We start from the raw sequence: 144,179 nt of genomic DNA, 5'->3' as shown, positions 1-144,179 counted from the left end.
TCTATAAAGATATTACTACACTTGATCAAGTATAGTACCACTTAAGATACAACCCATTTCGTGGTTGCGACAGTGGAATTCCATCGTAATCTACCAGCGCGTAGGCTCCTTTTGCTAATACTCGCTTAACAATGTAAGGGCCCATCCATAATGATTTAAACTTACCTGCTCCCAATTTATCAGAGTCCTGATCGTAGAGTAAAACCAGGTCACCTTCTGAGAAGACACGAGGCTTGACACTTTTGTCAAATTGCGCTTTGACATGTTTCTTATGTGCTTCATTAGCTAGCATGGCGTCACGACGGGTTTCATCCAAGTGGATTAGTTCCAAGAAATGAGCCTCTTCCTTTGAAGTTTCAAGAAGTAGATCGATTGCGAGCTTGAGAGATGAAATTTCACACTAAATCGGTAAGATAACTTCCAGGCCATACACCAAATGAAAAGGCGTAAATCTGGTCGCATTTCTCACCGAATTCCTATATGCCCACAGAGTTGAGTAAAAGATTAAATGCCAATCCCGTTTGTGGACTCCAATCATTCTTTGCAGCATGCGCTTTAGGACTTTGTTGATCACTTCAACCTGTCTGTTAGCCTGCGGATAATATGGAGTAAAACTATCGTGGGACAGTCCTAATTTGGCAGTAAATTCAACCATCATGTGATTGCAAAAATGCGATCCATGATTTGTAACTATAGCCTGTGGAACACCGAACCTAGAGACTACATGATTGAAAAAGAAGAGAGCAACCATTTTGTTGTTGTTGTTTAATGTAGGCATCACCTTGGCCCATTTTGTAAAATAGTCGACAACGACTATGATATACCCATGCCCCCTGACCGAGGTGGGGTTACATGTCATGAAATCTATGCCCCATTTGGTGAATGGATCGACAACAACTATTGGAAGCAGTGGTGCAGGTGGTAATCTAGTTTTGCGATCAAAAATTTGACAAGCATGGGAAATTCTAACTACAATTATGCAATCTTTGAAGATAGTAGGCCAGAAGTAACTAGCTCGTAAGATTTTCTATGCAGTAGCGTTACCAGATAGATGCCCCCCACATGCACCTGAATGACATTCGTTTAGGACCTTTTCGGCCTCCTCATGCATGAGGCACCTTCACAGAACTGTATCGACACCACGATGGTAAAGTGGTGTATCGACACCAAGAAGTTTGATGGCAAGTCCTCATTGTGCTCCATTATTGAACCCTTTTGTTTGAGACTTACCAATTGGCTAAAAAAAGTGTTGCTTTTTGTATCCTCATAATGTGCTGTCAATTATTTCGTAAAAATTGCCCAAGTGATAATTTGTTTACGAGAGCAAAGCCATTGATACCATACAAACTGATTTGGTTCCAAATATAAAGTTGCAATACGTACCTTTTGTGTGTTTTGCACATTATTGAGATCGAAAAATTGCTCCATCTGTAATATCCATGTTGGGGGATCCTTGCTATCGAAATTCCTCATATCGATTTTTGGAATATGGTGGGTCTTCGATCCCACATTAGATTCTATGAAATCATGATTAACATTTCTTTTGTTCGCATCATGAGTTTCCTTTACTACGTTTTCACCATTAATAAGTATTTCTTGTAGAAAATTTGTCAAATCTGTCTTCAAATCTGCCATGTTTGTCTTCAAATCTGCCATGTCTCTCTCCAAATCTATCTTCAAATCATCCATCTTAGCTTCCATGTCCTTTATCTTAGATTCCACACCATTTATCTTAGTTTATGTTAGCTTTTGTGAGAGTGACATTTGTTGCACTTGGTCTTGTAATTTTGATATATCATGTAGCATTTCTTCCTCTTCTTCATGAGTCATGCTAGAGCTTTCAGGTTGCTTACTAGGTGTTTGCATTTTCTTTCCTCGGGGCATAATTTACTAATAATAATGCTCTACTATGCCCTTTGAATTCCTTCAAAATAAATTTTCAAACCAAGCTTAAGCAAAAATTAAAAAAAATCTACACACCTTTTTTCACTTTGTAGGAGCTCGATATTGCCTCTGATGTATCTCTGTACTTTCTAATCATCCAGTTCTACAATTTCTTTAGTAGCCCTCTGTGTCTTCTTTCCAATGCCACTAGTCCGATCCAAATTGGATTCTCCAAGGAAGAGTTATGCGAAATCTCCCACAGTGACTTGATTATAGACTAGTTTAGTAGATTGAACTTGTACGACATGCCACGAGTCACTGTTTCTACCTTTGGCTCTGAAAAATATATAAAAGAAACTACATTCCGTACTATTTTTGTACCTTCTTTCTAAATTTCAATCTGATGCTTAGAGAGAAAATTATGACAATTTTCCCCAGGTCACTTGTTTGGAATGTAATTCAGGAGTCTGGAAAAAGACCAAGTTCCTCAGATCATATCTCCGCAAATATAGAGCGAAAAGATCTGAAATTTGGACCCAAGGTTCAACATGATGTCTTCTCAAATGAATTTTTTTTTTAGATTCTGAAACATCACAAAAAAAAAGTTATAGCACAAATGCCACAATGACCTATTTGGAACAGCGAAACCCTAGAATCCAAAGCTCTGATTCCAAATGTTATGAAGCCAACTCACAAATATATAGAAAAGATAGATCAATGCCTTAGAATTTAGCCTCTTCAAGGGGGCAACCTCCTTTACATTACATAAATGAACAATTCTTGGATGATTCAAATGAAAAAACCTCCTTTCTATATATAGGAGTCTAAGGAGTACAATATAACCCAGCCGACCTAACAATAATAATATAAAGCCACAAAAATAACAATAGAGGGATTCCATGGGGCACAGTAATAACAATATGGGGACAATAGGGGCACAAAAATATTAATAAGGGATACAAATACAATAGTAATGGGGTAATCACTAGTATTATAGGGACCCAACGGACGATGTAGAAAATATCATGTGACAGGTTTCCACTGTGGCCACTTCCGCCAGATTACTCGGAGGCGGAAGGGAAAAAGTACCCATCAAGGAAGGGTCTTTTAGGAGACCTAATCCGATATTTTGAAGTAATTAAGAGCTCCCATGGTTCAATGGGATGCTTCCGATAACCTGCAAACTGTTGGGGAGGAAAGTTAGTTGGTCAATGATTGTAATTCTGCCTTGAAAGGGGAATGCAATCTTTCTAAAATATGTTGACACAACAGCATCCATAGCATAAATCGAGGGCCTACCCAGTAGGATATTGTAGTCAAGGTTTCCATCAATGACCTTGATTTCAATTTCTACTGTCTTTCCCCCCATTTCGATTTGCAAGTTACTTAATATCCCATATGGCGTGTATGTTCTTCCATCGAACGCTTTTAATGTCGTTGATGATCGTGACAAGGGTGGAGATCCTAAAGTTTTCTAGCAACTCATTGACATAATACAGGTATATCCCCCCACATCAATGGTTTTTCGATGAACAGTTTTGTTGATGGCTTTTACCTGTATGAGGAAAGCGGGCTGGGATGGTAACTGAGGTTCGTATCCTTTATGACTAAAGGCCACTAGATTGGAATCCACCAAATCAATCCCACATATCGCTGATAACAAAGCCTGCTTTTGGGAGGGGCAATTCTATAGTACTTCAAGTGTCAACATAGCAGATGGGGATTGGGCCAAATCCTCCACTATATTATAAATTTGTGCTACTCGAGCATGAGGATTAAACGTCGATTTATGTACTACTCCCTTAGGCGGTTTTATTGTTAATTCAGGAATGATTTGTGTAACAAATTCTAGTGAAGTTGTTGTTGAACTATAGGGTTGATCTGTTGCCTTGTTGTTCGATGACTGTGGATTTCCATAATCTTTATTCCTTGTTGATATCAAAGCATCATTTTGCTATTTTGAGATGGATAGCATAAGCACTTGGGATGGGGAAGCACGATCACTAGTAACCAGATTAGTTTCTGGGTTTGGAAATGGATCAGTCAATACCACTGAGGTATTTGAAGTCTTTTTAAAAAACTTCGTGACCTCAGCTCCATGTGGACAATCTTTTGTGTAATGGTCCTCATCACATATGAAACATGGCTGATTGGGTTTCTTTTGACCAGTAGGGTTTGCAGAAGGTTTCTCAGGAGTCAAATCTTCTTGTTTCTTCTTTTTGTTTGTCCCTTTCTTCTTGCCCCCTAGTTGCTTAGGATTTTTTTCCTTGTCGGTTGACACAACATTAATCTCCAAGGCAAGAGGTTCTTCATCTGCTTTTTGACTAGAAACTGCACGAGCTTTTTTAGATGTAGCCTTTGTGGTTTTCGTGCTTGTGGTACCGATCACGCCATCACTGGAATGAGAGTCCTTGTTTGATTTAGGAGGGGGAGGAACGGAAAATTCTGGTCTAGGAGCGTCAAGAATTTTGTCGTAGGGCATGCCAGACTGAGTATAGATCAAGTCTAAATACTGTGCACAAGAAATGACTTGCTCTTCAGTGACAACTCCTCCCTTAGCCACATCCTCTGTAATAGAGGGTAATAATGACTTTATAAACCATTCAGCTAAAACTTGAATAGGAACATACGTCTTTACCATTCTTCGATGACGTTTCCACTCATGAATATGATCAGATATGTGAGTGGTTGTCATCTGTTTAAAGTTGGTAAGGAGTTCTGTCCCTATTTCGTACCTTATGGGTAACTGAAAATGGGTTAAAAAGGTAGTGGCAAGGGTGTTGAAGTTATCAAATGAAGCTCTAGGCAATTCAATATACCATTTTGCTGCCGGACCAGTTAGCGTTCATTGAAATAGGCGAAGCCTAATCGAATCATCATTCAGGGTGTTAGATGAGCACCACAAATGGAATGTCATTACATGATTCGATGGATCTTCACTTGGATTTCCATTGAATTTAGGAATATCAGAGGGAAGTTTGTGAGGAATCGCTGACCACCAAGGGGTGTAAGCAATTCGATCATTCATCAGTCGGTTTAGATCTGGTAATTCTAGAGTTGCTACAAAAGGCAACTGTTGATTCAGGTTAGGCGAAGCATACTCAGGATAAGATGGAATCGCCTGAGCAATAGGTCTTTGCATACCAGCATAATGTATTTGATGCTGGTAACTTTGATAAGGTTGATGAGCATAACCATTATAGTATGGTTGTTGATAACCGTTTTGGAAATGCGGTTTCCCATTAATTACAAAACCTTGTTGCTTAGGTCCTTGGTATGATTGTTGGAATTGCGGTTGTTGATATTGCACCAGCCATGGTTGTTGGACCATATGCCGTTGTCCAAGACTGGATGATTGACTAAGATGCAGAGTGATAGTACCTGTTTGATCCTGAGTCGTTCTAAGTAATGAGGCACTAACTTGAGCTTGTGATTGAATCGCGGAGACGAGAGGCTATTGTATTGCAACTTGAGAAACTTGAGGTTGATAGACAACAGGTAGCGCTTATACTTGCGATATAGTCACAATAGTAGGTGTAGTGGGAATATTCGACACAGGTTGGACTGGTTGCATTGAATATACAACCCTTGCTTGTTGAGGTAGTATTGGTACCTAACTGCTGGATGTAATTCCAGTTTGACCTGAATTTTGTTGTAAATTCTCATATGGTTGTTCTCCAGGAGGGAACAATGAAAAGGCATACTACCCCCCATATGGTGGCAATCTAGTACTTAAAGGGTAGATGAGCCTTTGAAGACATATTGGATCAACTTTTTGAGTTTCAACATAAGAAATACCAGATGAGATTCCGAATGAAGGAATAGGAACAAACCATGTCATCGAAACAGTCCTTGAGTGGACTCTGGCTTGTTGTTGATAACTAGTCGGGATAGATGGTATACTAGCAAACATTGTAGGAATAGCTGTAGGAAGTTCCACCGTAGCTATGTTAGTTGACACAGTCCTAGATTTTGATGGCTGCTCATACATATTTAGTCTATCCAAAAGATTTCCTAGCGATTCGACAGGAACTTGCAATGAAGGATGATTAAAAGAACTAACTTCTGTAGCAGAAGGATATAAGTGGATCCCAGTTCCAAAATGCAATGGAGTACTGGATGGAAGATCCTCTACTATCTCTTCTATGGCAATCAGTCTAGGTGGAAGAGGTAGACTGTCAGGTTCGTAAAATATTTCTGGAGCCGAAGAAGGTATAGCTTCTGTAGTAACAGATACTGGAGGAGTGGCACCTTCTGAATTCTAGAATTCAACTTCCAGATGTTCAGGTAAGTGAACTTCAGTCTCTGGTTCAACTCTAGATGGTGCTGTCTCTAGTTTAAAAGTGCCTACTGTTACACTAGGATCAGTTCTAATGTCCTCTTGTAACTATGGAGCTTTTTCTGTAAAGGTAGATGTACCAGAAATTATTGGAGTAACTATAGCCTCTAACGATGTTGAAACACAAGTTAAATGAGACCGTTTTTCCTGGGATGGTTTTGTCTCTGGGGTCAAAGATGGTTGACTCGCTAGTCTCTGTGAACGACGGGGTTTTGATTGACTTTCTTCCATGATTACGGATTACTTGATCAACTCAAAATTAAAGGGGGAAAAAGTTTTTTCGATTCAAATAAATTTTAAGACACTTTGACACAACTTTGCTTTTCCAATTTTTAAGAGTCGAGAAAAAGCTAAAGGTGACTCTAGTTGCCTTCAATTTTTAATGAGCCTGAAGTGACAAGTGCTCAGATGGACCTTTTCTTTAAGGAGTCGAAAGGGAACTAAAGTGACTACTCTGTAGATATAGACAGAGGGATTACCAAACCGATCACAAAACTGCAAAATACACCTTAGTGATAAATGATAGAGAAATTACCAAGGACTTATGTATGGCAGTCAATCTTCCTGAATGCTGTGTTCAGTGCATTGCGATTGATAGGACGGTAGACATAGCTTCCTAAGGATAAAGTATATCAGCCTATTGTGGTCTCCCAATATATACTCGACGGTATGGGGAGCACAAGTCCATACTGGCACTTGTCGTATCAAAGAGGAGGAATCACCCAACTTTTGATGAAAACGATAGTTACTAGGTTTTACGACGCTGAAACACGTCTCTAGCCTAGACTTCTAGATGTGTTGTGTTAGGTTCCAAAGCGTTTTTATGTTCATTGAGATTTATTTTAGAGTTGATCTTTCTTAAAAGTTTGCCTTTCAAGGTTCATCGCATGATGTAGATGTGAAATTCCTAAATATGTAATCTAAAATGATAAACAATCGTTTATTTTATTTTAGTAATGAAAATCCTAGCTACAAAGGAAAGAAGAGTATGATTTTTTCTTTCAGCAGAGAGGATAGAGCACACACTAAATGCACTTTCCTAAATCAAATTCCCCATGCAGTCAAAATGAAAATGCACATGCATGTATTTGTTTTTCGCTTCCTTAATGTGTGAATGCCAAAAAGGAAAGCTAAGTACAGATCTGAACTATTTTCTTTTAAAGCGACATTTTGACAATTTCTTTTCAAAACAAAAGGAAGACTAAGATGACACTTTTCGATTTCGAATTGAAAACTGTTTTCGACACCTCAAATACTAATAACTCAAATCAAGTACAATGAAAAAAGTATAATCAACTATCTAGAAGAGGAAGACTTTATGACACTCTTCTTTTGAATCAAAATGACAATTACGACACTTGCATAAAAAATGACAATTCGATTAAGCTATTTTTGACAAAGGAATACTGTAAATGATTCACAAATACACAATTTTTTTTACAATTCCTAACTAATGGAGGCTGAAATATGTGAAGGAAGAAGATTTCAGCAAGAAGATACTAATCATGAACAATAAAACTACTGAATAGAGTTGAAAACAAGGAGGAAAAACCAACTTTCAGAGAGAGAAACATTATCGCTCAATCATCGCACCTGCAACACAGGGAAACAAGGATGCATCTCACCTGCAACACACGGGAGGTGCAATGCATACAGGCTACCCAATTACAGACAGTGCTATGGACCAGGGAGTGAAACTGAACTTGGTTTTTACTCAAAATTTGCAGCTAAGTTCAGTGATTTAGGCTGAGTTATGATGGACAGTAAAAAAAAAGTATAGGGGTATGATCTTATGAGGTTATGAGCTACCACAAGGGCACTTAGAATGCTTGTAAGTCAGATGTTCAGTTCATAAACCAACCCAAAGATTTACTGAAGCAGCATTCATCTACTTCACAATTGCATGGCAAAGGAATTTCAAAGGCTAGCTAGCTAACTTCAGGCTTCGTCTGTAGTTTATAAAGCAAACAACAATAACAAACAAACAAACTATTTGATCCCCAGTGGAGTCGCCATTTTGTTTCAGGGAAAACTAGTGTCTATTCGAACTGCTAGTCCCACTAAGATGGGTAGCTATCTTAGAAACATACAATCAAATCAATTCAAGATTTCCTTTAAGTGTAATAGATAAGAGGGAAGAAAAGGGGACCAACTTGGATCTTCTGCTTTGATCCTAGCTTGATTTCTCTTTCCCTTGATAGAATTTGCCACTCCTCTCCTACTTGTCTCGCTCTAAAGAGTACCTGTAGAGTCAAATTAACAGAAAACCATCAAAGCATCTCTATCCAAAACATCATAAACAAGGCAGAATCAGAAACACATGACCATACAATTGCATTCATAAATAATAAGATTCACAAATACACGATTATATGGAGGAAAACTCAAAGAACTTTATTAATAGTAGAAGAGAGGATTACAGCCCAGCTGTCTGATCCAGCATCATCCTCCGAGCATAGAAGCCTTCTTCACCTCATGAAAAACAAGATCACCCAACAATAGAATGTCTCTTCTCATAGATAAACCAACAACACGTCCTTACAAATTACAAAATTCCAGCCTTTAGATCTCTGAGATGAGGGATCCATTTATAGATGTCTTGAAAGGGTGTGAGTTAGCTCTGGGTTTTTGATTAGTGTCATTCCACTGATTGTTCTTGGTTCCACTTGGAGATTTCATTGATCTCTTACTCATGCCTGGGTGAATTCAAAGAGGCAAGTGTCATAGGAGAAGTTTCTGGAACATTCCATGATCATCCACTTAGCAAACTATCTCTGCCATTTGTCTATTCTCACTCATCGCACTCCAAAGAAGGTCATTTCAGTATGCATCACACCTGGCTAGTGTGGCAGCCAGTATGCATTGCATCTTAACCATGGAGCAGTTAGTATGGTGCAGTTTTGGCTAGTTCTGAGTGGTTTTTCAGGTGGAACTTCTGGGAAATGATGTAATCAGTTGACCATGATCCTTTAGGGTATGAAACAAAACTTTTAGGGACTAAAGAGCCCTTGGTTTATGGACATATGAGTTTGGGGTTGCAGTGCCCAAATATGTCTATAACACATTGATCCCCAAGTTGTGTGTTATGTTCAAATATAAGGACAAATTGGGTTTTCCTCCTCATAAAATTCTTCTTCTTCTAGGTCTTTAACCTTTGGTTTCCTTCCCTTTGCATTCTTCATCATATTTTATGCATATAATGCAATTGTAGAGAAAATGATAAGAGCTCAACCAAAATGTAATAGTATGAATTTGTTTCGGATATTGATTATTCCTATAGAAAATAAAGTTTTACTCTTTCAAGGGTTTACAACAGCCTAAAAATAACATTCGTAGTTAAAATGGGATTCTTTTCAACTATTAGCAAAGCCTATAATGTATGCAAAAGGTCAATGCTTGATTTCAAAGTTCGAGCAACACAAAATACAGTTTCAAAAAAAGATAAAGTGGAGTGGGCAAACAACCTTTGAGATATTTAACTGAATTGCACTAATTTCCCATAATGTTAATGCATTCATTGTTGGTTATATAACTTAAGGAATGGACGATAATGAATAGTTTAACTAAAAAATTGGAAATAATTTGAATTTAATACCATTTACTGATGTGACGAAAATAAGTACCAAACCTCTGAGATCCGGACTATCAGAACATATAGGAACACTACATGAAAGGAAAACTTGGATCGAAATGCCACATCCACAAGCACATCATATTTCGTTTGACAATTAGGGAAAGGGGATCATACAAGATTTAGAGATATCTATACCTGATAAATAAAAGGAAACAAATTTCATATCCATATATCATTTTACACTGCTTGGTCATATAATCACATAGGAACATCTCGATTTGTTGTGTGTTATATTCTCTATTAGACTGTAAGCGATGAGAAATTAACACAAGCTTAAAGTTTTAATTTTACATCTAAGATTCAAAATAAAAAACACGCACATTAAATTTAGAGTACAAATGACAAACTACACTTACATTACATACCATAAGTTTCTTTTTAGTAAGCATATGCCAAATGTATGTTATTACTTGAAGAGAGAATCTAGAAATCTAGAATTTGGAAGATCTAGGAAGTGATAATAAAATGAAAGATTGAAACTAGATATCTAGAATTTGAAAACATCTTAAATCACATAAATAATAAAATCTAGAATATCTAGAATCTAAAAATCCAAAAAAATCAAATACTAATTAATTTTTTTCTTTGATCCAAATATAATATATTCTCCACAAAATAAAACCTAGACATATAGTATTTAGATATACAAGATTTGGAATTATCTTGATTGTATACAAGTATATCCCGAATCTAGATAATTAGGAAGTAAAAATTCAAAACTTCTTAAAAATGTAGAATAACTGTTTTCTCAGATATGGATAACATGTATTCAGATATTTATAAGTAATATGAATGAATATATCGTATTGTCTCTTTGAATGGAATTCATTCCACCTTCTCATTACTAAGTTGGGGAATGCATATGGTCTCATTATTAATAGGGAAAAATTAGAGCTTATTACAAATGGTGTAGAATAAGAGGAAATCAGATAGATCACAAACCTATTTTGGATTAGAATCAAGGCGTTCACTGATGGATTCAAGTACTTGAATTTCCACTTGAAGCCCTAACCCTATGAGAAAAGGTACTAGTCATGGATCATTTGGAAAATAAAAAAGAAGATGACCATGTGGGAAAAAAAATGGCTCATACTTGGAAACATGATGGTCATGATATAGGTTGTTCTCTCATGCATATCTGTTTTTTGGATGCACTTATTTCTTTCGCCTAGGTTGGTCATTAGAAAGATTGACTCTATTCTAGCCAATTTCCTATGGTTTCCTATGAGAATGTTTAGGAAATAAATCCAAATTTCACCTAACAAAGTTCTCTTCAATCTGCAATCAAAGGAGGATGGGGCATCAAAGATACTAAGTACTTCAACATGGCTCTGCTAACAAAAAATATATGGAGAGCCTTCTCAGGACCTGGAATTTTGCATAATATCATTAGAGAAGCATGATATAATTAGAAAAAAATATCTTAACAATGCTAATTTGGAAGAGTGGATTGTAGATGGGGCACCGGTGAAGAAAATAACCTCGTTCATTTGGTATAGTCTCATGAAAACTAAGCCATGGATGTGCAACAATCTCAAATGGAGTTAGATGTTATCATCGCAATGGAGGGAGTACACATCCTCTTGCCTCCCTTGATCCTCTTCCTCTAGGACCACGAAATTTCCTTCCTTCTAGATATAGGATTCCCTTAGAATGATGGCTTCTTTTCTACTAGTTGGCTGCATGCTTCAAAGTTGAACATCTGTCCAGATTTAGTGTTGAATGGGAGTGTTACTGGTATCATTTATGTCAAGCAACGATTGTCTTAAAGGAATAAGATGACACCCTTATGTGGGATGACTGTGTAATTGGTAGACCCATCTCTGCTAAGGAGTTCTACTCGTTTATCATTAAGAACAATCAACAAAACTCTAATCCCAGTTGGCTTGCTAGCATGTGGATGTGGGAAGCACCAATGATATTAAAATGTTTTATCTGGCTTGCGTCTCACAACCGAATGCTAACTTGGGAGAATTTAGTCAAGAGAGGATTCATAGGGCTTGGTCTTTGTCCACTATGTGGATCAACATTAGAGGAGGTAAATCATCTATTCATAAACCACCCCTTTGAGATATCTTTCTAGGAGGAGGTATCCAATATTCAAAAAATCAATTCACCTGGTGAATAGAAATTCCATAACTTCCTGCATACAAACCTGGTCACTTCTCAATTGAGCTTATAGGGTTCTCCCTCTGTATATCTACTGGGGAATTTGACATAGTAGGAACACCATCATATTTGAGTATAAAGCTCCAGATTTGGGGACCTAATGCAGGAGCATCCAGCTCAGGGAGGTCATGGCTGGGAGTTTGTCTCTTCTAACAGTTTGAGTTTTGTTAGTTTTCATTTTCATTTACATTTCTAGGAATGGATGTCTTAGCCACTATTAGTGTTTGCTTACGTGTTCTTTTTTACAGGCAGTGCAGGATCTGATGTACTTCCAGACATCGTGTTGAGGATTCGGCCAATAGAAATACTTATGTAGTACTGCCACTGTTTTCTTGACCCCAAAATGCCCAACGACCCGACTGTATTGCGCTACCCAAATCATCTTGGCACACTCACTTGAAGGAACAAAAAGGTGTCCCAAGTGGCATAATAGGGCATCCCGGAGGTGAAAATCTGGAACTTGCTGACCCTCCAAGAGCGCCTGGTATGTGTGGCTAAATTTTGGGTCACTTTTGTAGAGAAGTGGCCAATCATAAGTCTTGTGCCCACAAGAGTTGAGTAGTGTGGTTAATGCCATGATCGGTGGTCGGCTGAGGTAGTCTGCAACATTATTGGTGCTTCCCTTCTTATACTTGATATTCAAATGGAACTGTTGCAGGTATGTGAACCACTTCTGATGCCAATTATTCTGCAACTTCCCTTGCATTTGTATGAACTACAGGGGTCGGTGGTCTGTGTGGGTGGTCGTTTCCTTCCCCAAAATGTAATGCTTCCATTGTCAGTAGCCCTACACAATGGAATAAATCTCTTTGTCATAAGTGGGATAATTCCATACTATCTTTGAAAATGTCTCACTGTGATATGCCACTGGATTCCCCTATTGAGTAAGGACTACCCCAATAGCATAGTTAGAGGCATCTGTCTTGATCTCAAATGGTTGTTGCAAGTCTGGTAAAGTGAGCACTGGTGCAGAGCAGAGGCGATGTTTCAACTTTGCGAATGTTTTCTATTGAGATTCAAACCAAAATAATTTTTCTTTTCTCTCCTCCCTTGGTGACTTGACTCAAGAGCCAAGTGAGATGAGAGAATCCCAACATGAACCTGCAGTAGAAATTGGCAAGACCTAGAAAGCTGCGGAGCTCTGTCAAAGTGGTTGGGGTTGGTCAATCCCGAATGACTTGGATCTTTGCTGGATCCAAATGCACCCCCCATTCATCAATAATGTATCCCAGATACTGAACCTGGGTCATGCCAAAAGTGCATTTCTCCAAATTGGCACACAACTTGTGTTTCCATAGTGTTTGGAGAACCTGTAGGATGTGGTGGAGCTACTCTTCCCAACTCTGGTTGAAGATCATAATGTCATCCAAGTATACCACTACAAATGAGTTGGTGAATGGCTGCAAGATGTCATACATCAGCCTCATGTTTGTTGCAGGAGCATTCATCAACCCCAAAAGCATAACCAACCATTTGAAATGACCCTCCTTGGCTTTGAAGGTAGTTTTCCACACATCGGAGGGTTCGATTGGTACCTAGTGATATCCATACTTCAAGTCAATCTTGCTAAAATATTTTCCACCCTTGATTTGGTCTAGAAGGTCATCAATTCATGGGATCGAATACCTATTCCAGACAGTGATCTTGTTCAATGCCTGATAGTCAATACAGAGTCGCCAAGTCCCATCCTTCTTCTATACCAACACGATCGGGCTCCCATAGTGCGATGAACTCAGCCAGAGGTGACCTTTATGCAATAGCTCCTGAATCTGCCTCTTGATTTCGTCATTCTCCAGAACGGAGTGCTGATAGATTGGTCCATTGGGAAACCACGCACCTGGGATCAGCTCGATGGAATGCTTGACTTGATAGTGCAAAGGTACCCCTGTAGGGGAGGTGAAGATGTCCTCATACTCCTCCATGACCTTGTCCATCTATTGTTGTCATGTGTAGGGGCCCTGTCTAGAGGTTGTGGCCACCATCTTCTTCTTTTCCTGAGGGTGTATCATCATGAAAAAAAAAATTCCTGGTTTTGGAAATGTGCTTACTGCATTATTTTATAGTAACCAAAGAGATGGTGGTAGGCAGTGCTACCTTCGGTATCATGTACAAATTATTTCCCAAAGTAACAATAACAACACGAGGCCTTGACTCATACATAACATGTTGCTTCCACAAGTATGGTTGGCCTAATAATACATCACAAACATCAAGGGAGAAACGTCACATAATACCTCATCCATGAAGGGCTTGATGCTGTATGGAAGGCGACATTGCTGGCTCACATAAAGATCTTGTCCTTGGTGAAGCCAACTAATGTTGTATGGTTGTGGGTGTGTTGTGGTCGGTAAGCCTAGCCACTTCATGACCTCTACCGAAATGAGGTTCTTTTGGCTCCTACCGCCAACAATGAACTGTAGCGGGGAACCCTTTACCCACATCTCGGAGTGGAAGAGGTGCTCCACCTCCTCTGGATCTTCGGGTTCCTCCTTCTAGATCTTTGTGGTAGCAATGGTAGCATTGGGCTCCGCAATGATAATATGCTACCCTTTGTCATTCCCCTTTTTGGGTTCTGACTCAAAGTCAGAACATTTATCTAATTCCGAAGCCTTCAGCTTGGCCACCAGTGACTGCTTGGCCCGACACTCACTTGTGTTGTGAGTGGAGCTCTTATGGAACTCACCCCACTTTCCTATGTCCTTCTTTGGCTTCATGATGTTGTTCTTTTCTTGTGGCTTTGGCAGGTTTTCCAGGGCCGCTGCGCCTTGGCTTTGTCCTTTGTTCTGCGGTTTGGGGGCACCTTTCCCTTGCTTTGGATTTGCAGATCCAAAGTCTCTCTTCTTTTGTTTAAACTTCTACTCTATCTTGACAGTGTATCGGTACGTCGTGCCGAGCAATGAGATGTCCAGGAACTCCATCTCGTCCTAGATGTACCTGTCTAGGCATCCGCAGTACTTAAGTACCAAGTGTTTCTCAGAATCCTTCATACCCAACTTTGTGCGAAGGGTATGAAAAACATTGGTAAACTCTTGCACATCTTGGTCCCTTCCCTGCCACAACATTATACACTTTTTGTATTTATCCTCAAAGCTCTTGACAAGGTAGCACTACTCCTTGATGGCATATTGGAATGAATTCGAAGTGGTTGAGGCTGAAAAAAGTGAGGTGTACTTTCATCCTTCTTCTCACAGTATGTTTCCCACTAGTCCTTGATGCGGGGGGCAGATTTGAGAAGAGAAAAAGTAATATTTCCTCTGCTGCAAAAATCATGAACATAAAAATATCTTTCTAGAAGATTTAACCATTTACCTACAACGTCTGCATCTATTTGGCCCTCAAATATGGGAATGTCAAAGTTTACTTGTACCTTAAAAGGAGTGGATCCTTTAGAGTGGCTACTAGATGTGGACGTGCTGTCGGTGGGCATTTGTTGAAGGATCTGGGTAAAGTTGCCCATCATTGCGTTCCTTTGTTTCTCGAGGGCCTCCTTGAGTAATATTTTGATAGGATCTCCTACCCCCTCATCTTTCTTTTCTTTCCCCATGGGCAGTCGCTGGGGTTTGCGAGGCTGATCTTGCAAAGGTTCAACCAGATCGAGCCCTAACTCCTTATATCCCGACCTCGTTGGGGACATGCAAAGAAAAACAGAGAAAGAGCAGATTGCTCTGACACCACTGATCCGGATTTAAACAGGAACACGACAAATTACAGATATAACCATAAATACAAAGATTCATTGGAAATAACACTTCATTTCATTAATATCAAATACTAAAATATGCTTACAAACATAATGGAAATAAGACTAGCTCAGGTGATGGTAGCTTATCTCTAAGAATAGATGTGGTGGCTACATGCCTCTGAACTATGTTACAATGAGGCTCAAAGTCCTATTTATTATTGAGAAACAATGGAAAACCCTAAACATCCAAAAACCTAACCCTAGGAGATGAAGTGCCAAAATATGGGCCTCGTTTGGGTAAATTGGTACATCAACTTCCCGGGGTCGTAACTTTGGCATACGATCTCTGTTTGAAGCGCAAAATACCTCGTTAGAAATATCTATCCAAGGACTACAACTTTTGAATGACCAACATGGGTATACAACCCATATTTGACACATATTTCCCAAAAAACGTCGTTTAGGGCCTCAAAACGGCTCTGGAAGTTCATGACCCGAAAAACTGCCAAAAATAGTAAATTGTGCTACAAATAAGGAAACTGAAAAACCAAAAGAAACAATGGTGGGGGTCCAAGTGGAATATGCAGGTGGAAACCAATATCCACCTAGATCATAGACATCCTTACCTTCTGCATCAACAGTATCAGCTGCCATAACATCATTTCCACCTCTTAGAGTGGCCATACTCACTCCTTCGTCCACACCTATCACTTCTTCTTGGGGAATTCCATTGGTTTCTTCTATGACTCCTGAAACTTTCTTGAATGTTTCCATGTCCACACCATCTCCTATGCTGACCATGGCACCTCAGCCTAGTCAGGTAGCAGGTTTAGGAATATTTACACCACATTTTTCCTGACCAACTATTCTTGTCCCTCAGTTAAGCATGGTTACTTCTAGTAATATGTGGGGAGGACACCTATTCCTGGTTATCCTGTGGGCAATGCTACTTCCAGTATGTCAGAAGCTTAGTAAAATTTTCTTTTTTGGAGGGGCGCCACCTACTAGTTCTTTTACTGGGGGGGCTAGTTTACATGGGGGTAATTTTGTTGTCAGTACCATTTCTCAAATGGTTTATCCCCCTTATGTCGGTCCTACTGCGCAGAGTGGTCCTTCTTCTATCCCTAGGTACAACCCCATCAACAACCATGCTTTTTGGGGTCCTTTTCTCTCTGGCGGTACTTACCCCAGGAGGAAAAATCCATTTACTAGTCATGGTGTCCCGCAACAGTCTTATGTAGGGGCGAACCCTTTTCTTCACCAACAGGTGCATCGCTCCACTCCTTATATGGGGGGACCACATGGTTGGTTAGGGACTTCTCTCGCCTATGACCCATTTAATCAGCTTCAAAATCCATTTTTATCTTCTCTCATTTACCGAGTTTGGAGAAACTGGCTAATGACCTGATCTGTCATGATCGTTGGTGGCCACCCATGCCCGCCAAATTACCATCTGATATTCCCAAGTTTGAAGGAAAGTCTGGGGAGAATCCATCCACGCATATTACCACATATCATTTGTGGTGTTCATCCAATTCTTTGGTGGATGATTCTGTTAAGCTTTGCTTATTCCAATGTATGCTGACTAGGGATGCTGCAAAGTGATACATCAAGTTAAATACCGCATCCTACGGTGACTTTGCCTCCCTTGCTCAAACTTTCCTGACACACTTCCAGTTACCCACTCGGTATGATATCAACTTTGACCTCTTGTCCAATTTCAAGCAAGACAATGCCACATTAATCTCTGATCATATTCATGAGTGGCATCGTCACAAGCAGTTAGTAAGAACCAAGTTACCTGATGAGATCTTATGTAAATGGTTCATTCGATCTCTCTGACCTCAGATTGCCAAGGATGTGTCTATGTTTGAGTTGTTACCAAGGAACAAGCTATTTTAGCTGCCCAATAGTTTGATCTCATCTATTCACAGTCGGGTATGCTTTATGAAGTATTGCCTAATGCCCCTAGGCCTTCATTGACCCTCCCAATCATGTTCGTGGTTCACATGCCGATGGTGTGATCGGGTCCATTTCCGATTCTATGAGCCAACTTACTGCCCAACTTGGGCAATTAATTGTTACATCTTAGACCCCAGCAAGTGCATCTGGCTCTGCTAAAGCACCCCCTCCTGAGAAATCCATCGATGTTCTCATAGTGAAGTCCACTCAACTGAATAACAACCAACAATCCGGTGGTAAAAGGAACAATAAGCAAAATAAACAAAAGAATCAAAATGCTCAAGAGTCTCAACCTAACCCTCAGAGTCAGGAAGGGGGTACTAGTGAATGTCCCCGTAAAGTCAAGTTCCCCTATAAAATTTGTCAAGGTGACGACCTTACTCACGAATGCCCTCGAATTGATGAAGTCCATAGGACTCTTTCACGACCATCTGCTCAACAACCTGTCGTTTTGACTCAGCCATTCACTACACAACCCTAGCAATAGATGGTTGCTCAACCTTCTCGACCCCCGTAAGGGGGGAATGAGGGGTCATCTTCCTATTCATCTCATAACTCATCCATCTTCATGTGCAAGGAAGATGTCAATGTGACTACGCGAGTCAAATCTTATGATGTTCTTGAGTGGAGTTCTCCCTCTAACTCATCAAGTCCACCTACCTCCACTGTACCTCTCACTTTTGATAAGCCCGTGAAATAATGCTATCACCCTCCTAAGGGTGTTCTTTGAAAGACAACACACAATCCTTCTGCCAGGGTTGCTCAACATTACAGTGTTATCGAAGACCAAGCCCATGCTCCTTGTGCCATGTCTACCTTGGAAGTCTTGCAAAGCTATCCTAAAAAACGCAAAGACCTGTTGCCTACGATTGTTGGAGTTGACTAGTCTGACTCTAATCTTATTTCTTTTAATGCCGACAAAGCCAATCCTTGCCTTTTCCATCAGATTTCTTTTCAAGTCATTGTGCATATTTTCCATCGGAATATTCATCACACTTTGGTGGATGAAGGTTCTTCTATGTGTGTTATGTCTGTATCCTGCTAGAAGGCTCTTGGCTCTCCGATACTCACCACATCCAATGCGAATCTCAAAGCTTTTGAAAGACACAAATTTGTCAAAGGAGGTTCTTCTGAATTTCTCCATCGAGTTAGGGGGAAACTGTTCATGTTGATGTCAAGGTGGTCGATGCCATGATAGATTACAACCTAATCCTTGGCCGTAGTTGGTTTTATGCATATGATATCTTCCAACACTTGTGGACCCCATAGACCTCTTGATCCTTGGATGGCATCACATGTTATTATGGAAGTGGATCAAGCTAGTGAGCACCCTCCCACACCTATTGTGGAAGAGATTTCCTCTTCGGAAGTGTCGTTAGTACCTCCTAATGCTAGTAAAAAAATCCATCCCAATATGGAATATGATCAGGTCTTTTTCCCCACATGAGTCATCCCTCCGTTTGTTCCAAATGAATCCCTCATTGACGAGCCTCCATGGTTCATCAACTTGGAGGTCATGGATTCACATATTGATCATATTAGGGAGGTTACGCCTCTTCATGCCTCTAATGTCCCCGATGTGGAACGAGTAGAGCTCGACACTTTAAATCTTGAATCGAACCAGGGGGCATCTCCTTGGCATTCCATGGAAGTTCCACACCTGGACCGAGTCAAGTCTTGGGATTCTACTACTTAACTTGTTAATGAATTTCCCTCACCACCTGTTGATGAGCATATTGTATCCCTTTATGTCTTGATCCTTCGTTATGTCCTCAGGTTAGTTTCGAGAGCGTGACTATGTTAGAATGTCCATGACATGGTCAACCTTTTTGGATTGGGAAATTTGATTTCCTTTCGCATGGCCCCACATTGGTGAGCCATATGGTACCTTTACCCTCCATGAGTTTTCATATAGAAACCCTTGGCCTGTGCCCGAATGTGCAAACACATTAGCATGAAATATTAGAATGAGTTTCGTTTCTACATATTGTACATAGGAATGTGATGTGTTTACCTTTTTTTTGGTTTGGTGTGCCATGCAAGTGTTTATCATGCCTTATTTATGCCAAAAATCCGATTTTCTTTTATAAAATTCAAAATAAAAAAATATATGGTCATGTTTTTACCTCATCCATGCTTATTTCTTTCATTATGTGATTTAACCATGGGTCAAGTCTTTCTGGATGGCTTTTACAGGATAGGGTCGCATTTTTGTTGCAACATACATTGGACCTTAGGTGTGTTTCTCTTGAACTTTGCATATAGGGGTAGGTCACATATCACCATCTTTGTTGCATTATTGACCGTTAGTGCCATCATTATGCCTTAGGTCTGACCTTGCCAAGTTGCGGCATTATCCACTCTCATTTATGCATGTCGTTACTTGGCGGTAGAGCTTACCTGCTCATTGATACCCTAGTTAGCACCTATTTTTCGTGTTGGTGTCCATGTAGTCATTTTTTAATCCTTTTTGGAATCCATCCTTCTGACCCTTCATGACCTAGAATTTGAGCCTCATGTCCTCTTCTTCGTCCTATTTCTTGCTATACCCCAGCAGGATTCCACCGCTTATCCCTTGTGATTGCCACTTTTTAACAACCTATTTTAGGAGTTTGAGCCTTGGTTTCTCTCTTCACTTGGTATTTACCCTTTCTTGGAGGAACAACTGCGATGAGTGGTCCTATTAGCCAAACTCTTGTCCTCATTATGTCATGAGAAGTTCCAATACTATCTGAACCAATTTATACCTTCTATACCAGTCGTTCCTTCAAGAGGAGTTTCCTTTAAGCTCTTTCCAGACTCCTTAATTTAGAAAATATTGCTGAGTGAACTTGTCTACTTCCCACTCATTAAAGTACCCAAAGTGTCATCTACCTAGTATAAGTTTAACCCTTTTCCGAACTAGGATAGACTAGTTATGAAAAAGGAATAACCTAGTATATTGTGGCTAGGAGGTTCCCCCTTGTATACTTTTATCTCTTTTTCGGGCTTGGGGGACAAATTTACAAAAAAGGAACTTATAAAAAGAGAAGGGTGGGAACATCCTTTTCCATTAGTCATTGAAATATCAGCGTCAGTTGCTTTTCCCTTGAACATGGCACATGTCTATTTCATTATCTCACAGTTGGCTTTTAGCTTTCCTAGGGGCCGTACCATCCATATGAGTCTCTTTACTCCTCTGGCTAGTTACTCTTCCAGTCATATGGAGCATGATTCGATTCCTCCTGCATCGCTGCATGATATCACATTGTGCTCATTGGTCATGCTGCCAAGTCACTCTTGTGTCATGCTGCTATGTGTTCAAGGGAAGTCTCAGCCTGTGTCGGCCATCTGCAGTAGCCTGTTGACCTCTTTGAATTGGCCATTGCTATTTTAGTTGTACTTCACCACTTCATGAATTCATTCATACATCAAATCATCCTGGTATGTTCTGTGTTGATTGAAGGGGGATACATTAAGGCCCTCCTTTAACATATCTTCTCCTGTCGACTTCAATTCATTATCCAGGAGTTTGATCTAGGATCCAATAGTACCTTGGAGCTTGCAAACATCAATGGCAGGCTTCCTCATGATCGACAATGGGTTTACATCATTGGCTCCTTATTGATTGAGTTTATTGGTGTTCGACATCAGCTCATTTATTCACACTTAGTGGACTGTAATAGGTACCCTGGGGTTCATTTTCATCATTGATGGATTCCCTCACATCTATTACTGGTTGACCTCATTGGATGGTAATTAGGCGATTTCTACCATGCTCGACATCAGCTCACTTGTTCGCATGATGTAGATTCATACCATTGGGGTTATGATGAAAACCCTAGGTTAGGGACATCTCACTCTTATATGGAATCCTTCCCAGGCTGCGTTAGAGTTATGTATCATTTATGTACTTTGAGGGCTATTTGGGACACTTCTTTGTCTGCCATGTGTTCATTGTCCTATTGATGTATACCGTGGTATAGATCCACATTGTATTTGCTAGTGGCTATGCTTTATCTATTGAGTCACATGGATCCATTGTGTATGTCTTCGTGGCCATGTTATAGAATTTCATCTCATGGATCCATAGTGTATTTTATGGCAGCCATGTTCAGTATTTTCTTATGACCGAGCATAGGTATGTCTGCCTCAGGGATGTTGTTAGCACAAATGAGAATTCATCTCTAAAGTTGTCTGATCCATAGTCCTGGATTTGTTTCCTCACTCCCATTTTTACCTCTAAGTTTTTCCATAATGTATTATGACCATTAGCCTCTCTTCTAACCTCATGCATTAGGGGGCATCTGTTATTAACCTATTTTACCCCTCTAGGTCAGTGACCCTCAGTACTTGAGTCTAACTGACTTTTTCTAGAATCAATAATCTTTTTCTTCCAGTTTGACCCAAATTCGGTCGCACAGCAGCCTATGGGAGGGACTCTAGGATCACAGTCACTCTCAGGCCTCCTCTATGGGAGGACTAGGGAATTTCCTCCCCTTTCAGTGCCAACAAATAGGGATATCTTCTAGAGTGCCTTAGTCCCTAGGAGATCAGTTCAATTTCTCATCTATTCAAGCTAGACAAGACTTATCTATTAGAAGTTTATATGACTTCTGTTTGTATTGAGCATCCAGATACATCTTCCCAGGACCTCTCTTCTTCCTATTTATACTGGACCATCTAGGAGGGCCAAATAGTTTTGGAGAGTTAGGATTGAGACTTAGATCTTTAGATTATGTTACTATAACTTGTGAGGTATTTTTCCATTGATCTACTACTCTTCATGCTCATTTCTTGCATATAATGGGGAAACTTTACAGGATTGTGGAGAAGAGGCTTGGAGGTGAAAGTTCAACATTGTATTGTTTCCTTTCATAATTAAGGGAAATCTATGCTCCCTTCCTTACATGAATTTGTGTTTAGTATGTTATATGTTGGTATCTATTTCTTTTGATCTAACGATCTTCCAAGGAAGATCACTTGTTGTCTTTGTTTAGTCGTGATTACATGTAGGGAAAGAAATATGGTGTGAACGTTTTGGATTGCTTGAGTGGAGCGCAAGATCTGCATCGAACTCAAAACCCTCCCCTGACATGCAAGGATTCCAGGTGTGATCTACTATCTTTATAGCATACATCCAAATGCTTGTGCATGATTGGGAATTTGGGATTGGGATTGGCTCATTGTTCCATTTATTCTATTCTTATCCCCCCTCCTGAGAAGTCCACTCACTCGAAGAACAACCAAAAATTCGGTGGTAAAAATAATAATAAGTGAAATAAAGAAAATAATAAAAATTCTTAGGAGTCTCAGTCCAACCCTTAGATCCAGGAAGGGGGTACTAGTGGATGTCATTGTAAATTCAAGTTCCCCTGTAAAATTTGTCAAGGTGACCACCTTACTCACGAATGCCCTCGAATGGATGAAGTCCATAGGATTCTTTCACCACAATCTACTCAAAAACCTTTTGTTTTGACTCATCCATTCCCTACACAACCCCAACAACAGATGCTTGTTGAACCTTCTCGACCTCCACAAGGGTGCAACGTGGGGTCATCTTCCCATTCGTCTCATAACTTATCTAGATATATCTTCAAGAAAGATGTCAATGTGACTACATGAGCCAAATATTATGATGTTCTTGAGTCGAGTTATCCCTCTAAGGACTCATCAACTCCACCTACCTCCAATGAACCTCTGGCTTTTGATAAGTTTTTGGACCCAGTCTATTGCCCTCCTAAGGGTTTTCTTCGAAATACAACACACAATCCTTCCACCAAGGTTTCTCAGCATTACTTTATTATCAAAGATCTAGCCCGGGCTCCTTGGGCCATGTCTTCCTTGGAAGTCTTGCAAAGTTGTCCTTAGCAACACAAAGCCTTGTTATTTTCCATTGGTGGAGTTGACCTATCTAACTCTAATCTCATCTCTTTTAACGCCGATAAATCCGCTCTTTGCCTTTCCCATCATATTTATTTCTAGATCATTGTGCGTATTTACCATCAGAATATTCATCGCACTTTGGTGGATGAGGGCTTTTCCACGTGTGTTATGTTTGTATCCTGCTAGAAGGCTCTTGGCTCTCTGGCACTTGCCACATCCAACAGGACTCTCTAAGCTTTTGAAGGACACGCCTTTGTCCCAAAGGGGGTTATTCTAAATTTTTCCATCGAGTTGGGGGGAAAATTGTCCATGTTGATGTTGAGGTGGTTGATGCCATATTATATTACAGACTACTCCTTAGTCATAGTTGGTTTTATGCGATGAACACAGTCGTTTCATCTGTCTTCCATGTCATTTTATTTCCTCATGAAGGCAAAAGTGTCACTGTCGATCAACTTGACTTCTATGTTCCATCAGCCTAAATTTCCACTATGGGGAACTCAGTCCCACTTGTCGGAAATCACCCTGGTTAGTATGAGAGTGTTTACACGGGCTTCTTTAAGAGATCATCTCTTATTGGGGTATTTCCCCAATTACCACCACTCGACATTCCTTCATCCTCGTCCAAATACTCTTATGCATATGATCTCTTCTGGAACCTATGGACCCCATAGACCTCCTGATCCTTGGGTGTTGTCACCTGAACTTATGGAAGTGGATCAAGCTAGTGAGCATCCTTTGCCACATGTTATGGAATATATTACCCCTCTGGAAGTCCTGTCAGTACCTCCCGAAGTTGGTCAAAAACTCCATCACAATATGGAATATGATGAGGTTCCTTTTCCCACATTGGTCTTCAATACGCTTACTCCACATGACTCCCTTGAAGATGAGTCTACTTCTCGACAAGTCATCTTGGAGGTCATGTATTCATATATTGATCATCATAGGGAGGTTATGGCTCTTCATGCCTCTAATCTTCCTGACGAGGAAAGAGTAGAGCTCGGCACTTTAAATCTTGAACAGACCTAGGGGGCATCTCCTTGGCCTTCCTTGGAAGTGCCACCCATGGACCAAGTCAAGTCTTGGGATTCTACTACTGAACTTGTCAATGAATTGCCCTCACCATCTTTTGACGAGCATCTTGTATCCCCTTTATTTCTTGATCCTCCCTTATATCCTCATGTTAGTTTCAAGAGTGTGACTATGTTAGAATGTCCCTGACATGGTCAACCTTTTGAGATTGGAAATTTGATTTCCTTTCACATGACCCCACATTGGTGAGCCATATGGTACCTTTACCCTCCATGAGTTCATGTATAGAAACCCTTGTCCAGTGCCCGACTATGGGCACACGTTAGCAAGACCTATTAGACTCAGTTACGCTTGTACATATTGTATATAGGAGTGTGATGTTTTTACCTTTTTTTTGGTTTAGTGTGTGATGCGAGTGTTTGTCATGCCTTATTTATTCCAAAAATCCAAAATAAAATTATAAAATTCAAAATCAAAAAATAAATGGTCTTGTTTTTACCTCATCCATGCTTATGTATTTCATTATGTGATTTAACCATGGGTCCAATCTTTCTGGATGGTTTTTACAAGATAAGGTGGCATTTTTGTTGTGACATACATTGGACCTTAGGTGCATTTCTCTTGAACTTGGAATATAGGGGTAGGTCACATATCACCATATCTGTTGCCTTATTCACCATTAGTGCCATCATTATGACTTAGGTCTGACCCTGCCAAATTTTGGCATTATCCACTCTCATTTATGCATGTCGTCACTTGGCGATAGAGCTTACCTGCTCATGCATACCCTAGTTAGCACTTCTTTGTCATGTTGGTGTCCATGCAATCATTTTTTACTCCTTTTCGGAATCCCTCCTTCTAAACCAATATGACCTAGAATTTGAGCCTCATGTACTCTTCTTCGTCATATTTCGTGCTATACCCTAGGAGGATTCCACCACTTATCCCTTGTGATTTCCACTTTTTAACAACCTACTTTTTTAGTTTGAGCCTTGGTTTCTCTCTTCCATTGTCACCATCTGCTTGGCCTACCATCCACTTTCACTTGGTATTTACCCTTTATTGGAGGAACCACTGCGATGTGTGGTCCTATTAGCTAACCTCTTGTCCTCATTATGTCATGAATAGTTCCAACACTACCAAAACCAATTGCTACCTTCTATACCACTCGTTCCTTCAAGAGGATTTTTTTAAGCTCTTTTCAGACTCCTTGGTTTAGAAAAGATTGCCAAGTGAACTTATCTACTTCACGCTCATTAAATTACCTGAAGTGTTGTCTACCTAGTAAAAGTTTAACCCTTTTGCTAGACTGGGATAGACTAGTTACAAAAAAGGAATACCCTAGTCTACTTCGATTAGGAGGTTCTCCCTTGTATACTTTTCTCTTTCTCGGGCTTGGGAGACAAATCTATGAAAAAGGATATTATAAAAAGAGAAGGGAGGCAACATATTTTTCCATTGGTCATCAAAATGCTAGCGTTAGTTATGTCACCCTTGAACATGGCACCTATCTATCTCATCCATATGAGTCTCTTTACTCCTCCGAATAGTTACTCTTGCAGTCATATGGAGCATGCTTTGATGCCTCTTGCGTCATTGCATGATATCACATGGTGCTCATTAGTCATGCTACCAAGTCACTCTTGTCTCATGCCATTGTAGGTTTTAATTCCATACAAAAATTACCTACATATGAATTCTAAAACACATAAAATAAACAATGCAAGAGCATAACACATAAAACACATATACATAGAGATTTTTCCCTGGATCCCAAAACGAGACTACTAACTTGATTTTTCATTATGTTCCTTTCAATGTTATAATTCATATTTTTACATTCCAAAGCATCTAATACCATGGACCAAAAAACATCACGTCCAATACCATGGACCGAAAACCATCGTGTCCAAAAACATTTCCAAAAATCATGCATAAAACCATAGGTGGCTCTGCCCATCCTAACATAGGGTCTAAAACCAAATTTTTCCAGGGCGCTGCCCTAGACCCCATAAAGTGTGGTTACGGGTACACCTCAAACCCCCTGTGACCCCCCCCGCTACACAATCGGTGCAACGAAGGGGGACTTCGCCCCCCCTCTAACTCCCCGATTAACTACATGGGTTAGTCACAGAAAGAATATAACACAACCCAACATTCTCCCACTTGTTGTTTTCTTTCCATAGGGGGCCACAATAGAGCTTAGTCATTTTTCCAGCCCTGAAACACCCATTGTCTCTCTACACCAAGAGAACTTCTTAGATCTCACAGATTTTGTCAATGCATTTGCAATATTCTTCAAAGTGTCCACCTTTACCAGCAACACCTTTTTGTCTTCTATCATATCCCTCACAAAGTGATACTAAACATCAATGTGCTTTGTCTTTGAATGATGTGTGGGGTTCTTTGCCAAGAAAATTGCACTTTGGCTATCATAGTCTATCCTTATAGCTCCTTGTACTAAACCCATACTTGAACACAATCTCTACAACCAAACTGCTTCCTTGCTTGCATGAGTGGGTGCCATGTATTCTGCCTCTGTAGTTGATACTGCCACTACATATTTTTTCTTACTCATCCAACTAACTGCACCTCCAAATAGGTTAAACACATAACCCACTTGTAGATCTTCTCTGATCTAGATCTCCAGCCCAGTTAGCATCAATAAAGCCACAAATATCCAACACTCTGTCTAATCTTGGTCTTCCTTGGTAGCACAAACCATAATCACTAGTGCCAGGAAAATACTTGAAAACCCGCTTCACTACTGTCCAATGCTCCTTCCCTGGTTTTGACATAAACCTGCTCAATACTCCCACTGCATGTGCAATTTCTGGTCTAGTACAGACCATTGCATACATCAGGCTACCAACTGCACTTGCATATGGAAGAAGGGACATGTCCTCTTCCTCTTCTTATGTCTTGGGACACTATTGAACATATAACCTCACACCTACAGGAATAGTAACCTTCATCGGTTTACTATCTTGCATATTAAACCTCTACAGTATTGTCTCGACATACTTCCTCTGGTTTAACCAGAGCTTCCTCTTTGTCCGTTCTCTTTTAATTTCCATGCCCAAAATATAGTTTGTAGCACCAAGATCTTTCATGTTGAATTTTGAGGACAATTGGGTCTTCAAATCCTGGATAATTTCTTTGTCATTTCCAACCAGCAACATATCATGCACATATAAGACCAGATAAATAACACAGTCACCAACACAATGATCTGCTTTGCTTCTGGTGAAGCCAAGTCCCCGAATAAATGTATCAAATTTTTGATACCACATCCTTGGTGACTGTTTTAACCCATACATAGACTTCTTTAACTTGCATACCAGTTCTTTCTTACCCTTCACCGCAAAGCCTTCAGATTGCTTCATGTAGATTTCATCTTCCAAATCCCCGTGAAGAAATGTTGTCTTCGCATCCATCTTTTCTACCTCAAAATCAAAAGCAACAGCAACAAATAAAAGTAATCTAATAGAAGTTATCTTGGCAACAGGAGAAAAAATATCACCAAAATCAATTCCCAGCACCTGGGAATAACCTTTTGCTACCAATCGATCTTTTTATTTCTCCACTTTTCCTTCTACATTTGTCTTCTTTTTGAACACCCATTTGCTGCCAATGGTTTTCCTTCCAGCCACCAACTCCACCAGATCCCAAGCCTCATTTTTGTGCAAAGATGCCATTTCATCAACCATGGCCTATTTCCAGAGTTTTCCATCCTCTGAATCCACTGCTTCCTTCACAGTTCTGGGATCATCATTAGTAACAGACAAAGAAAAATTTGAATAGAAATCAGATGGACTATACCTTTCTGGCTTCCTTCTTTCTCGAACTGATCTTCTCACAGCCGGAGTTTGTGGCTCTTCATCTTCTGATTGCTCCTCTACTGTAGAGTCTAATTCTCCCTCCTTTAGCTCAAAATCTATCATCTCAAGTTCCTTTGGTTGGAGTTCATGTTTAATAACATCTTTCACCTCTCTGAACACCACATCTCGACTGTACACAACCTTCCTTGTTGCTGGGTTTCAAAGTTTATAACCCTTTAAACCATCCTTATACCCAATAAAGCTGCACTTTTCAGATTTACTATCCAAGTTGGTTTGTTTCTCCTTTGGAACATGTACATATGCATCACATCCAAATACCCTCAGATGTGAAAGAGGGGGTTTCTTACCAGTCCATACCTCTTATGGAGTCTTATCCTCCAATGCTGATGAAGGTGATTTGTTGACCAGGTAACATGTTGTCTCCACCGCCTCTGCCCAGAATTCCTGTCCTAACTCAGTACCACTGAGCATGCTTCTTGCCCTTTCCATCAACATCTTGTTCATTCTTTTTGCAACTCCATTTTGCTGAGGTGTATATGGAGTAGTCTTCTATTGTGCTATACCATACTTCTTACAGAATTCTTCAAATTCCTTACTACAAAACTCTCCACCGTTATCTGTCCTCAGCACCTTTATCTTCTTCTCTGTCTGGTTTTCCACCAGAGCCTTAAATTCTTTAAACCTGTCAAAGACTTCAGATTTCTTCTTAAGGAAATATATCCATGTATTCCTTGAGAAGTCATCTATAAATGATACATAGTACACAGACTTACCCAGTGATGGAACCTTCACAGGTCCAAACACATCACTGTGCACAAGCTCTAATATTTATTTCGCCCTCTGACCACCAGAGGGGAAACTCACTCGATTCTGCTTCCCATATAAACAATTTTCACAGAAATCAAAATCTAGAGAGCTATCCATACCTTTACCATGAAGTATTCGAAGGCCCTTCTCTCCAATATGTCCAAGCCTTTGATGCCACAACATGGTCTTCTCTCCAGAGACCACTAGATTTTTCGCTCCACTTTCAGGAACCATAGAACTATTGCATCCATCAACAACAGTGCTGCCTTACAGCTTGTACAGAGTTCCAACCCGAATTCCCCGCATCAATACCAATGCTCCCCGAACCATCTTGCAGGTATCCTTCTCGAAAACTGTTTTTACACCTGCATCATCCAACTTGCTTACAAAAATAAGATTTCTGGCCAATGTAGGAATATGTAGAACACCCGAAAGTGTTCTAACCCTTCCACCTTGCAACTTCAACTTCACTTTTCCACGACCAGCAATTCTAGCCTTCCTGTCATCCCCCAAGAAGACATCACCACCATCCTATTTCTCATAATCGCAGAACCACTCTCTATGGGGAGTGAAGTGAAAGGATGCACCTGAGTCAATCAACCATGCCTCATGATCTACATGTGTACTTGAAGAAGCCAAGTACACATCCCCACCTTCATCTGAGGTGGTTTTCACCTCTACAGAAGGAGCATCATCAGATCCCTTTCCTTTGTCAGGAGCTTTAGATTTACAGTCCCTTTTGAAGTGCCCTTCCTTTTCACATTTCCAGCACAGCATCTTTACAGGTTTTCTTGGAGATTTAGATCTCCCACTCGATGACTTATTTTTGTTTCTATTCTGGGACCGTCCTCGTATAGACAAGGCATCACCATTCTGGCTCTCCATATTTTTCTGTCTCATCTCCTCCATCAGTAAGGCTGAGACTATTTCATCAAACTACAAGGTAGTTGCACTACTACCTATTGCAATAACTAGACTATCCCACGAATCTGGTAGAGAACACAACAAACTGATGCACTTATCTTCATTTGAAATTTTAATATCAACAAATGCTAACTAACTTACCACAATATTAAATCCATTCAGATGCTCTGTCACCAAGTCTCCATATTTCATCCTCAGGTTATACAACTTTTTTCGTAGGAATAATTTATTCACTAGAGACTTAGATTGGTACAAAATCCCTAATTTGTCCCACAAATCCTTCACCATAGCTTCCCCTGATACATTCAACAATACTAAATCTGAAACACAAATGCATTGTGCTCTTTGCCTTCTGATCAAACTTCTTCCATTATTCATTGGACACTCCCATTGGTTTACTACCCAGATCTACCACAATCCACTGATCTTTATCCACCAACAGATCCTCCATCTTGAGTTTCCACAACTCAAAACTCTAACCATTAAATTTCTCGATCTCTATCTTTCCACCGCTCGCCATCTTCTTTCACCACCAGAATCGATATCGTAGATCTCCCACTGAACAGGGTCTACCATAGGCCCGAGCGAAATCCCTCAACAACAAAGGCATCCCCTCGAAGCCAAAACAACTATGATACCAAATGTAGGTTTAATCCTGTACAGAAATTACCTGCATAGGAATTCTAAAACACATAAAATAAACAATGCGAGAGAATAACACATAAAACACATATACACAGAGATTTTTCCCTAGATCCCAAAATGGGACTACTAGCTTGATTTTTCATTTTGTTCCTTTCAATGTTATAATACATATTTATACATGCCAAAGCATCCAATACCATGGATTGAAAACCATTGTGTCCAATACCATGGATCAAAAACCATCGTGTTCAAAAACATGTGCGAAAATCATGCACAAAACCATAGGTGGGTCCGCCCATCCTAACAAAGGGTCTAAAACAAAAATTTTCTGGGGCGCTGCCCCGGACCCCATAAAGTGGGGTAACAGGTACACCTCAAACCCCCTGTGACCTCCACTGCTACATAATCGGCACAACAGAGGGGGGCTCCACCCCCCCCTCTAACCCCCCGGTTAACTATGTGGGCTAGTCGTGGAAAGAATATAACACAACCCAACAACCACTATGTGTTCAAGGGAAGTCTCAGCCTATGTCGACCATCTGCAGTAGCCTATTCACCTTTTTGAGTAAACCATTCCCATGTTAGTTGTATTTCATCGCTTCATGACTTCATCCATTCATCACTTCACCCTGGTCTATTTTGTGTCGATTGATGGGGGATACATTAAGGCCCTCCTTCAATGGATATTCTCCTGTCGACTTTAGCTCGTTATCCAGGAGCTTGATCTAGGAACCAATAGTACCTTGGAGCTTGCAGACCTTAGTGGCAGGCTTTGTTGCGATTGAAAGTGGGTCAACATTATTGGCTCCTAATTGATCGAGTTCACTAGTGTTGGACATCATTTCATCTATTCACACTTAGTGAACTGTACTAGGTACCTTGGGGTCCATTTTCCTCATTGGTGGATTCCCTCACTTTTATTACTCGTTTACCTCATTGGCTATTAATCAGGCAGTTTCTCATCGTGGTTGTCTGAGTAATTCTATTTTGCTTCTTACCATCGGGGTTATGTCGAAGACCCTAGGTTGAGGAAATCTCACTCTTATATGGCATCCTTCCGAGACTGTGTTGGAGTTATGTATCTCTTATGTACTATGAGGGATATCTAAGACACTTCTCTATCTATCATGTGTCCATAGTCCTACTGATGTATACTATGACATAGATCCACGATTTATTTTTTAGTGGCTATGATCTATTTGTTGAGTCATATGGATCCATTGTGTATGTCTTTGTGGCCATGTTCTAGTAATTCATCTCATGGATCCACAATGTATTTTGTGGCGGCCATGTTCAGTATTTTCTTATGACCGAGTGTGGGTATACACACCTTGGGGACGTTATCAGCACAGATGAGCTTCTTCTCCAAACTTGTTCGATACACAGTCCTGCCTTTGTTTCCTCACTCCCATTTTGACCTTTGAGTTTTACTGTAATGTATTTTGGCCATCGACTTATCTTCTGACCTCATACATTAGGAGGCATATGTTATCAGCTTATTTTAGCCCTCTAGGTTAGTGACCCTCAGTAGTTGAGTCTAACTAATTTTTTCCAGACATAAGACTCTTTTTCTTCCAGTTTTACCCAACGTCACTTGCCCAATAGCCTATGGGAGCGACTATAGGCTCACAGTCGCTCTCAAGCCTCCTTTATGGGAGCGACCAAGGAATTTTCCCCCCTTTCTGTGCTAGTGACCGTCGATGTATTCTAAAGTGCCTTAGTCCCTAGGATATTAGTTTGATTTCTCATCAATTCGAGTTGTCCAAGACTTATCTCTTAGAAATTTCTATGACTTCTCTTTGTACTGAGCATCCAGATACATCCTCTTGGGACCTCTCTTCCGCCTATTTATACTGGACCAATTTTGTTTCATTTAATTATGAAAGGATCTATTGCTCCATGATCTCATTTTCGATTGAGATCACCAGATAGCAAAATAGAATGGCTATGGCAATCTAATAATTATGCTCAATTCAAATGGCCATGGATGCAGTTTTGATGCAATTTCTAATGCTATAAAGTATGAGAAAGTACCTTGTCTCCTCGTAGGTTGGTGAAGGGTTTTGGGCCTGATGCAAAATGCTTGCACTCCAATCAAGCTATCTATTTCATCCACTCCCGATCCAAATCTTGAACACAAACAATTCCAAGCAAATACGACAAGTGATCTTCCGCAGAAGATCATCAACTTAAAACATCTAGAAATCACACATATAAATTACTGCAAAACTGATAGAAGGGGAAGGAACATAGATTTTTATTAACAATATAAATTAAAGTAAATCAAATGTATATCTTCAACAAATAAGATCATCTCCTCCAGCTTGTAGTATGGTCTCCTCTCCCAAGACAACAAAGCTCTCATGCTATAGTTTGGATACACCCCCCTTTCCCCCTCTTGGTGAGATTATAAAGGCTCATTCTATCCTTTGGGAGAATGTATCAAGACACCTAGGAGCATGAGAAGTTAGGAAAATTCTACAATAATTGATCCATATCCAACTCATACACTAGTGGGTAAAGTTGATATCCTTGGGAATGGAAAACTCTAGAAACCTTTTTCACAATTATGAGATTTTTCTCAATTATGAAATACTTATTATCTCATAATTATAATATTTTGGCAAACTACTTATGAGAAATAACTCAATCATGTAATTCCACCCTTTTATCATGGGATAAATCTCACATAAGTAAAAGAAAAGGTGAAAATGGATGTACTTTAGCCAAAAAACTGAGGTAAATTGATATTTGGTTTCTCTCACTATAATGGAGTGAAAAATAAGGTTATAACAAATACCTCTGGTTATTTCTATGTATTCATGTTGTTTGGTGGATTTTTGTGTAGATGTGGATCAAATTCCGTTTGTTACATAGGTTGTGCTACCTATACAATTACACAACAATAATTAGAAACAATTAAAAATATAGTACAAATTATACAAAGCAACATCGAAGTATGAATGAATAATAAATAAAACATAAGAAGGAATTTTTTTTTTATAGGAAGCAATGAATATTTATTAGCAATGGATTGAAGATCAATAGTATACTAAGAGATACAATGGGATATGCTAACCTTGTGTAGCCCTATGGTATCTCCTAAAGGAAGGTCCTCTTTTCTCACCTTTACAAGAATTCTCTCTTTAAGAAGTAATGAACAAGTTCCAATGGTAAATGTACACCAATTACAAATAAATGCTATGAATTTGTGAGCATTGGAATGAAAAATCAAGACAATTTTGACAACATAGCTTTTCTTTGCTTCTCTTATTGAATGGCTTTCCTAAGGGTGCAATTTATATAATTATCCAAGGCATCCATGGCTGCTGGTGCAATGAATGTGCTTGGATACTATTGTGTGCTCCTCATGCTTGGGCGGAACATGAGGAGTACTTTAGTGGATCCAAATAGTATCTCTCAAATATGTGGGAGGCAAAGGGAAACATGGTGAGCTTGATACTTGATTCTGACATGATCCTCATCAATCCTCATGGTGTTTCCTATTGAATAGTCAATTTCTATAGATCCATAAGGCTATAGAATAAATAATCATGCAAATCTATGCAAATCCACGTTGATAATTTTGTGTGGATCAATAAAAACACATTTTGTAATGTTTTATAAATTTATTTTGGAATGTTAATAAATAACATTAGGGTTTATTTGGAGCATGTCTTCTAGTTATCACCTGTAGAGTTCCATGAGTAATTTTTATATTATAATAGTTTCCCCATGATGTATGAGCTTAGAAGAAAATATATAACAAAAATAATCATTTTTTTTCTCCTAGATGTTGCCTCACCAACACTGTTGGAGATAGAAACCAAGAGTGAGGGAGAATGAGGTCCAATAAGAGATACAAAGGTGTCCACCTATGAAACAATCATCTTTTTGAGATAAATATATACAATATACAAATGAGGTAAGAAAGTCCCATGATCATGATCATGAATTTTAATAATAAGGATTTCAATGGTATACATGAGTGATCTTGTCAAATATGCTAAATGGCATAGTAGCTAACATTAGCTAAAGTAGATGACAACATTTCCATCAAGGGTGTCAATTGTATTGGAAGAGAATTTGATGGAAATACTCCTATGGGATTGACATAACTAGAAAATCTATGAATTGCCATCTAAGGCATGTTGGTGACGAACATGGGTCTTCGAAAAAAAATGGAGAGTACAACTTTCATAATGTAAGGTCCGTCTTTATGTGAAACAATGTTGAAATCGAAAATTAGGGGGGCCAATGGAATCAATGCGTAATAATGATTCTACATATTCTAAGGGACCTCTCACTATTCATCATTATATATGGGAATGACAACCAAGATACTACCTCATTCCTAAAATATGTGAGCTGATGTTGATAGGAAGGAAGACATGATGACTAAGGGAAAAGTTCCCTCTAGAAATATACTAGAAGTTGGGTTGGATACCAAACTACGAAGGAATAAGTTGTGGATCGTGACGAATGAGGTCAACAAAAATAGGATGGAGATCATGGACACACCTTGGTCAAAGTATAATTAATAGTGATGTTAGTCCAAGCAAACTGAGTTAGGAAACCCCCAAAATCAAGAGAACTTCCAAGGGGGGCTTGACAAGTCATGGTTTTAGTTGAGAAAGTGGGTAGGTCTGCAAGGATATAGGTGATGGTGAATCTCAATTGGAAACTAGGAAACATAGTTGAAGGCCATTAATGTGATACCAAGTAGATAGTGATAACAGGTAACAAGATGCTCCAACTAAGGGTGTCTGGAAATGCCTCTAGGGAATAAAGAAGTAAGGTGATGAGGAGAGAATCATTATTTCCAGAAAATATTTATGCACTTGCCAAAAAATCAATAAATATTGGTGGGAATGTACAAACATTAAGATACATGCCCTAGTGAATCGGAAACTTGTGTAAGGGAATAAACATGTAACTAAAAAGGGTGAAGGCTCCTTTGGATAATCTCAGTGAGGGTTGGTGAATGAAGGATGATAATGAAAATGGTTTATTGATGGCGGTGGTATAAGAGGCCAAATGAAAATCTAGTGATGCATTAATTACAATCATGTGAACTTGTCGAAAATCCCATGAGAAAACTTGACACTTTACTACCCTAGAGCCTCAATCTCTCCCATGGCATGGGCATGGATGCAACTGGGGCCCTCCATTCACTCTCACAGCATGGGCATGAAAACCACTGGGGTATTTTTCAACTAGTTTTGAGCCCGCGACCCCAGATTCTCTGCTACCTTATCAGGGATAGGACTCAGGTTACTGCCTAGAACTCCATGAAACCTTCAGGAATGAAAAGTAACATCGAGACAATGACAACAAATACTTGAATGAACCCCTACTAGCCATGACATGAATTTCGTCAAACATGTCACGAATATGCAATCTACAAGTCATATCAACAGATCTGAGCATAGGGGTCGCATACTTATCTGAGAATCAGTAAGAAGCATTAATGCCTCATCACATTGGCTAAATTATCATATATTAGGTCATATATTCATTTTTCATTCATTTACAAATCAAAACATGATGAAGTCCATACATCATTACTGTCATAAAGCATAATCATAACCAACATATAAACAACAGAAACAATAGGGATACATCAACCATAAATTCCACATATGAACCAATACATTTTCTCATAAAATACCAAGGAAAGGGACTATTATTAATGGATGCAAAATCCAATTGGGCATGGGACTTCCACGAACCACCCGACCATAGATTGGCTGAACCAAATATTTCTTTCAGCCAATCACCCTTGTGCCATATTCCATGAATGAATCTAGGACTCATAACCAAAACTCAACCAAGGCTTCCCAAGGCTACACCACCTCACCCTCATCAATAGAACCAGGCTTTATCACAATCCTTATAAGATCACTAGGCCAAAACAAACATGGATGCCACTAGAGTGTCTCCACCTACATCGCGAGGAATTTTTTTGTCTCCTAGTCTTTAGGCTTTACCACAATCCACAGTCCTACTCAGCGATCACTAAGCCATAATGGAGACACCAGTCTCTGAGCTTTATCATATATCCCATCAAGGGATTCCTAGGCCCAATCAAGACTTCACCCTCCAAGATTTACTGTATATCCCATCTTGAGATTCCTAGGTCCGATGGAGAGCACCCACCTCTAGGATTTACGGTATATCCCACCATTCACTAGTCGAGGATTCCTAGGCCCATTGAGGAAATAGTAAATCTGACTTTAATGCAACCCATAGTCCAGTTTAGGGGTCACTAAGCCATGTGTTATTCCTTTCAAAGATCCACCTCACTCAGTTTTGAATCCATTTGACAATCCATTTCAACCAAAAGCATGAGAACCCATCACACCATGGCTATCTAGAAATGACAAGGCAAGGTTGAACAACATTGTCACATCTGGAAACACCCATGCCCATGAAAACAAGAGAACGAAGAACACACATGCATAACCATGCATGCCAAAAACTAGCAAGGAACCACACATAAAAATCGATACTTGCAAATAATCTAGGTGTAGCTACTTGATCCCGCTCTTCCTTTCTTGATCTTTGCTTCCCCTTGCCTTCTTTCCTTTCCTTGATCCAATGCTAAAGTGCTCCAAGAAAAATCTAAGTGTCCAAGAGTGTGTGTGAGAGAGAATAGATATAGAGCTCCAAAATTGAATTGACAAAAGATACCAACTGATCCTCAGAAGCCTTTTTATTAACGAGGCCTCTATTTTCTTCATTTTTCCATTATTTTCCTTCATTTTCCTCCTCATATGCAACCTATGACCTTTCACCTTCCTTTTCTCCTAATTTCCTTTATTTTCATAAATAAAATGCTAATTAATGCCTCATGCCTTTCCAAAGCCTTTTCCATTTCCTTTGCCATTTTCCTTAGCCATAATAAAACAAATGAACACCCACACTAGGATGTTTTTCCGAACATTCAATTTGGAATGTGTCCTATGAGCTCGATTATTAATTTTCCTTTATTAACTTTATTACATGGAATTTTCCCTAGGGATTTTACAAAACCCTCCCCCTTGGGGAATGCCATCCTTGGTGTTCAACAACACCTACAACCAATAGAACTATTGCAACCAAACCATACTTCCCATGGAGCTTTTTTACTTAGCTCGATGTAGTATTTACAATGTTCAATCTGCTGAAAAGAAAACCAACATGGCAACATAACAACATGAAAACCATAATGACATTACATCCATACCATTTATTGGAGCTTTATAACACATCTCATGGCAGTATTTACATCCATATACATATGTACATTTACAAAAAAATCACACCAAATCATACACAAAAAAACTTTCTTAACTAGAGAATAAAGAAGGATACATAGCCCGCATCTAATCTGACATCTCCCATGTAGCTTCATCAGGCCCAAATTGCTTCCACAACACTTTAACTTGCTCGATTTCTCAGTTCCAAAGCATGATCATTTTTCTCTACGATATACACTAAGGTTTCGGCTAAAATTCTCCATCTAGCTCCACCTGAAATACAAACCAATCAATCACATGATCAACATATTTAACATATTTCTTAAGAAATGACACATGGAAGAAATCATGGAATTTCACTGTTGGATGCAATGCAAGTCAATAGGCTATTGGTCCAATCCTTTCAAAAATCTTGAAAGGTCCACAAAACCGAGGTGCTAGCTTGGCACATAATCAAATCCCCAAGGAGCTATTCTTTAGCTTGATGCACAAGTACACTTGTTCCCCAAACTAAAACTCCTTAAACAACCTGTTCCAGTTTAAATAAATTTTTTGTTTGTCATGTGCTATCTTTAGATTCTTCTTTATTACATACATTTCATGTTCCATTTCTGCCAACATGTTTGGTCCAATCAACACCCCGCTAACTGTATCACTCCAACTGATGGGAGTATTACAACTCCGCCCATACAATGCCTTAAATAGGCTCATCCTTAGATATTCCTGATACCCATTGTTGTAAGCGAACTCAACTAGTGGAAAATACTCTTCCCACCTCGACTGCTAATGCATCACATACGTCTTGAACATATCTTCCAATATCTTGTTGACCCTCTCTATTTGTCCATATGTCTATGGATGATAAGTTGTACTAAAGGCCAAGTTTGTCCCTAAACCTGCGAACAACTCCTTACAAAACTTGGAAGTGAACTTAGCATCCCTGCCTGGCACAATATTCTTCATAACACCATGCAATCTAACCACATCTATGATGAAGACCTGTGCTACATCACTAGCTAAATAAGTAGACGTCAATGGAATGAAGTGCACTACCTTTTTCAACTTGTCTACCACAACCATGATAAAATCATGTTGTTTAGATGTCCTCGACAAACTTGTGATGAAATCCATGGAAATGACCTCCCATTTCCTCTTTGGAATCGCAATTGGTTGTAGTAGTCCACCTAGATGCTTACATTCTGCCTTTACCTATTGATAGGCCAAGCATCTAGCCACAAACTATGCCACACCCTTCAGATTCGGCCAATAATAAAACTTCTTCGCTATTGTCAATGTCTTTTGATATTTTAGGTGACCTGAATATGGATTAGCATGAAATTACCTCAAGATGAGCTTCTTGAGTTCACTCTTGTCTGACACATATATCTTCTCCTTAAATATGACCAAGCCAAATGCTGCAAGATGATAGTCCAAATCATGATCACTTGTACCTACACCTGTATCTGTACCTGTACTTAGCTATAATTGGTGCATAAGCTTCATGTACCTGTCATCCTGCTGACCTTCCTGTAAGATCCAATCCTGTAACTCCATCCCATAAGAACGTATAGTTTCTATATGATTCACCTATATCCTCCTACTAAGAGCATCTACAACCCTATTCTCCTTACCCTTGATGTACCTGATCTCAAAGTGAAACACAGTAATTGCGGCCAACCATATAGCTTTCCTGACATTCAAGTTCTATTGATCGAATAAGTATCTCAACCCACTGTGATCACTCATCAATGCAAACCTCCTACCAAGAAGATAATGTCTCCACATTTTTAACACATGAATGACTGCTGCCAGCTCAAGATCATGTGTTGGATAATTCTTCTCGTGGTCATTTAATTTCCATGATTCATAGCATACCACTTGTCCTTCCTATATAAGAACTCCACCAAATCCTCTCTCGCAGGCATCTGTACATACCACATTTTAGGGTCCTATAATAATAGGATTCATAATTTTGAATTGGCTATGATAAGTCTTGTAATATTGTACATACCTTTGCTTTTCTGCAAATGTTTTCGATATTAAAGATTAAAAAATGTAAAGAGGGTATGTCCTAAAACAATAATTAAAGGACAAAAAGAAAAACAAATGATCAAAAAAGTGAAAAATATGAACCCCAAACAAAAAAAAAATCATGAAAGTGTGCACATTCAAATGCCACTCCTCTCAGTTTACCTTTTGCAAATAAGGATGTGTGCAGCTTGTCATAAATGCCACAACCCATGATAGTCAAATAGCTTAATCTTGACTAGTTCATGCTTTAAATTTCTTGTTTATAGATAGAGAATAAGGATCTGACCAAACTGTTTAACCTTGGCAGATCAGTAGTTAGGTAGAGAAATAAAAATGTGCTCATAAGCTTAATTTGAGCCATTGGAAGATATAAGGTTAGAATTAGATAGTTTACTTTCAAATGAAAAAGGAAAGAAAGGGTCTGCTATCTTAAATGCACCCAATAAAGTGAAGAAAAAATGTTAGGGTAATTAAAGGGTAGGTAGAAGAAAGGTTGCAGAAGTACAAGGGTGTTAAAGCATAGACACACTTATCATGCTTAACCATATGTTTTAGTGTGCAGCAGCAGTTATGAAAGTGAAAGGATGTTCACAAGCTGATTTAATTAACTTCCCCTCATTTCATTTCACCCCACACTACTTATTTACTAATTTCCCCCATTTTCCCCTCATTTCTTATAAAAGTACCCTTTTCCCTCAATTTTGACCCTTACCCCTTGGTTTCACACATTCTCCTAGCAAATTACCCTCCAAAGGTCATTTCCCAACCCAAAACCCCTTTTCCCTAGTGTGAAACCAATTCCCCTTGAAAATATACCCTTTCCCCTCATTTTAATGTTGTTTCATTAATTTCAACCCTTTTCCCTAGACATTTTCTTTAAAAATCATCCCCCTCTTATTAATTTCCTTTTGTCTTTGTAAGCCCACTAAAACCCCCCTTATCCTAAGTTTTGTTTCCCCCTTCGCATTACATAATTAACTCCACCTTATATCATATTTCGCCTAAAAAACCCATAAAACCCCTTTATTCTCGATTTATGTTTCCCCATCCCGATATTAATTTTATATTATAAACTTAGTGTATTTTTACAATCTTGCCCATATACTAATATTAACATTTAACTTTAATTATTTAATTTCCTTTGTACATGTATCCCGTATTAAAATAATTCCTGCATATATATCCCATAACCCATATAAAACCCACATTAAACTATATTAATATATATCCCAACCCTGGTCCCACTCCATTAACCCACTTATATTTAACCCCACCTTATTCATAAATTAATTATAAATCAGTTGTAATTAACCCTCGGGCCCCATAAATCTCTATCCGATTTCCCTCCATGCAGCTTCACCGTGCGATAGCCGTTAGACCTTTCACCCCCAGATATGACGGCGCACATCCATATCACGCAAACTTCCTTTCCGTTCTTTACCAGCCCGAGAGCACGCGAGATTTACGGTTTTTCTCGGCCCCTTTCGATTACATGGCAACTTTGGGTTAACTCACGTGCTCTTGGGGAAAAACCACCCGACTGCCAAAAGCGGTGCGATGGCCCCCGATACTGCCTCCTCGCCTAAAGCTGAAACCATTCAATGTTCACTTATAATTTTCATGCCCAAAAGTTAACTGTTACTTGTTTAAAAGCTGAAACTACCCAATGTTCACTTATAATTACCGTGCCCAAAAGTTAACCGTTACCCGTTAAAACGCCAAAGACACTCATTTCCGCTCTTTTTGCTCGTTTTTCACTAGAAAGCTGCCTAAGCCTTCCTGTGCCACCCTAAGCCACTGTAACCGAATTTGACCTCTGATTACCTTCCAAACACACTTCAGACTCTGTCCATAGACATTTCAGTTCCCTGAAGCCATTATCTCCTCCCTGCAAACATGTGTTCTTGTTAACTATTGGTTTATTTTTGCAGGTGTTCATATAAGACCAGGACAAACAATTCTAATACTAGTTAAAAGCTTGTTTGTTCTAGATTCTCAGGAAATGTATTTGAATGGTTTTCATCAACATAAGTTCCAATATAGTAGCAGAGAAGAAGGAAACAATTTACACAATAAAAGGTTAAAATAGAGGTGAAATGATTTTCACCAGCCAACAATGAAAGATTCATAATAGAAACTCTCTAGGACATATTTTAATTCTTGTTACTTATGTCTTATTGTAAAATAAAAAAGTGAAAAGATAACAAAGAAATAAGGTGGAAGAATTCACATTGAGTGTTAAAACATAGATAAATCAACAACAACATATTCACATGCAATTAAAGACTAAACAGAGGAGGCAGATAAAGTGTATCAAATGAAAGATCATAAGTAAATATGACATCCAATGTGAAGACCAAACAACAGAGAAGATCAAAGGGCAAAAGATCAAAGATTAAAAGCCAGAAGAACCTAAATAATAGGGACAATTTTCAGTCAGTTGAAAGGTGTCACTACCTTTTAGCATTGAGATATTTTACTCCTAGAATAAATCCTAGTCAGTTGACAGGATATTTTGTAATAATTTTTGTATAAATACTTCATAGTTCAAAGTATTGAGGGTGGGGTGTGGATTTCTTGAATATGGTTATAGTTGACTGATCTACTACCTAAGGGTTATTGTACCAATTTCTAGTTGACAAACATGACAAGTTATAAAGAAACTTCTTTACAGGATTCATGTGTTGAGCTATCTCAGTGAAGTACAAATTTCATCTTGTTTATGTTATTTTTCTAAGTGTTTCATAAACTTAAATGTTATCCAAATTTGAATGAATTAAATTGGAAATATAACCCAGAACTTGTTTAAGTACACTATGTTTTGCATAGTTGATCATTTATATGTTTTCTTCTGATATCTGGATTTGAGAACCCTTAATTTCTCTCCCATCTCGATTGACCTGTTGCATTTCTCTTCATAATCTAGTTTAATGAATCCTTGACTCCTCCTTGATCCTGATTGGAAATCATTTCACCATCTAGCCTTTGAGATCTGATATTGCTCACCTATCTTGCCTTGTAACATTTTCTTTATGGTTTTTTATTGTTCTATTTTCAAAGCTTGTTTGACTCCATAACCCAATGGAAAATAGACATTCATCTATCCATCTAATTAAGTGATCCCATCACCCAAATTCAAATCAAAACCCAAGTACAACCATAACTAGACTAAAATCAATTAACTAAAACAAAGTTAAATCATAAAGAGAGAGCCCTCTCTGAGATTAGGAAGGCTAGATCCTAATCTCGAAAGTAGGTTTATGGTTACCTCGGTGATTTATTTCTTTAAATTTGAGAAATTTCTGAGTGATAACATAGTGGAGACCATACTGGGGAAGAGAAACTTTTCTTTATAAAAATTATACAAAGACCAGATTTGATCTATGATGGTGGAAACTGATCAGACACACAAAGGTTAAAATCATCCACCTGGCGACTCTAGCTACAAATCAATTTCACAATCAAGACTCCACTGGAGGAATGAACCTGAAAGAACAATATGGGAAGATTAGGCTTTTAACTTGGATTGCAGTCCAAGACATCATGTTCTTTCTCATCAAGAAGTTTTTTCAATGTATATTGTATTTTAGAGAAGATTTTAAATTAATTTTTGATTATTTTCCTTTGAAGATTGTAAATATAAATTCTCCTTATCCATTTGAGTAGCTTTCTTTTGAATCTTATGATGATCATTTTCTGATTGAGAAGCCTCAAACAATCAAGACAAATCTTACAATACATGTACATATTCTTGTATCTTGTAAAGTTCCTGATAGATATAAGCCCCTCATGTTACGTCCTATACTCCATGATTTTCCTGATAATTATTACAAATATCTCCCCAAATTTGATGGAGAGAATGGTATCACTACCCAAAATCATATTCAAGGTTTTGAGAATTATCTGGACCTATTTGAGATTGATGAAGATGATGTTAGAATCAAAATTTTTTGCTCTTTCTTTGCAAAGTATAGTAAAGAGCTGGTTCAAGAACCTACCTATTGCAAGCATCTCAAATTTCTAGCAATTTGTCAATTTTTTCCTTGATAGATGGATAATCAAAGTTAATCTTTTTGTGATCATAGAAGAATATAATCAGTTGAAAAGACATCCAAATGAAACAATACAACAATTTTATGACATATTTAATCAAATCTATTATTCAATGCCATCAAATATAAGACCTCCTCCTAATTCAGCTCTCTTGCATTATCCAAAAGCATTTGATCCATAAATAGAATTTTAGCTAAGAGAAGAGACCCAAAAACTCTTGAACAGATGAAAAACATTGCAGTAGATGTAGAAGTTAATCTGCAAATCAAAAGAGAAAAGTTGAAAGCAGAAGCAGAGAAGAACAACATTGCAGAAGAAAAACTCGACATTTTGGTAAGAAAAATAGAGGAAAGGATATAGAAGATCACCATGAAAGATAAATTTTTTGTTCAAAATCACCATGACCTATTTATTTCACAAAAAGAAGATGTTGATAGCCATGAACAAATTCTTGCTAATTCCAACTATCATAGATCATAAAATGGATTTATAGACCAATATGTGGAAGAGGAATCTACTGATGGTGTGTATGTTTGATGACATTCCTTCTTTTAATGATTTGCCTAAGTATGATCAGTATGATGATAATTATGTTCTTCGAACTCAAGCTAGCTTTACATAGCAATCAACAACTAGTTTGGAGGATGAGGAATTTCGGTCTCAGCAAATTAAATATAGTGATCAACCTAAACATATCATATATGAGAATGAGAAAGGAAGTGCAGAAAATTTGGAAATAAGTGAAGGTTCTTTGCCTCTTTGTTTAGATTCATTTTAGTTCATCAGAGAAAACTTTACAACAATAAAAAATCATTAGTCTTTAGGTATTGATACGGACAACAAAGAAGACAATGCAAGTCTTAATCATGATTCTTCGATTTCACAATTACAGTTATCAAATTTCATTAAAACACCTGATCAAATGACACAAGGAAGTTATATACCACTATGTTTTGATCATTTCATTTTTTAAAGGAAATGTGATATAAAATCTATAAAGAAAAGGATGAGGATCTTGTAGAAATCTATGAAGTTCCATTCAAACCTATGAGCAGTAAGTTGCAGCAATCCTCCCAAGTCTCTTATGATCGAATAGCTGATATCTTGGATAATGAATGCAATCAGAATTTTTCTTCATTAACTAACTATGAGATTCAGGATCAAGATGATAAAGGTTTTATCAGTCAAACATTTCAATCAATAGAAATATCATCACAAATCTTGCCTCAAAATCTGTAGGGAAATGAAGATAAAAATGACATTTTAGTTTCATGGCATGGAGGCCCATCAAGAACAATTGTACAATTTCTTAAATCAGTTGAACAATAGTGTATATATTTTGGAAGATCCTTTTGTACAGTTTTTAGAGTCAACAAAGGAAATCAAGTATTTCCTTATCTTCTCATTTGTTGACAAGGCTATATTGGGCTATACAAATTCAGTTTTAATCACAAACAAGCACAAATAAAAAATCCACCAATGTATATCATGTTTGAATGGTTGCATTGGTTGTTTCATTTTACCTAACCAACGGTTGGACAACTGATTAGAGTAAGTAGGTAGGATTTCAGTTTGAATAAATTCAGTTTTCAGCAACAAGTTTATTTCAGTTTTCAGCAAGTATTGAAATAATTCATTAATATTTAAGGCCGAGAAGAAGGCCCTTAGGTCTTGATGATCTAGTAGTTTGGTTTGAGGTTAGCAGTACCTTTTTTTAGTTTCATATCAGATTTCAGTTTGCAGAAAAGGTTAAGATTTCAGTTCAATATTTTTAGTCACAGAGATTATATAACAAATCATGTGCAAGCTTGGGATTGGCCCAATGGATCAGGCCACTAGTCAATGGTGTTCTTGACATCTCACAATGAGATGCCATCCCCAAGTGGAGCCACTATTAGGGTACTATAATAATAGGATTCATGATTTTGAATTGGCTACTATAAGTCTTGTAATATTATACATACTTTTGCTTTTCTGCAAATGTTTTCCATATTAAATATTAAAAAATGTGAAGAGGGTATGTCCTAAAAGAATAATCGAAGGACAAAAAGAAAAACAAATGATCAAAAAAGTGAAAAATATGAACCCCAAACAAAAACAGATCATGAAAGTGTGCACATTCAAATGCTACTCCTCTCAGTTTACATTTTGCAAATAAGGTTGTGTTCAGCTTGTCATAAATTCCATAGCCCATGATAGTCAAATAACTTAATCTTGACTAGTTCATGATTTAAATTTCATGTTTATAAATAGAAAATAAGGATCTGGCCAAACTGTTTAACCTTGGCAGATCAGTAGTTAGGTAGAGAAATAAAAATGTGCTCATAAGCTTAATTTGAGCCATTGGAATATATAAGGTTAGAATTAGATAGTTTACTTTTCAAAAGAAAAAGGAAAGAAAGGGTATGATAGCTTAAATGCACCCAAAAAAGTGAAGAAAAAATGTTAGGGTAAGTAAAGGGTAGGTAGAAGAAAGGTTGCAGAAGCATAAGGGTGTTAAAGCATAGGAACACTTATCATGCTTAACCATATGTTTCAGTGTGCAAGAGTAGTTATGAAGGTGAAAGGATGTTCACAAGCTGATTTAATTAACTTCCCCTCATTTCATTTCACCTCCCACTACTTCTTTACTAATTTCCCCCATTTTCCCCTCATTTCTTATAAAAGTACCCTTTTCCCTCCATTCCAACCCTTGCTCCTAGGTTTCACACATTTTCCTAGAAAATTACCCTCCAAAGGTCATTTCCCAACCCAAAACCCCTATTCCCTAGTGTGAAACCCATTCCCCTTGAAAAAATACCCTTTCCCCTCATTTTAACCTTGTTTGATTAATTTGAACCCTTTTCCCTTGACATTTCCCTTTAAAAATCATCCCCCCTTATTAATTTCCCTTTTTCCTTATAAACCCACTAAAACCCCCTTATCCTAAGTTTTGTTTCCCCCTCCGCATTACTTAATTAACTCCGCCTTATACCATATTTTGCCTAAAAAACCCATAAAACCCCTTTATTCTTGATTTATGTTTTCCTGTCCTGATATTAATTTTACATTAGAAACTTAGTGTATTTTTACAATCCCACCCATATACTAATATTAAAATTTAACTTTAATTATTTAATTCCCTTTGTACATATATCCCGTATTAAAATAATTCCCACATATATATCCCATAACCCATATAAAACCCACATTAAACTATATTAATATATATCCCAACCCTGGTCCCACTCCATTAACCCACTTATATTTAACCCCGCTTTATTCATAAATTAATTACAAATCAGTTGTAATTAACCCCTGGGCCTTGCAAATCTCCACCCGGTTGCCCTCCGTGCAGCTTCACAGCACGATAGCCGTTAGATTTTTCACCCCCAGATTTGACGGCGCGCATCCATATCGTGCACACCTCCTTTTCGTTCTTTACTAACCCAAGAGCACATGAGATTTGTGGTTTTGCTCAGGCCACTTTCGATTATGTGGCAGCTTTGGGTTAACTTGCATGCTCTCCGGGAAAAACCACCCGACTGCCAAAAGCAGTGCGATGGCCCCCGAAACTACCTCCCCGCCTAAAGTTGAAACCACTCAATGTTCACTTATAATTTCTGGGCCCAAAAGTTAACCGTTACACGTTTAAAAGCTGAAACTGCCCAATGTTCACTTATAATTGCCGCGCCCAAAAGTTAACCGTTACCCATTAAAACGCCAAAGACGCTCTTTTTTCGCTCTTTTTGCTCTTTTTTTTACTAGAAAGCTGCCTAAGACTTCTTGCGCTACCCTAAGCCTTTGTAACCGAATTTGACCTCCGATTACCTTCTGAACACACTCCGAACTCCATCCACAAACATCTTAGTTCCTGAAGCCATTATCTCCTCCCTGCAAACCTGTGTTCTTTTTAACTATTGGTTTATTTTTGCATGTGATCATATAAGACCTGGACAAATAGTTTTTATACTAGTTAAAAACTTGTTTGTTCCAGATTCTCAGGAAATGTATTCGAATTGTTTTCATCAACAAAAGATTCAATACTGCAGTAGAGAAAAAGGAAACAATTTACATAGTAAAATGTTAAAATAGAGATGAAATCATTTTCACCTGCAAATAGTGAAAGATTCATACTAGCAACTCTCCAGGACATATTTTACTCCTTGTTACTTATGTCTTATTATAAAAGAGAAAAGTGAAAATATAACAAAGCAATAAGGTGGAAGAATTCAGATTGAGTGTTAAAACAGAGATAAATCAACAATAACATATTCACATATAGTTAAAAGACTAAATAGAGTAGGCAGATAAAGTGTATCAGATGAAATATCATAAGTAAATATGACATCCATCGTGAAGACCAAACAACAAAGAAGATCAAAGGGCAAAAGATCAAATATTAAAAGCTAGTAGAAACTAAATAATAGAGATAGTTTATAGTCAGTTGAAAGGTGTCACTACCTTTTAGCATCGAGATATTTTACTCCTAGAATAAATCCTAGTCAGTTGATAGGATATTTTGTAATAATTTTTGTATAAATACTTCATAATTCGAAGTATTGAGGGTGGGGTGTGGATTTTCTGAATATGGTTATAGCTGACTGATCTACTACCTAAGGGTTATTGTACCAATTCCCAGTTGACAAATAGGACAAGTTATAAATAAACTTCTTTACAGGATTCATGTGTTGAGCTATCTTAGTGAAGTACAAATTTCATCTTGTTTATGCTCTTTTTCTAAGTGTTCCATAAACTTAAATGTTATCCAAATTTGAATGAATTAAACTGGCAATATAACTCAGAACTTGTTTAAGTACACTATGTTTTGCACATTTGATAATTTATATGTTTTCTTCTAATATCCAGATTTGAGAACCCTTAATTGCTTTCCCATCCCGATTGACCTCTTGCATTTCTCTTCATAATCCGGTTTAAGGAATCCTTGACTGCTCCTTGATCCCAATTGGAAATCATTTCACCATCCAGCCTTTGAGATCTAATGTTGCTCACCTATATTGCCCTGTAACATTTTCTTTATGGTTTGTTGATGTTCTGTTTTCAAAGCCTGATTAACTCCATAGCCCAGTGGAAAATAGATATTCATCTATCCATCTAAGTAAGTGATCCCACCACCCAAATTTAAATAAAAACCTAAGTACAATCATAACTAGCCTAAAATCAATTAACTAAAAGAAAGTTAAATGATAAAGAGAGAGCCCTCTCTGAGATTAGGAAGGCTAGATCCTAATATCCAAAGTAGGTTTGTTGTTACCTCGTTGATCTCTTTCTTTAACCTTGAGAAATTTCTGAGTGATAACACCACAAACTCATTGTCTATATCTGTAATCCTTAATGCTGGAGCATTTGTCAACAACTGCTTTAACTGCTCAAAATTTGCTGCACATACCTTTGTCCATTCAAATTTCTTACCTTTCCTTTGTAATGACTTAATAGGATATGTAATCCGAGAGAAGTTCCTGATGAACCTCCTATAGTAACCTCCTAGCCCCATAAATGATCTTACCTCTTCCACATTTCTAGGATCTTCCCACTCCATGATAGCCCTTATCTTCTCTAGATCCACCGATGGAGATCACATGTCCCAGGAAATGTACCTCTGTTTGAAAGAAACTGCATTTTCTAATATTAGCATACAACTGATGCTCTCTTAGAAATATCAACACTACTGCTAAATGCTCGACATGTTATTCCTCATTCTTAGAATATATAAAGATGTCATTAATAAACACAATAACAAACTTGTCTAGATAAGGACACAACACACAATTCATCAAGCACATAAAGGTAACTGGAGCAACAGTCAAGCCAAATGGAACTACAAAAAACTCATGATGCCCGTTCCTAACTCGGAAAGTTTTCTTGTATATGTCCTCTTCCTTAATGCACACCTGATGATATTCGGATCTCAAATCAATCTGTGAGAACACTGCTAATCCCTTCAACTGATCAAACAAGTCATCAATCCTCGAAAATGAATGCCTGTTCTTGATAGTCAGCTTGTTCAACTGCCTATAATCAATGCATAACCTGAGAGTACCATCCTTCTTCTTCACAAACAATATTAGTGCACCCCAAGGTGATACACATGGCCTATTGTATCCCTTGTTAAGCATCTCCTTCAACTACAACTTCAACTCCAACAACTTTGGAGTGCTCATCCTATATGGTGACTTTGATGTTGGTGCTCCCCTTGGTACAAACTCAATATAAAAGTATACTTCCCTATGAGGCAACAACTCAGAAATATCTACTAGAAACATATCCTGAAATTGCTGCAAGATCTGGTACCTTCTCAATACCTCCACATCCTCAACATCCTTACCTTTGTCACTAGAAATGTGCACTTCAAATAACATACAACCTTTTTTGCGACTGTACTTCACCTGCATAGCTGTAACCATTTTGACCGATGTTACCTTCTTCTTACCTTGTAAGACTCTCTATTCTCCATTCTCATCCAAGCACTCAATGGCTTTGTCATAACAATCCTCTTTGGTCCTATGAAGATATATCTAGTCCATACCCAATAGCATAATATATGACCCCAATGACAATAAATTCAAATGTGTGAATTTAGGCATACCATTCAACTCGAATGCACAAGCTCTTACCCAATGATATACTCTCTTCTTTGTACATGTAGCCAACTACACTAACCAGGATTTTGCATGCACTTATTTATTCAAACCACGCTTATCCACCAGGTCAGAACTAACATAGCTATAATTAGATCTAAGGTCAATAAAAATGTAAAACAACTTGATCACAAATCTTACCATCCATCATGATAAAAGTTTCCTCGTGGTATTCCTTCTTGTTATCCAACACTGCATAGATACGAGGAATGATCTGCCCAACATCCCCAACATTCTAAGCCTCATGTGCATGATAGATCTGAGGCCTACCACATTGATTCTATGGAAAATATATCTTAATATTTTCCTTACCACACGTCCAATACTCCAACCATCCTGTATGATCACCTCTATTCTACTGTTGTGACCCATGTCCCTGTTTAGATACATTGAGCTTCTTGTATGTTGTAACATTTTCTTTCTCTTCTGCATCTTGAGGCCTTTTTCTTTTCGGCTTCCATTTACCTTTACATTTATCTTTCCCTTTCCATGATTGCAAAGATTCATTCTTACACTTTGAATGCTCATAAAAATGCTTCAATTTCCGAATAATTTCCTCAAGTGACTGATGCTCATCATACTCAATCCGATCTCTAAATGCTAAGGGAAATCCACTAGCAAATCTCTGAACTTTAGCCTTCTCATCCTTAAGATACGATACATACCTCAATTTCTCAAGGAACTTAGTCATATACTCCTCATTTGTCATCGATCCCATCTTTAGTTTGTAAAATTATTTGGGCTTATAGTTGTGATACCTTTATGACAAGTACTTCTTCCTTAAAAGTCTTTTGAATTCATGCCAACTCAACTCTTCTATGCTGATGTCTCTGATCCATTTTATGTCTTCCCACCAAATGTTTATTTTCCCCTTCAGGCTGAAGATAGCTATTTTGGCCTTCATATTCTCTGTGTACTCATACAACTCAAATAATTTCTTCATCCCAAGTAAACAAGCTTATTCATCCTCCAAATTCTTCAAATCTCCATCAAAAGTAGTTGGGTTAGATTTCTTAAAATCATCTGGAAAATATCCCTTGTCACCCCTCCTGTAAAGATGATAACGATGATGATCATAGTGCTTGTCAAAACCAAAACTAGAATAGTACATGTCCATCACCTCTTCAATCTAGAGTATCCAAGAACCTTCCATCTCTAATCGTGTCAGCCCTATCCAACTTGTGCCCACCATGAGATCTACTACCATATGCCCCACTGATATTATCCTCCTGTCCATGGTTGATCTGAATTTGTCCCTGTCTTCGTAATTTTGACAAAATCTGAAGGATTACTGCATTGACTTCTACTTGTTTCTCCTGTGCCTGCATGATTATGTACTTATCTACCTTGCAACTTCTTAATTCTTCCTTAAAGCTTCTCAATGTGTCTGCTAAGTTAGAAGAGTTCCCAACACCACACTGCTCATCTGATCCATAGGGAGAATCTCGTGATGTGTAGTCTACCATCTTGATAATCATCTTGATCTCTTTCTAGCCAAAAATACCATGTCAGCTAAACCAAAATATAAACATAATCAAGATATTTTAGTGTAGCTCGGGGAGGATATCTTGTCTGCAAGATCAACTAGATTAGCCAAATAAATGTATAAACATAATCACAATAACATATAAATATCAGCCTAACCATAGTCCAATCATATATGCATGACCCTATCAACCACACATCATGACCTCATGCATGAAAACTACAACCATGTCAATGTATGCATAAACAACATATGTACAACATGCATTCACACATGATAGATACAAACACTGTCATGCACAACCAATGCATAACCGACCTATACTCATGATAAATACATCCAACAACACACCATCAACTTCCACATGGCAACATCATTGCAACTATGACCACCTCCATGCATATGAACAAGCACATAGATCACAAGCATAAGGAACACATATGCAACTAACACATGAATGCATGACCAACACACCCACCATTGAGTCCATGGGGTGAACCATGCTCTGATACCACTCTATAAAAGCCTCCTCCCACATTTACCCAAGTTACTGGTATTCTGGGGTAAACATGTGATGAGAGGCTACTACAATCTGATTTGATTGCCCATGTAAACTTAAGGAAATTGAACCAACAAAACATAACCAATATGACCTTCTGCACATGTCATAGAACCTACAAGAGCCAACCAACCATTCTAGGTGATCAACACATGAGAAAAATTGAAAATTCACTGCCCTAGAGCCTTAGTCGCTCCCATGGCATGGGAATGCATGCGACTATAGCCCTCCAGTCACTCTCACAACTTGGGCATGTAAGCGACTGAGGCCTATTTTAGCTAGTTCTAAGCTTGTGACCCCCAATTATGTGCCACCTTTTTAGGGCCAGGACTCAAGTCACTACCCAAAAATCCATGAAACCTTCAAGAATGAAAAGTAACATCAATACAATGACACAAATTAAAATATTTAAACAAAGACTTAACTGGACCCCTACTAGCCATGATAGGAATTTCATTAAACATATCACGAATATGCAATCTACAAGTCATAACAACAGATCTAATCATATGGGTCTCATACTTGTCTAAGAATCGCAAAGAAGCATTTCTACCTCATCACATTAGTTGCATTATCATCTATTAGGTCAAATATTCATTGTTCATTCATTTACAAATCAAAACATGATGAAATCCATACATCATTATTGTCATAAAACATAATCATAACCAACATATAAACAACATAAATAATAGGGATACATCTGCCATAAATGCCTCGTATGAACCTGTACATTTTTTCATAAAATACTAAGGAAAGGAACTCCTATTAATGGATGAAAAAGCCAAGTGGGTATGGGACTTACATGAACCACTCGACCATAGATAAGATGAACCAAATCTTTCTTTCAGCTAATCACCCCTGTGCCATATTCCAAGCATGAATGTGGGACTCATAACCAAAAATAAACCAGGGATTCCCAAGGCTACACCACCTCACCCTCATCAATAGAACCAAGATTTACCACAATCCTCACTGGATCACTAGGCAAAAACAAGCATGGATGCCACCAGAGTTTCACCACCTACACCGTGAGGAATTTTCCTGTCTCCTAGTCTCTAGGCTTTACCACAGTCCACAGTCCGATTTAGGGATCACTAGGCCATAATCGAGACACCAATCTTTGGGATTTACCATATATCCCATCCGAGGATTCCTAGGCCCAATCCAGATTTCACCCTCCAGACTTTACCATATATCCCATCCCAGGATTCCTAGGCTTGATGGAGACAACCCACCTCTAGGCTTTACTGTATATCCCTCCATTCATCAGTCAAGGATCCCTAGGCCCACCGAGGCAACAAAAAATCCAACTTTACCGCAACCCACATTGTGGTTCAAGGGTCACTAAGCCATGTGTTCTTTCTTTCAGAGATCAACCTCACTTAGTTTCGAATCCATCTGACAATCCATCTCAACCAAAAAATGAGAACCCATCACACCATGGCTATCTAGAAATGGCAAGACAAGGTTGAAGAACACTGTCATGCCTGGAAAAACCCATGCCCATGATAGAAAGAGAACCAAGAACACACATGCATAGCCATGCATGCCAAAAAATATCAAGGAAATAACATATGCAAGTTGATACCTGCAAATAATCCCACTATAGCTACTTGATCCTTCTCTTCCTTGCTTGATATTTTCTTCCTCTTGCCTTCTTTTCTTTCCTTGATCCAATGCTGAAGTGCTCCAAGAAAACTCTAAGTGTCCAAGAGTGTGAGAGAGAGAATAGAAAGAGAGCTCCAAAACTAAACTAACAAAAGGTACCAACTGATCCTCATAAGCCTTTTTATTAATGAGGCCTCTATTTTCTTCAATTTTCCATTATTTTCCTTAATTTTCCTCCTCACATTCAACTTGTGACCTTTTACCTTCCCTTTCTCTTAATTTCCTTTATTTTCATAAATAAAATGTCAAGTAATGCCTCATGCCTTTCCATAGCCTTTTCCATTGCCTTTGCCATTTTCCTTAGCCATAATAAACCAGATGAACACCCAAACTAGGATGTTTTGCCCAAAATTCAACTTGGAATAAGTGTCCCATGACCTTGGTTATTATTTTGCCTTTATTACATCGAATTTTTACCAGGGCTATTACAAAGCTAAAGAAATATAGTAAAAATTTCCACAATTTTCAATGTTCATAGAAGGAGTGGGCATAGTGGAGAACATGGGGAGGAATGACCCCCATAGTAAATTTGAGGCACTTCTTGCAAGAGGCCAGGGAATAATGAGTTCTTAAAACATGTACTTCATGAATAAGTTGATTTTACCATCAACGGAGGTAATCAAAGAGACCGAAGCCTAAGGGGATTTTTCACATGAAGTAATAAAGCTTCATTACTGGATCATGCCAACAAGGCCATGCATCTTGTAGTAAAAAGAAAGAGTGATGATGCATGACATCCCAAGGGAACTTCAGTGCTATCATGATTTCAAGAATGTCTTCGTCTAGGTGGAAGGCATTAGAAAATGGTGGCATTATTGGAGAGGGGTCACAAAGAAACATATTGAATGCAACAAAAGTGTGCAACACCAAGCATAATTTCGTCGAGCCAAGAATCGAGGAAATAAAAAAAATAAGTGGGTTGGTTCCATCCTTTATAATTCTAACTTAGTAATGATGAATCAATCTCGACATCGGTAAATGATGAGTAGACAAATGATGATATTTCCCTCATGGAGGAGCAAAAGAAGTAGATGTGTTTACAATAGTGTCTATCATTAGTGGTGGGCGGAGGTGGTATTTCTTGCCTTGGTCCTTATGATTGGGGAAGTTGCACCTCTGATGGTTGCGTTACCATGGGAGTGGCCATAGGAGGAGTTGAGTTATCGTCATCCCTTAGCAAGTAAGAATTAACGCCAACCTTAATAGAAATTTCATATGGACCTATCCAGAGTCTCTGGAATTTTGAATGTTTGTTTTTTTCAACATGAGCATAATCCCATAGAAGAATTTTTTGACCAACTTCAAAAACAAAATATTTAGCTCTTTTGTCATGATATTTTTGAATAGATTTTGTCTCCTTTGGATTTCATTGAGAGATTTACTTCATTGTTCATCAAGGGATATAAGTGCATGATATTGATTGATATTCTTTGAATTCTTCAGTTTGAAAGGCAAGGTGAAAAGAATCCAATCTCAACTTGATTGGCATGACGACCTCCTATCCATAAACAAGCTATAAGGGTGTAACATTAATAATTAATTTAGTGGTAGTGTAATCTAACCATAATGCTTTAAAAACCAAATGATTTCATTGCCAAGGGTTATCTGAAATAATCCTCTTGAGAATTTTGAGAAGATTCTTATTGGTCGATTCAGCCAAACCTTTCCCTTGGGGGTAGTAGGTGGATGAAAAAGTATGATTGATAGCAAAATTTCTGCAAAAGAGTGCAAATTTAATAGAGATAAAGGAAGGACCATTATCATATACAATATGGATGGGTGTGCCAAATCTAGGCACTAGGGTTTCTTCAAGGAATATGATGACTTTCTCATCAATGGCCCTTTTAAAGGAGATTGCTTTAGACCATTTAGTGAAATAATATGTTGCAGTTAAAATAGAAATATGGCCAGCTGAAGAAGGTGGATTAATTGGCCCTATGAAATCAAACCCCCATTTAACAAAGGGGATGATTTCAAGAATGTCTTCGTCTAGGTGGAAGGCATTAGAAAATGGTGACATTATTGGAGAGGGGTCACGAAGCAACATATTGAATGCAATAAAAGTGTGCAACACCAAGCACAATTTCGTAGAGCCAAGAATAGAGGAAACAACAAAAAATAAGTGGGTTGGTTCCATCCTTTATAATTCTAACTTAGTAATGATGAATCAATCTCGACATCAGTAAATGATAAGTAGAAAAATGATGATATCTCCCTCATGGAGGAACAAAAGAAGTAGATGTGTTTACAATTGTGTCTATCATTAGTGGTGGGCGGAGGTGGTATTTCTTGCCTTGGTCCTTATGATTGGGGAAGTTGCACCTCTGATGGTTGCGTTACCATGGGAGTGGCCATAGGAGGAGTTGAGTTATTGTCATCCCTTAGCAAGTAAGAGTTAACACCAACCTTAATAGAAATTTCATATGGGCCTATCCAGAGTCTCTGGAATTTTGAATGTTTGTTGTTTTCAACATGAGCATAATCCCATAGAAGAATTTTTTGACCAACTTCAAAAACAAAATATTTAGCTCTTTTGTCATGATATTTTTGAATAGATTTTGTCTCCTTTGGATTTCATTGAGAGATTTACTTCATTGTTCATCAAGGGATATAAGTGCATGATATTGATTGATATTCTTTGAATTCTTCAGTTTGAAAGGCAAGGTGAAAAGAATCCAATCTCAACTTGATTGGCATGACGACCTCCTATCCATAAACAAGCTATAAGGGTGTAACATTAATAACTACTTTAGTGGTAGTGTAATCTGACCATAATGCTTTAAAAACCAAATGATGTCATTGCGAAGGGTTATCTGAAATAATCCTCTTGAGAATTTTGAGAATATTCTTATTGGTTGATACAACCAAACCATTCCCTTGGGGGTAGTAGGTGGATGAAAAAGTATGATTGATAGCAAAATTTCTGCAAAAGAGTGCAAATTTAACAGAGATAAAGGAAGGACCATTATCATATACAATATGAATGGGTGTGCCAAATCTAGGCATTAGGGTTTCTTCAAGGAATATGATGACTTTCTCATCAATGGCCCTTTTAAAGGAGATTGCTTTAGACCATTTAGTGAAATAATATGTTGTAGTTAAAATAGAAATATGGCCAGCTGAAGAAGGTGGATTATTTCGCCCTATGAAATCAAACCCCCATTTAACAAAGGGGCAGGTGGTAATGATAGGCTCTAAAAGCATTGATGAATATTGCAATTTTCTAGCTGCATGCTGACATTCATTGCATGATCTAACAAATTTAAAAGTGTCCTTAAAGATATGCGACCAATAGTATCCTATTCTTAAGATCTTATAAGAAGTGGCATTTGCAACAGAATGATCACTACTGTGATCAAATTATTCAGATGAGCCATGCAAATATTTTAAAATATGATTTGCAGCTTTGTCATCTACACATTTGAGGAGCATTCCATTAGGATATTTTCAAAACGGGACATTACCTACAAATATATACTTCGATGCATTAAGTATTAATTTTATTTTATGGACACTATTCAAGTTTTCTAGGCATATTTGGTGAGTTAAAAAGAAAATGACATCATTATACCAAGGGTGTGAATAGAGGTTAGATTGATCATCCTGGACAAGAAGCAACTCAATAAAGTATTAATTTGGAATTCAATATATTTAGCTTGATCTAAATCTTGAGCAATATCGAGAGCTAAATCTAGACCTTTAATGGTATTAGTAGTCACCATAGTAAGCTCATGTTCTTGAATTTTAGTCAGCTAATGTGCAAACTTGCTAGACATTAAACTTTGAGAGAGAAAATTTTTTACAGTTGGTAAGGGGGTTCTTACCTCAGTATGCTTTCCAAAGATCAAATGTCTAAAATTTTCAACAACCTTAACGAGAGAGTAAGCATGTTTCTTGATCAATGAATATTTCATAGAATCATTAGATAAAATTTGACTAGCAAATGCTATAGGTTTATCTAGTCATTGATTTTTTTTTTTCATTAGTATTGTAAAAACTGTTTACTTTGTCGCATCAGTATATATGATAAAATATTTAGAGAAATTAGGAATAGATAAAACAAGGGAGGTTGAAATTGCATCTTTGATCTATTGGAAGGCTTGTCGGGAAAAATGATTCCAATTGAAATATTGGCCATTTCTTAATAAATTTTGAATTGGCTTGATAATTTTCTCAAAATTTGGAATGAAATGCCTTATAAAATTATTTTTTCCCATGAAGGATTGAATATCCTTTTTTGACGTAGGAGGGCAGAGAGCTTGAATGGAATATACTCAGTCAGGATCAATACTAATCCTTGTATCAAATATAATATGTCCATGTAGTTTAGCCTATTTGACACCAAAAATTGACTTAGCAGGGTTTAATGATATTCCATATTTTCTACAAAGAGTAAAAACCCTTGCAAGATGATCAAAATGGTCTATCTGATTTTTATAATAGACTGTCAAATCATCCAAATACACTTGGGATAATTATTATGATTAGGTCATCGGAAGCAATATTCATAGCTCTCTGTAACGTGGCTCCAACATATATTAGGTCGAAAGGAATTGCTGTTAAAGGAAAATGTTCTCCATTTAGTGGTGAAATTCATTTTATGTCTATCATTTATCTTCACACAGATTTGATTATAGCTAGAGAAGCCATCTAATAGTGACATTATAGCTGAACAAACAACTTGTTGTAAAATCAATTCCATGTTTGGTAGGGGGAAATTATCTTTCACGCTAGCCTTATTTAAAGATTGTAAATCGATACATAAACAGATTTGGCCATTTTTCTTTTGAACCCAAACTAAGTTGGCTACCCATTCAACATACTTATTAGGGTAAATAATGTAGGAAACCAAGATTTTTTCTAGTTCAACACTTATTATTGCCTCTAAAGCTAGATTTATAGGTTTTTGCCTATGTATAACAAGTGGACAATTAGGTTTGATCAGTATAGAATGAGCAATAAGAGAAGGATAAAAACCTTTCAAGTCATTGTATGACCATGCAAAGACATCATAAAATTTCGGAAGAGGCAAATAAATTTATCAATTTCTTCTTGGGAACATGATTCATAAACATGCAACATTTTAGGATCTTCATCAGTTCCAATGTTCACTTGCACAATAGTATTAGTGGTTTTATAAAGTGATCTATTGGATGGGGAAATTTTAGTTGCATCACTAGGTGAAAAAACATCTTCTAAAGCAACCAAGCCTTTAGGATATGTGTTTTGGTCGATATTGATGATTTGAGATGATTCTTTGGTATCATTTGTGGAGAAATTCAAAAGATCTTGGTCATGATTGAAGACCTTCTAGGACTCTTAATTATCAGGAAGGTGAGGTATGTACAATGTCAATACAATGCAATCAGGCTAATTCATTGAACCAAAATATCCAGGCCTTGCAGCATACATTTCCAGGTGCTTAGCTATAACATTCATGATTCGATTTATGTGTGATGTTAAAAATTTCAAATTCTAAGATTTCATCTAAAGTAAGGGATGCATAGCGCTTCATTAGCTTGTTTGAAGGATTATATGTTCTTTTGATTAAATTGAAAATTAAATCAAAATCTCCAAAAAATGAAATATTTTGTATTCCAAGCAAAAAGGAATTATTTAACTCAAGTAGCAGAGCCTCAAATTTAGCTACATTATTGGTACACGAGAAATTCAAAAAGTAGAAAAAGAATATGATTTTCCAAAAGAATTTTGCAGAATAATTCTAGCACCATTCCCTTCTTTTGATGATGCCCCATAAAAAAGCACATGCCAAATCAAGTCTGAGTCATAGGGGAAGTTCACAATACATTGGTTGCTAATTTCTTCTTCATTAAAGATTGAATAAATTCCAAGGTTGTCTTCAATATATTTAATTGATGGTTGCATAGAATTTTCAATATAAGGTACTACTATTTCTTCTCTATATACAACTATTCTTTTTCTACCTTTATGAATGATGAGATGAGACCCATCCATGGAATAATATCAACTTGTTAGTGACTTCTAGTCTCTACCAAGAATGATTGAATAATTACCAACCAACATATCAGTGACTTGAATATTCTAGGTCGTGCATATTTCAAGATGAGAACACATTAATAAAGTAAGATCCTTGATTTCTCTAATGGTGGTTTGCTTTTGCTTGTTGAAGGCTAACATATTTCTGGGAATTTAATTGGAACATGAGAGTCCCAATTCTTCCATAGTTTTTTTGGACATAGAAATTGGGTCAGAAACCCCACCTATAAGACATCAATAAGCTATCTTATGAAAAAATTTCATTGAAACATAGAAAGGTGGATTCTTAGTCTGTCTGAATTTTGTTACTATTTCATCTTCAAGATCTTGGAAAGGTTCATTCTCATCTTCCATTTCAGTGATGGATATCAAAGGAATAATTGGTTTCTCTTATTTTTGAACAAAATATTTTATATTTGCAATCTGCTCAGGAGTTTGATCTAAATCAAGAAGTGTAGAATTAACTTTAATTTCAGATAGACATTCTATGATATTGTATTTTCTAGCAACCTTGGGAAAATTATTGGTATGATTAGAAGGACTGTCATCTTTAATGTTTGAAGCATATTGCTTTGGAGCATGATTACAATTGGAATAATTACTTTGAAAAGTTTTGTTATAATTTATAGAACGATTATTCACAATATTTACATCATCATCGATCCAATCCAAAGTATTTACAATATGATTTGGAGGTGGAGTGTATCTTTTTTCCAAAAATTATTTCTCTACTTGCCTTCATAATTTCATAGGTATTTTCATAATGAATGTCCTTGCAAAATTTACACCAAGGATGATTCAGAATAAGAGTTCCTAGAGTCAAAGAAATGGGAGGAGGTTGAGAGATATATGGGAGAGGAGACCAAGAGGGTGTAGTTAAAACTTTGTGTTTGAAAGAGATCATGCGATTGTTCATATCTTGCATCAATTATTATATTGAATTCACTTAGATACTCTTATTGGATTCATTCAGAGGGATACCCGTTCTCAAATTCTAATCTTCATATACGAGGCAAGTATGTAAGGTTGTGGCGAGATCATTAAAAAATTTCTATTCAAGTCGATTCCTATAAATAGGAGGAATGATATTGTGGTAATAAACATGGTTTCCTAACTATTAGGCCTTATAGTGACTAGAATATTATTATAAAGCTTTGTAAACCTAAGGTTAAAATATTGAAGAGTTTCTCTAGGTTTAAAGGCCAAAATGTTATTTCCTAAGTCAATATGTAGGACTTTTCTACTGTGCAAAAGTGGATTTTAACCAATAAGATAATTGAACCCAAGTTGAAAACGTTTTAGGAGGAAAATCATAAAATTATGAGGCAAATTTTCCTTCTAGGGTGTTAACAAAAATCCTCATGAAAACATCTTGAGAATTAGCTCCTATATTGTTATAGGAATTTGAAAAAGTACTTAGATGCTCTTCAATAGTTTAGGTTCCATCCCTAGAGAATTTAGGTAAATAGTATTTAAACTTAGGAAGACGAGAAACTATAGGAGGTAAATTCAGTGGTGATGGCACATGCCAAGGAGTTGTATTTAAATCTTCCTTGAATTCAAAAAGACCATATTTTTTAATAATATCATTAGGATCATTAGGATGTGGAGTAAGCTGATATCTACTGAAAATATTTCCTAAAGGAGGTGCAACCATTTTTATGGGAGGAATAAATACTAGAATATGATTTAGGAAGGTGGTGTTAGATTCAAAAAAAAGTCTTTTAATAGAACTCTTAAGACTTTCTAAATTCTTTCTCCTGCCCCTAAAAACTTATAAAGAATCAAATTCAAGAGATCTTGTTCTCAACCTACGTGATTGAAAAGGGGTTTTAGATGGTTTATGTGCTGATTTTGGTTGAAGAGGAGTTTCAATATGATGATGTGAATATTAAGATTGATGAGAAAAAGTGTGTGTTTATTAAACAAGAGGTTGATTCTTACAAGGAAATGCATCAATTATTGATAAAAAATTTCAATGTCATGTGAGATAGTGGTCCAAGACCTCTCAAGTTCCTCATGATTTTTTTTCAGTGTCAATAGAAAGATTAAATAGACTGGAAACAATAATGTTCATATTGTTAAAGTTAGGAAAAATATTAGGTTGGAACAAGACAAAATGAGTCATCATTTAAAATTAAATTCAATTGAATTATTCAAGAAAAAACGATCTTTCATAAAAATATCTCAATAACAGTGCAGTAAAGGCAAGTCACTGACATTTATTATATTATTTTGTTGTTATTGTTTTAGCAATAGATAACAATGACACAACTATATCATCCTGATCAATGCTCCGTTTGAAAAGATGAAATCTGTGCATCAATCTTGTCAAATATTAAACAGATATAAACAACCAATAATGAAAGCATCAAACAAATGCAAAGGACAAACAAAAGAAAACAAAACAAATCAAGATAACCAACTAACTAGGAATAAAATTCATTCACTCCCTAGTATGGTCACCAAAAGGATGATGATGAATTTTATAGGAAATTCACACACACAACCCTCAAATCCAAGGATGGCTAGGCTAGGGACACAAGAACATAGCCTAGTTTAAAGCTAAGTCAATATGATATGAATTCAAAGTATCTAAAAAAATAAAAGGGAAAACAAAAATTACAAACTTTATAATGTATCAATTATGGAGCAAGACTATGTCATTAAACACAGTAGTAATCAAACAATTGGTATTTAAATCCAAACTCAAACAAATAATTAATAATTATCATATGCAAATAAAATATTACTACTTCCCTTTAAGGTCATACGCCATAAAAATAATAATTTGTAGTTTACAATATGAAAATTGCAGTTAACAATAAAAATAAAAATATAAAGACGATGTACAAGATGCAAGATGGTAGAAACAGTGAAATATTCTTCATTGATGTCATAAAAGAGTAATGTTGATATAAGGTATCCATAGACTTGGCGGATTAATACCTATGCACAAGGAAACTTCTTTAATAAAATACCCCTTTTTAAGACTGTATGGTCAAATTCTAAAAGATAGAACAATTAAATAAAACAAGTCTCGTTGCAACAAGCTCAAAGATACACTTTTAGACACTGGTATGCCACTACACAAAGAGTCAACATCAACATTAATAAAAAAGTAGTGAGTTTCAATCTTCAATCAATGAAATTAATTATACCTAAGAAATATTATGAACCTCAATTAGTGTTTCTACTTAAAAAAATCCCTATAAAACATGTCCATGAATCACAATTACCTAAACACAAAAAAATTGAAACCCAAATGAAGAATAATACTTAAATCATACCAACTTGTGATCTAGCCAAAAATTCTTGTCTTGCTTCAGAAGCCTAAGTTTATACTCATGATTTGAAAACATTTTCATATTTCTTAATTCAACTAAAATAATTAGGCTTAATTAATTAAAGGTAAGACAAAAGGGTGGGCTCCTTAAATGTAGGTGATGACTCGAAAAGGGGAGAACCCACATCCATAATACATTGACCTCAAAATACTTAGTATACCAAGTGCATGATAATATAACACATGAAATGTGTACATGAATCACATAATATTTCAAACATGATATCAATATTTGCATACCTAAGGATATGATGAGGTCATCGTCATAATAATTATGTTTGCAATGCCCAATACCCTTTCCAAGTCAAAACTATGCATAAAATCTGATCAAAATAAATAGTCCAAAAGTATTATGATTGTATCCACTAAATATTCCTGTCAAATAAATGTCAAATGTAACCCATCAAACATCCCTGTCACAAATCCGTAACAAAATATCAGAACTTATATGCCAAGGGGACTAAATTATTCTTTGAATTCTTGATAAACCCTTCCATAGAGAAACAAGGTTTCTCTTCTTTCCCTTGCTATTGGTTTACAACATCTTTAGAGGTAGAAACTACAAGATATAAAATTGGTTCCAAAGTGGTGTTGTGATCAAGAACTATTTCGGGTGAAGTTATGGTGGAATAAATAGAAAGAGGATGGCATCCAATAAGAGCAGTGAGTGGGATAATAACAAGCTTGTGAGCATGATGTGTTTGATTGGAAGCAACAAGAGATGAGGTGTTGGCTAGAGGGGGCTTGGACCTAGGTTCAGAGTTAGTTGCACTAACCAACAAAATCCTACACTACCAGCCCTTTCAGAAACAACCCACATAGCATAGGCTATAGTCTCACCCGAGGCAGTATTGGGGTATGCTATAACCAGGCTTCTGCATCTAGAGGGCTACGTGATGTGGTAAAGGAATTTTTTGTAGTTTAAGGTTTGATCTGACCTTCGTGAACCATTATTCATGAACTTAAGTGATTTTTAGTTAAAGAGAGTCATAAAATTTGCGTAAACATTTAATCATGCATAAAATCATATATAATAATGGATCCAGATCTTCCCGTAGTAGTAAATTCAGAAATATAGATAACTATCCTTCAAGTGCGTAAATACAGAAAATACACAAGTGTACAGAAATAGACACAGAATTGCTTCAAGTATTCTTTATTACTTCATATCTTCCTTATACAAACTTTTCAGACCTTGCACACATAGCTGCAGGGGCCTGCACACTCAACTGCGAACTTACCAAGGTCTCCGCACACTCAACTGCAGGAGCCTTCGCCTTCACCCAAATATAGAAATATATACAATTACAAACTCAAAAACATCTCATCCATGAATTCATTCCATTAAACTTGCTAAGACACCTTTTTATACTCTTTTCTATTACAATACCATGGTTCGCAAACCATGGGTGGATCTCAAAATAATACCAAAATGTAAGGGGTTTTGTCCTTCCTAAAACCCCTTGACTCTTATTGACCTATGCTACTCACGCTCTGCTCCTCAAAATGCAAATACTTACAATATTTTAACAAAAATTGACCCAGGGAACCCTGTCCCAAGAGGCCCCCAACACAAATATGTGACTCATCCTTAAGTCACGCCACTGGTATGCTTTGGATATTTTCTTTCAGGCTAGTGAATGAAGACTTCATTGCGTGAAGTGCCTCCATGCATTGAACTACTTCCTGTCAAACTTCTTCGACCAAATTTTCCGTAGTTGGCCCTTCTTTTGCTAAGCCAATGGTTTGCTACATTTTTTGCATACTCTTGAGTGTGCCTTCCATAATCCATGAGAGCTTCCCTGCTTCTTCTTCCCATGACTACATCTTTATAGTGATAATATGCATCTTCTTCCGCAGCTCCTCGATCTATCTTTGTAGGGATGTGCCCTCTTTCAATCAGGGGAACCATTGCACAGGGGCTAAGGTGCGCATCATTGCCTTTATCTTGTCATACTACAACTTCTTATCCCGGATGGATAGTTCAATATTTTTCACCTGTGGGTCCTCCTGCAGTGAGGCCCATAGTTCTAGAGTCCCTTCGAACAACTCGCTACACTCTTTAACTGTGATGCCAAGTTTTTCCTTATCTATTCTAATGGTAGCCTTGTGTTGCTCTCAGATCTTTGATGGTGTGGTGGGATGCATCTTCAATTGAAGCTCAATGATTTGCAGTTGTAAATCGAAGCGAACTTTATCCACCCATGCCTTTTATTCTCAAAATGCATCTACCAACTGCTACACTTTTTGTTCAGAAGTAACGTCAGACTGAATCTAGAGCTTGGGGATCTCACTACATACTCTCAAAATGGCCTACTCCAGCTGTGCCCTTCTCATAACTACCTCATCACGATCCTGGAGAGATTTGTGCTTTTCATCTCACATCTGTTGACTGGTAATCTACGCATGCTTGATCACCATGAGAGCCTGTTTCTCTCGCACCTTAAGCTCATCTACTACACCCTAGTGTATCTCATGCGATGTTGATAGGGGGAGCGCCGTGAGGTTAATGCTCATGTACATATGTGGTTGGGCTCTCTCCCTTTCTGCGGCATCATTCAAGTGTAAGGATCCATCAGGTAAGGGTATAATGCAGATATCTGAAGTGAGTACTGACTACATAATTATCGATGTCATTGGTTTCTTGCTTGCTTGAGACTGGCTCCCTTGAACTACACTCGCTTGAACCTGGCTCACCTGAAACTACAACTCGTTGAGGCCCTCCTAGACCTTCGTCAAAACGGATTGGTACTATTCTTAAATTTGGCCCCAGATATATTTTGTTGCAAACCTGATAATTTCTCCAATTTCATCAAGGTCCCCCTAAGTGAGGATCACGGCCTCCGCATTAGCTGACTTATCGAATTTGTGCTTCTTACATGCGCCTCCCACACTTGACTTTTCTCGCCGCTTGACAACAAAGGGAGAATCAACGTCCTCCGGGTCTACATAGGGGTCTTCAGTACCCTGATCAAGTTCTTCTATATGCTTCTCTTCATCTTTCTTGCACTCTAGTTCCTACACGGTATTATTCTCTAGGTCGATGGTCACTGTATTCTTTTCCTTCTGCACCTCTTTACTAGTGCCTATTGCGCCTTCTTGACTAGTCCCTGTTATACCTTCTACAATATCTGTTGGAAGGAGCCAGTCAGTCAAGCACTAAATGACTAGCTATGTGATGTCGTCTTTGGTGACTAGAAACGACAACATCGTCCATTTCTTCGTCAAATCGTGCCTCGCGCAGATGTATACATGCTAGAAATCGGCCTTAAAATCAACAATGCGTTGATATTCTGTGAACAAACTTGGTGACAATCGTGGCTTCTAGTTAATCACCATTCACAATTACATTGCAAAAATTACCTAGAGCATCTTATTTTCAATGATACATGCATGGTCCTTTGTTTCCAATAGCGAGGCAAATTTGGCAACCTTGCACAACTCCAGATTCATCATTGGGAACTAGGAATCCTTTGGCGTCCTCTAAGCCATCATTGCGATCAACAATAGCAACCACATGTAGTGGAATTTTTTCCTTCCTCCTACACTTCACAATAATCATCTAAGAATTCTTAGCATAGGTACTTCGCCCAATTGAATTGGACCCCCTTGCTGCACTACACAACGAAGGATACCACTGGTGCTGGCACTTCATCAACACAACAATTTCTCATGATTTTTCCTACCAATATCTGTGCAGCAAACCATACAACTTCATATGAGATGGAACTGATGGCATATCCTTGCAACTTCTTGACCAACCCATAGTCACTTTTCATTTGATCAATGAGATTTTTCTCTTGTGACTTCCCCACGAAAGCATTTGTGTGATTTGCACCTTGATATGGAAGCATTGCGATTCTTCGTATTAGCATGTCATCAAATGGGATGGTCCCTCCCAGTCAAAGACACCCATTGTGGACTAACACCAACAACTAGCGCACACAAATAGTATTAATATTGTTGTGACTAAAATGTAGGACATACAACATATTGAGCAACTATGCACACTCAATACCGACCACCCACTACATTGGTTCAAGTCCTGTAATGCCCGCCTCATCATATTAGACCATCTTCAAGTACTTTTTGGGTTCCATCTTGATAATTACGACGATCTTAGCAGGGTCTGCCATTAATCCCTACTTACAGACAACATGGCCTAATAATATTCTGTATGATACACAAAAAATGAATTTCTTCAAGTTCAAGGATGTCTGATACTTCCTACATGTATCCAACATCAGACACAAACTAGAGACATGCTTTTTGACTAGCCCAAACACTATCCAATCATCGAAGTAGACTTCCAAAAACTTATGAATGAATTCCTTGAAGGCTGCGACAACCACCCTTGAGAAAATTGTAGGACCATTTTTGAGCCTAAAAGGCATGATTGTTTATTGGAATGGCCCGCATTATGTAGCAAAGGTAGTCTTGCTTCTATCCTCTGGTGTAATCTTAATTTGGTGGTATCCCGAGAATCCATCCATAAATGAATAAGATTCTGGTCCACCAACATTCTTGAGAACTTCATATGTAAATGATGTAGGGAATGGATCATGTATGCATGCATCATTTAACTTCCACAGATCTATGTAGATCCTGATATCACCTTTCGTTTTCTTCTCTTGGACCACCATAGGATTGACCCACTCAGATTCTTCTATAGGCTCAATTATTCCGGCCACGAGCATTTTATCGAGTTCCTCTCATACCTTTTCCTTGTATTTGGGATTCAATCGATATGGGCGCTACTTAACTAGATTCACATCAGGTTTTAAATTGATCTTCATCATCCCAAAATCTCCTACTATCCCCTTTAAGTCAAATAACTTGGCTAGAAATAAATCTTGATATTCATGTAATAATCCAGCTACCTTATCCATTGTATCTTCATACCAATAGTCGCCAATGTTCGCAAATTTTGGTTCTGCTTTTCAACCAATGTTTACCTGCTCTGTGCGCACCGGTTACAAAATATCAGGGATCTCTGCACTAGGTCCACCAACTTCACACTGTCTCTCTGATTAAGGGATATTAATATTTCGTGGATCCTCATCAACTTCTTCCGTTGTAACATTGTAACATTCTAAAGAATGTTGTAGATGTGTACTCCAGTCAGGCTATACCCACGTGATAGGTTCAACATGCATTCAAAATATTGTTGATTTAATTTCCTGAAGTGCTTCATCAATGCATTCGAACCCATCTTCAAAACTGAACGTTAGCAAGAAACTTTCTTTCATCTCATCCTAATTAGCAGTCCCATGTCGCAGCTCGGTCTCTAAATACCAGTTCTTTGGGATAACATCCAGGGTATGAATAAAGATATGCACCCACTCAGGCTGAGGTATCTCACCCCATGCCTTAGTCCACCATGCTAGATGTTCGCACAAATCATCCTTCCCTATGTATTTTTCAGTGAGTTGGGTGTTCACGTAGCCAAATCTTAATCACATCATTCGATGATATTCCTTCCAGTCATCAAAATTATCACTGTGCGTACCCCACCATCTTGCAAATGTGGCTCTTAATGCTAGATATAAGGCTTGGAACTGATGTTCCTTGAATATATCCCTTTCAAAATTGTCAAGAAGTATATTGACATCACCCAAGCCATCATAATAGTGTAATTTATGTACCTCAGTAGATACACAACATAGCGATTTTGTAAGTCGGTTACATCTCAGTGTAGAGACCTCATGCAACGGATTCTACCAGTTTTCTAACTCTTCATCTAAATCATTGGTAGGAACTGTCCTTCTCCCAGCTGATCCTTCCGTTTGAAGTGGGATTGATCCAACCTTCATTTCGTGCAGTTAAATTATATATGTGCTCAATGTCGTCATCTTCATAATAGTCACGGTTTGATTATGTGTATCATGCACCTTTAACTGGATCCAATGGGACAATTACTCAAAGTTCATTCTTTTCAAAGACCATTCTTTCCTTCTTTAAGTTAATGATTTCATTCATGTGAATGGCCCAATCAATCCTGAGCAATGCTGGGAAGGGATTAGTATCATCGATGATCTCAATAATTTCGAAATGAGACATTGCTCTTGCACCTTCAATATCTACAGTTACTCCATGTAGGCACCCCATTAGAACTATCTTTTTCTGGTTCACCATGCGCAATTGCATTGGTGACTTCTGTAACTTAGGCTTTCCCATGCATTCCAAAGTCTACTTCAGCTGTATGTTAGCATCAAAGCCCAAGTCTAGGATTACCTGATCCATTTCAAAATCACCAACCTACGCAGTTAACCGCATCTCCCTACTAATTATCTTCTTTCTTTGGTTCACCTTATTGACTGCACACTATCCTGGTAATGGATTATCCTTCCTAGAGCGGTTATCTATCAGTTCATGAATCCTTCTATTGCCTTCTAATCCTGTAATAACTTCATGTAGGTATGTAGAAACGGTTTTAACAGTATGGGATTTGAATCTTGTGTTGTAGTAGCATCTTCAGGTTTCTCCTTTCATGAGACTATTGACATCTGGTTCTGAGACATAGAAGAACTTGAACACATAAAACTCTTTCTTGCCTCCATGAATGTCTCTTTTTCTTTATGTAAATCAAACCCAACATTCTTCTCACCAACTTTTCGGAACCATGAGTTCGATTCTGATTGTTTTCCTTCGAACTTTGCTTCACCAGTGCTTACACTGCTTTGCTGACTATGTTGACACTGGAATCATCTTCACACATCTCAGATCTCATCATTTGAATATTTTGTGTCAGTTGCTAGTTCTTCTTCTCCCACATATTTGCTATTAAGATTGGGAAATCTTCTATAACATGATGAAATTGACGACAATATTGACACAAAGGGTGTGTTGGATTCTGAGTCATGTGCAAAGTGTCCTGGTTCTCCGTAGTTGTAATAAATAATTTGGCCTCGACCTCTTCCAGCTCCTCATCCTCATCCTCTTCCCCATCCTTTGAATCCTCCATGAACTGTAGGAGAGCCTTGGTCATTCTGCACGCATTCTTCAACCTACATTCTATACATTAGGGTTTTTTCCATCATTAGTTGATATCTTCAACAATTCCTCTCATCATGACCAACTGATTTACAAAAGTTACATAAGAGTTTCTTTGGAGACTGTATAAACTTCTATAATAGGAAACAATTATATGTCGGATGTTTTCCTGATACTTGACAAATGCTACACCAGATACTTGCACCGATGCTTGATCCAACAGAAGACTTTGGCTTTAGTAGGTTAGGACCTCCCGTAGCTTTATAATACCAGAGTACGGGGAATTGATCCTTGTGATGACCCTCGGAATTGCATTTTGTGCACCAAACTCTAGGATGTGCCTCTGAATTAACTTCGTTTCCATTCTTTAGATCCTGCAACTCCATATGTAGGCTTTCTAGTTGTGCCTAGATCTGCTGAACTCCTACATTTTTATCCTGGATTGATGAGGATTCTAGCTTCATCGCGATTTCCAACGCTTCGGCATGGGACCCAATATTCTCCTCAAATAACATTAATCTTAAGTGAGGTAATAACGAAGCTATATACCAATCCCTATGTTTTTCATCTGAAATATGAAGGTTAACTTGACTCAGTAAGTAGTTTAGTCGTTGGTCTATATACTATTCAGACTCATTAACCCTCTACTTGATCTCCTTGATCTCGGTCACACACTGAGGTTTCAACTTCGGCTTCGTAAATTCCGCATTCAGTGCATCATTTATGTTGGCCAATGAATCATTTGGATGAGTCGTGCTCTATATAATGTACCAGGTAAGTGCTCTATCCTGTAGTGTTGTAACTAGTTGCACTTTCTTCATATCATCATCATTGATCTATTGCACTTTCAACACATCTTCTGCAATGAACCAAAACTGTTCAGGATCTTCTGATCCCTGATCCCTGAATACAAGCATTTTCACTGTATTTTCCATACTAGATACCGGATGTGGAGGTGGAGGTGTAGGTGTAGGTGTATAAGGAGGAGGCGAAGGTGGAGGTGGAGGTGTAGGTGTAGGTGTATAAGGAGGAGGTGAAGATGGAGGTGGAGAGGTTGGATGTTGAATTCTAAAAGTACCTTGATCTATAGTTTGCATCATACCTCTAGGCATACTAGGGCTACTTCATTCTCCTTCACTTTCAAATTCTCACAATAAGGGACTGTATTCACTTCTGACAAATTTGTCTAGATCTACTATGAATCACTTTGCACTTTGGGTAGATCCAGTGAGACCCCTCTTAAATGTTAAGGTAAAGGCATAATCCTTTTTCACACAAAATCGTTTTAATCAAGGTTTTTAGCGATTTTAGGTACTTACCTCTCAGACCTTTGAAGAATCGTCGTTCAACTTCGCTATAAGACACATATGTATTTATTTCAAATTCAGTGATGAAACTGCCCAAAATACTATCGATCCAGTAACCAAAAACCCTCACAACCTTATAATCAGATCTTTCATGATCTTTGACTAATTTTGGAGTGCACACAATATGATCGTCATGCCTCCAAGTAGGTTCACTATCTACTAGTTTGGACAACCACTCGTGTAATTCACAAGGGAATAATGAAAAGAAAACTTTGTGTACTTCTATGTAAATATACCTTTGTAACCACTTTCTTTTGATTAGCGTGGATTGTTATTCTCTTGGGTTGAAAACTCGTGCAATTTCCAATCTATCCACCTCCCAATTTAATTCTTAGTTGGTATCCACTTACACCACATCACACATCCCTCAGATAGATCCCGGTCCAGACAACAGAACAATTTGTTAGCTTGAGGGGGCTTGGACCCAGGTTTAGAGTTTTCTACGCTAACCAAAAAAATCTTACACTACTAGCCATTTCAGCAACAAACCGGGTAGCGTAGGCTACAATCTCACCTGAGGTAGTAATGGGGGATGCTAGAACCAGGCTTCTGCATCTTGAAGGCTATGTGACGTGGTTAAGGCGTTTTATGTAGTTTCAGGTTTGAAATGACCTTCACGAACCCTTATTCATGAACTTACGTGATTTTCAATTGAAAAGAGTTATAAACTTCGCATAAAAAGTTAATCATGCATAAAATCATATGCAATAATGGATCTAGATCTTTGTGCAACAATAAATTCAGAAATATAGAAAACTATCATTCAAGTGCGTAAATACAGAAAATACACATGTATACAAAAATAGACATGGAATTGCTTCAAATATTCTTTATTACTTTAGATATTTCTTATACAAAGTTTGTAGACCCTGCGCACATAGCTGCAGGAGCCCTCACACTCAACTGCAGGAGCCTTCCCCTTCGCCCGAATACAAAAATATCTACAATTAAAGACTCAGAATCATATCATCCATTAATTCATTCCCTTAGACTCTCTAACGCACATTTTTATACTCTTTTCTATTAAAATACCATGGGCAGATCTCAAAATAATACCAAAAATTAAGCGTTTTTGTCCTTCCTAAAACCCCTTGACTCCTATTGACCTGCACTACTCCCGCTTCGCTCCTCAAAATGTGGAGAATTACAATATTTTAATGAAACTTGACACATGGGACCTTGTCCTGACATTAGGCATTTTCTACATATATATTGGAACAAGATCTTCCAGAGGGTGATGCGGAAGCATGTGTATTTTACTAGGGACTAGAAGTAGGAAAAGGAAATTTGGGTGGAGCTCCCCAAGCATCCTTCACTTGTCTAGACAAATTTTCAATGAGGTGCCATCCATCATTATTATTCACATGGTCATGATGAAGCTAACGTATTTCTTGAATGTTAGGATGTGGTATCAAATATGGATATGAGATATTTTGGCAAACAGGGGGAATACAAGACACATTAGGGGATCATAAATTTAGATGTCTAGTGGTGGCCAATTGGTGGAATTCATCAAAATTTTCATTGAAGTGAACAAAGAATAGGATCTTTTTGTTTCTTCCTGAGTTCCACCATCCTAGAGGCTTATTTATTCTTCCCCTTCCTCTACCCTATCCTAGAGAATTGGAACTCATATTTTAAAAACAATTGAATTTAGTATACAAAAAACATAAAACATAAAACCATCAACAAAACATTTCACTTTAAAACTACTACAATTGAAATATGACTGTCAAAGATAAGTTACTTCTCATATGTGCATGAGAAAAATCAACATAATAAAGTTTGGATGGAATAGGAGTGTAGGAGGGAAACAATTCAAACCCCAACAAGCTCATGATATATAGAAGGGTTCATCTTGCATGCTAAGAAAATCTCTCTACCTTTTCCTCTTTTTTGTTTCACTTTTGTTTTGAAATTTTTTTGATTGAATTTGTAGCGGAGGGTTCCTTTGTTTTTTTTTTCTTTGCTCATTTTTCAAAGAAATGTATACATATAATGAAATATTTGTGAGATTTTTCCCCTTTTCATTTACTTTGTTAACTAGGTTAGGGTTCATAAGGTTTCAATGATTGGGTGAGGGAGAAATATTTGGCATAAATCAAAACTGGAATGAAGAAACATAACAAAATCATTTGCTTGAAGCATTTACATTTACAACCACAATGTCATAAGATGTTCTTCATATAGAATATGCTAGCATATGATAAAGATGTTCTTTGGATGAATAGGATGAATGATAGAGGCATCACAAAAACCTTTGATATATTACAAGGAAGAAAACTTGTAAAACACAAGAAATGGCAAGTAATGTTTTTTTGTTTGTTAAAATGTAACTATTTATCCTCTATTCGAAAGAGAGGTTGAGAAACGAAGGTGGGAAACATACTCTTTTTATGAAACTGTACACAAGGATAATTACAAGTTACCTAGAAAAGGCCCTACGATATTTATTTGCTTTAACGATTTTGAAACAAACCCAAAAACATTATATGGAGTAAAAGCTTTTGTAGCATAAGATTTTGACAAAGATTTTTTACAACTAGAATTACAGGAAGGGTTTAACCCTTTTCATCATTTTGACCAAATGTGAGAGCAATTCAGGAAAGAATACGGGTTTCATATAGAATTAAAGTGCAGGGTAGGAGGCAATTTGTCTTGGGTCTTCAAAAAAATAGTGTGACTATAGAAACTTGAAATAACAACTGACAATGTTATAGGAGTACCAGAATGGGTAAAACACAAAGAAGCAAACTAATCAATGAAAAAACATAGAAAATTGCATAATTAACCATGGGTTTACTTGAATTGTGCTTGAGAAATAAAGCCTGAACAATCTCAGTTCCCTATTGATAGTTCACCCTCAGAATTTAAAAAATTCCAAATGATAAAGAATTGCATAAGCCATAGAGTAAAACCAAAAACCCCAATCCATTCAAGAAATAGATTAAATTCACACTACAAAATCACCACTGATCAAATTATTATTGAGAATTAATATTGCAATACAATCTCGCGATTCTCAAGATCATGCAATAAATCACTAGGAACACATGCATGATCAAAATATCAACTGACATCTATACTATAATCAAACAACTCATTTAACCTTTGGAAATAATTATGCAGAGAAAAGCCAACAATATGCCAATGCAAAACACGTTAGCTAGGGTTGTAACTATTGTCAAATCAAGAATGGAGTATGGTGCAACCAACTCAACTAGAGGTCCCACATTCATATTTAAATGTTTACTGAAACATTATAAAAATATTCTCATCCAAACCATATGAAATTTGCACAAATAATCAATAGCAATGATATATATAACAATGTTCAGTCCTGATGATGAGTCTTGGTCTAGACTCGAAAAGTTGACAAATAAAAGTTGAACATTGTGGAATATTTGAATACAGTTTCTCAAAAACCATTTTACCACAGAAATCTACAAACCATAATGTTCAATGGAGTTTGCAAGGCATATAGTTTGTAAATAGTATATCATAGCTGAGGTGCACACAATTATAATGTTTTAACCACATATTGACCCAATTTAGCCATATAATAATTATCAAATAGCAATGACCCATTTTGCATAGTACCAAAACTCTTTGATCATATATATCAATTGTATGCAAAAGTTTAGAAACAATGTGTCATATTATTTATTTTTTTTTTTTTAAATGTCACTCCTATAACTGTGTAATGCAAAAAGAAATGTCATGATATGTAGAATAAGTTTGTTTATAAAACTCTTGAAATCCATATGCTTTCTAAAATGGAATGAGCTAACCACTGTTGTCATTGTAGGTACAATAATGCGATCAATTACATATTATAATGTTATTAAATTAACATTCTAAACATCAAGATGTGTGTAGTTCAATGCATATGCATTTTTTATTCAAATGATGGATGCAATGTATACTTCAAAAGAAAAAAATAGTGGTCATCCCCTTTGGGTCATGTTAGTAAAACATGCTGTTAATACAAGGTTATTGGTGGTCAATTGAGGTGTGACCGGGTACGATAGAGGCAAGGAATTTTGTAGAAAATTATGAAATTGGAAGTTCAAAAATAGGTATCAACACCATGTAGTCCCTACGTGGCTATCAAATTCAGCCACCACGCTTCCATCTATCAACATCACCTTAGCCATCGATCCGTTCATACTGGAATCATTTATTAACCTATCCCATGTCATACACCATTCACCATATCTCTCTCTCTCTCTCTCTTTATATCTATATATATATATATATATATATATATATATATATATATATATATATATATATAATATGTGTATAGGTATAGGCCCCTCCAAGGCCACATCATCGTGGGAATAAAATCCCAGGAATTCCTTACACCTTCCCTCATCAAAACTACTTTGGACAATCCTTCCAAGGTTATGTGGATACCCCTATGGACCCTCCTCCACACATTACTTTGTTATAAGGTTCCTTTGCCCAACTTTGGTCACAAAATCTATAATATAGAAGTATAGGTAAGCCTTTCAAGACTATCCCTCCTGAGCTTTCAATTACATACATTCTTATTGGGCTTTAATGCCATCTATCCTAAGCTTTCTACATGGCTCAGTCCAACCCATTCAATATATTTGTGCACATAAATACGTAACAAGCTATCCCTCCTGAGATTTGTTGGTAAACACCTACATGATAGCCAAGCTATTTTAGTGCTGACTGTTAGTATGAAGTTTCTTAGTAGTTGTACCAAAACCTTTCACTTTAGTTACTGGTGACTTATAACTCTAACAACAAAAATGAGTGGTTATCATTGCTCTTCAAATCTGCAAAATAATTGTTAGAAACCCTATAGAAAATAACATGCAAATATTAGAAACATATAACAACATATATTATACCAGAAACCCAATGGAAATATGATAAATTGAATTTTATTATTAAAAATGTTTTTATTACACCTAATGAGGAGAATATGCAGACTTGGATCTGCAAATCCTCCTCCACGGGATGAGTCTTTTAATACCCTTTACTTCAACCATATCTTCAACTCTCTCTCTCTCAAAATGCATGCAATGGGAAAAAGAAGTGGTGATGGCTTGAACTCAAAATGAGAGCCCAAGTTTCACAGGATGATAATGAAGACGATGAGAATGGTCACGGTGATGAATGATGAGAAAACTCCTCTATTTATAACAAATTATTAGGATAGATCTAGATTTAGTAAAATAATAAAAAATGTTAGATTAAATCAAGATATAGTCATTAGGAATGTTTTATTATATTTCTAGGGAGGGAAAGATTATTTGAAATGATCAAATATCTTTATTTAGAAAGTGGTTAAAGTAATTAAGAAATAAAAAATGATTTATTAATTAATTTATGGGGATAAAGTCAAAGATGAATTAGAAATAATTATTAAATAAACATTTAATAATTATTTCATGAGAGAAATAAGGGATAATTATGGAATAATAAATAAATAATAATTTATTTATTTATTCATGAGTGGTTAAGTAAAAATGGTTAGAAATAATCATTAAATAATGATTTAATAATGATTTCGAGAAAATAATAAATATATAATGATTTAATAATGATTTCGAGAAAATAATAAATATATAATGATTTAGAGAAAATACTAAATAAATAATGATTTATTTAATTATTCTCATGAGATTTTTTGGATTCTAAAGAAAAATGTTTGAGGAAAATGGTTCACAAAATACTTTCTTAAGGTGAAAGTTGGTTTTAATATGTAAAATCCCATCCTACATGGTGTGTTTTGATCAACTTAGTAGGAAATGGTTAGGTAATCATTTTTTCAGTGATAACATATTCCCCCCCCAATGTAAGAGTGTCAGGAGAAAATCACATGACCGAAAGACATTGTAGGTTCAATTTCACAAGACACCGAAGGGGAGTCAGAGAGAGAGAGAGAGAGAGAGAGAGAGAGAGAGAGAGAGCACTGATGCGATGAAGGGAAGGAATGAAATTTGAGGGGAGAAACATACTTGTGGGATAGAAGTCTCCTTTTATGTTGAGTACAAGATCTCAATGAGGCGGGGGAGGCATACCCATACCCACCAAGATAAATGAGTACAAATGATAATGGTGTGCCCAATAATGTGGGTCTGAGCAACAGAGTACATGAGCTATTGACATCAATTGGGCCGGAAAATGATACATTGATCTAATGAGTCCCATATACATAAGTTTCCTGGAAGATGGAGGCTAGGACTGATATAATGAAATATGTTGATTAGAGTACATAAGACATAATTACCCAAAGCTGATGTGTGGGGGACATCACAACCAAAGAAGCCTTGTTTAACATGAAAGAGATCTAAAGATCCAATTGGACCATCTGAAAGAGAAGTGCATGCTATGGGCTCTGTGATTGGAAAAATCCAAGCCAGTGAAATTGATGGAGGTTGGATCATGATATTCTAACACTCGAGCATGTGGGGGGCTGCCTGAAGGGCCACCCCCTCATGAGTTTTGGAACATCTCACACACACCTAGTGAATGTTGGGACAATCTGCTAGAGCATTGGACCATCAAGTGTACAATTCTTGATCATGCGATAAGGAGTTGGAGTCAAGCATGTGATAAAAACCAAGTTAAAGGGAAACAATGAAGAAGGATGGAACAAGGGTACACCACCCTCTATACCACTCTCCTTGAATAGATGTGCTGATGTCGACATAAGAGGATTCCTCAATAAATGCATGAGGATCATAGTAATGTGACTAATATAGACTGAAACCAGGGATAATGATGGTGAAATGAGGGAACACATGGACTTATCACTTCCCTTGTCATAGCATAATATGCAAGCTTGATTTGGCAATGACTGATATGATTTTGGAGTGGATGGTTAATTAATCATATGTAGGCTTTTCAAAGATAGGTCATGATAGCTAGAGGAAAGATGTGAGCAACATGGGATGCATGTGACACATAGAGGGATAATATACTGTAAAGAGACTCAAAGGGACTTTGAATGAACTCTATGGATGTAAGGAAAAATCATCTCTAATGCTCTGAACAAGGGCGGATCTATGATGTTTCCACATGGGAAAGGCCCAAAGGGGACCATAAAAACATGAGTAAATAATGGTTACTCATGATGAAACTCAACACATAAGTCGACAAGTGAAAAGGAAAAGTGGTGCCAGATTACTAGTGACTCACATGGAGAGATTCAATTTTAATAGGCGACAAAGTGAGACCTCATTGAAAAAATGGTTTCTTGGTGAAGTTTAAAATTACCAAAAACAAAGAGAGACCCATTATAGATATTAGTGAGAGCTTTCCAACTATGATAGTTTGTCAAACTAAGATATGGTTTGCTCATAATGGCCAAGGGAAAAATTAGGGTTTTTCCTAGAAAAGGGCTTCTTGCCCCCAATTCCAATTCATTTGCACATTGAACTATTGGAGAATTTGGAGAGGATGCCCTAAATTTTGTCAAGCTCAAATCAGACAAACCAACCATTAGATTTTAGATATGTGACTTTCTAATTAGGAACCATACTTGTCTAAAATGGCCTTAATGTTTCATGGATGGATGGTTCCTGGTGAAGAATCAAGGTAAGAAAGGAATACAAGAATGAATTACTAGAAAAGGTATATGATCAACCCCTTCCACCAAGTCAAACATGGGGACCGGGTGTAAGTGTGGAATCAAATAGAGTAGAACATTTGACCATACGGTACCAATCATCTATGATATGAGATGTGTATATGGCTTGCTAGAGAGACCAGTAGGACAAACTATTCAAGGAATGAAAGGATAATCGACCATGCATAGATCATTGAGGTTAAGGTTGAGACTAATATTGATCTAGTGAGAAGGTGTCCAAGGGGGACATCGTGCCTCCCAACATATGTGGTGGAGCAGACTGATCGAGTACACAAAGAAAGATGGGAATGATGCCCCCAGTTGGTGGTGTATGTAGCATGGTATGGACACACCTGTATTTACAATAATGGATTCCAAACACTTAATATGGATGTTTTGATACATAAGGTGATTATGTACGGTTTTATGTTGTTGTATCCATTTGTTGCTTATGGTTGTCTTCTTATGGGAAGAATAGATAGATACAGTTGGAGAAAGGCAATGGTGGATTTTCAATCTCATTTGGCACTAGATATATGAGTAAAAGGGAATGAATTTCTGGGTTCACATACGTGGTGTCATCATACCAAAGAGTGGATTCAGATATGATGAACTGATGCTTAGCTAGATGACAATGTGGTTGAACAACATGTTGAAATATGGAAACAAGAATATTCCAATTTAATGTGTCCTTGAATTAGATTGTGAATTAAAATCGAATTTAGTCTTAACAACTACTTGGAAATAATTAATTAATTTATTTTAAATTAATTAGTTGGAGAAATTCAAGTTAGAAGTCTTTCTGAAGTCATGCAAGAATTATCCCTTAAATTAAGGAGATAAGATTGACTTATATTTGAGTTTTAATTAGTTAACTCAGTTTATTGAGTTAAGTCCAGTTGAATTAGTTCCAAATTGTTTGAGGAACTAATAGACAATTAACAGGCAGTTGATGCATGCATTCACTCAACTAGTGCTACTCCAGTTAACTGAAGATTCCCTCATCAGAAACTCATGCATATCTATTCTGAGAAAGACCTAGTTGAGATTAAAGTCAAGGACAATGTACTATCAGTTGCATGTGTTTTCTCATGGAGACAGCTAATGCATGAAGTCAAGGATTTGACCCTTGAAGATTGCGCAGTTTTGGAGGAAGATCATCCAGTTGGTTGAAGGAAAATCATCCACAAGGAACAACGCAAGGAAATAGGAGCTTCGAGGGCAGAGAGGAAGGCTGGAGAGAAGCCAATATTGCCTTTGAGCATCTATGAGGATTGTACTGAGAGCTGGCTAGCTGTGAGAGCTAAGGCTTTGTATAATTCCTATGTATTTCCACCTTGTATGATAATACAGATAGTGGGGTTTTTAGCTGAGGCTTTCCCCAAAGTATTTTCATTTGTATTATGCGATTGATTCTTCTTCTTCTAGTTATATTGTTCAGCTTGATCTTTAAGCTTCCGCAAATTGATAGTAGAAGTAGGTTATAGTATTCTGCTTTGTTTTATATTGCATTATCGGGTTAACCTACCATCAGATTTTCTACATGGTATCGGAGCTGGATTTGTAGAGATTTTCTACATGGTATCGGAGTAGTGAACAGTATACTGAGAAGAGAATTTGAAGTTTGAAGTTCAGGGTTGTAGGTGCAAATCGAATTCATATCATACTTCAAGGTTGGCCAATGGAATTCTATGGCTTGAGACTCGAGTATGCCTTGGAAGGTAGCTCGAATTACATAGCATGGAAAGATAGAATGGAGGTTGTATTAGAAGACAATGGCTTGAAGGAATTCATTGATCAAGAAATCCCAAAGACAACTTCAACTAATGCACAAGAGTTGGCTGAGTGGAAGAACTGTGTGGCGAAGGCGAGATGGATCATCCTTGAGGGATTTCGAGACCATATTGTCTCGAGTCTCCATGGGAATGATAATCCATTTTGGACATGGAAGACATTGAACGACCTCTACCAGAACAGTAGCGACCAAAGGAAATTGGCGCTTAAGGATAAGCTTCAAAGAATCAAGACGGAGAAGGGCGATACTATTTCCACATATCTGAACAAGCTCACCACCTGCAGAGATGAGCTTGGTAGTGTGGGAATAACTATTTTCGATGATGATATGGTGAACCTAACTCTCATTAGCCTTCCAAAGAGTTGGAATAGTTACCAAGACTCTGTGAATGGAAGGGAGAAGCTTCCAGACTGGGAATGATTATGGTCGGATATTATGCAGGAGGAGATCAGGAGGAGCACACCAGATGGTTCTTCATCCAAGAATGATGATGAAGAAAATATGGCCTTAGCAAGTAAGGCAAGGAAAGGGAAGGGGAAGGCTTCCCATTTCAAATCGAATTCTTCTCATGGAGGGAAGAAGGGAGACATATCTAAAGTAAGATGCTTTAATTGTCACAATATGGGACATTATGCAACTAATTTCCCATTGAAGAAGTTCAAGAAGGGATCCTCAGAAGTATCGAAAGGTGGGGCATTAGCCTCTTAGTTCGAAATGGAGTTTACCCTCATCGCATGCATGGTGTCATCGATGATGGGTTGTGTCTGGTATCTTGACAGTGGAGCCTCATTCCACATTACCGGTGATAAAAATTTATTCAGTGCCTTAGAGGATAAAGACCCAAGATGTGCATAGAGATGGGTGACGACGAAAGGTATAGTGTTTCAGGAGTGGGCACGGTTGCTTTTCAGAGGAAGCATGGAGCTCCTCTCACATTGACAGGTGTGATGTATGTGCATGGACTAAAGAAGAACTTGGTATCGGTCATGATGTTGGAGGACAAAGGCTACGATGTTGTCTTTAGTAAAAGAAAGGCATTCCTAAGACACATAGCCACAGGTCAGACCAAGAGGATAGGGATTCGGGTGAAGAATCTCTATAAACTAGAGGTAGATGATTGTGAGGCATTGAGTACAAAAGTAGAATTGGTGAAAAGCTAAGACATTGGCGAGTTGTGTCATAGGCGGTTGGCCATTTGCATGATGGGGCTTTGAAGATAATGCAACAGATATCTACAAGACTTCCCAAAGTTAAACTTGAACAAGTTGACACATGCAAAGGTTGTACCTTGCAAAATTACACCAAGTCTTCCTTTCATGATTGAGATATTCAAGAAGAGGCTATCTTAGAGTGATTTCATACTGATTTGTGTGGACCATTCTCGATGACATCCACAACGAAGAAAAGGTATTATGTGATTTTCATTGATGACTGTTCTCGTAGATACTGGAATTATTTCATGTAGAAGAAGGACCAAACTTTCACAAAGTTTTGTGAGTTCAAAGCTTTGGTAGAGAAAGATTCAGGGAAGAACATAAAGGCCTTGAGAAGTGACAATGGTGGAGAATATGTCTCTCAAGAGTTTAAGGACTTTTGTGCAGCGAAAGGAATTAAACAAGAGTTGACGACACTTCATAACCCACAACAGAATGGGGTGGCCAAGAGGAAAAACAAAACTATTGTATGGGCAACACATGCAACGCTACATGACCAAGGCCTACCACTTCACTTGTGGGTTGAGGCATGCAACACAATGGTCTATTTGCAGAATAGAAGCTCGCATCACATACTTGGGATGAAGACACCAAAGGAATATTTCTCTTGTAAGAGACCAGATGTGGGTCACTTCAGGATCTTTGGCTCATCGGTATATTGCCATGTGACAAAGGATGCACAGAAGAAGCTTGAGCCAACAACTGAGTTGGGGATATTTGAGGGGTACACTAATACACCTCACAGCTATCAGGTGTACTTGCCTACCAGTCGGAGCACAGTGATTCGCAGAGATCTCAAGTTTGATGAGCAGAAGGCCATGTGAGTTTCCCTTGGGAGGGAGCTCCAACTATAGGCTGTGGAGGATCTATTGGTTCCTAAGGAGGAGGAGCCTCAAACTAATTTGAAGTAGCTGCATGTAGAGGTTCCAAGAGTGGAGACATCCACTCAAGCAGAGTCTTCCAGAGATGGATGGAAGCGCACAAGAGAAGCTGACCGATTGTTGGAGGATGTGAGAGAGAATGTGGGAGCACCATCTTCTCAACACAGACATAGAAGGTCACCTGATAGGTACACTAGATACATGGCCCTTGCTGGGGAATGTGTTGAGACCGAGCCATCTTCCTTTGAGGAAGCAATGTAGCAGCCGATTTGGGTTGATGCTTTGGTGGAGAAGTATGACTCCATAGTTCGTAACAATGTTTGGGACGTTGTTCTGAGACCGAAGAACAAGTCAGTTGTGAGTTCCCATTGGCTTTACAAGGAAAAGCAAGTTGCTGATGGTAGTGTGGAGAAGCATAAGGAAAGATTTGTTGCTCGTGGCTTTTCATAGGTTTAGAGGATCATGTTGCTGCAATATATTTTGACAGAGGAGAAAGATGCTGACATTTTGACAAAGGCATTGTCAAAGTGTAAATTTGAGTTACATAGAGACAGGATCGGGGTTGCAGATAATCCCTTTCTTGTTGAGAGGGAGTGTTGAAATATGGAAACAAGAATATTCCCATTTAGTTTTTCATTGAATTAAATTGCTAAAGTTGAATTTAGTCTTAACAGCTACTTGGAAATAATTAATTAATTTATTTTAAATTAATTAGTTGGAGAAATTCAAGTTAGAAGTCTTTTTGAAGTCATGCAAGAGCTATCCCTTAAATTAAGGAGATAAGATTGAGTTATATTTTATTTGTAATTAGTTAACTCAATTTACTAAGTTAAGTCCAGTTAAATTAGTTCCAAACTGTTTGAGGAACTAATAGGGAGTTAACAGTCAGTTGATGCATGCATGCAATCAACTAGTGCTACTCCAGTTAACTAAAGATTCCATCATCAGAAACTCATGCATGTATATTCTAAGAAAGACCCAGTTGAGATTAAAGTCAAGGACAGTGTACTATCAGTTGCATGTGTTTTTTGATGGAGAAAAATCATGCATGCAGTCAAGGCTTTAATCCTGGAAGATTGCACATTTTTGGAGGAAGACCATCCACTTGGTTGAAGGAAAATCATCCACAAGGAACAACGCAAGGAAATAGGATCTTGGAGGGCAAAGAGAAAGGTTGGAGAGAAGCCAAGATTCCTTGTGAGAATCTGTGAGGATTGTACTGAGAGTTGGCTAGCTGTGAGAGCTAAGGCTTTGTATAATTCCTATGTATTTCCACCTTGTATGATAATACGGATAGTGGGGTTTTTAGCTGAGGCTTTCCCCAAAGTATTATCATGTGTATTGTGCAATTGATTCTTCTTCTTCTGGTTACATTGTTCAGCTTGATCTTTAAGCTTCAGTAAATTGATAGTAGAAGTAGGTTATAGTATTCTGCTTTGATTTATATTGCATTAATGGGTTAACCTACCATCATATTTTCTACACAACAACGATGTTTAAGGGATTAGGTTATTGAGGTAAAAGGTAGGAATGGTTAAGTGGATCATCCCCAGGGTGAGTTTGAGTGATATGGGACTCTAGAAGTTCTTTAGCATGGGAAAGAATGATGGCACTAAAGTCAACACTACCAGATTCACTAGAAAGGTTGGTGAGAATTGATTCTTCTGGACCCTCAAAAGTGGATGCCCCCTTATGCAAACATTGTGTGGAAATGTAATGGACACAAGGTGGATGTGGTTCAAATTGTTGGTTTTGAAGTAAGGAGTGATTGAACCAACCATCATCATGGGATACATTGTTCACATATGCATCATCAGAAATATAGAATGGATGATTAATGGATGTAGAATCCACCGATGTTGAGTCCAAAGTGTCTTAAGAGAATTGTTCTAAAGAAGCATGGTTAGAAACTCCTAAGGAGTTTGAATAAGTCAATCCCATGGATGATGATAGGTAGAGAATTGGTATGGAAGTGTCTTTCATTTCAATATCAAGAGGGGGAATCACTATGGTAGATTGGTTAGCATCCTATCTCGACGAATGATTGGTGCTAAGTTCTAGAAGTAGAGAAGGAGGGGGGTCACTATGAGCGATAACTAGTTCACAAACAACATGAAGTGTATCACGAAGGATGTTTAGATGAGGAAAATAATGAAAGTAATGTCAGTATGTATCACACAAAGTGCAAGGGTGGTTCGTGCGTAATGAATTATTCTTCTTGGTAGACTCAGGTAAGGTGACTTGTATCTCTAGGACATTAAGTTTGGTTGAATGCCATATTTTAAAACCATGCTCTTAATATGGGGAAGATTAGGGAAAATTTTTTAGTGGCATGACCATGAACATCACACAAAGCACATGGAGGATTAGGCTTCAATGGTTTAGGAGAGGTTATCGCATGGGTTACCTTGTCCTTGCCCCCATTTTTTGGGGCTTTCCCCCCTTAGCAGATGTTGTTGCAACAAGAGTGACTTCTTACTGGGGTTGTTGTGGAAATGAAGCAAAGGAACGGGCGGTAGCAAGAGTTTGTAATAGATTCAAAGCCATGTAAGGTTTGAGATTGTCGCAGGGGGAGTTTGCAGGAGGATAGATATACCAAACAAGGATCCCAAAAGTCATGTTAGGGAGACTCAACATAGCCATGACATGAGTAGAAAATATGCCTAGTGGAAGGAATAATAAAGGTATTTGACCAAAGGGATAATGACCCGGAGGGGCTCCTCTTAAGGGAGGATGTCCTAGAGGAATACGACTTGAAGAAAAATGGCCTAAAGGACTTGGTCATGAAGGAATAGTTGACTCTATAGCAGTAGATGGATGAAAGGCTAGCTACTAGGAATATGTATTAGACTGCTTGTTGGTGGCCTATGACACTGGAAGCCTGCAAACACTTTAAGTGCTAGACTCAGATGAAATAAGTGGTGGTACATAATAAGCCCCAAGTAATGTGAAATATTTATAGACTGAAGGGGAAACATCAATGAATGTAGGGGTGGTCTTTTTCCTGCCATTGATGAAATGATATTTCAGGGAGAAGTTTGAGATTGATGATCATATCATGTTATGCAACCAAATAAAAAATCGATAGATTAATGACTTAAAAATTATCCTCTTTGAGGGGGAAACCTCATTTACATTACCTCAATGAAAAATTCTTGGATGATTCAAATGACAAACCTACTTTCTATATATAGGAGTCTAAGCGGTCACAGTATAATCAGAGCCTACATAACAATAATAATGTAAGGGCACAATAATAACAATAGTGGGATTCTATGAAACATAATAATAACAATATGGGGACTACATGGGCACAAAAGTAACAATAAGGGGGCTACATTAACAATAAAAATAAGGGACTACACTAGTATTATAGGGACCTAACATGCCCCTGTCGTTCAAAAAAATGTTGTCCTCAATGCTTGAGTAGTTCTAGATGCTTCTGTATAAAATTCTCATCCTCCCATGTGGAATCTTCAAGGGTAAGTTCTTCCACTTGATGAGATACTATGAAATTGATCGATTTCATAGCTATCGATTTCTTATTTCCGTGACTTCTTCAGGTTCCAATATGATTTTTCCTTCCTCATCAAGTTCTGGCAATATTGTTTGAACTTTGGAGATTGTTACCTATAACCTTATTTAAGCATGAAATATGGAAAATTGGGTGTAGTCAGGAAGATGCAGGAAGATCCAATTTGTATGCCATAGTACCAATCTTTTGCAAAACCTTGTAAGGACCATAGTATTTTGGTGATAATTTATTATCCTTGTTAGCTTGCTTGAGGGGAATTTGTTTGTATGGTTGTAGCAAAAAAATACCTAGTTGCCTACATTAAAACTTCTTTCGATGCGATGCTGATCTTCTTGTTGGTTCATTCAATTATGCACAAAAGTGAGGTTATCCTTTAAGATTTGGTGAACTTGTTGTTAATGCTCGATGTGATATTCCACTACTTGAACCTTAGAATTTTCTCTTAAAGATGATGTGATGGACGATGGATGATATCCATAAATTGGGTCATTTTTCCTGCAGTATGGAAGGAAGTGTTATACCACCATTCAGTCAGACGTAACCATTTGACCCATTGTGTTTTTTTATCAGATACAAATCAACGAAGATATCCTTCCAAACATTTGTTCACTATCTCAGTTTTCCCTTCAGATTGAGGATGATAAGATAAGATATGAGCTACTTAAGTACCCAGAGAAGAAAATAATTCCATCCAAAAATTTCCAGTGAAAATGGTATCTCTATTGCTTACAATAATCTTTGGGTTTCCATGTAGCTTTTGAATTGTTTCCATAAATGTAGTAGCAACTATACTAGATTTAAATGGATGAGATAATGCACAAAAGTGTGCATACTTGGTAAGTCTATCAATTACCACCATGATGACACTCTTTCCTTCAGACTTGGGTAAACCAAACACATGCATCAAGATCCATCCTTCTTGTGCACCAATACTACTGGAGTAGAGAAATAACTTTGACTAGGTTGAATTATACTGACCTCTAACATTTCTCCAACCATACGTTCAATTTCACTCTTTTGATCATAGGGATATTTGTAATGCCTAATGTTTGGAGGAACCATTCCTGGAATCAAATGAATAACATGATCATGATCACAGATATTTGGGAGGCCTTTAGGAGTCTCAAATACCTTGGAATGATTGTCCAAGACTTTTTGAGATCTGGAGAAACATATGATTTCGATGTTTGAACCTTTAGTGACCATAATTGTGCAATTACACCCTATTTTTATTTCTTTAGATATTTTTCATGCCATTAGAGATGGCTATATTTCTTGGTTTCCTTGCGATACACCTTAATTCAACTTCCATTCCTTCCCAAAAAAAATTCAAGTAAAGTTCTTCAAAATTAAAAGCTATCATATCAAAAGATTGTAATCATTGGACTGCTAATACAACATCAACACCATGCATTGGAATCGAAAGAATTGGACTATTAAATACATAGTCCCCTATGGTTAGCTTGATATTGTGACACTTTCCAAAGAAATTGATAGTTCCTCCATTTGAAACCATCACTTGACACTCCGGTACTAGATATAGGAAGAAATTCAATTCCTTGGCTATCTTACAATGAATAAAATTATCGGTACTACCCAAATCAATCAACACTATTACCATTTTCTTCTTGATATGTCCTTCTATCTTGAGAACTCGAGGAGTGGTAATTCCTGCCAATGCATTACAAGAAATGGTATGATTCATTTATTATTTCTCTATGGTTTCTTCCTGGTGTATATCCTCTCCTTTTGAAGTTTCTTGTTCCTTTTATTCCTCCTCTTCACAATCTATGTAAAATAATTTCTTCTGAGCACACTTATGACCTTTAGTGTATTTTCTTTCACAAATGTAACAAATCCCTTTTTCTTTTCTTTTCTTCCAATTTTTGTGGTGTAAACCTTGTAGGTTGTTGAAGGTTAGGAGCAAAAACACTTCCATCTTTATAGTTGTGAGTGGTAGGCTTCCTTGTTGTAATAATTTTGCTTTCAATTTTTCTTGCCAACCTAAATGCCTTCTCTAATGAATCGGGTTCCCAAAGGCAAACTTCATGTTGGATGTTACCCTTTAAAGTCCCTATGAAGACATCAAATATATGATCCTTTTAAATATCATTTACCCTTAATTCAATTTTTCGAAGTGCTCAATGTGCTCTGCCATTAAATCCTTTTGTTTGAGATTTATCAATTAGCTAAAAAAGTTGTTGCTCTCTGTATCCTCATAATGTGATATCATTTCCTCTGTAAAAATTGACCAAGTGACAAGTGATTTATGAGAAAAAAGCCATTGATACCATACAATATGAATGGGTTCTAAATATAAATTTTCAATGCGTACCTTTTGTGTGTGTTGCACATTATGGAGATCAAATATTACTCCATCTGTAGTATCCATTTACCAGATCCTTGCCATCAAAATTCCTCATATTGATATTTGGAATATGGTGGGTCTTCAATCGAATATTAGAGCCTATTGAATCATGATTAACATTTCTTTTGTTCTCATTATGAGTTTCATCTAATACCTTTTCACCATTAGGAAGAATTTCTTACAGCAACTTTGTCAAACCTTCCTTCAAACCTTGCATGTCTTCTTTTAAACCATTCTTTAAATCTTCCATGTCTTATTTTAAACCATTCTTCAAACCATCCATCTTAGCTTCCATTTCATTTTTGGTTACTCTTTGTGAGAGAATTTTTTTTTGCACTTGGTGTTATAATTTTGATATATCATGTTGCATTTCTTCCTCTTCTTCATGTGTCACAGAAGAGATTTATGGTTTCTTACTAGGTGTATCCATTTTTTTGTTTCAAGGAATTTTGAAATCACTATGCCCTTCGAATCACTTCAAACTGAATTTTCAAATAAAAATTATGCAAAATTTAAAAAAATCACACCTTTTTTCTTACTTTTACGAGCTAGATATTGCAGTTATTGTATCTCTGTAATTGTGAATCTCCAAGATCTCAAATTCCATCCTCTAGTCACCCTCTAAGTCTAATTTATAACCTAATAAGTCAAAACAATATTAGATTCTTCAAGAAATAGTTGTGTCCAATCTCCCACAATGACCTAATTATAGGTTGGTTCAATAGAGCGAACTCGTATGGAGTTACGTGTTAGTGTTTCAACATTCAGCCCTAAAATGTACCCAAAAGACTAAAGTTACTCCTCTTTTCATAATCTTTTACAAAATTCAAATTCGATGATAAGAGAGAAAGTTGTGACAATTTTCCTTAGGTCACCTGTTTGAAATGGAATTCCGAGCTTGCAAAAACCATAAATTCCTCGGATCATATCTCCAAAAATATAGCGAGAGAAGATCTGAAATTCGTACATGAAGTCTATGTCACAAGGTTAGTTGAAATTTAATCTTGAGGTTTGAATTTTGGAAAATCTTAAAAAGAAATTGAGGTTCGGTGAACCTCATAGCCATTGACCAAGTCCATAGATCAAAACTCATAAGTTTATGTCACAACTCAAGCTTGAAGTTTATCCTCGCAGTTTCCATGTTCGTGATAACATTTTTTATGTTTGTTGGTTTTTATTTCTTATATATATATATATATATATATATATATATAGATACGAACCTAATGGAGAACCTCATCAAAAAATTCAAACTCAAATTGAACCTAATCATTGTCGAACCTAACTTTGAACCTGAACCATGTGACATTTCATGAAGTTTACTAAGATTTCGGCTCCACATGGTTGCAATTTCATCTTTAGAAGCTTCATAGAAAAAGAGTTGTAGCAAAAATTCCATAATGACTTGTTTGAAACAACAAAACCCTAGAATCCAAAGCTCTGATACCAAATGTTATGCAACCAAATCACAAATAGATAGATCAATGACTTAAAAATTATCCTCTTCGAGGGGGAAACCTCCTTTACATTACATAAATGAACAATTATTGGATGATTCAAATGAAAAATGTCCTTTCTATATATAGGAGTCTTAGGGGTCACAATATAACCAGAGCCTACATAACAATATTAATGTAAGGGCACAATAATAACAGTAGTGGGCTTCTATGGGGCACAATAATAAAAATATGGGTAATACATGGGCACACCAATAACAATAAGGGGGCTACACTAACAATATCAATAAGGGGCCACACTAGTATTATAGGGACCTAACATAGCAAGCCAATTGATCGATGGTGACAATATTTAAATTATGGGGAATAACATCTATGAAAGACAAAACATACGACGATTGACATGGAGTACATGAAGCTACGACAAAGAAAAAGGTTATAATTGAGATGGGTGTCGATAACTTCAATATCGATCATGACTTGTTATCTAACAATGGCGATGGGAAAATTCCAATATAAACCAAGAGGTTGTGAGGGGTGATCATGCCATGCATGAAGAGTGATGGTTTATGGTGATAGTTTGGGGGAACCAAGTTTCTTCTAGACGCTAGAGACCATCACACAAGTGGTGGCTCCTTCATTGACTATACACCATTGAACAATGACATTTTTTATAGAGGCTGGTATCTGGAAAACAAAAAAGGAGGGAAGGGGGGATGATCTGCTTTATCAACATAAAAGATGATCATACGATCATTAGAGGTATCCACAATTACCAAATTAGTAGAGATTTCCATTTTTATGGGCATGTATAGAGGACTTTCAGCATTAACATGGAAGTAGGAGACTATGCTAAGTCGTCTAATATATTATAAGTGTGGGCTGCTCTAGAAATTGCAACATTTTGACAAAATGGTCCTTTGGTGATCTTAGGTTGAACCTCTACCATAGGCTAAGGGATATGTAAGTTATTTTTGATGGTGTTGGACCCACTAACATTCAGGGGATCTCCTCGATATGAAGTCCCAATCAGACCTCACACCATTTGGTGTAGGAGTCTCATTCCGTATAATGGCCCAATTGTCAAATAATTAAAGATTTTCCTTGGCTCTAACTATCAACACAAGAGAGTGATGCAATGATATCTTTGAAAAGTAAGGTGAGTGTTCATGGTGAATGTGCAGCTCAACTATGTCTAGGTTCTCTTACTGCAAAAGGGGGAAGAAAAGTGAGCCTCTAAGTGAGAGGTAATAATACCACCCAAGAAGAGACACGCATGAACCAAAAAGAGTTGTCCAACATTGGGCAGAATAGTCCACAGTGGATGCGACAATCGTTAAAACCAATGAACAAGGGAAGATTCATCTAACATCCAACAGAATAGTTCACAACGAATGTGACAGTCATTATAAACGATAAGAAAAGAAAAGGATATCTAGTATCTTGCAGAATAGTCCACAAGGATGAGACAATAGTAACAACCATTACAACACATTCTCAACACGATAAGCACTAAAATAACCGAAATAATTAAACTATATTAGTACATGTCACAAAATAGTCTTACAAACATTCATAAGTCATGCATGAAGAAAGTGCTGGCCTTATAAGGTTGTTGGCTTGTATGGGCCTAACCTAGGTTCAGAGGTGATTTAGCCAAGAAAATCCCGGTGCTACTGGCCCTTTTGGCAATAGTCAACGGAGCGCGGACTAAGGTCTCACCCAAAGTAGTATGGGAGGGTGCTAGAACCAAGTTTTTGCACCCTTGGGATGTTTGATGGGCTTCTAGAGGTTCACGGTCCGACCCGTCGCTACGCGCACTTGCTAGTCCTTTGCAACCCGTGTTGTTGTTTCTGGATAGCCCTACTCGGGGCACGACCTGTATAAAACCCAAGTTCCATGCTAATTAATTGATTACTTAACTTGTGTGTGTAATATTTATGGTTATTATATCATATTTAGCAATCATATCAGTGCAAATGATACATAAACCAATATAAACATAAAGAAGATAATGCACAAAAAATACACAAAAATAAGAATCAACTTCTCTTTATTAATCTTCAATCCCAATTACAGACTCGAACACCGCTCTACGCACTCAGCTGTAATGGTCCACATGCTCAACTGCAGACTCTACTAGGCCTCTATGCACTCTGCTGCAGAACCTCTTCCTACTATTACGACCCAATACACTTAGAATCCTACTCTAAGCTCAAACCATTCCTTCGCTACTCACTCTATCCTCTACCTTCTTTTCAACTTAGAGCCTCGCTCTATTTATACAATCCCATGGTCCTTGGACCATGGGTAGGCTGACATGAATTTACATTACATTACATTACTTTAGGGTAGATAGCCCTATGACTTAACCTCTACTTCACACTCTGCGCCCGCAGCTTGCGGAGTCTTACAAAACCTTTGACCAAAACTTGGGCTTTGAGCCCCAAAACCTGCTGTGGGGGGATTCCATGCGCAACAGGTCCCCAAAACAATCATCATGAATAGTTCTAAGTCACTCTGCTGGCGCGGCGATCTTTGCATGGAGCCCCTCCAACTGTTCCCACATGGCCTGAAGGTCCGCAGTGCACTGTTTTGCTATTTTTTGGAACTGTTGAATGCGCTCTTCTGTTGCTTCTTTGTGAGGCTCCACTATCTATCTTATCGCATATAGTCCCTACATCTGGGCGAGCTTGCCCTCGATCTCGGCCGTAATGGTGAACACCTCATCAATCCAAGCCTGGACGCATGCTTTGAGAAGGGCCTCTTTCTGTCTTGTAGCATCCACCTGCTCCTTCAGTGCTCTTGCCTGCTACATCTTAGCTAGCCATTAGGTGAGGATGGCTATCTGCATTGTTCCCCTAACACTATCATACTACTGTTGTAGTTCACGCGCCTCCATTTCCATGCACTGTATGTTGGGGTCCTCTTGAAAGGATGTGAGGACATTGAACGCTTGGTCCAACATACCGGTGTAATCTTGCACCGCCCTTCCAATTTCTACCCATACTATTTGAATCGCACTAACGCGCTATTCTTTAACTTTAGGAGGAGTGGAAGGCTGTGCCTTCATCCATAACTTAGCAATCTTGAGATTCAGCTCCAGCTGCACTCGTGTTGTTTCCTTGTGCACGCTTCGGACTCCACTTGCCAGACAATGGATCTGCATCTCGATTGGTAGGTCTGTAGCATGCCGGGACGCTTCATCCACTGCTTGCACGATCTGTCAATTTTGTGACACTATCTTGTCATGCTGTATGTTGAGCTATTCGATGTTGATCTTCTTCTCACTCAATACCTAGATTGCATGGCCTTCCCAGGCACGTAGCTTTGTTTTTATGCCATCCTACAACTGGTACAATGTGTCCCACGGAACGGCAGCCAAATTTAGGCCAAGTCACTTGATCTGGCCCACTACGGCTCTGTCCTCCTCACTCTCTGCTGTTAGTGCTCCTTCCAGCAGCACTATGGTGTTCGCCATTTTTACACGCAGCAGCTGCTTCATTGCTGATGTAGCTACGGCACCTTAGGTGGCTACTGTTCCTTCCTATGGGGGCCACACTTGAAGTTCTTGTAGCTACGCCCTTAGGGCCCCCAATACATTTTGTTGCTCCGTCATAGCTTCCTGGAGCGCTTCCTTGGTGACCTCGCAAACTGTGTCGTCGATGTCATACAGGTCACCCTTTGTCAATGTAATTGGTTCAATGTCCAGTTTGGAAGCGTTGGCCTTCTTTCATGGGCCTGATCTTTCCATCTCAATGGTGATGGCCTTGCCCTTTTCTTCCATGGAAATTTTACCAAACCACAGATTTTGCGGGGACATGTGGACTAGTCCCACTGCTAGTTTATCCTTCCTGGGCCTCGGCGTCCGAGGTGATTTCGGAATTTCTGGCACATCCCCAACCTACACTGAAGGGTTTTGTGAGGCTTCCTCGGTGGTAATTTCTATAAAACCCACGCCTCTCCTAGTAGTTTTCATCTTTTTTGAATTGTATGTGGTTGTTCGTGAACTTGGGGGCTCAAATACTGCTTGGCGCTCAACACTCTGTGATCTTTGTAATAGCTCAAATCTCAAATGAACAAGTGTTATCTCATGACTAGCCTTTGGAGTTTTATAACATCTCTTGAATTTGAATTAGACTGTTCCCCTGACTTTTGAGTCATTAATGCATTCTTGGTGGCAGGTTGTCCCAAATCTAGCTCTTAATTCGTGTCTTAATTTCCCGCTGCTCGCTCCATTTTGCCTTAAATTGGAAATATCGTCATGAACAATGATGCCAATGGTTACATCCCAGTCTATCCACGTGGCAGCGCAGCCCCTCGTGCACGGGAGTGAACCTTGTGCCATACTGATTCTGCGCACACCTCCCTTATTGCGCAGTTCCCAACTAGACTCTTTTAGAGTCCCGCGCTCTCTTTCAACTGTCTGGAGCACTGAGATTGTGCTCCCTACAGCTAGTCAGGTGGTCGCACCACCTATGCGAGACTTCAACTTGCCTTCCAGCATAGCCCATGGACACTCCTCACTTGCCCTCAGCCGCCGCTGTGTGTTCTACCTTATGTGGTGTGCTCCCCTTGTTATTGCGTTTGGTAAGGTGCAGTATTAGCCATGGTAGTAGAGTCATAAATTCTCGGTGACAATCTTCTAATGTAGTGGCATGACCATCCGTCTCTTGTCTTGTCATCCTTGGTTTATCGACAAGACATGCTTGCATGACCTCGTTTTCCAGTCTTTTGATCTCAACGTCCATCAACATGCTTTTCTTTCTCAATTGACCCGATCTTTTTCGAGTTCACGAAGTCTAAGGTTCCCTCGTTGAATGGCTTCCCGAACCCTTATATGGTCGTCCCTGTGTAGCTGTGTGATTCCTTCATGCTAGTCTTCGCGCGCTGTCATAATTGTGGGAGCTATTACGTGTGGATTCCTTTTGGTATTCCCTTTATAAATTTCGGTTCCTACTCTGTGTTGCACCTTTGGAATCATCTCCGCGCTTAGGTTTTTGCACATGGTCCTATAGGCCCATCAAACCGCTGACACGCATAGGTCCCAATCAATTCGTCTCGCCTGGTGAACCTTGTTCAGTACTCCACACACCCTATGGAATGCCTCGTCATGGCGAATTGGTAGTGTGCGTCACCTTTCTTGCTGCTGTGGTTTGTTCCGATTTTCTAGGTTGGGGGTGGAGTCCGCTTGTGCGGACTATATAGCATATGTATGTACCAATGGGCAAGGTGAGCGTGCAAGTTGTTCCGCCCCTGCTGATTGGCTTTCGTTTGGAGTTGGGGTTTTCCAAAACATAGGCGCATCATCCTTCTGCATCCATGCCAGTCCTCAAAATTTCCTTGATGCATACCCCACCATCATGTGGGTGTTGCACGCAGTGCCCACTTCAGCGCATCAAACTGTTGTTGTTCTGGTACTGCACTTTCAAATTTTCTCAGAAATTCATCCACCACTGAAAATCCATCATATGTTTGCAACTCCCTTGCCTCTATTGTTATGCAACGTAATGACTTGATCATCATGTTGCAGTTTAGTGTTGTTACTTTGTGCAGCCGATTCTGCCATCGCACTATCTCTTCCTCTAAATCCGAAGTGCAGGAGCTTTCACGCTCCCACGAAATCCTTCCATATGTAGTCGGATTCACCCAATCCTCTCCTTGTGCAGTTATCTTGTAGATACAGTCAATATTGTCATCACTGTCATCGTCGCGCATCGGTTCAGTGTATCGTGCTCTGTCGACTGGATCTAGCAGTACTACTATGCATAGTGACTTTTTCTCAAAGGTCATTTTGCGCTTCTTCATATTTATGACTTCGTTCATATCAGTAGCCTAGTCTATTCCTAGAAGCATGGGATAGGAATTGTTATCATTGATAATCTCTATCACTTCAAAATCTGCCTGCGCGCTCGTGCCTTCGATATTGACTGTCACCCCTTGTAATCTTCCCATGGGAAAAATCTTCTGTTGGTTCACCATTCGTAACTGAATAGGGGACCATTGTAATGTAGGTCTGCCCATGTGTTCCCATGTTTGCTTTGGTAGTACATTCACGTTAGAACCCAGATCTAGGATTACCTAATCCATTTTGTACTCACCTATTTGCACAGTCAACCTCATCTCCCTCCTGTGCATAATGCATGCTTTCCAAGTTTTTGGACCACGCGCGGTTCTTCTGTCCCCGCGCACCTAATGATAAGTTCCTGTAACCCTTTGAATGCCTTGTTGTCACACAACAGTTTCATGCATGTCTCTAGATAGGTAGTGAGCATTGAAGGATCCATCCTTGGTTCTAGTTGATCGTTACTACCCGAAGTGTAGGCCTTCGTGAAGCTCTTCTTAGCTTCCATGAATGTCTCCTTCACGCGTTCTACGAAAAAAATCGGGTTCCTCTGTAGGAGCCGTGCGAACCCACGCGATTTCTTCTAGCTACTTCCCTTTATCATCTCCCATGGTCATACCACTCCTGAGCATCATGTTTACATTTGGGTCTTCCTCGCATGGTTCAGACCTCATCATTTGTAAATTCTAGGTCGGAGGGGGCTGGAGTACCCCCTTTTTGTGCATCTTCGCTATCAATGAAGGGAAATCTTCTGCCTCATGATCAAACTAATTACAGTACCAACATGATATCCTAGTCGGGTTCATACAATCGCAGGCATAATGCCCTGGCCCTCTGCAATTGTAACAAATTATCTGGCCATGATCCCTTCTTGGTCCCATTCCACCTTGACCTCAACCGTGCCCCTGAAACCCAATGCACATCATCGCTACATTTGGGTCGAGGGCTCACATTTTGGCCTGCACCTTGTAGTCAGGACAATGATCCATCATTATTTCATAGCTTCGGCAGGTGTGTTCATCATGGCCTACCGACCTGCAGAAATTACAAAATAATTGTTGGGATGTCTGGTATACTTCTGCAATAGATGACAATTATCCATGGTGTGTTATCCTCCTATCTGACAGATCGCGCACCATAATGCAGACGTCGTGCTCAGCCCTGCCTGTGCCTCCGGTCTTAATGACATTGGCCCTCCCCCTGCCAAGTAGTTCGCGAACACTGGACAATGGTCCTTGTCATGCCCTTGGCCTTTGCATTTTATGCATCGTACTTCCTTGCACACCTCTGGCAGCGTTGTTTGGTACTATTTCAAACTTTGCATCACCAAACACAGATTCTGCAATTGCGTGTGGATTTGTTGGACTCCCAACCCAGGGTCTTGTATAGGGGTCTCATGCAATCTCATTGCCATCTCCAATGCTTTGGCATGGGTGGAAAGTTTTTGCTATGACATCATCGTTCTTAAGTGTGGCGTAAGTGAGGCCACAAACCATGCACGATGCTGTGCATCTTTTAACATCATATTTGCTTCGCAGATTATACTCTTCAGCCTTTTGTCCATATCCCAAGGGGTCTTTCCCGAGAGCATCGTGATCTCCTTAAACTCGATGACTGATTGTGTCTTTGATTTTGGCTTGCTAAATTCCTTGTTCAGTGCAGTCTAGATCTCTGCAATTCCTGCGTTCAGGTGGTCATTGGAATTCTTGATATACCACGTTAATGCGTGATCCTGCAACATGCTCACCAGCATAGTCTTTTTAATATTATCATCCACGACGCCCTGTGCTTCCCATACTTCCCTTACCACGAACCAGAATTGGTCCGGATCTTCATTTCCTACTCCTCTGAACACTGACAGTTTGATCGCATTCGCCATACTGAACTGTGGTGGTGGTAGAGGTGGAGTGGGTGGAGATTGAGGTGTGGGGGGTGAAACGGGTGGCGGTGTGGGTGGGTGTGGTAAATGTGGAATTCTCTGTCTCATCAAACTGACTGTGCTTCTCGGAGAAACTTTTATGAGCTCCTCCTCACTTTCCTGCGAGGGTGAAATTAAAGGACTGTTTTCCAACTCCTCACTACTTCCGCTTCTGTAGATCTTCCCACTTCACATAGTCCCAAACATTAATTTATTCACATAACCCAGTTTTCACACAATAACATATTAATCCAAGTGTTCAAAGATTTAATATACTTACCTCGTGGTCCCTTGAAAAAACGTCACTCTGCCTCATTGTAGCTGATGGTCGTGTCTACCGCGAACTCAGTGATAAATCCTCATATTATTTGGTCGAGCCAATGGTCCACAACTCACGCTATCTTATATTTTGATGCTTCTAACCTGCGTACAAGTTCCGAAGTCCACACTGTTGGTTTGTCAAGCCTACACCTTCCCTGGCTGTCTGCTAACTTCGTGATCCATTCATACATCTCAAAAGGAAAGGATGCAAAGAAAATTTCATGGATTTCCGTGTACAGGTAGTGCTCCAACCACTATTCCTTAGATACTCATGGATTTCTGTTTTCCTGTGCCAAGAACTCATGAATCTTCTTGTCCAACCACTCTTCAATTTCTTTCTTCGTAGGATTCCAATGGCGATGACATTAGACATCCTTTATGTAGATCCTGGTCTCGGTAATGGAACAATTTGTTGGCTTGTATGGGCTTGGCCCAGGTTCAGAGGTGATTTAGCTAAGAAAATCCTAGTACTACTGGCCCTTTCGGCAATAGTCCGTGGAGCGCGGACTGAGGTCTCACTCGAGGTAGTATGGGAGGGTGCTAGAACCAAGTTTCTGCACCCTGGGGATGTCTGATGGGCTTCTGGAGGTTCACAGTCCAACCCATCGCTACATGCAATTGCTAGTCCTTTTCAACGCATGCTACTATTTCCGCGCAGCCCTACTCAGGGTGTGACCTATATAATACCCAAGTTCCTTTCTAATTAACTAACTACTTAACTTGTGTGTGTAAGATTTATGGTTATTACAACATATTTAGCAATCATATCAGTGCGTGCAATACATAAACCAATAAAAACATAAATAAGATAATGCACAACAAATACATAGAAATAAGAATCAACTTCTCTTTATTAATCTTCAATCTTGATTACAAACTCGACACCTCCCTGCGCACTCAACTGCAGGGGTCTGCGCACTCAGCTTCGGACGCTACTAGGCCTCTACGCACTTAGTTGCTCACTCTATCCTCTACTTTCTTTTCAACTTAGAGCCTCGCTCTATTTATACAATCCCATGGACCGCGGACCATGGGTAGGCTAACATGACTTTACATTACACTACATTACTTTAGGGTGGACAACCCTATGACTTAACCTCTACTTCGCGCTCCACGCCGGCAATTCGCGGAGTCTTACAAGACCTTTGACCAAAACTTGGGCTTTGAGCCCAAAAACCTACTGTGGTGGGATTCCATGCCCAACAAAGGTTTCTGTTATTAAGAAAACATTCCAAGATACATATTGACATTGTACATCACTAGCCCCAATAGTGGGACATCAAAGCCACTCCTTGCTCCTCAAAGAACTAGCTGGTCTCTCTAATGCCTTGCGGGTGGAGCCAAGGTGAAAAGCCCTTTGCTCATACAATGAGAGGGTATATATAACCAAGGGGTGATGCTTACCCCTTGTGATTATTTGACTACCCTCATGGCAATTCAAATTCCTATAACTTTTTAATTCACATGATTCTTCATACTCATTTGTGTCCATTGGACTTCCAATTTATAATACATTTGATTTACAATATACATGGCCCACAATAGTGATGTGGCATATGAAAAATCATGACACGACTTGACATGACACTGTCAACCTTAACTGGACTGATGATGTGGCAATGTCAAGCTGCTATTGCTATTGAGTGATAGATGTGTTCTTGAATATGATTTTTCTTCTCCTCCGCATAGCTTGATGATGTAGGGTCTTCAATGATCTTTGGTCTTCGAAGGTGGTTACACACTCGTGTTCCTTTTGTTTCTCTTGGTAGGTCCACCCATCCATTCAAATACAAGTGAGTCTTTAGGCATGCTTCCGTCCTTCTTCTCCTTCTTCATCATCTCGTCATGACTTGATAGTGTACATGTTCCTACAATTCACTCATGATGGGATGACATCAATTTGAAAAATCCCTATTGTAAGATGATGCATTGTTATCCATGAATTGAGTGCAAGACAAGTGACATGAGGGGAGAGAGGGCCCAGTAACTACACATTGCTTAGTTCCAGGTGATAGGGAGCAGGCTTGATCACTGAGACTACGCAGAGCGCTACTCAGGCTTGACTAAGGAACTTTTTAGCATAGTCCCCACTGGGGAAAGAAATTGCATAGTGGCCACTAGGATTGAATATTACCTAATTCAAACCAAGAGTGGGTGATCCGAGGTGAGGCCTTGAGAGGTCATTTCTGCACAATTTTCAGTGGCAAGGGGGATTGGGCAACAGAGAGGCTTGAAGGACAAATCTGCAGAGTTCTTGAGGTCAGTGAGCTCTGACTAGGGGAAGGTACTAGAGGAAACATTTGCACAGTTTTGGAGGCCAAGGGAGGCTGGGCTCTCTGCGCAATGCAATGGTCCAATAGGCAAGGGAAAGGCTTGAGGAATGAAAGTATAAAGTGCACAGTTCAAATCAAATTGGGAGGAACAACTGCACAATTCTGGGGATCAAGGAAGACTACTGAGCTTTGGAATTTTGTAGTACAACTGCCGTGGAGGAAAGTGACTACACATTGCATAGTTCCAGGAATCAAGGTCACATCAATGAGGGCTGAGACTACGTAGTCAGCAGTTTGGTTGGGGCCCATTGAAGTTGAGTTGCCTAGTCAGGAAGATTTTCCAAAAATGGCTAAGTGTGAGAGGAAGATAGACTTGTGATGAACTTGAACTCGTGATCACACACTTAGCATACTTCGACGACATGACAACATAGACCACCAGAACAACAAACAAAACATTACCCTCTGTGTGACTATCTCATGATAAGAAGCGACAAGTGCGACACTTGAGATAAACTTTAGGACAACCGCGACGAGAATTGTGCGATAATGCTTAACACTTTGTGTATGAGTGCGATAGGTATTTACATGGCTAGGACAACTCGTATATGTTGGGTCAAGGAAAAGGTATGATTTTCCTCCTTGTTTATTTGGTTAATAACATGATTTCAATAAATTTTCTTTTATCTTAAGGATGTTTTGGAGGAAAGAATGATGAAAAATAAGCATTGTCAAATGATTTACATACTTTTAGTGCTATAAGTCTTAAATTGCACTAAGTTGTGTGTAGGATGAATGAATTGGAAAAATGTTGTTCCTTTGGATAAGACAACAATGCCAACGAAAGGAAAAGTTGTTATTTCAAGTGTGTAGACCAAGCTAAGAACATGCAACAAGATGTGGAATTGATGCTAAAGATTCGATAATTAGGCTGAGAAATCCTGAGGATATTCTGATCCTCAAAATAAGCTCTAGTTTATTAAGAATTCCTTAGGAAATATATAACGCTAGTAAATAGGAAAGAAAGTAAGACTTTACTTTTCATTATTTTTCTTACAGTAAGACTGCGAGCCATAATTTAGCCTTAAAGGTTGCAAACAACTCTGTAATCTATTTTGATAGTTAATGAAGAAGTGAAGCTTTTACATTAAAACCGTGCATTTAGTTTTTATGGTAGTCCCTTCTGGAGACTTTGGGCCCAGTCACTAGAAGATTCATTGCTTGACTGTATCATTTTATTTACTTTCTCTGTTGATATTTGCTTTGTTGTTTTCTTTATAATATGAGGTAGATTAAGTCTTATATTTCAATTCCTGTTCCATTTCTGAATTTACTTCCTACAATTACAGGTTTTGCATATTTAATTATTTCTAGTTTGGAAAGCTTTCAGTTATTGGCATGGTTTAAGCAATTTCCTTTGATATGCTTGATCTAAAAAAAGTTTTGTGAATTAGATTATCGAACTTACCTTAATTCCATTTCCGTATTTGAATCCTAGATTAATATTCTTGTATGAAGTTGGGTTTAGATTAATTTATTTATCCAAGTGTGAACCATAGATTAATTTCCTTTCTATATTCAAATTCGCAAGTCAATGATTGCTGAGTGATTAAGTTATTTTCTACAACGATTGGTTAAGATTTGGGATTAGTTACTTACATTTCAACCTTTGATATTTTATCGTATAGACAGTGCCAACAACCTTGAAATATAAAAATGAATCCTAGGTTGATACATTAATGTAGCATTAAGATTGATTTATGAGGTCATCTTAGTTGCCTAACATTTTAGCGTCGTTGTCGGGGAGTTTGTTAGGATAATAATAGGATTGTATCTCTGAAGAGAACTGGGTCTTAAAGGAAAGAGGTAAGAACCTATGCACACAACAAGTAAAAATCTTGTGCCTAGTGCCCGCTTTTAGTTGATATGTAGAGGTTTTGTAGTTATGCATGAATAGAAGAAGAAATACACCTATAGATCAGAATCCATTACCAAAAACCAGAAAAGCATAGGGATTGACGACCCTTGGGAGAACTACTTTTATAGATGAAATCATTTGAAAAGTTGGATCTCAAGTGATAGTAGGACCCCAAACAGTATCTAGGAAGGGCTCTACCTTGATCCATCAAGTGGCAAAGTCACCAACTGCAGCTTACACTAAGATCCATAATAAAACTAAAGGATCTTAGAAGAGTTTTCAAAACATGAATGATCCACACTCTAGTCCTTCACAAGTGGGAAATTCCTGTAATTTAAAGGAAGGAGAGGGAGAAAATGGTTGAGCTACTGAAAAAGATCGAAAAACATCTAAATTTGGGTCTTCTGTGGTCCTGTTTGGAAAATAAGTACCTGACATACCAGAATTAAGTAGAGTGGTAAGGCATCTTCGAATTTTGAGTATTCTTTCTACCCAAATAACACCTCCTGACCAAGAGATCCCTAAATATTATTGGCACATCTTTGATGATATGGAAAATCAACCACCTCAGTGCTAGACCTCGACTTTAGAGTATCCTATAGTCAATCCGGTAGCCAATGCCCCGATGAAGGCCATCCCCTTACAAAGAATTCCTACTTTTCATAGGATGACCTCAGAGGATTCATATGCTTTCCTATTTGATTTCGATGTCCTGTGTAGAGGATATGACTACACCATCGACCCTCAGAAATTGGAGTTGTTCCCTTCCACCTTAAAGGGAGAAACCTTGAGATGGTTTATGGGTTTAGGTGGGGGTACCATCAATTCTTGGGATGCAATGAAAAAAACTTTTCTTACTAAGTACCAGGACTATTGTAGGAAAAGGGATCTAAAGGATGAAATATTTAAAATGTCTACAAAAGATGATGAAACCATAGAAGAATATGTAGAAATGTTTCAGTATAATTTACAAAGGTCACCCTATGATATGTTTCCAAAAGAAGTATTAAAAGCTACTATGATAAATGGGATGAAAGATGAATGGGTGGAAACATTAAATTTAATGGGAAAAGGTGATATTTATCAAGAAGGATATGATGGCATTATTCAATTGTGTATCAAGTGTTCACGAGGAAGCATAGGAACAAGAGTAGGAGGATGAGATCCTATCACTAGAAGTAGCAGAACTCCTAGTGGGAGCATAACTTGAAAATAGATGAACAACCTCCTAGAAGATTTCAAAACTGACATCCTGGGGATGTTGACTACACAATTAGAAATTTTATAGGCCAAGAAAGGGTAGGCTGAAGCAAAACAATCACTAGCCAGATTCTTCCCACATTGTTGAAAGAAACACAGTCAGAGGAAATGTCCCCTGGACATGATTCAAACATGTGCTATATGTACAAGGATCATGAAAAAAATCAATGTCCATCACTTCCAGGGCTAAAAGTGGTGTTTAAAGAATTCAAGGAGGAGACAGAGACAACATACCTGATGGCTTATCATCAACAATGGAAAGCCCGAACCACAGGTATGTTGCAATACCCTTCTTTATTCTTTTCTGTGCAATGCAATCAACGAGAAAATCCTCAAACCACATGGAAAGGGCAACCATCCTTCTCTGCCTATAATTGCCAATCATGTCCCATGTCACCTTGGCCAAACCAACCCTTTATAGGACATGGCTGGCCAAATTCACAATACTCTACCCCTTTTGGAAAAATCCAGTCAATAATTCCTACCTTTCACAATGGGCTAAATATCCGATAATTAGGCTAATAAATCCTAAGGATATTCTGATCCTCAGGATAAGCTCTAATTTATTAAGAACTCTTTAGGAAATATATAGCGCTAGTAAGTAGAAAAGAAAGGAGGACTTTACTTTTCATTCTTTTCTTACAGTAAGACTGTGAGCCATAATTTAGCCTTAAAGGTTGCAAACAACTTTGTAATCTATTTTGATAGTTAATGAAGAAGTGAAGTTTTTACATTAAAACCGTGCATTGAGTTTTTATGGTAGTCCCTTTTGGAGACTTTGGGTCCAATCACTAGAAGATTCACTGCTTGACTGTATCATTTTATTTACTTTCTCTGTTGATATTTTCTTTGTTTTTTTCTTTATAATATGAGGTAGATTAAGTCTTATATTTCAATTACTGTTCCATTTCTGAATTTACTTCCTACAATTACAGGTTTTGCATATTTAATTATTTATAGTTTGGAATGCTTTCAGTTATTGGCATGGTTTAAGAAATTTCCTTCGATATGCTTGATCTAGAAAAAGTTTTGTGAATTAGATTATTGAACTTACCTTAATTCCATTTCCGTATTTGAATCCTAGATTAATATTATTGTATGAAGTTGGGTTTAGATTAATCTATTTATCCAAGTGTGAACCATAGATTAATTTCCTTTCTGTATTCAATTTCACAAGTCAATGATTGCTGAGTGATTAAGTTATTTTCTACAATGATTGGTTAAGATTTGGGATTAGTTACTTACATTTCAACCTTTGATATTTTATCGTATAGACAGTGCCAACAACCTTGAAATATAAAAATGAATCCTAGGTTGATACATTAATGTAGCATTAATATTGATTTATGAGGTCATCTTAGTTGCCTAACATTTTAGCGTCGTTGTCGGGGAGTTTGTTAGGATAATAATAGGATTGTATCTCTGAAGAGAACTGGGTATTAAAGACGAGAGGTAAGAACCTATGCACACAAGAAGTAAAATTCTTGTGCCTAGTGCCCGCTTTTAGTTGATATGTAGAGGTTTTGTAGTTATGCATGGATAGAAGAAGAAATATACCTATAGATCAGAATCCATCACCAAAAACCAGAAAAGCACAAGGATTGACGACCCTTGGGAGAACTACTTTTATAGATGAAATCATTTGAAAAGTTGGATCTTAGGTGATAGTAGGACCACAAATAGTATCTAGGAAGGGCTCTACCTTTATCCCTCAAGTGGTAGAGTCACCAACTACAACTTACACTGAGATCCACAATAAAACTAAAGGATCTTAGAAGAGTTTTCAAAACACGAATGATCCACACTCTAGTCCTTCACAAGAGGGAAATTCCTGTAATTTAAAGGAAGGAGAGGGAGAAAATGGTGGAGCTACTGAAAAAGATCCACAAACATCTAAATTTGGGTCTTCTGTGGTCCTGTTTGGAAAAGAAGTACCTGACATACCAGAATTAAGTAGAGTGGTAAGGCCTCTTCGAATTTTGAGTATTCCTTCTACCCAAATAACACCTCCTGACCAAGAGATCCTTGAAGATTATTGGCACATCTTTGATGATATGGAAAATAAACCACCTCAGGGCTATACCTCGACTTTAGAGTATCCTATAGCTAATCCAGTAGCCAATGCCCCAATGAAGGTCATCCCCTTACAAAGAATTCCTACTTTTCACAGGATGACCTAAGAGGATTCAGATGCTTTCCTATTTGAGTTTGATGTCCTGTGTAAAGGATATGACTACACCATCGACCCTCCGAAATTGAAGTTGTTCCCTTCCACCTTAAAGGGAGAAACCTTGAGATGGTTTATGGGTTTAGGTGGGGGTACCATCAATTCTTGGGATGCAATGAAAAACAGTTTTCTTACTAAGTACCAAGACTACTGTAGGAAAATGGATTTGAAGGATGAAATCTTTAAAATGTCTACAAAAGATGATGAAACCATAAAATATTATGTAGAAAGGTTTCAGTATAATTTACAAAGGTCACCCTATGATATGTTTCCAAAAGAAGTATTAAAAGCTACTATGATAAAAGGGATGAAAGATGAATGGGTGGAAACATTAAATTTAATGGGAAAAGGTGATATTTATAAAGAAGGATATGATGGCATTATTCAATTGTGTATTAGGTGTTCACGGGGAAGCACACAAACAAGAGCAGGAGGACGAGATCCTATTATTAGAAGCAACAAAATTCCTAGTGGGAGCATAACTTGAACATAGATCAACAACCTCCTAGAAGATTTCAAAACTGACATCCTGGGCATGTTGAATACACAGTTAGACATTTTACAGGCCAAGAAAAGGCAGGCTGAAGCAGAACAATTACTAGTCGTATTCTTCCCACATTGCTGAAAGAAACATAGTCAGAGGAAATGTCCCCTGGACATGATTCAAACATGTGCTATATGTACCAAGGATCATGCAAAAAATCAATGTCCATCACTTCCAGGGTTAAAAGTGGTGTTTAAAGAAGTCAAGGAGGAGACAGAGACAACATACCTAATGGCTCATCATCGACAATGGAAAGCCCGACCCACAGGTATGTTTCAATACCCTTCTTTATTCTTTTCTGGGCAATGCAATCAACAAGAAAATCCTCAAACCACATGGTTCCTGGAAATCCCAATCATATCCCATGTCACCCTAGCTAAACCAACCCTTTATAGGACTTGGCTAGCCAAATTCACAATACTCTACCCCCTTTTGGAAAAATCCAGTCAAGAATTCCTACCCTTCACAATGGGCTAATTCCACTACTCAAAATCAAAACTGGTCCCAAAATTGGTAGCGCCCTATGGGATTGACTAATCCACCCATGGCGACATCTTCTCAATCTCAACCCACCTTGCCAACTCCATTTCAGTTACTTTAGAACCATCAACCTTCAATACGCCCCCAATTAACGACTTAACCAAATTCGAATCCTACAATAGACCAGTTCAGTATGTACAAATCATTGAGAATTTAGACTATGAAACAAAACAAATAGAATTTAATGGGCTCTAGTTAAGGTCAGGGTGCATCATTACTCCACAAGAAAGTAGAGATAAAAAAAGAAAATGACAAAGAAAAACAAACTACAATAACTTCTTCGACTGTGGTTACTACAGAAACAGAGCAGGGAGGAGACACAGTCAAACAAAAAAATCTTGATAAAATTATAATTTCTTCTCCCCCATTCCTTGAAAGACTTGCGATAGCTAAACCAATTGTCTATCTTGATTTTGACATTGTAGGGGAATTGAAAAACTTGTGTATAAGGATCCCACTCCTCCAGGCCATACAAGACATCCCAATTTATGCAAAAACAATTAAAGAATTATGTGGGAAGAAATCTGGAAGGAAATTGAAAAATCCATCAATTGTTCATGTAGTAGGAACTCTATCTGACTTAATCTTGGATAAACAAGCACCAATTAAGTCCGAAGACCCAGGAAATCCTATAGTGACTGTTCAAATACAATGCTGCACTTTTTCAAACACACTAGTAGATCTGGGAGAAGCCATCAATATTCTGACTGCTGAAACTTGTAATTTTCTAGGTATTACCTATTTAGAACCAACCTCAAATTTATTAGAACTTGCTGACAGATCAATAGTTAAGCTTGGAGGTACTTTACATGATGTAACATTCTCCGTTGATTCTTGGGAATAACCTATGGATTTCCTAGTCATTAACCCAAGAAGTAGGCTAGATGGACACCCTTTGATATTATGTCGACCTTGGTTAGAAACAACCGATGCTTATATAGGATGTTGTGTAGGCAGCATGACAATCACTAAAGGAAATGTTGTGAAAAATCTTATTTTGTATCCTCCAGCCAAACCAAGTCTACCTATTGTAAATCCTTAGTTACATCCACCTAGATATCTAGAAGAAAATATATGCTCTCCTCTCACATTGGAAGAAGCTCTTGGATTTAAGAATCAAACAGAAGATGATGTAATTAGCAGCTTCATTAATAAACCAATTTCTATGAATAATCCAACATGCCAAATGCTAAAAGTCATCCTTGATAATGAAGCACAAGGAGAACCCTTGAAGGACTCTGATGACCAACATATACCTACAACTATTGTTCATAACAACAGGCCAATTGAGATTGAACCAGGAAAAACTCTTAACATTAATGATAGTCTAGACAGTCATCAACAACAAAGACTAATCCAGATTCTTAGGAAATATAAAGAAGATTTTTTCCTGGGAATACTCAAATATGAAAGGTATTGACCCTTAACTATTTACTCATCATATCTATACTAAAAAAGATGCTCGTACCATCTGACAACCACAGATGAGGTTAAATCTGTAGCTTAGAGAAACTCTGAAATGAGAACTACAAAAACTATTGGATGTAAGTTTTATTTATCCCATCTCAGATAGTCAGCAGGTCCCCCAGTTGGTAGTCGTTCCGAAGAAAAATGGGAAGTGGCGAATTTGTGTCGACTACAGAGAGCTTAATAAATCCACCCAAAAGGACCATTTCTCTCTGCCTTTCATTAATCAAGTCCTTGACACCTTAGCAGGGAAGCAATTTTTTTCATTCCTCGATGGCTTCAACTGCTACAATCAAACTCAGATTGCCCTAGAAGACTAGGATAAAAGTACATTCACCTACCCTTGCGGTACATTCACATATAGAGTTTTACCCTTCGGATTATGCAATGGCCCAACCAAATTTTAGAGGGCACTATTAAGTATTTTATTTGATCTGGTTAACAAAGGACTTGAAGTATATATGGACATTTTTACCCCTTACAGAGATGATTTTGATCAGGCTTTAAAAAATCTAGAGAAAGTCCTTGAATGATGTATTTCTACCAAGCTATGTTTAAGCCATGAAAAGTGCCACATGATGATTACCAAAGGCATGGTTTTGGGATAATATATCTCTGCAGTTGGAACCAAGTAGACCCAATGAAAATAGAGGTAATCCTTGCACTACCTACACCCCACACACAGATTGAGGTACGTAGTTTCCTTGGGTATGCAGGGTATTACCACAGATTTATAGAACATTTTTCGAAAATAACTGCACCCTTATATACTCTGATAGGTAATGTTGAATTTGACTGGTCTGAAAAATGTGATATTTCTTTCACAGAACTGAAGAAATTGGTTTCGACAACACCAGTATTGTGAGGACCGAACTGGGATTTTCCTTTCCACATCTCCTCAGATGTATTAGATACAACCATATGCATTGTTCTAGGACAATAAGAGGATAGTAAGCCCTACACCATCTATTACATTCACAAAACTCTTACCCTTGCTATGCTAAACTATGCAGTAACAAAAAAATAGTTTTTAGTCATTATATATGTTATCAATAAATTTAAACATTATATAACAGGATATCCAATTTTTTTGTATACTAACCACTCTACTATCAGGTATTTGGCCAATAAACCAATCACCAATGGATGAGTAACTCGATGGCTACTGTTACTATAGGAGTTCGATATCATTATTAAGGATCAACTAGGAAAAGAAAACCCTGTTGCAGATTTCTTGTCTCAGGTGCCTAAGACAAATAATCCTCTACTAGTAGATGACCAATTCCTGCATGAACAGTTGTTCACTGTAACGATCAAAGAACCCTGGTATGCAGATGTAGCAAATTATTTAGCAGTTGGAAAATTACCAACACACCTCGCACCAAAGGAAATGAAATTAATTATCCAACCCATCGCCCAATTCTCATGGATTGGCGAGTACCTTTTTCACAGCGTTTCCGACCTACACATTCGAAGGTGAATTTGAGAAGACGACGTTTATGACGTCCTAAAAGAATTCCATGATGAACCCTATGGCAGACACTTTGTAGATCGTAGAACTGGACATAAATTCCTTAAGATGGGTTATTATTGGCCCACCATATTTAAAGATGCAAAGAAATATTTTCAGGCTTGTGACAACTTCCAGAGGATGGGTCGTCCTGGCCAAGCTGTCGAGATGCCATTGCAACCTCAGTTGGTGGTGGAACCCTTTGAAATATGGGCACTAGACTTTGTTGGGCCATTTAATCCACCATCAAATCAAAAGGTCTATATACTTGTTTCCACAGACTATGTGACTAAACAGGTAGAAACAATAGCTTTGCCATGGGCCACAGAAGAAACATTGATCAAATTTCTCTTTGAATTGTTTGTATGATATGTATTACCAAGGGAGGTAATAACATGCGAAGCACTGCAGTTTACAGGACATCAAATCTAAACCACTCTACGAAATCCTCATATCAAACACAGAGTTACCTCTCCATACCACCCATAGGCAAATGGGCAAGTAGAAAGCACCAAAAAGGTCTTGGAAGAAATCCTAACGAAAACACTCTTAACAAATCGACAAAACTGGGCTGCTAATCTTCCAGAAGTCCTATGGACTTATCACACGACATGGCACAATACTAATTTTTAATCTGACATGTCTTATCCATGTATATATCTGCTCTATTCCTGGTTTTTCATACATATTATAAAATTTTCATGATTTATCACCACCATACCAGTTTCCCTTGTCCTACACACTCAAATGGTGATTCACTTCAAAAACATAATAAAGGAACTAAGGAAATTTTTCATTGACATTTTTCTTACTTCTTACACCGTCCCTAACTCTTAAGGAGTTGATGAGCCTCCCTTAATAAATAAAATAATTGTGAAATATGCCAAGCTATTTTTTCTCAAAGGGATAGGGGGTCTCATCACGAGCCAACCTACCATGATCATAGGAGATTAACATAAGTGACATTCCCATTATGGATACCACACCAGGGTAATGGCCTTTTTGACACTAAATTTCAAAGGACAGGAGGTCTCATCACGAGCCGACTTGTTCACTTTGTTATGATCTGGTGAGTGGCATTGTTACTATCTGGTCATCATGCCAGCACAATGGCCTTTTTGAGGAAAATCATTTTATAACTATAAGTTAAGGATACTGGCTCATCTAGGGGTTAAAAGGAAACCCTGTCGAGGCTATGGATGTCTACTGGTAATAGTGGCTCTACTTGTGGTATTGGAGTATAATTTGAATTGCCATCTCTTTACTATGCCATTAGGATTTCTTTATTAAAAACAATAGGGAGAAATCACCTTTGTTAAGTGTGTATATTTTTAAATAACTCGTATGGGTGGCATATTTATATCATATGAACACATCAACATTTTTCGTTTACTCGACATAAGCAGTAATAAATTTCAAAAAGTATGCTGTCAGAATTCATTACACATTCCCCAAAAAGAAAATATTTTCTCATGATATATATCTCTCCTATGCTTTAATGATCACGATATTTTCTAACCAGTCATACGACCATGCATTTACTACATTTAATTTTCCCCATATGGCTGATCTGACTGATTCCCATCGCATTGATGATTCCAAATATCTCCCCTTTTTCCCATGCTTAATAGGTCGTGGTCGACCTTTTTCTGATTGGAGGGGGAAGGCCATAACATACGTTAATTTGATAAGATATCATTAGAAAATATTTCATGCTAAGCTTCTTTATCTATACTTCCGCATATAACGTAATATATGTTGTTTCATCACGAGAATTTTGGGACTCAATATTCTTGCATGTAGAATTTCAATTGTTCTCATAAAAATAACAGTTATGGGTGACAACTTCATCCGCAGGGAGCCTACAGTACTACAAATCACCAAGAAAGCCCGTGGAATTATAGAACACGTAGGTTGGGCATAGTATCTTGCTCGGCTGCAGGGCTTTAATAACGACATAGCTTTGGAATTGTTGCAGAATTTATAGAATGAAAGCACAACAGTTAAAGGCAGGCCATTAATAGTTACTGAAGTTATCCTGGTAGAAGTCACAAGCCTTCCTACTAAGGGAATGAAATGGGTGGAAAAGCATATGGTACTCCAAAAAGCTGCAGAATTATTTACAGACCCTGGCGAGGAATTAGTTCAAAAAGCCAAAGGTCTTCACCTCACATCGCTGAGTGAGCCATGGCAAGAACTGGCAAGAGTAATTCAGAAATACATTACATGTGACAAATGCTATGACATGGTAAGACCTCAACATCTCAAATTGATAGAATCTTTAAAACAAAAGATAGTAATCAATTTTCCATTTTTCTTGAACTTTTTATTACATGAAGTTGCTAGTAGAGTGAGGAAAGCCACAAACCACCATGCCATCTTCAACCATTATCACTTGATTAAATTGATAGTCAGTAGGGAATTTACTTAGTTACAATTATCTTGTGACAATTTTATAAGTCCTAATGTACCATCACCAGAAAGAATCCCTGAAAATGACTAGCCATAAATGAACGTTGCCCAACCTGAATGGGGTAATGACCAAATAGAGGAAGAAAATCAGGCCATAGAAGTACAGGATCCAAAGAGGAAACATAAGAGAGTAGCTCCTATATTGACATATTTTCCTATTAAGAGGAGACGACTTGACCAAATAAGTCAATGAAGAAACATTATTGAGATCACGAAAGAGGTAGGAACATCCCATGGATCCCTTGTCAGTGAACAAACTAATTTTCCTCAGGACTTTGAGGAAGAAGTGGCTCGAGTTTTATAGAATTTGGGGACTCATTTTGAGGAGATGGTTCATTATGAAAACCCACGAGAACAAAACCACACTTCTACCCCTTCCACCTCTACTCATAGTTCTGATCACACAGAGATGTTTCCTTCTTTAGAAGACACCAGAGATATACAAGAATTAGAAGAGCCAAATTTTTCTGCAGCAGAAAACTAGGAGTCAGAAGCTAATTCAGGTGACACAGTCCCACTTGAACAAGACCCTAGAAATTTTGAAACTTCTCCTATTTTTGAAAATGTTGTTTTTGTTCCTTCTAGAAAAACCCATTGAAAGAAAAAAGAAAAAGGATAATAATAAGCTAAAGTTGTTAAGTTAGGAAAATAAGAAATTAAGGAAAAAAATCAAACAACTCAAGAAATGGCTAAAAGATTCTAGGAAAGATTATAAGAAAAGAGTGGAACTTAAAACAACGGGGACTTAGAGTGAGAATTTTCTCAACTCCATTGGAAAACAGACTGAAGATATTGGTACTAGTCCAGTAGGGACTCAAACTGAAGAAACTTGTACCAGAGTTGCTGAAATTCAAACATAGGATATTTGTACTAATTCTGTAGGGACACACAGATCTTTGTTTTCTATGACATCAATGGAAGTATCCATTCAGATAGATATGGTATGAACTTGCAGTGAGGCTACTCAGACTAAGGTTATGCCTCCTTATTCACCTTTGGTAACAGATTCTATTATTCGGAAATTGCAAATGGAATTAGCAAAATCCCAACAAACTCTAATGTAGTATCAAGATAAAGTTGTGCCCTGGGGAAAGTACCAGGAATTATTAAAAAAATTCAATGAGTTGACTATCATAGAAGATGAGACATATGCTGATCTCAGAGAAGAATGGAAGAAAGTGGAGGAAACACATGCTCAACTTCAAAAAGATTTGGAGAAAATCAAGACAATTTGTTCTATTTATTCAGATGCACTAACATACAGATCTCCTGCTAAGAATTATGCACTTTTCTTGCTTGAGCGCTACCTGTTATTAAAGGTCAAAGCTATTAGATCTGGTCAATCATTTGAATTTAAATCCATCCCTGATTTTATTAAATTTTTTAAGGCACAGGATGAAGATGTGAAATATTTTCTATGTGAGTTATATTTGCACAATTTCTTCTTGGAGGATGAAAGGGATGGCAATCCCAACCCTTTCATCGAAGATGTCTAGTTTCAAGCTTTCATATCTTTTGCCAAGAATTAGATCAAGTGGGCCAAGGCCTATACTGTCTTCCAGAAAAGAGAATACATATTATATATTTGGGTTAGAGGTGAACCCTTCGAACCCTTATACAACATAAAAGGTTTATGGAACAAAAAGGGGTTGTGTCTACTTTAGCCCCTATCCATAAAGACATTATTAGGTCGGGCCTTGAGTATTTTGAGGAAATTAGGGAAGAAGCCCTCCAGGCTACAAAATAGAGGTGGAGTGCATCCTCCAATGAGGTTAAAAATTGGGAACCCTTTAGCTACAAGAATTTTAAAGCAACTGCTGCCAGATTTGTACGTTACAACAACCTAATCATGAGCAAGGGTCCCACTTGGATTGGATGCCATTATAGAAGTCCTGTTATTTGGTATCCCCTAGATGGATATTATTGTGACTATGAGCTATCTGAAGGACGTGAAGCCAGAGATTTTGCAGTACTTCGAGATAAAAATGGCTTCCAAAATTATCAAGAAGAAACTTATCCTACATATTCCTTGACTTAGTTGCATCTTAATTATCTTATTGCATGAGGACATGCAAAAAGGTAAGCTGGGGAGTATGTTGGGTCGAGGAAAAGGTATGATTTTCCTCCTTATTTACTTGGTTAATAACATGATTTCAATAAATTTTCTTTTATCTTAAGGATGTTTTGGAGGAAAGAATAATGAAAAATAAAAAAGCATTGTCAAATGATTTACATACTTTTAGTGCTATAAGTCTTAAATTTTGCTAATTTGTGTGCAGGATGACTGAATTGGACAAATGTTGTTCCTTCGGATAAGACAACAATGCCAAAGAAAAGAAAAGTTGTTATTTTAGCTATGTAGACCAAGCTAAGAACAGGCAACGAGATGCATAATTGCCGCTAAATATCCGATAATTTGGCCGAGAAATCCTGAGGATATTCTGATCCTTAGGATAAGCTCTAATTTACTAATAAAATTAGGCAATATATAATGCTAGTAAATAGAAAATAAAGGAGGTCTTTACTTTTCATTATTTTTCCTACAATAAGACTGCGAGCCATAATTCAACCTTAAAGGTTGCAAACAACTCTGTAATCTATTTTGACAGTTAATGAAGAAGTGAAGTTTTTACATTAAACCCATGCACTAATTTTTTACGGTAGCCCATTCTGGAGACTCTGGGCCCAGTCACTGGAAGATTCACTACTTGACTGTATCATTTTATTTACTTTCTTTGTTGATATTTTCTTTGTTGTTTTCTTTATAATCTGAGGTAGATTAAGTCTTATATTTCAATTATTGTTCCCTTTCTGAATTTACTTCCTATGATTACAAGTTTTGCATATTTAATTATTTCTAGTTTGGAATTCTTTCAATTATTGGCATGGTTTAAGCAACTTCCTTTGATATGCGTGATCTAGAAAAAGTTGTGTGAATTCAATTATTGAACTTAGCTTAATTCCCTTCCCCATTTGAATCCTAGATTAATATTCTTGTCTGAATTCGGTTTTAGATTAATATATTTCTCCAAGTGTGAACCATAAATTAATTTCCTTTCTGCATTCGAATTTACAATTCAATGATTGTTGAGTGGTTAAGCTATTTTCTGCAATGATCGGTTAAGATTTGGGATTAGTTACTTACATTTCAACCTCTAATATTTTATCGCATAGACAGTGCCAACAACCTTGAAATATAAAAATGAATCCTAGGTTGATACATTAATGTATCACTAAGATTGATTTCTGAGGTCATCTCAGTTTCCCAATAGTATACACAAAGACCGTCCTTTGAAACCACTAGAAAAGGTTTGCAAACATGACATAACAGTCAGACATGCCAAAAAGACGACATTTAATCAACCAAATGAAAGGTTTCAAAGAACTTTGGGAAATAGTGTGAAATGAGCTTAAGTATTTGCAACAATAAAGGGAAATACCAAGGAAGGCTCCAAATTTTGAGTGCAAGCCAAAATTTTGGAGGCTTTTGCAGTCGCTACAACACTAAGTGAGGCATTGGTTGAATTCCAACTTCTCTGTCTTGGTTATTTTCTTTGATGCAAGGCCTTGGTCCTTCAGGGAGAATTGATTCATCATGCATATTAATTTGGATTCCACACTTACCCCATGGGTAGACATGGTCCCTTCTATACCTTCTCAATCAAACAAAACATAAGATTCAACATAATCATAATGTTTCGAATTGGGAAGGGTAGTTTAGCTCATGATCTTAAGATTTTTAGAGTATAGTTTTTCGTCTCTAGGGTTGCTCTGTTACTAGCATGTCTGGACAGTACCCTGATAGAGTCATGTAGGAAAACAAACATTTCTCCATTGCCAGCGAGCTTGGATAGTGCCCCGACAAAGTTGCTTGCTTCACCCCTCTACGCAACAATCCTTTCTCTTCTTTTGCCTTTATTTATTTATTTAAAGAGAAATGCACATTGACACTTATTTATTTTGGGGCAGAAGAGGGATCCCAACTTATTGAGAGTAGGAGAGGTTTTTCCTTCAAAGAATCATATGAAGACCTCTTATTTAGGTTTTCTCATTTAGATTTTTACCCTTCTCCATTTCTACTAGTTGGATAGGCTTGAAAACACCAAAGCAGAAAACTGCTTATAGGCATGAAGTTTTCAGATTAGACATGGGTTCATGGTTAGACAAAAAATCTCCTTAAGGACAGATCGTATTTTTCGTCAGAACTTCATTGGCCAAAATATGCAACCAAAACAAGGAAAATGGAAAAAAGGCTAGTCGGCGCTGCAGTGTCACAAGACTCTTTGAACTTCAACCACACACACATTGAAAAGCCACAACATAGTTAGGCACAACACTCATTCACAAGACAAAAACAATATAAAATTGAAGCAATGACATAAACAAAAAACAACAAAAGACTATGTACATAATGCGGGGCACAAGTCCAAATCTTCATTGAAAATATTGCTTTAAGTCTTGGCCATTGATAGGGAGAGATTCAATATTCCTGTTAAGTGATTGAAGATGATATGTGTGTTGGCCAAGATTTTCCTGGACTGTGTAAGGACTAATCCATAGGGACTAAAACTTAGTGTGTTTTCCTTTGTCCTCGTGAGCTTTATCCCACTTCAATACTAGGTCACCCACACTAAAGCTTTTATTCCTTGTAGAATTTATATCAAATCATCTCTTGATACGACTTTGGTGAAGTGATTTTTTTTTTCTTTCAAACTTTCTTCCTATAGCTTGTGAAAAGTGTCCATCCTACATTGAACTAAAAGGCATGGCTTGCCTTGGGATTCTTGAGACAATTGGAGAGTGGGAAAGTAGATGCTCGGTGGGAGGATGGCTTCTTTTCCATATACCAGGAAGTAAGGGGAGGTGTTTAAAGAAGGTTTAGGCATGATTCAGTCAGCCCATAAGGCATTCACCAAAGTAGAGAGCCAGTTTCATTGTTCAAATAATATGGTCTTTTTGATGATACATATGAGGTTTTTGTTCATGGATTCAACAAGACCATTCCCCCGCGGATAATAATTAGTAGAATGTTTCAAGATGATATCATTTTCCAATGAAAAATCATAAAGTATTAACAATGAGAAATATGATGAATTTTCAAAACAAGTGACATAGGAGCATCGAACCTGGAGATGATGTTCTGCTGCAAAAAGTTGATGACTTCCTAATCATTCACCTATTTTAGCGGAACTGCCTCTGTCTACCATGTGAAATAGTATGTAGCAGTTAATATATAGCGACGTTGTTTTGATGATTATGGGAAAATTTCCCCGATCATATCCAAGCCCCACTGCTGAAAAGGTTCTTCCACTGTAACGAGATGCAACAGGGATGTTGACTTCTGATTTCTGTCGACACCCTTTTGACACACTCGAAACTTGCGGGCATAAGCATGAGCATATTTGAATAATGTAGGCTAGTAAAATCCAACCCACATAAATTTATTCACTCTAGTGTTTCATGTGAAGTGTCCCCCGGCTGGCCCATGTGCCTCCAAACACTTGAGCAATATTACATTGTGGTGCTTCATGAGAAACACCCCATGCACCAACTGATACAACAATGTTTTGAGTCAAAATTTCCTCTTCTACCTCATAGAGAAGTGAGAGGAAATGGTTCCATGCTCAAGGTATTGGTGCACATCTGCGTACCAATATTTTATGTTTGAAGTGGGGGAGGCTCGCTGAACATTGTACATCTTGATCTCTTGCTCCCATCCTACGAGTTCTTCTTCTTCCTCTTTGGCATTTATTGCCTCTACTACTAATTGGAAAAGAACACAACCCTTTATCATGTGAACTGGATTTATATGAAGATCACATTCTTGTAATCCGATCATCTAGTTCACCCTTATTTCACCCAACTCTTGTTGAACAAGAAATGACCCGACTTCTCGATGTGGAATAAAGATAATACAATTATTTTTCAACAGATAGGGTTTGAAGTGATTTACCACCTTATATACTACATAAGCTTATTTTTCCATGATAGGGTAATTGAGCTCTTGAACTTGTAGACCTGCACTCATGAAGGAGATAGGTTATTCATTGTTCATATCATCCTTTTGAGTTAGCACAACAACAAGAGAAATGTCAGAAGAAAAAGTGTAAAGAAAGAATTATTTACTGAAGTATGGGCTGTACAACACGGGTGCTTCTACTATAGCTTGCTTGATACAGACAAACATGTCCTTTTCCCTCTTATCCCATTTATATATTGCGTCTTTCTTTATCGTCTCCTGTATCACTTTACCAATCTGAGCATAATCATAGATGAAATTTTGGAGGAAGTTGATCTTCCCTAAGAAAGACTGCATGGCTTTCTTGTTCACTGGGTGGGGAATCCACATGATGGTCTTGACCTTGTCTAGGTCCACCTTGATCCCACTTTTAGAAATGATGTGTCCTAGGAGATTACCTTCGGACACTGCAAAGATGCTCTTCTTGGGATTTGAGAATATCTTGTATTTTCAGCATCGCTCAAAAATATTCCTCAAATGGCATAGGTGGTTTGACCTCTATTTGGAAAATACTATCACATCATCAAGGTAGACCACTACGCTTTATCCAATAAGTCTGTGAAATGAAATCTCCATTGCACGCTGGAATGTTGCACCAAAAATAACTAGCCCAAACAACATTCGTTGAAATGCGAACATACCCCACTTCATCCAGAACGTAGTTTTCAATATGTCAGGCTCTGATAGCAGAACCTAGTTGTAACTAGAAAATCCATCAAGCAAAGAAAACATTTCGTCCCTAGATATTGTTTGTAATATTTTCCCCATGGTCGACACTGGGTAATTGTCCTCGTTCGAGGTGCAATTGAGATTGCGAAAATATATGCACGGGTAGATCTCCCCAAACTTCTTTCGTACAAGGAATAAGTTTGATACCCACGTTGAATGTTGCACCTTGTAAATGATCTGAGCATCTAGCAATTTTCTCAACTCTTTCTTTATGAGGGGCTCAAGCGTTGGGTGAACTTTCCTTAGTTTCTGTTGAAATGGCTTGGCTGCTTCCTTGATTGGTATCATATGCTGGATGATTCATGTGTCATATGTCTTGAGTTCATTGTATGTCCACATGAAGATAGCACCCCAACTGTGTTTCCAAATAATAATTTCCAAATAATTGCCAAATAGGATGGCTCTGCAAGATAGCACCCCAACTGTGTTTCCAAAAAATGATTTCCAAATAGAAGTTCTGCGTAAGCCATTGGCTCATTATGCCCATTCAAGGGAGTCATTGTGTGCTTCATGTATCTCTCTGACTCTACCCTAATATGATTGTTCTTTCCTCTATATAGAAGCCATAAGTGTGGCCAGTCTATGGAAAAGTATCCTTGCATCTTGCTTGACCAATCTCTGCTTAGTAACACTCCATATGCTTCTGGAATGTACACAATTAAAAAGTAGATACATTGGTGAACTCATCCGTCAGCTGATAAATGGATGATGACATACCTAAGTTCACCAACTACTGTGAAATGAGTTATGTCCAATTGAATTATTTGTGAATCTGTCTTGTCCCATTTAACATTGATTTTCTTGGCCACAGATAGTGGCATGACATTTATCGATGCACCAGAATAAACCAAGAAATTGTGTACATTGAAGTTGAATATTTCAATTGTTAACACGAATGGTGCATAGAGTGTGTTGTCCTACATCGTGAGTGCATTAAGTACAAATGTGAGAGTGTCAGGAGACTTACTACATCCCTTGTCCAAAGAGGTAGCATTACTGGTAGAAGTTTGTCCAAGTTCCATAGAAGGATGTCTCGCTGACTCATGCTATTTTTAAGTTCAAACAAGGAGATGTTTGCATAAACCTTCTTCATATCTTCTACAATGTTGTAATCTACAACAGGAAGACTGATCGAGGTGTCCGGAGATGGAAGTGTGTTTGTGGTTTCCAGAGGGATGGTTCTATCTTTATTGCTGTCAAAAACACTTTTCATTGGAATTTTTTTCCTAGACATTCTCTGAGTGTTCTGTGTTAAGTTAGTCAGAGGATTTAGTTTCTTAAAAAAATTATTTAAATTTACGTTTCGACACTTGAATCATAGTGGTTGGTCCTTGACTTCTCAAGTTGTATTCATTACTCTGTTTCTGGGCTGGACCATCACTCGGAAGTTGCTTATCGGCGTACTTTTCTGGGCTGCGAGAAAGTAATGATACATGTTCACTGCATGCCCAGTGCTTGGAGCTTTATCAGTTCAACAACTTCTTCCTTCTCTTCATCGGGCTCAACCTGTTCCTCAACCATGAATGATTCAACAAACTACGTAGCCATTATACTCACGAGATGGTTCCATTGTGGGAACATCTTCTCTAAATGATTCTCATTATGAAACGTGCAAACAAATCTGTGCCAATTTTTTCAATGTTTAGCACCACATTGGAACTATGAGCAGATTTTTCTAGTTGATAGCTATTGCTACTGGAAGCTACATTCATTCTAATCATGAACTTGGGGGGCTTGCTTCTCATGGTAGTCTTGCTTGTCCTTTATTGGAGTTCAACTATTTCAGTGGTCAGGGACTTGACGAGACAAGTAAGGCTTTCAAGATCATTTAGTTACTTTTCATTAGACTTGTTCATGGAGGCCTGAGGCCTTTTACTCGTGTTCTTGGAGTATTTTTTGGGTTCATCATCTGTGATGACTCCAATAGTGTGCATGTCCTTCTCAATAGAAATAGCCTCTTTGTAGTTTTCTATTAATGTTGGTCTTGCAGTTCGCTTTACAAACTGTGCAATACTTGTCGTCCGAAAAATTGTTCAAGATGTGATTGAACCTCTTATTGAGATATTTAAATTTTTCCTTATGATCCATCTTAATACTACCCAACTCCTTTAATAACATGGCAGGGGTATTATCTTCAAAAAATGTTTCAATAAATATTCTTTTGAATGCCCTACAATTCTGGATAGAGTTTGGAGGAAGGTTGTGTTACCATACAACTACTCTACCATCTAAGGTACATGGAAAAAATATACATGTAACATCATAATAACGTACCTCAAGCATTTGTCATATTTCATCAAGAGCTTCTGTGTGCGCTTCGAAATCTTGTGTAAGACACCCAGAAGTGCCAGTGGGCCCTGAGTCATCTAATCCAGATTTTGCACTACCATGTCTTCCTCTTTGTTTTCCTCCTCTTCTTGTTCAGAATCTGATGGATCCTCTTCTTCTTCTTCTTTCTTTTCTTCCTCTCCACCTATCCCACCAAAAGCTGAACTCGAGAGTAAGGGGATACCTCCTCCTCCTCGGTGAAAGAGTGGAGGCTCTTCTTCCCTTTCAATAGTGTCTACTAGTTCTTCAAGAGTGGTGAGTACCTCTTATTCAACAAATGAGACCACTACTCCTGTGGGGATGGTCTAGTTCTTCTTTTGAGGAGATGGAAGAGAGATTACTCCCAGAATCAAACCAAAAACCTTTGCAAACTAATGAGCGATGGGGCAGATCAACTGAAGTTGATGATACCTGATTTCATGTTCAAGCCTAGGTGGTGAAGGGTTACCAACTTATGAATTACGAGTAGGGGAGAAGAAATGAATGTTTCTTCCTTTACCAGAAGATGGAGGAGTGGGGTCTGTGGGATATTCAACCACAAAACACTAGCTTCCCTCCTTTTGTCACCATAAATGTTGATGGTGCTAGATCTGCCAACATTTAGGGGATCTCCCTGATATGAATTACTAATCATACCTCACATCATTTGGTGTAGGAGTCCCATTCGGTATAAATTCCTGGTTTCCAAATAATTAAATATTTTCCTTGGCTCTAACTGTCATCACAACAGAGTGATGCAATGGTACCTTAGAAAAGCAAGGTGAGTGTGCCTAGTGAATCTACAGTGCAACTGTATCTAGGTTCTCTTACTGAAAAACGGGGAAGAAAAGTGAGCCTCTAAGTGAGAGGTAATAGTACCACCTAGGAAGAGACACACATGAACCAGAAAGACTTGTCCAACATCTAGTGAAATAGTTCATAGCAGAAGTGAACGTCATTACAACAAATGAACACGAGAAGATCCATCTAACATCCAGCGGAATAGTCCACAGTAGATGTGATAGTCGTTATAACTGATAAGAAAAGAAAGGCCTGTCTAGTATCCTGTAGAATAGTCCATAAGGATGAAATAGCAGTACAACGATTACAACACATTCTCAACAATATAAGCACTAAAATAACCTAAATAGTTCAATTATTTTAGTACATGTGAAAGCAAACATGAAATACAAACATTGACAGAATAATCTTACAAACATTCATAATTCATGCATGAAGAACGTGCTGGCCTTATAAGGCTTCTATTATTAAGAAAACGTTCCAAGACACATATTTACATTGTACATCACTAGCCCCAGTAGTGGGACATTAGAGCCACTCCTTGCTCCTCAAAGAACTAGCTGGTCTCTCTAATGCTTTGCGGGAGGATCTAAGGTGAAAATTCTTTTGATCATACAATGAGGGGGTATATATAACCAAGGGGTGATGTTTATCCCTTGTGACTCTTTGAATACCCTCATGACTGATCAACTTCCTATGAATTTTCAATTTACATGACTCTTCATATTCATGTGTGTCCATTGGACTTCCACTTTACAACACATTTGATTTACAATATACATGGCCCACAATAGTGATGTGGTATATGAAAACTCATGACATGAATTGAAATGACACTATTGACATGGAATGGATTGATTGATGATGAGTGATAGATGTGTTCTTGGATGTGCTTTTCCTTCTCCTCCACATAGTTTGATGATGTGGGGTCTTCAATGATCGTTTTTCTTGGAAGGTGGTTGCACACTCGTGTTCCTTTTTATTTTTCTTGGTAGTCCACTCGTATTTTCAACTACAAGTGAGTCTTTAGGCATGCTCCCCTCATTCTCCTTCTTCGTCATCTTGTCATGACTTGATAGTTTACCTGTTCCTGCAATTCACTCATGACACGATTACATCAATCCAAAAACTCCCTATTCTAAGATAATGCATTATTATCCATGAATAGAACCTGGGACAAGTGACAGACTAGGAGAGAGGGCCCATTAACTGTGCATTCTGCAGTTCCAGGTGACAGGGAGAGGGCTTCATCACTGAGACTGCCTGAGCTGAGTGTAGCTCAGGCATGATTGAGGTACTTTTCAGCAAAACCCGCACTAGGGAATGAAATTGGGCAATGGAATTAGGGAGTGAAGATTGTACAGCTCAATATAGAAGTGGGTGATGCGGGGTGAGGCTTTGAGAGGTAATTTTTGTACAATTTTTAGAGGAAAGGGGGACTGGGTAGCAGAGAGTCTTGAAGGAAAAATTCCTGGAGGACACATCTATGGAGTTCTGGAGGCCAAGGGAGGCTAGGCTCTCTACAAATTTTGGGGTTCGAGTAGGCAAGGGAAAATATTGAGGATTGAAAGTGCGAAGTGCAAAGTTCAAATCAGACTGGGAGGGAAAACTACACAATTCTAGGGGTTAAGGAAGGTTGTTAAGCTCTTTAATTATAGAATTATATTTCCCTATAGGATAGTGACTGCACACTGCATAGTTCTAGGTAGCAAGGTCACATCAATGAGGGTTGAGACTTCATAGTGTGCAGTTCAATCGGGGCCTAGTGAAGCTAAGTTCCCTGGTCAGGAAGATTTTCCAAAGATGGATAATTGAGAGAGGAAGATAGACTTATGATGAACTTGAGCTCATGATCACACACTTAGCATACTTCGACGACATGACAACATAGACCATTGGAAAAAAAAAACAAAACATTACCCTCTATTTGACTGTCTCATGCTAAGAAGCAACAAGTATGACACTTGAGATAGACTTTAGGATGACTGCGACAACACTTATGTGAAAATGCTAAAAAAAATGTGTATGACTGTGACATGTGTTTACATGGTTAGGAAAACTCGTGTACACAAAGACCGTCCTTTGAAACCACCATAAAAGGTTCAAAAACATGACATACTAATCAAACATGCCAAAAGACGAAAATTAATCCAACAAGTGAAAGGGTTCAAAGAACTTTGGGAAAGCTTGTCAAATGAGCTTAAGTGTTTGCAAAAATCAAGGGAAAGACCAAGGAAGGCTCCAAAATTTGAGTGGATGCCAAAATTTTGGAGGGTGTTGTAGGTGCTACAATGGGTTCGATTTGGTGACGAAAGGGGCTCAGTGGAAACTTTGGGTTCAGAATCGATCACTTACTTTTCAGAAGGATTTTCATATACTAGCGCGATTGAGTTTGGAGGTTGATATCTTCAAAATTCATCATAAAAATCTGATACTTTCCATTCCTATTCTGCAAAGGTTGAGGAGTTGGAGGATTTTAGCCAGTTTTGGTGGCCACATATCATTGATGAGGGATTAGTTTTGAAAGCACTGCCAACTACGTGGAGGAGGGGGATGAGATATAGGCTACTTCCCTCTCGAAGCAACTTGTTAGGCTTCCCATGCCTAACCAATCTGAGGGAGAAGGGGACTTTCATGGGTGCAATGGGCATAAGTCCCACAACAAGCACAAGTTTTATTTGTCCTAGGAGCCTTATTCTTCTTGGGATTCACACCCTATTATTGGGTTTTGGGATTGGAATGATCACGCTTATTGGCATTAGATGGTCTACCTTGGTTGCCTTGTTTATCTTGAGATGGTTGATTCTGGTTACCCTTCCCATTTTTCCTTCTCTTGGGGTTGGGGGGGATGGTAGAACTCTGTTGATCATATACTTGACTTAGTGGAGGTAGTTGTTGCTATGACAAAGATGGTTGAGGCATGGGGGGTTGAGGTGATGATGTTGTTGGGGCTAGAGTACTAGGTAGTAAAAATGGATAATAAGGGTTTATGGTAACATTTTGGTAACTATGTTGAGCAAAAAATGGCCTTAGCATCAAATGATGTGAATGGGAAAATGATTATGACATACTCGTACCTTGGTAAGAGTTGATGTGTAAATTATCAAGAGGAGGATAGGTGTAGGTGGAACTAGTCTACCCTAGGTTTGACCATAACTCATAGGAGGTTAAGAATATGGTGATGAGTGAGGGTATGAGAAGGATCCAAGGATATCATTGGTTGCATGAGATTTCCCCAGTGTAGAAGAAACATCGGGCTTAGGAAGATTGGGAAGGACAATATAAACATAACCTAACCAGACGTATATCAGATCATATTTCAGAGCTATCTGGAGAGCTTCTTCCTCAGTTTAAGGAAAGTGAGAGGTGACATATTTACCTATGGGGGCTAGGATACTTCTAAAAAGACAATCCATGTAGACACAATCCTCAAATTCAAGATCTTTTTTCAAAGGATCCACCTTTTGTGTCATTCTTGTAAATGGTCATAAAGGTGACTTGAAGAATTTTGATGGAAGGAAGTCAATAGTTCAGTACTAGTGTCATATCGAAGAGGTAATTGGAAATATGATAGGAAGATTTTTATAGTCCATTTTGTCACATCCGACCAATAAGCCTCCTAATGGGATCAATCAACATCCTATTCCACTTTTACATCATCATTGCACAAAGCCCTATGCATAAATATCTCATTACCTAGAGTTCATGCCCTAAACTGCATCATCTAAGCCAGTTTTAGGACCAACACACCCTAACCTCTTACTGGACAACGTTCACCTACATGTTTCTCCATTGTGTTATGTGTTGATGACCTACAAGTTGCTCCCCTTTGCACCTGCGTTGGTTCTAGAACTTCAGAAAAAAAAAAAAAAAATCTCGAAGCCTCCATTTACAAAAGCTTCCAGGATCTGTTGTAACCATTTACCTCAAATAGAATTTTGGATCCTATCCTATCCTACCTTCAAGTTTTCATCCCTTATCCTTAGATCTCATCCTCCCATTAAGAGTGGATCTAAAACCTTAAATTAGTAAAAGGATAAGAACTCCCAACTTACCTCACTCCTTTATATATTTACAACCTTCCTTATGCAAGAGGTTTGCTTTGGGAGAGTGATTATACCCTTATGCTACTATAATCTTCTCATGCATTTAGGGTGATTGGAGGTACACTTTGTGAAAAAGGAAGGACATGTCAACAACTAGGAGGAGCTCTTCCACAAGATCAACACCTATTTATGGTTGTATCTCACTCCATTTATATCATTACAAAGAGTTATTTGTTTTCCTCTATGTGATGTTGTTATTTCATGTATTTGAATACCATGTTGTTCTATTGAATAAATCAGATAGATGATGCTACATAGATCTCATATTTTCTTGGCTTGTCTTGTCTAGTTCTGCAGGTTCTAATTTTGGAACATAGAGCTAGGATTGGAGCGTTCAAGCCAAAGAAGGAGGGAAATATATGAAAAATTCCAAGTTGGTTTCATCCTTTCATCTACTTACTTTAAGGAAAACATTGGGTCCTTTGTATTTTTGTTGTTCTAGGTTAGCCACCAAACCTAGGGGAGATACTTTTGTTCACAATCGTAAATCCTGCATAAAAAATTGGTGACCATAATAGGGATTGGTGTATTCACTTGGTGTTTTATTTATCCATTGTGTTTGCTTGACCTCTTTTATAGACCTTTTATACTTTAATCAACCAAGAATAGACATAGGAAGTGACTTCATGTTGAAAATAATACTAAGAGGGGGGGGGGGGGGTGAATCAGTATTATTAAATTCTTTTCACTATACCTTCCAGATTTATAATTTAATTTATTCTTCAGATGTTGACCATTAATTTGTATGTCAGTACCATATAATATTGAATAGGAACAATAAAAATAGGCAGTCACACCAAAGAACACTAGATATAAGGTGGAAACCCAATGTGGGTGAAAACCACCTACTGCAATATGTCTCTATCTTCTTTTAATTAGAAACTTCCTTTTACAATGATTTTGTACTAGTGCAGTCCTTTACCAGTATGCAGGCTGCAACCTGCAGAGAGCTACAACCCTCTCTCATTTTCCAGACTCTCCTGGAAGGGAGCTACAACCCTCTTAGCTCTTGTACTAGCTGAGCTACTAGTACGTAGGTGTTCACCTACTGAAGGCTTCAACCTTCTCTTTTCTTCCAGGGACCACATTTCATAAATTTTCAGATTGGATCCATGAACATCAAACAAACATCAAGTACATGTGTATCAACCAATCTCCTTTCCACAATCAACTACTGAATCAACCACTATCTTCTCAGAATGCAGTAACCAGAAAACAATACCAGTAACCAAACACCTATTATGAACCCAGAACACTGCAGTAATAGACAAAAGCAGCTAAAATAAGTTTCAAGAAAAGTCCGCAACTTCACCAATACCAACCTGTGGATATTCGCACTTTATCTGTGTCGATCCTGCAGACCTCCACACCTATCGCTAAACAGTGCACCACTGCACCTGAACCCATGTCTGAGTTGCGCACCTCCACACTGAACCCGTGTCTAAACTACATACCTCCGCACCTACACTGAGGTTCGCTTGCGGACCTCCGCACTTGTACCTATCGCTGAACTGTGCACCGCCGCACCTGAACCCGTGTCTGAACTGCGCACCTCCGCACTGAACCCGTGTCTGAACTGCGTACCTCTGTACCTGCACTGTGGTTCACCTGCGGACCTCTGAATAGAGCCAAATTATCATTCCTCCAATATGCCTCGGACTGTCATATCCACAGATCTGATCATGCATCAAAGTAGATCTTCCTTCTAATGCTTAGGTCTCTCCTTGATTTAGCTATCACTCTCCAACCGATTACCAGAATTTCAGATCTTGATTTTCTTCAGATATTTCACTTGCAAGAGAGTTCCCAGCCAAATGATCTTCTTTCCCTTTTATATACTAGCCCTTACTCAAATCATGGTCCAAAACCATAGAATTCCAATACAAGGGACCCAAAACCTGGGTTCAATACTTTAGAAGCAAAACCACGAACCAAAACCATAGGATCAAAAATGTTGGACTAAATACCATGGATCACCCGTAAGTTTTCCCTCATGCATGCGCTTTTCCCTACATGAAAGTTTGTGAACTTTAGGCCTGCACCTTTTGTTCGGAACACCTGCGAACATGTCTGCACCTTTTGAACGACGCACCTGCGGAGCTAGCCTAAGGCCGCATCTTTGTGAACAGGAACCTGCAGGTCTTTCATTTTCTACATTCTTTATAGTTTGATCATCAACTTTTTGCTACTGCCTTGTTGCACTATGATCTGCCATCTGTGTGAGTTGCCATCAAGGACAATACTTGTATCATAATGCCAACAATCTCCCTCTTTGGACTTGATGGCAGCAACACCAAATCACTCTCCCCCTTTGACATCAAGGGCAAAGGGTGGACCAAGATATTCTCTTTCCTTGATAACCATCCCATTGACCATACTCCCCCTGAGAACCTGCTGATACCTCTTCTTCTGCTGAAGTGTGCTGAACATGCTCCCCCTAACTGTAAGCAAGGTTTGCAAAAAGATGTTCTACAAGAAAGAACATGACTTCATTCATGACAAGAGACCTTCCTATCACCTAAGACTCATACATACAACTCCCAATCAAGTGGGAATGCATAATAAGCACATTACGTTATCCATCCCAGGCATAGTGGGGCAACCAAGATAGACCATTACATGACCTTGACAAAATAAATATAAGACAGAGAGACAAACATTAGCAGCATTATTCAGATCAGCATCCATGTTCTTCTTCTGTATTCGATCCTCCAAGATCTTCTACCATAATGCCAACAATGCATATTTAGAAGAATATATGCTCCCCCTGAACCTATGCCAACTAATCTCTGACCAATCCATGTACGCGTATACCCCATATGAAATTCGTGTACAACAGACAAGATTCAACAGCAAGATGATGCATCAACTACTCCCAGCTTTTGTCTGAGATATTCAAATGTTTCCCTGGGAAGTGGTTTGGTGAGTATATCATCAACTTGTTCCTTAGAGGGAACATACTCCAACTTGACCTTTTGTTCAAGCACTTTTTCCCGAAGAAAATGATATTTGATAGGTATATGCTTGGTCTTTGAATGCATGACTGGGTTCTTTGAAATGCTGATTTCACTTGTATTACCACATAGGATGGAGATAGGTGGAGTACAAGTGATTTGAAAATCCTGCAAAGTTTGCATCATCCAAAGAAGTTGTGTGCAACAAGATGCAGCATCCACACACTCTACTTCACCTGTAGATAATGCTATTGAACTTTGTTTCTTGCTGAACCAAGATACTAATCTGGAACCCATAAAGAATGCACCACCACTAGTGCTTTTTCTATCATCCACGCTTCCGGCCCAATCTGCATCTGTATAAGCATGAAGTGTGAGATATGTATCTCTAGGATACCATAAGCCATAGTTTTTAGTTCCTTGAAGATACTTGAATATTCTCTTAACTGCCTGAAGATGAGTTTCCTTTGGATTTGCTTGAAATCTTCCAACTATTCCCACTGCATGCATGATGTCTAGTCGGGTACTTGTCAAATAGAGCAGACTTCCAATTATGGATCTATAGGTTGGTGATGTACTACTGTTGATTCATCATTTGCAATGAGGCTGCATCCTATAACCATAGGGGTACATACTGGTTTCGAATCTTCCATGCCATATTTCTTCAAGATCTCCTTGAGGTACTTGGTTTGAGATAAAAATATACCGCCTTCATTTTGTTGAATTTGTAGACCAAGAAAATATGTCAGTTCTCCAAGCAATGACATTTTGAATTCTTTTTGCATTACCAAGGCAAATTTTTGACTCATAGCTTCTTCATTGCTGCCAAAGATAATATCATCTACATACAAAACAAGTATTAGCAATTTGTCATTTTCAACTTTTATATAAAGATTGCTATCTGCTGATCCTTTTGAAAAACCTTGTTGATGAAGGTATTTGTCCAAATGATAGTACCAAGCCCTTGGAGCCTGTTTAAGACCATAGAGAGCCTTTTTTAGTCTACATACAAGATTTGGATCGTTCCCAAGGATGAACCCATCTGGTTGCTCAATGTACACTTCTTCTTCTAAGTCTCCATTTAGAAAGGCTGATTTCACATCCATTTGAAATAATTTGAATTTTTGGAAGCTAGAGAGAGCAAGGAACATTCTGATGGCCTCAAGTCTAGCAACAGGAGCAAATGTTTCTTCAAAGTCAATTCCTTCTTTTTGAGCATACCCTTTACAAACCAGTCTGGCTTTATTTCTAATAACTTCCCCATTTTCATTCAACTTATTTTTGAATATCCATTTTGTCCCTATGACAGTCTTATCTTTTGGTCTATGAACCAACTCCCAAGTGTTATTTTTCTCGATCTGCTCAAGTTCTTCATCCATTGCCTTGACCCAACATTCATCTTTGCATGCCTCTCTTACATTTTGTGGCTTAGTGGAGGAGAGTAATGCCAAGTAGCTTGAAGCTTCTGCAATTGTTCTTCTTGTTTGTATACCAGCCTCTTTCTGCCCCAAAATTTGAGATTCTGGATGATTCTTCTGAATGTAACTGGATGGAGTCTTGTCTTCTATCCTTATCTATTCTTATGGCGCCTCATGGGTTTCTTCTTCATCGTGAATCTGATTTGATGTTGATGGATAGTCCTCATCATCTTCGAAATCTTCAGATCTTACTTTCCTAGGAGTGCTTTCTTCTTCATCAACCACTACATCAATACTTTCAACAATTTTTCCAAGCCTTTTATTGTAACACTTGTATGCTTTGTTGTGGGAAGAGTAACCGAGGAGAATGCCTTCATCTAATCTAGGTTTAAACTTGCCAAGATTTTCATCAGTATTTTTGATGTAGCATTTACTTCCAAAAATTTTGAAGTATTTTATCGAAGGAGTCTTACCATACCATAGTTCGTGAGGAGTATGAGTGCTGTTCACCCAGACATTTGTCTTGTTGAGAATAACAACTGCAACAAATGTAGCTTCACCCTAGAAAGTTGCAGGAGTTCTAGACTCATCCATCATAGCACGAGCCATTTGTTGAACTATTTTGTTCATCCTTTCCACTACTCCATTTTGATGAGGAGTCCTTGCAGTAGAGAATTCTCTTCTTATTCCATGTTCTTCACAAAAATTGAAAAATTCATTTGAGGTAAACTCCCCACCTCTATCAGACTTGAGGCATTTAATTTTGTGAACTGATTCGTTTTCAACCAAGGCTTTAAAATATTTGAACTTTTCGAAGGCTTCGTCTTTGTGCTTCATAAGTCCTATCCAACACATCCTAGAAAAGTCGTCAATGAATAATATAAAGTATTCTTCTCCTCGAGGTGACCTTTTCCTAGATGGACCACATACATCAGTATGGACTAGTTCAAGCAGCCTGCTAGCTGATCCTTCCTTCTCAGGGAAGTTAGTTCTGGTTTGCTTACCAAACTGACATGATTTGCATATTGTATTGTCTGGAATTTTGATGTCTGGAAGACCATGAACTGCCTGGTATTTGCATTCTTTCCTTATCTGTGAGAAGCTTAGATGCCCCAACCTTCTATGCCATAGCCAGTGTTCATCATTCTTGCTTAGATAGCATTGATGTTGTCCTTCTTTGAATATGTATAAATTATTTGGAGTTCTTATGCCTTTGATCACTGTTTTTCCTGTATCACGATCATGAGCACTACATCCATTTGATCGAAATATTACCTCAGTTCCTTGATCGCACATCTAATTGACACTTAATAGATTATGATTTAAGCCATCAACATACATGAAATTTCCAGCTTTAACCTTTTCCTTTAACTGAACAGAACCTTCACCTTTTATGTGAGCAGGGGTGTCATTTCCAAAAGAGACCTTCTTCTCCTTCTCTAAGGCACTGTATGGCTGGAGTTTTTCTTTATCACCCGTCAAATGTTTCGAACATCCACTGTCGACGTACCATTGATTTTCTTGCCCTTCCACATATAAATATATACTACATCTCTCTGATTGTGGTTCCTTCATTCTCCATGTTTTGGCACTTGAGGCTTGCTCCTTCTGAGTTGTCTGTTGAAACCTGCTCCTGCATTCAGAATCTTTATGACCGAAATTGTTACAAATAGAGCATTCTATTTCATTTTCAAGAGTAGAAAAGTTATTGTAGGTTCTTTTCACGATCCTAGTCATACTCCTCTATTTTTGAGCTTCTCTAGTCATGATTGTCTTATATGCAACACATTGAGTTGCTTTGTGGCCAAAGTTATGACAAGAGAAACATTGGCCATTGAAGAAACTCCTGTGATTATCAAATCTACCAACCAAATGATTGTAGTTTCTATTGACATCCATTCTTGAGGCAAATTGAGAAGGTTTTACCTGAGGCTGGTTGTAGCTTCTATTTTTCCTTAAAGTAGATTGCCCCCAATTTACCTGGTAGTCTTTGTTCATTCTTGAGGTAGAATTGTCCCTGATTTACCTGGTGATTTCCATTGGGTCTTTGTTCACTTCTCCTTGATGCATCAAGATAACTTTTGGAGGTAGATGGTTTCTGTGCTTGGGTTGTTTCTTCATTATATCCCAGACCTGTCTTGATTAGTGGAGAACGTTGCACTTTGATAATCTCATATAAAGTTTCAGATCCTTTAACAAATCTAAGATTAAGAGCTTTAGTTTTCTCAATCTCTTTTCTAAGTCCCACTATTTCACATTCTAAATTTTCATGATGTTTTTCCCTTTCAGCCAGTTGACATTGCAGAGTATCAATAATCATATTTTTCTCTTCTAAACACATTTTGAGTTTAGAAATCTCTTCATAAAGACCTTCTTCATCTATAGCATCCATGAAATCATCATCTTCAAAAGCCATTAAAAGTCTATAATTATTACCTTGTTCATCTTCATCACTATTTGAAATTCCATCACTGTCTTCATGAGTGTAATAACTTTTCTTATTTACATTATGTTTCTTGTTCCATCTAACAGGTTCCTTACCTTTGTCAAGCTTATCTTTATGAGGACACTTGGCAGCATAGTGACCGACTCTTCCACAAGCAAAGCATTTGAAAGGAAACTTACCTCTGAATCTTCCAGCACCTCGTTGAAGGTTCTTAACAAAATTTGATTCTTCCTCTTCTTCTGACATATGTCTTGACTCATAGTAATCTCCTTTGCCTGAAGCCTTGAATGTAGCTTCTCTCCTGTCTAATGGTCCTCCTTTCCTCATTTCGTAGGCAGTTAGAATTTCATGCAGTTGTGACATGGTAAGGTTTTGTAGATTCTGTTTTTCTTCTATTGCAGAAACTTTTGATTCAAACTTAGAGGACAAAGATCTTAGGACCTTTTCAACCACAACAGCCTCTTTTATTTCTTCACCCAAGTTTTTCATACAATTAACAATCTCATCTATACGTAGGAAATAGTTAGCCACACTTTCATCATTGTACATTATGATATTTTCATACTGAATTCTGAGGGTTTGAAGTTTTACTCTTTTTACCTATTCATCTCCTTCATAGCTCAGAACGATCTTATCCCATATTTCTTTTGCGGATTTGTACTGCATAACTTTGATGAATTCTGATTGAGATAGAGATCCTAACAGATTATTGACAGCCTTTGCATTTGTTTCATATTGCTTCTTACCAGCCGGATCTGTAGGAGTTGCTGAAGGAAAAGTGTACCCTGTATCTATGATATCCCAGACTTCTGTACCAAGAGATTGAAGATAGGTTGTGACTCTTACCTTCCAATAGACGAAGTTGGTCCCATAAAAAATTGGTTGCCTGATCGATGCTTCTCTCTCGTAGTTGCTCATGATGATATATCTTCCTTCAAGCGATCAAGCTTCTTTTGAAGGAGCTGATCTAATACCAATTGTTGAAAATAACACTGAGAGGGGGGGGGGGTGAATCAGTATTATTAAATTCTTTTCACTATACCTTCCAGATTTATAATTTAATTTATTCTTCAGATGTTGACCATTAATTTGTATGTCAGTACCATATAATAATGAACAAGAATAAGAAAAATAGACAGTCACACCAAAGAACACCAGATATAAGGTGGAAATCCAATGTGGGTGAAAACCACCTGCTGCAATATGTCTCTATCTTCTTTCAATTAGAAACTTCCTTTTACAATGATTCTGTATTGGTGCAGTCCTTTACCAGTACGCAGGCTGCAACTTGCAGAGAGCTAAAACCCTCTCTCGTTTTCCAGACTCTCATGGAAGGGAGTTACAACCCCCTTAGCTCTTGTACTAGCTGAGCTACTAGTACGTAGGTGTTCACCTACTGAAGGCTTCAACCTTCTCTTTTCTTCCAGGGACCATGTTTCATAAATTTTCAGATTGGATCCATGAACATCAAACAAACATCAAGTACATGTGTATCAACCAATCTCCTTTCCACAATCAACTACTGAATCAACCATTATCTTCTCAGAATGCAGTAACCAGAGAATAATACCAGTAACCAGACACCTATTCTGAACCTAGAACACTGCAGTAATAGATAAAGTCATCTAAAATATGTTTTAAGAAAAGTTCGCAACTTCACCAATATCAACCTGTGGATATCCGCACTTTGTCTGTGTCGATCCTGCAAACCTCCGCACCTACACTTGTTGCTAAACTGCGCACCGCTGCACCTGAACCTGTGTCTAAGCTGTACACATCCGCACTGAACCGGTGTCTGAATTGTGTACCTTCGCACCTGCACTGAGGTTCATCTATGGACCTCTGCACCTGTACCTGTCGCTGAATTGCGCACTGCCGCACCTGAACCCGTGTCTGAACTACGCACCTCCGCACTGAACCCGTGTCTAAATTGCGTACCTCCGCACCTGCACTATGGTTCGCCTACGGACCTCCGAATAGAGCCAAATTATCAGTCCTCCAATATGTGCCAGACTTTCAGATCCACAAATATGATCATGCATCAAAGTAGATATTCCTTCTAATGCTCAGGTCTCTCCTTGATTTAGCTATCACTGTCCAACCAATTACCAGAATTTCAGATCTTGATTTCCTTTAGATATTTCACTTGAAAGAGAGTGCCCATCCAAATGATCTCCTTTCCCTTTTATAGACTAGCCCTTACTCAAACCATGGTCCAAAACCATAGAATTCCAATACAAGGGACCCAAAACCTGGGTTCAATATTTTAGAAGCAAAACCACGGACCAAAACCATAGGATCAAAAACGTCGGACTAAATACCATGGATCACTCGTAAGTTTGCCCACGTGCATGTGATTTTCTCTGCATGAAAGTTTGTGAACTTTAGGCCTGCACCTTTTGTTTGGAACACCTGCAAACAGGTCTTCACCTTTTGAACGACGCACTTGTGGACCCAGCCTAAGGCCGCATCTTTGTGAACAGGAACCTGCGGGTCTTTCATTTTCTACATTCTTTGTAGTTTTATCACTAACTTTTTGCTACTGCCCTACTGCACTATGATCTGCCATCTATGTGAGTTTCCATCAAGGACAATACTTGTATCATAATGCCAACACTTCATTGAGTCTTATTTTTTATTTTTGTGTCAAAATCCTCTTCCCTTAGACCAACACACCCTCGGGTTAGCTGGCAGATCATTGCACCCCACCTCGACCATATTATCACTCTGTAATTTCTTAAAGGTTACAGAAAGAAATCCAGAGGTAACAACATAACTGTTTTGAAAATTGGGAATCTAGCACTTCCAGTTTCAGAGAGGGATTTCTCTTTATGATTTAGCTTTGTTTGACAACAGGTATTAGGCTAGCTATTAAGTTCAGGTTTGGGTTTTCTGTGTTTTTCGGTTGAAACTGGGAAGAAAGGCCATTGGGAAAATGGAGTCATAGGTTTGAGGTGATAAAATCAAGAGTTTATAGGCTAAAATTACAAGGAAAGTTAGGCAAATTCACTGGATCCTTTAAGATCTATGGTGTGAAGGAGAGGAAAAGATTTAGATCCAATTAAAAATAGAGCAGTTAAGAATTTTGATTTTAATCTTCAGTAGAAAACATAAAAATTATTCATAAGTCAGTGACAGAGTGTACATTCAAACAAATTCTTTTCTTTATCTTCTTAAAATAATTCAGATTTTAGAATTCACATATGAGAATAAAAAGAAAACAAATTGACAAAGAGAGATGCACTTCACCAATAAAAATGACACAAGAATCCTGTAATGATTACACTGTATTACTAAAAATCTGATCAATGGTGGCTCTGTGAGATGCTTTATAATACAAGTCCCAACACCTATTGCTTCAATTGATGAAGTATTTATACAAATTCTACACAAAATATCTTAATTTAAAATATCAAGATTTACTACAAATATCTTTAAAATGTTTACAAAAATAGGACTAAAATATAGGATATTCAAAACTAATGAATATTCTTGGTACCATATTTGATGATTTATTGTGGTAAGGAACAAAAATTCGAATTTGATAGCAAGTCTTATCTGATGAGGTGGCATCTAAGTCACTAACTGCCCATGAGCATTTTCCTCATGAAATTATGAAAAATAGGGTCCAATGATCCCTTTGAACATCTCAACCCATGCTAGATGTGAAAAAATTGAGAGAGGTTTTTGTATAGGAGTATGTTACCAACAAAAACCTATTTCAGGTTTTTAAAATTCTTTTTCATCTGCTCGGAAACACAATTGTAAATGACTTAAAATAGGACATTTCATGAAAATATGCCTTTAGCAATTCATGCGAATCTCCTAAACCATAATAGTTGTTAGAAACATGAGATAGGATTTTTTAAATGGGTCTGTTTTGGACAAAAACCTATTTCCATTTTGTGAAATTCATTTTATTTTTTTGGAAACCATGCTCGAAATAATTGTGTTGTATAGGAAAAAACATAGTTTTAGCTAATTTTTTTTCCGACTCAGTGCTGACTTTAATTTGCCAACATTCACTATTGATCTAGCGGGAGTGGATGGAATGGATATAAGATGTGGAGGAGGAAGGTGACATAGAGGTGGGGGATAATGTGGAGGCACATGGTTTGCATAAATAGTTGACGTGTGAGTGTGGAAGGAAGGCACAGGAATGGAGTGGTAAGCAAGAGCAGGGCCGAGAGGGAGGAGGTACGTGGCAGTAGGGGAGTGGATGTGATGCAGGGACATGGTAGTTAGAATGAAATGGTGGGAGTTTATATTGGCGGGATATAGGAGTAGTTTTTCTTTGGGTGGGGGGTGTGATGAGGTGAGTGCCTACCACGTAGCGTGGGGCTGGTGAATAATGAATCCACATTTTAGACCCCCCCTTGAATTGGGGGGTGAAAACGATATCTCGCCATTGATCCTTGGGGAGGTGGGAATAGATCATGGCCATTGAAATATGTGCCCACCATATCACAAGCCGAAAAACCATTTTTTCGTTTTCGACTTTATCATAAAAGAAAAACTTTAGCGCCAGATGCCTTATTACAAATTGTTAATCACGATTAAACAACACGATTAATTATTATAAACCTAATTAATTTATCATAAGAATGATTAATCTATTCTAAAGGTGAACTTTGATTTGCAAGGCTTTTTATTAATTTTTCCTAAGGTTTTTTAATTTTTTTCTCATTTTTTTCTTGGAAATAATTTGCAGGATAAAACATTATATACAATATCATCAAATACACAAATTATAGCTACAATCAAGTCATCCTATAAATAATAGGACTGTAACAGGCCCTCTCTATGCCTGCGTTGTTATAGATCCAAATCTCACTCTTGATGTTTGTGATGCTGCACTCATGGCCTAAGGCAACCACTCCTTCCAGACCTGGTCCAAATACTTAAAAAACATTGTTTTACTCCCTATATGCGACATTTCCCTGAGCTAAAGGCGTGTGTATGCGGGTCTATGTATACCCAACCCACGTATATGTCTTAAAACACTTAAAAAAATTAAATCTCCTTAATTTCGGGTGGAGATCACAGGTTTTACCCGTTGATTACCTATTAGTTCCCATGGCCCAACTCTTCCCAACAAATTCCCAACTAAAAAGCTACTTTGGGAGAAGTATAAAAAGGCTTCAATGGGAAGGCCTCAGGGATAATCTCAGCAGAGTGATTTTTCTCTCTCTTCTCTCCTCCCTTAGGCCTTCCCATTGAAGCCTTTTTATACTTCTCCCAAAGTAGTTTTTTAGTTGGGAATTCGTTGGGAACAGTTGGGCCACAGGCACTAATAGGTAATCAACAGGTAAAACCCATGATCTCCACCCGAAATTAAGGAGATTTATTTTTTTAAGTGTTTTAAGACATATACGCAGGTTGGGTATATACAGACCCACATACACACGCGTTTAGCTCAGGGCAATGTCACGTATAGGGAGTAAAACACTGTTTTTTAAGTATTTGGACTAGGTCTAGAAGGAGGGGTTGCCCTAGGCCATGAGTGCAGCATCACAAACATCAAGAGTGAGATTTGGAGCTATAACATGCGTTGCAAACCACTGGTGCCTCTTCTACACCTACATTGATCCTTGTTTTTTCACAAAATTTTCTTTTTTTGCTTAGTGTTGCTTTGATTAGCCTACTTCCATCTCACCTTCCTTGAGCCTTGAGGGTCTTGTGGTCTCTTTGAAGCCTTCATTTTTGTTTTCTTTGTGTGTGATTACCTTTGGTATGAATTGGTTTTGTGTTTTTTTTTGTTCTTATCATTAGGTCGCTTGCAAAATTGTCTTGTTTGTTCATTGATCTCTTGGATGAATTGTTGTTCTAGTCCTCATTCTGAAAAGTGCATTTGAATCAATGATTAGACTTTACATCCTAGTTTTCCTCATTTGCAAAAATTAAGTGTGATGAAAAGACTTTTTTTGCATTTCCATTTAGGGTTTTTCATCTATATTGATTTAGGAATAGTTGCATGAAAAGGGAATTTCATTGTGCATCTTGTTTGTTGCATTTTCTATGTTGCATATTTCTTGCCTCTACCCTTCCTTAGTAAGATTTTTATTGAAGATAAAAATTCCATTTCCATATGCTAGATTTGCATTTTAGGGAATTCAGGTGAATTCGTGGTGAGACATAAAACTGAAACTTAATTCAAGATAAACCTAAAATTTACTGAAACAACCGAAGGATCATTTGTAACATTAACGCAAATACATACAGTTCTTGGCTAGAGACGTATTCCAACATCATTAAACATAGGATCTTTCATTGTTTTCCAACATTGCATCTTGGGGGTGAAATCCCATTCAACATATGTGAGTGTATAGGATTGTTCTCCACGTACCTTTCGGTATATTGGTGGTGCTCCACACATGTAAAGTATATGGGAGCACTCTTATCAAAAAGTTGTGCATTAGACAACATTACTATAGACTGCACTCCCACATACCGTCACAATTATTTTGGGATTCCGCATGAGGTTGCTATCTATCCATAGTTTACCAAGTCTTCTGCCTTGTATACCTTGATACCCCGATTGGATGTCGTATGTTTAGCCCTTGGTTCACCAAGGTATACATTGCAATTCATGGTTGCTTGGTAATATTTTATGCCTAGAGTACCCTATTTTTTATTTATTTATTTTTGTGTTAATATAATTTACTATCCAACGTGTAACAACAAGATTTCCCACTCTACCATTCGTGCTTAATGAAAAATAAGCCTCCTATTCCACCAAAGGCTACTCCTAGCCTTCATCAGAAGCATAAAAGAATGCAAACTACCAAATTGGGAAACTCGGGAACTACTTCTGGTCCTTCTCCTGAATCTGATTAACTAGAATCATCTGTCCCCTTGAGTATCGAGCTCGAGGTTACATCAAATTTTGAAAGTGAAACTGACATAATCATTACTGAATTACCTGAAACTTTTTTTCCTGAGGTTATAGAACCTGAACTTCCTGAGTCAGAAAATTTATTTTGTGAGGTCATCGAACCTCAAGAACCTCATTTATCTTTACCTATTTCTTCAGGTATTCCACCTTCTCTTCCTTTTCCTTAGATAGATCCGCCTACTATATATCTCAACCCTAATAGTGAACCGCTTCCACTTGGACTTGTGAGTATCGAGGAGATTAGGAGAGAAGAGCCGCATCCTTCTAATCATTTGGAGGGACTTTTCCTTTATCCAACCCATCCTTTCCTTCCTCCTCCACCTCTTGTACAGCTCCTTTGCCCGGTTCTTTTAACTCACCTGTGAATTTCATGCAAAAATCTATATCAGGATTATTAACCATGATTGGAACCAATATGGATTCCCAGCCTATGTATACCACTAAGGTTGAGACACTAAATGTCGCTTCCACATCTATGTTTTTGACCTCACCAGATGGACATTTGTATGGTGGCCCTTCCGTCCCACTAGGTTATCAGTCCTTATTTGGTACCTTCTCTGGTGAATCTTCCGGTTTATGGACATCCCCCATGTCTTCCACTTTGGGAATTCGATATGGCACTGCTTTTATGAGTCTTGCTCAACCTAATCCTTCTCCTCCTCCTACACCGACAATTGAACAATAGACTGGACCTTATGTTAGTGGGAAAGGTCCTCTTCAACAACCTAACTATCCTTATGTTGGGTACCCCCAACATGGGGGGAAATGCCTCCATCATCCCCTTCCCCTTTGTAGTGGGGCAACCTGTTGTCAGTATCCCTCAAATTGGAAACTAGCCTTATTGTAGTCCTCCTTATCCTAGGATGGATGCCAGTGTTTGGCAACCTAATTTGCCCATTCAACCTGGTTCGATGTTGGGTTCATTATTTATTTCCCAACTTGTTCCATCTTCATCTCAAAATCCTATTCCTCAATCTATACCTCAACAAGCTCCAATTCATGTGACTCGACCTGTATAGGCTACAATTGCATCTTAACCAGTTCCTTTAGTATCTGGTACCTCCAAGGTCCCACTTACTCAACCTTTACAATTTCCTTTGTAATCTCAATCTATTGCACAAGGTATTATTGAAACTTCAGCAGGAGAGACTATATATGACATGGAACAACCTCAATCAAATCCTCATTATCATGGGATAATGCAAATGCCCATTGTTCAATAATATAGACCTTATTAGAGCATACCTTAGGTTCCTTTCCAAGGCGAGAAAATTCATGGTTACCCTGGGGTTGGTCAACAAGGTTGTTTATATTTTGGTTATCAAAATCCTCTTTATTCTGGTACTTAGGTTCCTTATTACCAAAACTCTCCTTATCTAGGAATGAAAATGCTTACTACTCGGGCTATTCCTTGATATCCAGGTCATCCCATATCAGAATTTAATCGGCACATACCTTTTGTGGCCACTCTCGAGTTTCCAGATTTGACTCAGCTCACCAATGACCCCATCACTCATTCGCCTCGGTGGCCGATTATTCCTATCCCTAAGTTCAACTGGAATCTAGAAGAAGACCTGTCAATGCATGTCATGACGTATCATCTATGGTGTTCATCAAAATACCTTAATGATGATTCTATTTGACTTCGTCTTTTCCAAAGAAAGTTGATGGGTACTATTGCTAAATGGTATATTGAGTTACCTAGAGCTTCATTTCATGATTTTAACTCCCTAGCCACAACCTTCCTCACACACTTCCAGTTTCCCATCATATATGAAACTTGAATGAAAATATTAACGACCTCAAACAATCTAATTCCACTCACATTTTAGATCACATTCATGAGTGGAGGCGTCATCACCTGTTGGTAAAAACTTATGTTCCCGATCAATTTTTGGTAGAATGGTTTACCAAATCTATGTTGGCACCCATAACAAAAGATGTGGCCAAAGGTGGAGTCGTGACTGAAGAGAAAGTAATTTCCTGTGCGCAATATTTTGATATGGTTTACACCTAATCTGACATGCTCTATAATAAGATACCAAACACTCTGATACCTTTGAATATTATTCCTTCTCTATGTGGTAAAGAATCTCATGCTGGTGATGGCGTTATTGGTTCTACCATCTCACAGATGTCAAGTAAACCATTTGGTGTTTCTCTACACACATCTGCTCAAAACCCTCAATCCCACCCTCGTGTGGCTTCTATCTTTGATATAAATGTAATTACATTTGATAAAGGCAAGTCTAAAAAAAAACCTGGAAGCAAGAAGAAAGGAAAAGGTAAGAAAAACAAAGATCCCTCTCCAAAGGATAAACAAACAAATCAGTGTTCTGATGAGAAATGGAAGCCTCTATATCATTGCTTAATTTACGATGAGGAACACTTTCCATGTGATTGTCCTCAACACGCCGAAGTGAATATTTTTCTTAAATGCTCCCATTCTCCCACATTTTTGACTAAACAGTTTCCTAATCAAGAGACTCATATGGTGATACGGGACCCATCATCCTCTAACATGGTTTTGATGCTTTCCTCCTCAAAGCTGAGATCTAATGTTTTGGTAGCTACTCGGAACAAATATTATGGTAATGTGAATCCACCAAATGGTTAGGCTACTATCAACCTACTAGTTAGACACGATCCTCTTCAGGTCCCACTCCGTTGTCGATTCCTACTTAATTAACTATTAAATGTTTGGAGGGTGTTATTCATAAGTCTTCTTTCAACCCTCATGCAAGAGCTACTCATAATCATAATGTTGTTGAAGACCTAGCTTAGTCTCCATCAACTATGTTGACTCTTGAGGTTTTCCAAAACTTCCTTGCCCAAAATTAGGCTTTCCTTTTAGCTATCGAATGTGTGGATCCATTAGATTAAAACCTTGTTGTTTTCTCTCATGAAAACTATACCCCTAGGCTTCCAGCACAATTAGCTTTTATAATCCAAGTCATTGTCTGTGGTAATAATATTTATCATTCTATCATGGATGACAGAGCCTCAACTTGCATTATGTCCATGTCTTGATGGAAGGCGATTGGTTCTCCTCAGTTGCGTCAGTCGACTACCACACTAAAAGCCTTTGAGGGGAGAACTTACAAACCTTGTGGGATATTGAACTCCTTGCAAGTTGAATTAGGGGGAAAAGTTGTG

The sequence above is a fragment of the Pinus tabuliformis genome, chromosome 3_2, assembly GCF_031772625.1.
Source record: "Pinus tabuliformis cultivar Carrire ecotype Pingquan chromosome 3_2, CPIR1, whole genome shotgun sequence".
NCBI lineage: Eukaryota > Viridiplantae > Streptophyta > Pinopsida > Pinales > Pinaceae > Pinus > Pinus tabuliformis.
Note: the sequence above shows the minus strand (reverse complement) of the source record.